Source organism: Glycine soja, chromosome 11, assembly GCF_004193775.1.
Source record: "Glycine soja cultivar W05 chromosome 11, ASM419377v2, whole genome shotgun sequence".
Taxonomy (NCBI): domain Eukaryota; kingdom Viridiplantae; phylum Streptophyta; class Magnoliopsida; order Fabales; family Fabaceae; genus Glycine; species Glycine soja.
This window is the reverse complement of record NC_041012.1, coordinates 3,753,615-3,894,106: the sequence shown is the minus strand read 5'-3', so window position 1 is coordinate 3,894,106 and position 140,492 is coordinate 3,753,615. Positions and strand designations below refer to the sequence as shown.

Sequence of the window (140,492 nt, the reverse complement as noted above, 5' to 3'; positions counted from 1 at the left end):
GTGGCAGTGCCAGTACGAGAATACACCGCAGCTGTCTTCACAGCATTGCCACTGTACGTCTTTTGAAGTTTAGCAAGCTAGAAAACCATCTATGCAAGCATAGCTTTTTTTTCGCCGGATCTCTGTAAGTATAGCTAACAAGCATGAATACTTCCATAATACAAAGAGTAGACATTTATTTTACAATGACAACATATGACTACCACTTACCAGCTGCATTGTAAATATATTAATTATGTTTGAAAAAACTATCTTGAAAGTTAAAAAGGTAATCAGAAGTCGGGAAAACTTATTGCTAAAAGCTGAAAATTAATAATCGAAAGCTTTTAAAATAACTTATTAAATCATAATTATTTAGTAAAAAATATAAAAAATTAAAAGCTAGCATTTTAAAAATGTTAATTCAACTATCATTTTAAAAAATATTAAAAAATATTTAAAATAAATTTATTTAGTGAATATATGTATATATAACATATTTTATAAGATAAAACATCTTATATGAGGGTGAGAGTATTAAATCTATATTGTATAATCATGTATACATGATTGAGATTTAATATTAAAAAGTCAAATAATTTTTTAAAAAACTCATTTTAAATGGTCACATGACATTAAATTTTGGTTGTCCAAATTTTATTATACGATAAAGATTTAATCATCTTATTCTCATATACGATAACTATATATATATATAACATATTTTATAAGAAAAAATATCTTATATGAAAATGAGAGGATATTAAATCTAAATTATATAATCATACATGAAGGATTTAAATTTAATGTTAAAAAGTTACATGATTTTTTAAAAAACTCACATAACATTAAATCCTGAGCATTCATATTTAATCATATGATTTAGATTTAATCTTTTTACTCATATAAAATAATTATTTTATTTTATATTAAAATGAAATAATTAAATCTAAATCGTATAATCATATATAAAAAGTTGAGATTTAATGTGAGAATGTCGCATGACTTTTTTAATCCTTTCACTCATATATATATATATATATATATATATATATATATATATATATATATATATATATATAACATTTTATATGACAATATTAGTCAAAATACTTTATAGTAAAATAATAAATCATGTGTGTTTCTTATAATACACTTACAAATAGTTATATTATCACGAGTCAGTTTATTACAAATAAAAAAGTGATTATGGTGTCAAATAATCTAGAAATATTATTTTAACACAGACTGCAAATATTACTTAGGCATTTTTACTTCAATTTCTGACATGAAAGTGCATGTTATATATTAAATTAATAAACAAAATTTTATTAAAAAGTGGAAAAAAGCAATTATTTATAACTCAATTATGAGACGAGTTATGTATATTTTATTAAGAATAAGTTCAAACAAAAATTTAATAAATACAAGTTCAAACAAAGGTTAGGTGAATGATTTGGATTATTTCCCTTTTCAATATCATGACATATGATGACGTTGTTCTCTTAGCCATCTTTGAGGAATCATTAATTAATTAGCATAGTATCATATATATATATATATATATATTCATTTTCTTATATTTATGGTTACAACTAGTTATTTGTGATATGATGAATCATTATTTGTGATCTTAAGAAAATAAATATGATAAATAATTTTTAAAAAATTACTTTTAAAATAAGTGCATCATCGCCTGTATATATAAGTTACAATGACTATGGATTATAAAATGAAGGCAATCTAATATTGTTTACGTCGTTATCGAAAGAATCCCAAGAAGCTTTTGTGAAACCATACTGACACCTAGAGTGTAGATGAACCTTAATGGAGTCCAAAACTTTAACTTATTTTTAATTTACTAATAAAAAACAAATCTTTGTATTAAGCACATACACCCCTAAAAAAACATACACAAAGTCCCTTTGGGGCCGTTTGATACAATTTTAAAAAAATGAAATTAGGAATGTTTGGTTTATTATTTAAAAATTATCATTTTCCATAAATAATATTTTTTGAAAATATTTTTCTATCTTTGTTTCTTATGAAATTGTTCTCGAAAGAAGTGGAAATCTAATTTTCTTTGAGTTAGGAAAAAGTCTATTATTATAAAAAATATCATGTTTATTCTTATTAAATGATTTATTATGATAAATAATTTAGGAAAATTCAATTAAACTTAAAGGTGAAAATCTTTGATTTCCAACTAATATAGATAAATATCTTTAAAAAATATTTATGATCAGCCACATTTATTTTAATCATTTATTGGAATTATGATTCGAGAACATAAAAAATTTCCATACTACTAAATGGACCCTAAAAGTAAATTAGTAAAATAAAAAAATTGATGGAACATGTTTAATTGTTTTTAACAAGAATATAAATATAAGTAACAATACTTGTAGAGAAATTAATGTAATTATCCCTTGCCAATAGTTTCCATTATTTCGGGTTTTTGGTATATTGTAATGATCTATTCATCTAGCGTACAAATCATTTGACTTTTTAATAAATACATTTTGATTTCAATTGAATTTTGCTGAAGTGACAATATTTCATCCTATTCAAAGTATGACCCATGCGGTCTTTCATTAGAACTTATGGTTGCATAAATGAAAATATTCCTCCAATATAGCATGCCAGTATTAATATGCATAAAATGTATAAGGCTTAACCAATCGTTGTTCACATAAGTAATAATAATTTATGTATTTATGATTTTTGATAAAGATTAGTCATTTTTTTTAAGATTAGTTCGTATCAATACTATAGTAAAAAAAAATATATAGATATATATAGGACTTAATTAAGTAATTGATAATAATTTTTGGTTAATTGCTTCATCCAAATTTTAATTAGGCTACCAAATTAAATATATTTAATGTATGATAACATAATTGGATGATATTTGTTTGGTGATTTGATAATGATGGATTTTTAATAAGGACAAAAAAATATTTTTTTAGAGAAAAAATAAAATTTTAAGATTTATTAAATATTTAGTAAATATTCTAATATCAATCGTGTTAATTTGTTTTCAGAATTTAAAATATGAAAAAAAAATTAAAATAAGAGATTAACACTTTAGAAATATGAAAATATATAGAAAAAATTAATTAATTTTTAAATTATGCATTATTTATAAAATAAAACATTATTGAAAATATTTGTAATAGTTGTTATTACAAAAATATTATTTTTAAATTTAAAAATGATTAACTCTTACGTAAAACTGAGAAAGTATTGATAAATGCTTCTGCATCTTAAATTCCTTGTTTAAAAAAATATTAAAAAAATTAAGCTTCTTTAAAAAAAAAATCCTTGTTTCATTAAAAATATGTTTATGTTATATTTTATACATAATTTATTTATTAACAAATTTACATCCAGGTATGAATGTATAAAAAACTTTAAATTTGTCCAGGTAAAAGTAAATTTTCGATTATTCAGATGTGCGATTAAAATATAAATCATAAATAATGATTTTTTAGTATGATTAGATAAAAGAAAAATTCAATGAATTAGTTAAGTTGAAAGATAGTAAGTAGGAGAAAAATAAATTACTATTAACAAAAAAAATATTGACATGCTTTCATGTGGAATATTATTCTTTTGACATAATCCAAATTGGTATCCTTCATAGAATAAAAACTAAAAGGAAATGGACAACTTAAACGTTTATTACTGCTCTCAATGAGTCTTAATTTAGTCCCTTGAAGTCTTGACTTAGAGTGAGTAAGTTTTGGGCTGTCTCTTATAGAAGAAAATGGGCTACAAGAGGGTTTAAGCCGGCACCCATCGCTTTCGGAGGCCAACAAACCCTGCAAGGATATGCCCGCGTGGTTTGGCTGACGTGTCGATATACTGGGCCCTACCTGTCGGCCATGAAGGCATATACCTACGTGTTCCCGGGCCCACATGTCCTCCAGCCAAGTCTACAACAAAAGTTGGGTTCATCTTTTGTCCCCGAGTTCCGGCATGAGCCCCTCAGCGTCCTTCCAAAACTTGCCAACGTGGCTACCCATGACCTGGTCCATGACATGCACAAACCCTTTTGCCGCTATAAATACCCTTCCCTCTTTCGTTTCCCTTCATTCTCTCTACCCAGCTAAAACCTTCCTCAATTTAATTCCCATTCCCTCTCTCAGAACTCATCATCATGGCCGTTGATTCTGAGGTCCCTCGTGCCGAGAGGAGCGCAAAGGCTCTTCAGTTCATCGAGGAAGTTACAAAAAACACTGACTCCGTCCAGGAGAGAGTCCTCACCGAGATTCTCACCCAAAACGCCGAGACGGAGTACCTCAAACGCTTCGGCCTCAACGGCGCCACCGACCGTGACACTTTCAAGTCCAAGGTTCCCGTCGTGACCTACGAGGATCTGCAACCTGATATTCAGCGCATTGCAAATGGTGACAGCTCTCCCATCTTGTGCTCTCACCCAATCTCTGAGTTTCTCACCAGGTACAATTAATTTTCGCCGGTTAATTAATTAATTAATATTTCAGGCGTATTTATGAGTTACTACTAATTAATATTTATCATATATTAGAATGTGTTTTGTATTTTATGGATGGTGCTTGAATGAATTAAAATTACAGTTCTGGAACATCTGCCGGCGAGAGAAAGTTGATGCCAACCATTCATGAAGAAATGGACCGTCGTCAGTTACTGTACAGCCTGCTCATGCCTGTGATGAACCAGTACGTGTTTAGCGTCATTAATTGCTAAGTGAAGTATTAATTCATGGCAATTATGGTGGTGGTAGTAGTAACTTTTAATTTATGTACTTTTGTTTGTTTCTGCCTCGGATTGCTCAGATACGTGTCTGATTTGGACAAAGGCAAGGCGCTTCACTTCCTGTTCATTAAGGCAGAGGCCAAGACACCCGGCGGGTTAGTGGCGCGTCCAGTGCTGACAAGCTACTACAAGAGCGAGCAATTCAGGAAAAGACCATTCGACCCTTACAACGTCCTCACTAGCCCCAACGAAGCCATCCTTTGCCCCGATTCCTTCCAGAGCATGTACACTCAGATGCTCTGCGGCCTCATCATGCGCCACGAGGTTCTCCGTGTCGGAGCCGTCTTCGCCTCCGGCCTTCTCCGTGCCATAAGGTTCCTTCAGCTCAATTGGGAACAACTTTCCCATGATATCCTCACCGGAACCCTAAACCCAAAGATCACTGAACCTTCCATCAAGGAACGCATGTCCAAGATCTTGAAACCCGACCCTCAACTCGCCGCTTTCATTAAAAACGAATGCTCCGTGGAAAACTGGGAGCGTATAATTGTGAGGATTTGGCCTAACACAAAATACCTTGACGTTATAGTCACTGGAGCCATGGCTCAGTATATTCCCACACTCGATTACTACAGTGGTGGCCTACCTAAACCCTGTACCATGTACGCTTCTTCTGAGTGTTTTTTCGGCCTCAACCTCAAACCCATGTCCGAACCCTCTGACGTGTCTTACACCATTTTACCCAACATGGGTTACTTCGAGTTTTTACCCCATGATGATTCCTCTCCTGTTACTCTCTCCAAGGACTCACCGCCTCGCTTGGTGGAACTCGCTGACGTGGAACTTGGTAAATACTATGAACTCATTATCACCACCTATTCAGGTCTTTGCCGTTACAGGGTCGGTGACATACTCCAAGTAACTGGTTTCCACAACTCCGACCCTCAATTCCGTTTCGTGAGGCGAAAGAACGTTTTGCTGAGCATTGACTCGGACAAAACCGATGAAGCGGAACTGCAAAAGGCCATCGAGAATGCCTCGGAGTTGCTGAAGGAGTTCAATACCAGCGTTGTGGAGTACACGAGCTTCGCTGACACGAAATCCATTCCGGGGCATTACGTGATTTACTGGGAGCTCATGATGAAGGACTCGTCTCACCCTCCAACGAACCAAGTTCTGAACCAGTGCTGCTTGGTGATGGAAGAGTCGCTGAACTCGGTTTATAGACAAGGGAGAGTTGCGGATAACTCTATTGGGCCGTTGGAGATACGAGTGGTGAAGAATGGAACGTTTGAGGAGTTGATGGACTACGCTATCTCGCGTGGTGCGTCGATAAACCAGTACAAAGTGCCAAGGTGCGTGAGCTTCACGCCCATAATGGAGCTACTTGACTCTAGGGTGGTTTCTTTTCATTTTAGCCCAGCTGCACCGCACTGGACCCCAGAACGTCGTCGTTGAAGGAAGCTAGGGTAACGTACAGCAATAACATGCAGTAGTCATGCATAAGATCTAGTATAATAATAAAGAGAAAAAAAATGGGTGACAGAAAAGGGTAGTTGTTCATTGTTGTTGTTATATTATCACTGCCAAACCCGAAAGTGTCTGTATTTGTTGATTTGATATTTCCAATGAGCTTGTTTTTTTCTCTTCTTTTCTTTTCTTCTTTATTATGTCTTTTTTTTTCCCACCTTTTTGGCCGTTCTTTTGTTGAACAATTATGAGCTTTTAACTTTTTTTGTCTGTAAATATAAGTTCAATTTCAAATGGGTGCGGTATGTAATTAACTGTCATTGTCATATATATAAATGTTTGTTTACCCTTAGTATGGAAACCATGTTTACACCCTGTTGTATTTTGGCAATTTGAAAAGACGTCGAAAGCTCAGATGATGGAAAACGTTCATGTTTAGTGGCTGGGTTTGGTAAGAATTGAACTTGTGATGTGAACAATTGTTCCAAATTTTAAGTTATCTCTTTCAATAGGCACTATGCGGGTGTACTTTTGTGCACGTGCTACATATTCTGTCTGTGGCACTAGGTTGGTGTTGGTTTATAATTCGCAGGAAAGTGGATTGTGAAATGTGTCGAGTGCGAACCTGTAGTTTTGGCTTTAAGCTTTTAACGAATAAAAATCTTTTAATTGAGGCATTATGTTCTTGGAAGCATCTCACAAGACCTTTATACCGCACTGATGCGGGCGGTTTAGTGCGTGGATGCGTCAGGGAGCTAATTACTGTCACATTTCACAGTCTTAATATATAATTTTCAATGAATATTTAATTACTTTAGATTAAATTTGGTATCTTTCTAACTAACATCTTTGACTCTCTTTACCCCATCTGATTTAAGGAGGAGGAGGAAAGAAGAAATGGTTCAAACGCACTCTTTCTGCGTTTCTACGGAATTTGAAAGTGTGGTCAACTGGAATTGGAATATGCTTTGAAAATGAAAACAAGGATGTCAAATTCCATATAAAGTGGTTGTTACATTTTAGCTTGTTAGTTAACATATTTGACCATCTTTAACATATTTGACTAATTATCAGTTAGTAATATGCAACACGAGTTGTATTACTGTGAATATTGCTACGAAAGTGGCAGTTATGATTCAATGTTGTACTTGAATGCCCATTAAAGAAACCAAAAGAAAAAGGTACAAAAGAATAATTATATTTAAATATTAAAATCATTAGTGGAGATTAAGATATTTGGAGAGTAACTCTCATATTAACACTATTTTGTTTAATAACTTTACAGAGAGAGATTATTTTAAAAAATAACTCTAACAAGAATAGTTCTTTGAATAATTTAACCCTAATTAAAAAAATTGTACAAATAGTTGAAATGTATGCACTGTTAACTAAATATAATTAGCCATTGATATAATTTTCAAAATAATTATTATATATATCTTAATAAATTTTATTGCACGTATTAATTAATGTTTGAATGATTATGTATAAGTTTTTTTTTTATATTTTTGGTGTATATATTATTTATTCATAATTTATTTATATATAAACAAAAGTTGTATAAAAATGTGATATATAACACCGATGAGCAAGGGGTGGGGGAAGGTCGATTTCGTTATGCACGTGAACGCGTGAAGCATGAGATCACACTTCAGCATTGTTTATACTTATCACGAAATACTGTAATGTTAATATTTAATAATGTTACTCCCAGAGTTTATATTTTTGTGCTTATTTCCTTCAATATTGATCGGATATTCTAACAGGCTGTTTATGTTGGGATTGGTTTTTACGTTGCGATTTCATAGGAGTGTGAAATGAGCTATGGTTGGTTGGCTCGATTAGGTTGATAAATAAGTAGGTTGGGTTGAACGGGTCAGGTTAGCTTGAATAATTGAATTGACAGTTTTATCCTTTTGCATGTCTAGGAGTATTGTTCATTACCTTCAATTCAACATAAGAGGACTGCTGAACGGGGGGAAATTAAAAGGATATGGATATTACTTTGACATGTAGCGGTTTGAACACTGGCTGAAGAGAAATAGTACTATATTCCAACAAGTTTAATATCATTTTCTAAAATTGATGAATTCCGTTAAATCTCTCTCATGGTATTGTCAAATTGGTATATAATAACCCTTTAGGTCGTTTAGGATGCATGTAAGTTTCGTTGATATGACAAGTTGTGGGAAGGTAAATGAGACTGCCATAACTAAGTGACCTTAAGTCGTGGGAGCATAACATTAGCATATATGTTACTTATTGTCACGTTTTCATTGTTATACTGGCATGGGGCAGGATTTTACCACATTCAATTTGTATTTGTTTTACCAACTTGAGATGCTGAGTTGAGTATTAATATATAAAAGGAAATATATAGGCAAACATAAAAAATATATGCTTGCCTCACTAATATATATGTCAAGTTTAATTTGGAGTTGCCTTTGTGACTATAATTTTATTGTTTAATCATCTAAAATATAAGAATCTTAAACATTTATTCAATTTTGAAATCTTTGATGTAATTTTTTTCATTATATTTTTCCTTGCAAAAATATATATTAGGTTTTGTTTCGATAGTTATAAAATCTCATATCAATTATAAGTCATATCAAGAGTCATTTATAAATAACATCTTCTTTTAACTTATCGATATATTTTTTTTAAAAAAAATAGTGACAATGAATCGAATATTTAAATAGATAATATTTTGAATACAAGAGATCTAAACAATGTTTATGGATTTGTAAGATACTTGAAATTGATAAATGTTTGAAGAGATATATACATGCAGTAAAAGTGTTGAATGTCGGGTTAGTAAAATAAAAATGGAATAATAAAAAATATGGGTTCAGATGCTTCTGTATATAATCTTCAGTTTTAAATGAGAAGGCTTCACGCAAGTCATGTTTAATTCAAATACGGCGAATGAAATACACTGTAGTAAAAAGGAGATCATGCCGACTGCCATAATAATAATAGCTTCATTATCCTCGTCCCTCGAAACTGTCTCTCCTTGAGACTGTAGTTTTTCAAAGAGAAATTATACTCTTATATATTTTTAACAACTTTTTTTATATAATTAAAAGATATATAGAAAAAGGAAAATAAAAATAAAATAATTGATATGATAAAAAGAAATTAAACAGTAAAATATTAAATAAAAATCTATTAAACATGAATACAAATAATGCAACTCTTTTTAAACTATCTTGTCACCCCTCCCCCCTCCCCAAATGAGGGAAAAAATAGGTAGTGTCAAAGTGAGGCAAAAACATCTCACAAAATGCTAGCCTTTTTAAGTTAATTGAATAGAACAGCAGGCAACCCTAAATGCAGTTGGTGGTGGTCGGAATAAGGTTTTAAAGTGGTAGGAAGCTGTTAAAGTAAAATCTTTGAATGTCTTCCTGTCTGGTGAAGCTCATCAGTAATCTCTGACCGTTTTCAATCATGGGTTTGAATCTAAAACCAGTAAAGTTCTCACAATAATTATAAAAAATAAACATAGAGTAAATAAAGGCATAGCATAAAGTCGATTGAAGCTAATAGTTATGTAAAAGAGTTTAATTTTTATTTATTAGCAAGAAGCTACTTATAATAAATACATTTAGGACATTAATTAAGAAGTTAAATATGAAAAATATATAATAGTGATCATTTGAGTTTTCTGAAATAACTTTTTCACTAACTAACTAGAGTCAATCTTCCCCTGAAAAAAAAAAAAACTAGAGTCAATCTAGAGGTAGGATTTGAGTAGTTTACTTGAGATTTTATACATTCAAACGTCATGGCTATCATATACAAACACAAAAAAAAAAAGTAAACATTTCACTTTAGAATATAAAGCAAAAAGAAGAAGCTATTAATTAATTAGAAAACTAACAATATATTAAATATGTGTACACAGATAATAAATAATGGATTAAACAAAATTCACTCTCTTAAATTTCTTATTAATGGTTAAAATTTAGGCTAAATTTTAATTTTATCATAATTTTGATTCTCTTATTTCTAAATCAAGACATTTAGTATCTCTATTTTAAAAAATAAATAATTTTGATTATTCCATCATTTAATCATCTAAATTCAAACATTAATTTTAATATAACATATTGATGTTAGCGTAAAACTTATATAAAAAAGGTTAAATAAAAAAAATATCTTAATAAAAATTAAAGATATAACCCTATTCATAAAGAAAACAATAAACCACTCAGTGATTTGTTTTGTTTACTTAACTACAACAACATTGTTTTCTATGTATAATGGTGGTGAATTTCTTTTTTAGCGGCAGCAGGGTGGAGTAAATAGGAGCCCAGAAAGCTCAGGCAGGGCTTGAATAATAGAGATTTAAACTGGGTTGGGCTAAAGCGAGATGATTAGATTCATTAAATTCCAGCTCAGGCTTTGTACAAAGACAAAAATGGACCACGTGCATTATTGTGCTTTACTGGAACTTTTATCCACCTCTGTGTGTTCTTTTGCTTTGCCTCAGACAGCGTCACCTCTTACCTCTTTTCCTTTAAGCACTTGTCTCTTCTTTACACTTATGCAAACAGGGCTCTGTATTTCTCTCGATCTAGAAGCATAGAAAGAATTATGTAGGGCTTTATTATTCGACTCTGTCACTTTTGTAATGTTGTAATGCCGAAATGGTTTTTGGACCACGATACACATGATGCAAGTTTCTGGTAACCTTTTTATGCAATAGTTCATTCGTTTGTGTATAAATGATGTTTGGTTAGTGGATATTTTCTTTCTTTCCTCAGCCTGATGATCTTTTTCATTTTGTACGAGGAAATTATATTTCCTTCCTACAATGCTTAAACTACACTCCTCTTTTTTCTTATTTGAATATACCTTGAAATCAAGGTATCTCTACAAGCTTTTTAGGTTGATTATGAGATCAATCTTCGTAATTTAAAATACAACTTATATTAATACCTGAAAAATGGTCACTGTATATTTTAAAATAAAAAAGAAAAATGAAACATGACTTTAACATCTCTCGGATAGGGGAGTGTTATTTACTTTATTTTTATTGAAGAGGTTCGAGTTATTGTGATTTATAAAGCGAAAAAAAGAGAGAGGCTAAAGTACAAGCAAAACGGCAATGGATTCCAGATTAATCAATCTCCTAGAAAACTCGATACCAGAAGTGACAGCTTTTGAATGGTCTGTAATCTGTATATCAAATTATTTGTTTTGAAAGTACCATAACACCATTACTGCATTACATCTAACTCTCGTAAATAAATAAATAGAACTTATAAAAAGTCCATCACATATTTTTATTAAATTCTCTAATTAAATTGATAACATGTAAATGCTTATCTTATATTATGTCATATAAAAATATTTATGTGTCATCATTTGAATGAGAAAACAAAATTAAAAAGACAAGAAATTTATTTAAATTTTGTAAAACAAACACTCAACAGTGTACAATTAGCTAATTATATCGGCCCATGTTAAACTCATGTTAGGCCTTAGGAAATATTACGTCCCGTACTGTAATGCAAAAAAGTTACTTGCTTCCTTTGGGGCTTTGGGTGGGTTATGCAAATTGGAAATATGCACTGTATGGACTTGTATCCAATTCGACTGCATGTTTGAAAGGGCCTTACTGTTCCACATGTCGTTTTGCTCTTCTCAACCCATCAAGTGTTTGTACTTTTTGAATTCTAAAAATATCTTTGACGAAATTGCAATTTCATAAACAATGGAATCATGCTTCAATGGTGAAAGAAGAGTGTATAGAGGTGAAAAAATAGGTTGGACTAACTAGGCTAGCCCAAACTCACTCGATAAAATGTAGGATTTGGACTTGAAATTTTAAATCTAAATTAAACAAAGCCTTTTTAGCTTGATTTGATCATTCCCTAGTGTAGACTTAGCCCGCAAAAAATGTGTCAAAAGCCTGAAAAATCAGGCTTTAATAGGATTTGGGATTCATTTTAGAGATCCGATAGAATTTAGGGTGTTACTTTGGGCACCAAGCAATTTTGCTAGGACACCCAGCATCCTAGGTGAAAGGGCTAAAATGTCTTTCACCCTATTAATATGAATAGGGCTACAGTGTGCGCGTCCATACAATTCCACCGCAGTGCTTCTTCTTTCTTCGTGTTGTGCTTCTCCCTCCTCGTGGTGGTCTCCTTCATTCTCCTTTTGCTTCTTTGTTTTCCTTCACGGACGTCGTGATCTCCTTCATTCTCCTAGTGGCCCGTGGTTCTTCCTCGTTGCGGTTCTTCTTCTTCCTCGTTACGGTTCTTCTTGTTACTTCATTTCCCGTGCAGTTGTGGTTCTTCTTCTTTTTTTGTATGTTGTTTCACTCCGTTGGTGCTTCTTCTTCTTCCTTCATGGGTGCTGGATGTTGTTGTTTTAGATGTTGTTGATATTGGTTTGATGTTGTTGTTTGAAGCAATGTCGTAAACAAAAATGACATTTTTTCTGGAAAAACCCTATATGGATCATCAATCCATATGTCATACAGATCAACAATCCGTATGGATTGTCAATTCGTATAACTCATACGGATCAGCAATCCGTATGAGTTTTTTTTGTTGAATAATTTTTTTTTCTAAATTTGTTTTTTTGAAATTTTTGTTAGATTGTAAATATATGTTTGTCAATTATTATTTAAATTGTTTCATAGTGCAATGTTGTTTGTAATGTTAGTGAAATTTTATAATTTTTTTGATTTATATGTTAAGTATTGATTTTATTTATAAAAAATATTAGTTATTACTAAGATTAGATTAGATTGCTAAAACTAAGATTAAATTAGATTAGATTGTTAAAATTAAGATTAAATCGGTGAAACGAATAATTTTCAATATTGTTGCATTATATTTGTTTAACTTTTTAAAAAAATTGAAACAAATATTTAAAAGATTTTGAATTTGTTACTTATGAAAAAAATTAAAATCATAATTTAAAATAATTTAAATTTGTTAGTTACAAAAAATATTTAAACGAAAATTTTAAATAATTTAAATTTGTTATAAAAATATTGAAACATAACTTTTAATTATACAATAAATCTGTTAGTTATAAAAAATTATGAAACCACAATTTAAAATTTAAGATATGATAAGATTGTTAGTTTAAGATAATGATTGAAATCAAATTTAAAAATATATTTAATTTGGTAGTCATAAAAAATATTGAAACCAAAATTTAAAAATTAAAATATGATAAGATTATTAGTTTAAGATAATGGTTGAAATCAAATTTAAAAATATATTAAATTTGATAGTTATAAAAAAATGTGGAAAACAAAATTCAAAATAAGATAAGATTGTTGGTTTAAGATAATGATTGAAATGAAATTTAAAAATATATTTAATTTAATGGTTATAAAAAATATTGAAAAAAAAATTAGAATATGATAAAATTATTAGTTTAAGATAATGATTGAAATCAAATTTAAAAATATATTAAATTTGTTAGTTATAAAAAATATTGAATCCAAAATTTTAGATTTAAAATTTAATTATTAATCATTGTATGGTCATGCAGATTTAATTTTTTTTAAAAAAAATTAGAAACATACGGATTGTCAATCCGTATGACCATACAGATTGTTGTGTCATACAGATTGCCGTATGAATCATATGGATTGCCAATCCATATGGTCATACGGATTGATGATCCGTATGAGTCACACAGATTGACAGTCTGTATGTTTCTTTTTTTTTTTTACATACCTCTTATTTTCCAGCGATGAATAATCATCCAACTTCACTGTATCCTCTTAAACAACACACGTACACCACCAAAGACAAAAAACACTAAGAAAAGGAGACTGAAAACAACTTACACTAAGGGTGTGAGATTTTGCAGAAAAAAAAGATGTTGCACAGAAATGAAAAATTAAACCTTTTATTTGTAACCAAAAATACCCATAAGGATATTTTAGGCATTTGCAAAAAATGCTGGGTGTCCCAGCAAAAATGCTGGGTGCCCCAAGCAGTTGCCTTGATTTGATCATTTCCTGGTGTGTACTTAGCCTGCAAAAAATGTGTCAAAAGCCTGAAAAAAATCGGATTGGATTTTCGTTATTGGATTTATACTTGTATTGTTGACCAAGAACCTGCGTGGCCCCAATCTACATTGGATTGGATAGTTCGTTTTGTCACCTCTAAGGGTGCAATCCAAATATAGAAGGAAAACACAATTTTGATATGAAATAACAATTTTATTGTATATTGAATTTGCACCTCCTTATATGTAATGTGGAAATGTATCATTTCCAAATTTTAAAAATTTTTGAAAAATTATTTTCAAATATTATTGATTCCCGAAAAAGTTATAACTTTCATTTTTAGCTCGTATATTTTTATTATTCTCATGAATACAGATGGAAAAACCAATAACGGATTGGATTTTCGTTATTGGTATAATTTGCCCCATTAATTGCTATTTATTTTAAAGTTCGAAATATATTTATAAAAAAACCAAGCACGTTATGAACAAAAGCTATAATACTAATGAAAATGAAAATTAAGTTTATAAATAAAATAAAAGTTTAATTACCCATTTAATCCCTATAATTTTTAAACTTACATTTTTAGTCTCTATAATTAATAAGTGAATTTTTTAATGTATTTATTGACTATAATTAATTATATGGACTAAAAAATATAAGTTTAGAAATTATAGAAACTAAATGAGTAATTAAACCTAAAATAAAAATATTACAAAAAATCATGTGACATTTGTAGAAGATTTTTTATATCACATAATGATAAATTAATGTTTTATCTGGTACCATGGTAATTAACATGTTAGACTTCCTAATAATACCTCAAAGTATTCTGATAGGTTTCTATCATTTAGATATATTATGAGACCAATATTATTGTTGTAAAAAATCATTCAATTTTTTTGTTATTTTCTAATACAAGAAAGTTTTTCTTTTTTAATTTTGTGCCTCTCATATGTCAAAATTCAGTAATTGTTATTTTGATGATTGTTATATTTTGATATGAATTGTTAATAGTATATTTTCTATAAAAAAATAATTAATAGTATTTTTTCAATTTTGAATAATTATTACTTGATTTTTTAGCAATATTTAACCTGATTATTAGTTTAGAATAAAGATAGTAGTATAATTATTCTTTGTTCGTAGATCATCTCATACGTGAAATAGGTGAGAAAAAGAAAAAAATAAATAAAAGTAGACGAATACGAGGTTAAAAGAATTTTAAAGGAACTAGGCAGTTCAAATTAATCTGCACAAGAAGCAGTTTCCATCTACTAGTGATTAATTTTTTAAAGCAAATTTTATGCTTCATTTCAAGACAAAATAAAATATTTTGAAGGGATGAAATTTGTGTAGTTAATAACTTTAACAGTAGAATGAAGATATATCTTGATTATCTTTCCTTATTTTCGTGCCAGACATGTCATGTCAGCTAATACAGTGTACGGGTTCACGCAAGAAACCTTATTCTATTGGAAGAATAACAATAAATAGACAAAGAGGGAAAGGAAAAAATAAACAAAAAAACAAAAAAAAGCAACTGAATTTCCAATCCTGAGACCGCAAGCGCAAGGGTAGTTTTCACTTGGATTCATCACAATAAACTCAAACTGCAGAAATAGACTTTGCTTTTCATTTGCATTGCTACAGTGTCGCTTTACCAAAACGCCAAAATACAGTGAGATTGGTTTTAAAGCAACTCCGGCGTGACCACAACGCCACTTGTTCCAGCCATGCCTCCTGAACAGACCCAACAACCTCTGTTATCGGAGGAGCAAGAAGAGACAGCCTACGATTCCTCGGAGAAGGTGGTGGTGGTCGGAATCGACGACCACGACGGCGACGTGGAGGCGCCGCCGTTCTCATGGCGGAAGCTGTGGCTCTTCACTGGGCCCGGGTTTCTCATGAGCATCGCGTTTTTGGATCCCGGGAATCTCGAGGGGGATCTTCAGTCCGGTGCCATTGCTGGGTACTCGCTCTTGTGGCTCCTCATGTGGGCCACGGCTATGGGCCTTATCATCCAGCTTCTCTCGGCTCGGCTCGGCGTGGCTACGGGAAGGCACTTAGCCGAACTCTGCAGAGAAGAGTATCCCACATGGGCTAGGATTGTTCTGTGGTTGATGACTGAGATTGCTCTTATTGGCGCTGACATACAAGAGGTTATTGGGAGCGCTATTGCTATCAGGATTCTTAGTAACGGCGTCGTTCCACTCTGGGCTGGTGTCGTCATTACAGCTTTTGATTGGTGAAATTTCCCTTCTTTTTCTTATAATCTATACTACAGTTGTATTTCAAATTAATCAATTAATTAACTTCTCTTTAATTGCTTGTTACAGTTTTATTTTTCTCTTTCTTGAGAACTACGGTGTGAGGAAACTGGAAGCGTTTTTCGCTGTTCTGATTGGTGTAATGGCTCTCTCATTTGCCTGGATGTTTGGTGAAGCCAAGCCCAATGGTGTTGATGTTCTTGTTGGTGAGTTTCTCTTGGGTTCAACTATTCACTTCGTCCCTGTACTTCTCCTCATTTTAAGTTTTATTAGTCTCTATATAAGAGGATTGTACGTTTTAGTTTCTACACACTTTTTTTTGTAACTGTTTATAGCCCCTAGAAAGCTTTTGTAGTGCTTTTACACCGCCAGGAACTCTTTTTTATTTTATTTTATTTTAACTTTATGCATGTGTAGGGACTTAAATATTCTCGAATAGGGATTACAACTTAAAATGAAGACAATTATATCATGGAATGGACCAAATGAATAATTTAACGTTTATTTTGTTGATTTGGACATGTGGAAATTTTATTTCATCATGATTAGATTCTTAGGTGTGCTCTTGCTTCATATCTGATATATACTTCAATGTTATCTTTGTAGGTATTTTGGTTCCTAAACTTAGCTCCAGAACTATACAGCAAGCTGTTGGAGTTGTGGGTTGCATTATTATGCCTCACAATGTGTACTTGCATTCTGCGCTTGTTCAATCAAGGCAGGTTGATCCCAGCAAGAAAGGCCGTGTTCAGGAAGCTCTTAATTACTACTCCATAGAGTCCACCATTGCCCTTATAGTGTCCTTTGTCATTAATATATTTGTCACAACTGTGTTTGCTAAGGGCTTTTATGGTACTGAAATAGCAAATAGCATTGGTCTTGTAAATGCAGGGCAGTACCTTCAAGAGAAGTATGGGGGTGGACTATTCCCAATCCTGTATATATGGGGTATCGGGTTATTAGCAGCTGGCCAGAGTAGCACAATTACTGGTACATATGCTGGACAATTTATCATGGGGGGTTTTCTGAATTTAAGGTTGAAGAAGTGGATAAGGGCATTAATTACACGAAGTTTTGCAATCATCCCAACCATAATAGTTGCTCTTATATTTGATACCTCAGAGGAATCGTTAGATGTTCTGAATGAATGGCTTAATGTTCTCCAGTCAGTTCAAATCCCCTTTGCACTCATTCCCTTGCTTTGCTTGGTGTCCAAAGAACAGATAATGGGCAGTTTCAGAATTGGCCCTGTCCTCAAGGTATATTATCTCCTTTATCTGAATTTTGGCCACACTGGTCACTTAAAACATAGGTTTATTTATTTGATAGAAGACTATGAAATGCCTGACTATTTCATTGATATAAAATTGCTATCTCTATCTTCCTTATGGGCTATCAATTGAATAAAACATAGGGAGAGAGGAGAGATAATTCAGAATTGACCTAAGGTATACCTGATTTCTCTTACAATTCGGAATTAGCTTTTAAGAAGACAAACAGGTGGCTTGATTTTACTGTCCTGTCTTGAGAAATATAAGGTGAGATAGTGGAGTGTCCATGATCTAGTTTCACCAATTTCCCCCCTTAGGAAGTTGATCTTCTAAACAACTTTTCCAAAGTTATTATTGGTAATTAAATTAAAGCTATAGTTTCTTCTATCCTTTTTGGTGTATATTATTATTCATCATGAGATTATATTTTCATTGGTTTTTCAATGTGTGACAACGGAGCCATGCTAAGAAGACAAAAATTAGGACCAATGAGTTTATATTTCTCTACCTAAAGCTAATGAGAATGGCTTATGCTTTCTGAAGTTGGTAGTTTCAACAATTCCTTTCTTGTCCCCCTTGTTTCTTTTCTTTTTCTTTTTTTATGTTTTCTTTGGGTGATTGGTGCTGCTTGTTACTTTCTATATTGAAAATGCTAAGACTTTATTGTTTATTAGATGCTTTGACTTTTTGGCAAGTGTCTTAAACCTAGCTTCTGTGGACATTGGATGTATTTAGATCAACACCCCTTTGCTCAATCTTCTGCTTTGTTTGTTTGGATTAATTGTGTAATAGTCATAATTGTCTTATGATGAATGGATACAGATTATTTCCTGGCTGGTGGCTGCTCTAGTGATAGTGATAAATGGCTATCTATTGCTGGAATTCTTCTCCTCTGAAGTGAATGGGGCAGTGTTTGCCACTGTAGTGTGTGTATTAACAGCTGCATATGTTGCATTTGTACTTTACCTTATTTCACGGGCCATTACCTATACACCGTGGCAAAGTTTAACCCGATCAAAGACAGCTACCACAGAGAGTTGAGCAGTCAAATTCCAATTCCTGAAAACCATGGAGTAGGAAATGCTTTGCAGCTGAAGGCTTTCACAAGTACTTTTCCTCGATTTTTTTAGGCATACTCATGCTTGTTAATTTGTAGAAGAAATTATGCTGAGGGCAGTGGTACCTTGTTGGTTGTCATACTTCAACAAAACAAGTCAATTATGTATTTGTATTTCTGTCAAAATTCGATGCATAATGCAGCTGTTAGCATGCCTTGGATATTGAGATAATGTAGTGAGATACCTTTTAAAACTAATGATGTTCAAACAGATAGTTCCCCTTATTGTTCTCTCTGGCTCGCCCTATCCACTCTATTTGGGATTTCTTTTAGGTTGTGGGTGGAATATATGCTACTTTGCGCCCTAATTTTGACATAGAAGATTGTGGGAGTGTAGTGGGGATGTGACGGTGCATCTACCCCCAATATGATGCCATTTCCACCCTTCAGTCCATGTCAATTGCAGCAATAACATTTCTTTCAATAAAAAAGGCATCCGAATGAAGCTTCCTTATGATTTATATGGCCCCACAAACATGAACCGAGATACATTCATCAGTGACAGAGCAAACAAAGTCTGTACCTAAAATTTCATTAATGGAAACTGATATTTAACAGACTGATATTTTTCACCTTGGCATGCATTCTCATTCAGAGTAGTTTTGACAATATAAGAAACCAAAAAAAATACATCCATAATTACAGTACCAAGAAAGCCTACATCTCAGAAAAAACAATTGAAGTGTTTCAATCCATTAATGATTTCCATTTCTCAATCCATTGAAAATGGAGAAATAAGTCATTCATCCCTCAAGTAAGCTTCCTCGCCCTTTCTTCCTCTAGTCAATCCGCACATATAAATGAGAATCTTCCGGATATTACAATGATTTTTATCTCCTTGCAGTAAAAAAAAAAAATCTCCTTGAAAGCAAAGTTTAAGTTTGTCCTCGTTGATATTGATATGTATATATATATATAAAAATTCAACCCCATTGATATACGAAGCTTCCATTGTAATCGTATAAAATGTTTTATATAATTAATAACAAAAATAATTTTAAAATATTTTAAGCAGAATAAAAATAACAACAAATATTATATTAAAATATAATAAATATTTAATATTTTTTTTTGAATAATAATATATTAAATGTTGTTTTAACAACATTAAGACTCTTATAAAAAATGATAAACACAATTTAAGAAATGAAAAGCATAAATCATATTTTTACTTGCAGTGCACTGAGTGCTGTAAGAGAATCCCCGTTACGTTTTATATTATTATTATTATTTTTACATAATTTAGATTTATATTTAAATATTTTTTTAAATGAGTCTTGCTTATTGTATTTTAAAGTATTAAGTAAGAAATATTTAATACATTTTCTAAATATTTTCAATTATTTAAAACAATATATTCTGTCAAATGTTTCTCTTCTTTTCTTGTTTTTCTCAAAAAGCTTTTTTTGTTTTACTTTTCATTTTGTTTTTTTTTAAATTTTATCATATTTCTTTATAAACATTATTTTAATAAAAAAAAATTGCAGACTAAAATAGATAAAAAAAAAATCAGAAAAATAAAAAATGCACAAAATAACAGTACATTTAAGCCTTAATTACCTTAGAAGAAGTTATCCATTCCCCATGGTTAGGCAATTGATAGTTAAGCTAGGTAACGAGAGAGATTATTAAGTTAAATTAAATAATAAAAAAAAGAAGCAAAAGTGGACATTGTTGAACACCGGATAGTTTGACTTCCCTCCTTTCTACTTTGTGTAAATTGAGACTCGTTTTTTCTCCATCGGGTCTTCACTTTTCAGTTCCGGTCTCGTTTCGATCTGCGCCACCGCTCAGACCAGTTAGACTCATGGCGTCGCTATGGACTCAACTCATATCCACGGTGTCCTTAATTCTATCCCTTGCGCGGTGGGTTGCTGTCTCCGGTGACTCCGGCAACGTGTTACTCTTTCCAAGTCGTCATCACGAGGGTTCTCGCCCTGCCATGATTCTCCCCCTTCATCACTCTGTTCCCGAATCTTCCCTCTCTCACTTTAATCCTCGTCGTCATCTTCAGGGATCCCAGTCAGAACACCATCCCAACGCTCGCATGAGACTCTTCGACGATCTCCTTCGAAACGGGTTAGTCTCTTTCACTCCCTCGCTTCCTCTACGTCCCTTCCTCTTTTTTTTCTTTTTCAAATTAATTTTTCACTTTTTTGTTGTTAATTATGTGTGTTTTGGGAAATTGGATGGAGTAGGTATTATACGACGAGGCTTTGGATCGGTACTCCTCCGCAGAGGTTTGCTCTTATTGTTGATACGGGGAGCACTGTCACCTATGTTCCGTGCTCTACTTGCAAACACTGTGGTAGCCACCAGGTAATGCTTCCAGCTGCTACCCGTACACGTTTGGATCGATAAATTAATGTTTATGTTTTTATTGATTATTAAATTTGTGTAAAAAAGCTGCTATTTGATTGTGGATATGACTCGTGAGTATGAAAATTATTGAGATGCCAACTCGACAAGAGATATGACTAGTATGGTCCTTATAAGGAGTAAGGGCAATTCTCACCTTGCAAGCGGCTTTTCTTGAGATGAGTTACGCCTTAAATTCAAATTCTAAGATGGTATCAAAATTTACTATAGATTTGTTATTGGGCTACTTTTTTTTTTTTTTTTTTTATCATCAAATGTTAATTGTTAGTATTGTTAGTTTTTGTTAGCAAGAGGGGATCAAACCCTCAACCTTTCTCCTCTTTCCTTTTTCCTTAACCATCCAACCAATCTTATATCTCCTGTTATTGGGTCACTCATTTATCTAAACTCTAGATGTCTATTGCTAGGCATGAAGGTGTTGTTATTGGTCTGCATTTGTCCACACTTTGAATGTCTAGTCTTGGGCGTGAGTGGCCTAAAGGGGTGTGTTGAGATCTCACATCAATTAGAGATATAACCAATGTAATTCTTACAAGTCTTGAGCAGTTTTGTGGGGGTTGAGTAGCTCAAATTCTAAGAAAAATAGACACATAAGGGGTTATATGATTTTGTTTATACTTATACACTTGGCGTGCTTTGTATATATGTGAAAAGGGAAAAGTGGAGTGAAAATTGATGACGAGTTCAGACACAACATAAGTCTAAACCCCAGATACTCAGTTTCATTCTTATTCCTCCAATTTTCACTTCTACCAACTGCCAAACACTCCTTTAATGTTGTGTGGTAGACTTCTTATGCCTCTTGCATGTTTAGTTTGTTCAGAATATCATTTATTTCATCTTGAAATAGATGTAAAAAGAATGATTTTATTTAGAATTTATTGTGCCTGTGCATGTGTATCTCATCTGATTTATCTGAAGTAGATTTGTGTGCCCAATTTTATTTTAACAGGATCCAAAGTTTCGGCCAGAAGCTTCAGAAACCTATCAACCTGTTAAATGCACATGGCAGTGCAACTGTGATGATGACAGGAAGCAGTGCACATATGAGAGACGGTATGCTGAAATGAGTACTAGCAGTGGGGTCCTTGGTGAGGATGTTGTATCCTTTGGAAATCAGAGTGAGCTTTCCCCCCAACGTGCTATTTTTGGCTGTGAAAATGATGAGACTGGTGATATTTATAATCAACGTGCTGATGGCATCATGGGTTTGGGCCGTGGAGATCTAAGTATCATGGACCAACTGGTTGAGAAAAAGGTGATAAGTGATGCGTTCTCACTGTGCTATGGTGGAATGGGTGTTGGTGGGGGTGCTATGGTTCTTGGTGGCATATCTCCCCCAGCTGACATGGTCTTTACACATTCAGATCCTGTTCGAAGGTGTGTGTCAAATTTCTTATTTTATAGATATGAGATGTCATGCATTTTCTTAACAAATGCATTTGATTAATCTCACACATTTACTCTAGTTTTGGGATGGCGACAGTCCATATTACAATATTGATTTGAAGGAGATACATGTTGCGGGGAAGCGACTGCATTTAAACCCAAAGGTTTTTGATGGGAAACATGGAACTGTCTTGGATAGTGGCACAACTTATGCATACCTACCAGAATCTGCATTTCTTGCATTTAAACACGCTGTAAGTTCTTTCCCATAAATATTACTGTAGAAAAATTTAAGCTACAATTTTTAATCTTTCCTATTTTCTAAAAACCTTTACTTGTTTTCCAATATGTGAGTCTTGTCATTCATGTGTTATGAGGTGTGGAAATAGAATACAATTGTTAAAGGATAGGTGATAAATGGAGTTGGAGGTTTTAAGTTCCTTGAATTATTTATTTTATTTTTTAATTTAGTGAAGATTTATGCAATGCACTTTGGCAAAGTTACTTGAATGCTTTGATAAGTTAACTTTACTTTTCAGTACAATTGTAAAAATCATTGGATGGTTGTTTGTTCATTACATCTCGTTAAAGGAATGCCAAAACTTTATGCTGTTTAACCTTTCTGAACAGATTTCTCTTAATAGTGTAGTACTGTAGTTGAAGGTGCCCTGAATCATTGTTGATTTTCTCTATTTGAATAGGCATATGTATGCCATATTGGTTATTGGGTATTCTATGATATCTAAATACTTGAAGTTTAACATGCTTCGATTTGCATGTCTTTTTTTTGGGTTCTTTACTTCTTTTGCAAAGTCTCATTGAGTTTTCCAATCAATATGTGATACAATACAATATTACCAGTCTTTGTTAACCATTAATTTCGGAACAGCACTTAAGTGATGATGCTTTAAGATTATCACTTACAATGTTGTATTTAGAAAATTCAATTGTATAGTCAAATGTATGTGCCATGTATCATGGATTCATGGAGAATCCTTTTTGTTCTCTCATCATCATTTATAGTTTTGTTTATTAATCATTTTATTTTTGCATCATAAATCAAATATCCTGTTTGCAATATAAAATCCAGTACTCTGTATACCATGTAAATTTAATCTTTTATGGCTGATGACTAAGATTATGTATTTATCTGAATGCAGATTATGAAGGAAACTCACTCTTTGAAGCGAATAAGCGGTCCAGATCCACATTATAATGATATATGTTTTTCTGGTGCAGAAATGTAAGTCTGGCATTATTAAGGAGTGAATGTACACACGATTGCTGCTTAATTAACAGTTTTGAGTTTACTTGTATTTCAGTAATGTCTCTCAACTCTCTAAAAGCTTTCCGGTGGTTGAAATGGTATTTGGAAATGGTCACAAGTTGTCACTGTCTCCTGAAAATTACTTGTTTCGGGTTAGTTATGTAATAAAATCATTAGTATCTTTAGTTGTGTTTCTGGGTTAATTGATTTTCTTATCCCTATTTTTCATGCGGCTGTCTTTGTTGAAGCATTCAAAAGTGCGAGGTGCGTATTGTCTAGGGGTTTTCTCAAATGGCAATGATCCAACTACTCTTTTAGGAGGTATATCTTATTTAGTATGGGTAATTTCATGCCATTTCATACTTTCACTCTTTTGAAATATTGTTCCTCTATGATTTTTGTTAGAGTTATGGGTTTGTGCAATACTTTAGTGATCATCATTCTTTTGTTTGTGTAGGCATTGTTGTTCGTAACACTCTTGTAATGTATGATCGTGAGCATTCAAAAATTGGTTTCTGGAAAACTAATTGTTCTGAGTTATGGGAAAGACTACATGTCTCAAATGCCCCACCACCCTTGATGCCTCCTAAATCTGAAGGAACAAATTTAACCAAAGCATTTAAGCCCTCTGTTGCTCCATCTCCATCACAGTATAATTTACAGCTAGGTATTATGAGCTGCTGATATTCTATTTTATTTTAAGGAATACAGAGATATCAAATTCAAACATGGATCAGATGTCCACATTGATAAAATAGTTCATTGTGTTTTTTATTTTATTTATTTTTCAGATATTTCTGCCATCTCTTTGGGATTTATATGCTCACTGATGGCTAATCTGCTTTCATTGACTTAAATGTGCAGGTGAACTCCAAATTGCTCAACTAATAGTTGTAATTTCATTTAACATCAGCTACATGGATATAAAGCCTTACATCACAGAATTGACTGGACTCATTGCTCATGAATTAGATGTTAATACTTCACAGGTTAGAAAACGGTCACTGAAGTGCAGAAAATCTGTTTGCATACTTGCATCTTTAATTATAATCAATAATTTTGATGCAATATAAGGGTTTAATTAACAATATTCATAATATAACATTGGCAATCTCATTTGGATGGTGTGGGTTGCGATTTGGGTAGAGGTCATAGATTTTAGACTTTTTGTCCTGTGACAACTTTCCAAAATACCTAGAAAACAATATGCATGTTTGGCTAATTTTTCCCTGTTGATGTGTTTTTTTACTTTATGATAATAACATTATTTCCTGGAATGCTCACAGGTTCACTTAATGAATTTTTCTTCTCTTGGAAATGGTTCTCTCTCTAGATGGGTCATAACACCAAGGCCATATGCTGATTTCTTTTCTAATGCTACTGCAATGGTAAGTGGACATTTGTGCATTTGCATTTTTGTGAAGACTTCCCATTTAATGGTGATTTTCAATGTAACAGAGTATGATTGCCCGACTTTCTGAACATCGTATGCAACTTCCTAACTCATTCGGAAGTTACAAGTTACTTGAGTGGAATGCTGAGCCTCCACTGAAACGGTAAATTTTTTCTTGAAAGGAAAAGAAGTCAGAAAATTTTCTTTCCTACCATCCTTTACTTGTGCTTGCATAACTTCCTGTTTTATTATTTATATTTCATGCAATACTGAGGTACCTAGTTTTACACATTCAGATTGGTTGCAAAATCTAATGCCCTAATCTATTAAAATTCATGCTTGAGGTTACTTGTGTTCCTTTCTGCATCTGATATTTTGTAAAAACACATGCCTTTTCACACTTATACATACCAATATTCATGTATTTATATAATTTTTATATATATGTTTGTGTGCATTTGTAGAGCATATTAGGTGAAAATGAGTGAGAACCAATCTTGCTTAACAAAAACAATACATATATAGTTAAGAATAAATTTTAATAAAACTAATGTTAACTATCTATATATGATTGTGTAACTATTAGAATCTATGATTCATACAGAAAGAGAGTGAAATTTAAGATGTAATAATGATTTGGTGGAGAGAAAGACACAAAAAAAGATGTATAAATCGTTGTATGAATTATTGCATGTGCATCACATTTCTTTCTGAAATGATGCAGGACTTGGTGGCAGCAATATTATTTGGTTGTGGCTTTAGCTGTTTCGCTTACATTGGTTCTAGGAATATCAGCCTTAGGAATATTCTTAATTTGGAAAAAAAGACAGCAAGCTGAGCACTCATACAAGCCAGTTGATGTAGCTGTTCAAGAGCAGGAACTTCAGCCATTATGAGCTTCGTTTGTACTACTCTACTGCTTAATGGTTTGATGATTAGTGTGGCTGGCATATTCGAGTCCATCAATGCAAGAGCAATATACACAATCATATAGACATACAACCGATCAAGATTTTGGTTTCTAAGAAATCGAGTTGTTTGTCATGATATAATGAAACCCTCATAGATGTATATAAAGAATTCTTTAGAAGTTGTATCATTTGCAAACGCAATTTTGTTTTGTGGTTATTGCAATATAGCAGTGAACCAAAAGGGGGGTAGCTTTAGGTTGAACTAAAATTTCGTATAGGGTAATGTTTATATTTTTATTTAGTTATTGCTTTTCACTTGGTTTATTTTCTTATTTTTCTGTTCACGTTTTTTCTAACTTGAGAGTGTTATTATTGTATGTGGTTCAATGAAATTAATCCTTACTCTTGTATCGCAGTCTATTTACTAATCATTAGTATTTTAGTAACACTAAAATTATATGATGTGGTTATAGTTGAAGATAATGATAGGCAACCTCATAGTTATATAGTTAGGAGAATAATCAGAGTTAGTTAGTTGTGGGTTGAGATAATTAGAGAAACAATCATGTTGTCTATAAATAAGAAAAAAAGGGGTTGAGAGGGAGATTTTATCTTGTGATTTCAGAGGAAATTTAGGTCGTTGTGGAAAAGTCGTGGCCTCTCAAAAGTCCTTGAGAATCATTTGTAGACTGTTTTATTAATAGAACTTTTTCTCTCGATGATTTTTGTTGAATTTCAATCAATTAACTTGAAATTGAATAATTTCTCAGTTTTAAACTTGAGTTTAACAGTGAAAAAATATTTTAATATTTAATAACGAAGAAAGATTAAGTTGCTTTAAGAATAATTCTAAAAAATTTATTTGAATTTTTTTATCATTTATTTTTTTAAAATTTAATACTTAAGATTAATTATTCATTACAATCTTTAAATTTTAAAATTATTCTTGGACTAACTTTTATCTCTCCTTAATAATAACTTATACAAATTTGTGGTGCAATTTCATTTGTCTACTTAGATTTGAGACCATTTGTTTAAGGAAACAAAGATTTGAGGAATATTTTTCATTTTTTACCGCAACGAAGCAGCGCTTGGCCAATCTTTATTTGATAGACTTGGACTGCAGCTTGTTCACGAGCTCATTTGTTTTGTCCCAGAAAATTATTCTTGAACATCAATTACATACATAATTTTTATATTGGTTAACGAACTACAAATTTTTTATAAGCAATTTGCATTATTTGATTTTCATCCTGTTAACGTACACTATTAACTTTCTGTCAAAACGTACATTATTAACTAAAAAACTATATATCAACCAACAATGAGTCTAAAAATGATATTCAAATTCTGATTTGCAGAGATACATCCACTATCCTTTTACACCGGTATGGTCATCGTCGTTACGTCGTACAAATAATCCCAATGGAAATCCCAATTATTGTTTATCATCACATGATTACCTAGTTATATGAACACTTGGGAATTGTTTTAATTTGCTTGAATTATTTCTGTCAGACTATTTTTTTTTCTATTTTTCTATTAAAAGAAAAAAAATGGTAAATAAATGTAAAGAATTGACTTTATTTAAGGCTAGGCAATTGGGAAAAAACTGTAAGCTCCTTTTTTACCAGTTGCCCTTGGTGGCTAAAAAGTAAATTCGTTGAGTGCGATTTTGGCATTGATCGTTTCCTCCTGGCGAAGGAAACTTAGGAAAGGGAAAAATGTGAGTTCCGATAGATTTGCGCTTAAAGAAAAATCATCTACAGCACTCTTTAAGTCTTGTCCTTAACTGAAAAAAAGACATTACCCCACAGCAAATAAATTTGTGGTCACTGGCCAGCCGCAAAACAAATTTATATGGGTGCAGTGCAGGTAAAAAAATAACAGAAATTTTCCATATCACACGATAGTGAAAGCTGACCGTGCTTTTAATTCTTGTAAGGCATGCCTATATGTCAATCGGCCAAACACGTGCAAATAAAATGATGACCTGCATTAGCTCTACCAATAAGGCCTTTGGTGGTCACAGCCATTTTCTGTGGCTGGTAACAAAGTAGTATACAAAACAAGGCCTTGTCAATTATCACTGACATATATGATCCGAGGGGGTTCTCCGAATTAGTGTGGCAAATCTCTAGAACTTTCATCTGAATATCTGCTTCACTTTTCTCATTCAGAGTTAGAACGAAGAGAAAAAGTTAGCACCCTATGATTGCTGAATGTGCAAGCTGGCGCCTGTAAGTTGGTTGAACCTTAATTGCATACCATAAAAACGACGCATAATTATATGATAAAGTTAGGTCTACCGTCTACTCGAAGAAAACAAAAACAAAGTGTTGAATAAAGTTAGACGGGGGCTAATGAAAAAAAAGGCACTTGATTTCAACAGATAGACACTAGAAAGATTCATTTAGTTGTTGTCAATACTTTTGGTTGATCTAATAATATTCATCTAAAATAAACTAGTGCATATTTGGGAATCCGTAACGAACGTTCACCATAGGAGTCCCTTTGTATCTTTTGAAGCCAAATGATGTTTGGAGGTGTGAACAGTTTTCCAAACATGCTTCTAGTTGTTTTGTTTTGGAATGATATTAGGGATGGACAGTATTGCCCGAAATCGACCACATTCAGCAACCACTTAATGCCAACTCTATGCTTTGGCCTACTCCTTAAACATGAATCTTCAAGAGTAACTCCAAGAATATTTCTTCTAAAATTATTTTTTCATTCTTCTCATTTATTTTCTTAAAATTTAATGATTATAATAAGTAATTAATCTTAATCATTAGATTTAAAAATAAAAAGTTATTCTTTGGATTAACTGAATTTTTCTTCACACAGAAATTATGATTCTTCTTGGGAGAATATTATTTCATATGAGAACAAAAGAACAACAAATAGCAACCATCAGATTAAAGTTAAAAAAATAGATGATTTAAATTAAAATATTTAAAATTTCAAAATTAAAATCTAATATATCATTAAATCTTTAAAAGATTAACCAAACATAACAAGCAAATTTATAGAGATTTCAATTATCACTTTTTAAAACATCTCATTTAATCCATTACCATTATTATAATCACTATTATAATTGTCACTATCATTATCACCATCATCAATTGTCATCACCGTCGTCGTCAACTGCCACCATCTTTGTCATCATGACCTTCATCACCTCCACCATGACATATCACGAACGTTGTCATCACCATGTCATCAACTGTCACCACCATCGTTGACGCCAAGATCATCGTTGTCGTCATTACTGTCACAATCACTATCAACGATGATGATGGCGGTCCTACGGCAATGGTGGTGACAACGACAACAACAAAGATTCTAACTATGGAGGTGATGGTGGTCATGGTGATGATATTGTATTAACGATAATGGAATATTTTAAAATGTAATTTGTTTGATTAATCTTTTAGATATTTAATTATTATGTTAGATTTTAATTTAAATTTTTAAACATTTTAATCTCAACTATTTGTTATGAGCCGTATATATATATATATATATATAAAACTTGTTCTTATGATATTACTATTTATACATTACAGGTATGAGCACTTTCATATATAGATGTGGCAACGGATAGACATGATCGGAAGGTGAGTTGCTAGAGTAGGAGTGTATTTGATTCTCTTTATTCCTTTAAAAGATGGGATAAGTTTGGAGATCAAGTTTTTTCATGCATTTTTGGAGATCAAGTTTAAAAGTAAAGATTAAAAAAATTTATGTCAATATTTCATCCCTTTTGAGTTTTTGGGCTTGAAAAAATCTATGAAGAATTTATTTTACATTTTCTAAAATGCAATTTACTTATATATTTTAAAATAAATTATATATTAAATTATTAACTACATTTTAAATCTAATAAAAATTAACAAAAGAATACAAGAAACTTAAAAATTAAATATTTTTAGAAAAATGTATAATTTTAACTATTATTTAAATTATTTAACAATTAAATTATTGTTTTTATTTTTATTTTTATAAATATAAAAAATGAAGGTATAAAAAAAATTCTAACTCTCACATTGTAGATAGACGATACAAGTGAAAAGTCTTAATTATTACTAATACGATAAATAAGAATAATAAATTTAAATAATTAAATCACATTTGAGTGGTTAAGATTAAAGAACAAATACACGTGACCTTTTTAAAATAATTATGTGACATTGATAAAAAAAAAAAAAGAAGCATGTGACTTACTAATCAATTTTTAATTTTAGCCGAAGTCGTTAAACCTAGAAACTAGAATAGAAAGTTTACCAGAAACTCAAGTAGAATAATAATAAAAATAGAAAGGTATCGTAGTGTCGGTGCCTACCCTCTTCAAGCAATCCCAAGGTAAAACACAACACACACGAGGCAAGGGAGCAAGGAGTTCAAAAATAATAATAATACTATGTCAACAAACATCATCAATTATAAAATAATGAGAGATCGAAGAAAACAATGGTAATAAATTTAATTTTAGCCCCCGACAGGGCCCAAAAAAGACAATAAATGATACAATAATATTATGTAACAACAGCAATGAATCCTCAGCTTCTTCTCTAGAAGAACAAAACAAGGGTAGCCCAGCTCAAAGCTAAGCATCCTATCACCTTCTTCAGGCACCTGATGGTTTCAGCTCCACTCTGCAATATAGAAACCGTAGAAATTTCAGATCCCAGTATTCTTAATATATTGTATTCACACCATTAACATTTTACATATACTAGTAATTAACTTGCTGTGACACAGACATAATCAATAAACATCACGACCAAAGCATGATACATTCCAACCGCAACCGAACCCTTTGATTTTATTAACATTTCATGACTTTTGCTAATATCTTGTTGGATTACTTAGTCCATACTCCACACGGATTCTAAAAGAAGGATTTATAATTTGTTCTTTTCTTTTCCCTTCGATAAAAGAAGGGACAAATTAAAACTAACCAAATGAGCAAATCCACCTCAATAGTGACGCGTGGCCACTCAAGATATGAATTCCATGATGTTGAAGTCAACTAAAAAACCTCGACTGAAGTTAAAGTCAATTAAGCATATCAATGCCTTATGTCACTCTTCAGATCTGAGACTACACATCTTAAAATTTAGTAAATTGGAGATCTGGTCCAAATTGCACAAAATGTATAAAGAGGAAACTACACATCTTAAAATTTAGTATAATAAACTCTAATACTATCTTAAAGTTTAAATTTTGGTCTAACTAAACTCAAAAAGATTAGTTGATAAAATAAGAAGTGTCTCCTACTTGTTGTTATGATGATATGAGTAGTTAATGTGAGATCTTTAACAGAACACAAGGCGTACCTCGTCCTCAGATACAGCTGGACCAGGAGACGACGCATCCTGGCTTGATCCAGGAGCTCCTACCGGAGGAGCGGGAGGGCCAAGCAATGCCGGCGACGGTGCTGGTGCAGTGTGCTTCTTACTCTTCTTCGTCTTCTTCTTCGACTTGGGAGCGGGAGCGGGAACCTCAGCGCTGGGTGCTACCACGGGTGCCGGAGTTGTCGGTGCCAGTGCAGGGGGAGAGCTCACCGGAACAGGCGCTGGTGGAGAACTCACCGGAACTGGCGCTGGCGGCGAGCTCACTGGTGTCACAGCAGGAGGTGTAGCCGCAGGAGGAGTGGCCGCGGGAGGTGTGGCCACCGGAGGAGTGGTTGCTGGAGCTGGAGCAGCAGCTTTAGACGGAGGAGATGCTACCGTGGGAGACGAAACGGGAGGGGTTGCGGTTGCAGCATTGGGGGATGAAGCTGGAGGAGATGAAGTGGGAGAAGCAACTGGCGCAGGTGATTTTGGTTTAGGTTTAGAAGGGGCTGTGGCTGGGGATGCCGAGGAAGTGGTGGGAGCCGCCGCTGGAGACTGACCTCCGACGGCGGCGACGACAATGCCGATGATTGCGAGGCAGAGGAGGCTTCTGCGGTCCATTTTAGAAGTGAGAATAGAGTGAGAAGTGTAGCGGAAGATTTATAAACGGTGGGAGAAAGGTGTTGTTTGTAATTTGGTTCGCTTGGGCTGAGATGGGCCACCACTAGCCGTTGGATCAACGTATTTGGGGTTAGGGTTCAGAAGCTTCGCCTTTGAGTGGGGTCCCGCGTATTCCAGAACCAAACAAGAATTTTCCTGTTGCGTTACGATTCGCCCAGTCTGGAACGGGCCTATTAGCCGCGTGTGACATCTGAACGTTGATTAGAGCGGATACTAGCACAATGTATTATTCATTAGTCTAAGTGTGAAAACAAAAAACAGATCATGTTGTTGGTGGATATTTTTTATATTTAACTAAATAATAACAATGTATTATAGTTTTATTTTTTTCATACTTATTTTGTCTTTCTAATGTATCGTTCCGTAGAGAAAAAAAAAGATAGAATTACTAAGAAATATTTAAATTAAAATACTGTATGAAAGTGTGAGATTCTTGCTAAATTTTTAAAATTTTCCTTACATTTTCATTTCTTTCCTTAACCAAACAAGGCTTAAAGGTTTAAGTTTACTTAATTACATTTAAATGTTTTTTAATCACAAATACCCTTTACAAAATATAATTATATTCAACTATGAAATGACTAACATAAATAATGAAGATCTTAAATTGATAATATTGATTACTATGGAACTTAAACTCAAAATCATTATACATGATAAAATTATTGATATTTATAATAATTATTTTAAAATTATACCTAACGTAATTTTTAATTAACAATACATGAAAACTAATCATAAAAAAACTAATACTTGATAACCTAACACTAAAAAGTTAATTGCAGTAATCAAAGTTGAAAGTAACTACCTACATTTTAATTGTTAACATGGAGTTTTACATAGTTGCTAATTAGCGTCGCGAAGTTACATTATTAAAAGGACTTGATTTCTTGTTAATTTGAAATCATACTTGACACGTTTTAATAAATAAAAAAGTACAATACATAACTAACTAATAAACTATATTTATATTACCCAATAATCAAAATCCAATCCAATAATTTATGCAACACACGTTAAACGGCTTATAATATAACAACAATAGGTTCTCTGGTTGGTATATGGATGATGATGATGATGTATCTCTCCCATAGTAGCATATGGTACATGTGGTGGTATCACATATTGATATTGGTATTGGTGATACAACTGGGTTGTTGTGGTGGAGCCATGGAGGCATATCATTGTATAATGAACCAATCAGTGTAAGCCAGAAAGGATGTCCTGCAAATGCAATAATTGCCCGAGAGATTACAAGATGGAGCTGCTGATATTCATATTACCGACACAACTAGCCCCCACCGCCAACTAGTAAAAGATGAACACGTCTTCATCTTCATGCTTCAACCGTTCAAAGAGTTTTTAAAATCCTGTTAGTTCTTTATGAATATGTTGGGTCCTACGTTAAAATTTTAAAAACTTTTAATGTCCGTTTGACCAGTGAAATTAAACATGAATATATTTACATTTCAGATTAGTCTTTTCTAAATGTAAAAGAGGTACAAGAAAACATTGGCGGGGTGTAGGAAGAAACACCCCTGCTGATATAATAAGAGCATTACGGGCTTCAAGCCCATCTATGAATATTAAACGAGGAATTGGGTACCCTGACCTCGTCCCTGGGCATTTACTTTGTGCACTCCTCTACCTACTTCATGCACTTCCCTTTTTTGGATATCCCTAAACTTTTTCATATTAAATTTTTTTAGAATGTGTATTTTGCAATACACTTTAATCTGGAAATGTGTTCTGGAAGAAAAAAAAATTCAAAAAACACCGTTATAACATACGTATTCTAGAACACATTTTGAGATTTATAGGTCTATTATGGAATACCTATTCCATTAATGCACTTGTAATCTGGAAATGCATTCCAAAACACCTATTCTAGAAGAAGAAAATTCAAAAACACTATTCCAAAGTATGTATTTCGCAACACAATTCAGTATTTACAAATCTATTATAGAATACTTATTTTGTAATAAACTTGTAAATTTAGAATGTGTTCATACCTATTCAACAAAAAATCAAAAAATTATGTATTACAGAATAAGTGTTCCATGACATTCTAGATTGACAAGTGTATTACAGAATTGATAATAGACTTAAAAATCCCAAAGTTTGTTATGGAACACCCACAATCAGTACCCAACACCCAATTCACATAAGTTAAACATCCACACCAAAACCCAACTCCACAACAGACCAAAAAATGTCCATCACTTACCTTGTTGGCGTGGCGTGATTGAGGGTGTTGCAGCAGTTGCTGCATGGGAGTTTTTGACTGAGGGAAAGGGGGTCACCGATAGGCACGTGGGGGTGAGACATTTGGGAGAAGGAAGTGCTGAGATTCATTAAAAATAACTTTGTTTACACCATTAAAATGGAAAGTACAAAAAGCAGGTAGGAAAGAGTAGAAAGTAATCGTCTCGATGACCAAAACACAAATGAGGCGTGTGATAGAACAAAAATATGAAGAATGGGCTTTCCCTAACAGACTTGAGTTGGTTAAAATAAAATGCTTGAATGGGCTTTCCCCTAATATATATTTATGATGTGATATTTTGAGGTTTCAACAAAATTTGGTTGAAATTTAATTTTTCCCTTATTAACAATGTTCACAATTTGGGTTATGTAATTATCGGACGTTCATGAAGCCTCACAGAATTTAAATATAGTATACTGTTTGAGTTTGCACTGTTCCTTCAAATATTTAACACAAAATAAAATATAAATTAACTTTTTTTATAGATTACAGATATTTTTCATTGAAAAAGACAATTATATTCAAATTGAATTACATCACTGTAAACAATATTTTTTTAAAAATATAAATTAATTAATGATTTATATAGTCTGCACCAGCACTTCGATCGAACACTAAACAACGTCCTTTTTAATTCACTTATATAAATTGATTTAAACGACTGAGATTGATGCCATTTCTAACAAGTATCAAATACCTGTTGCCTTACAAGAGAATGATCGAAAATCAAACAAAAATTCTCTCTTTAGCACGCCACTCAAGTATTAATCCTCCAGGAAACTTTTGAATTAAGTTAAATCTGAAAATGGGGATTTTCTAGAAACCCGTAGAGCTGGCAGTGTTTTAGATCACGTGCCCACAAATCTATGTTGTGCACGCCTAGCAATAAAATCAAACTCAACTTGGACATCCTTCTTCTTCATCATCATTATTCCCTATGTTGAAGGGGAGAAGGAATATTTTTTTATGTTGATTTTCTACGAGATTCCTTTCTACGAACATTATGTGTTTTTTTTTCTGTAGTTTTTTTTTATAAATTTTAACAGCATTTTAAGCTAATATTTATGAAAGATATACAAAAATTTCACATAATTTTATCCTATGAAAAAACATCAAAATATGGAAAAATTCATTTCATTTTCGTGGACAAATGCCAATCAACGAACTTGTGTCGTGGTACTTTTTCAACACCCCTTACTCCCATAGTTAAGAGATGTTTCAAATAGAGTTTGTTTGATTTAAGTTAATGTTCTATTCAGCTAGGCTAATGTAACTTAATTTAAGATTTCAAAGCCCTAGCATAGCATTTATAGATTATGTCTTCGGTAGCCGCATTTTCTTGAGACCACCCCGCTTGTACTTGCATGTGCATTATATATCGGAGTTGGTCACTTTTTGAGTTGGAAAAGGAATGACTCCATCATACATTCAGCAGGGGAGTTTGAATACATTAAGGATATTGATTGGCTTCTTATGGAGGGGACCAGACTGATAAACTCTTATGCTTAATTCCCAAGAGATCTTTCTCCCTCAATTCTCTTTTCCTTTTCAAATCAATGTTTATTTTTCCACTTTTCTTATAGCCATTTTATTTTTGGCAACACATTTCAAAGTGACTGCTAATTTTGTCTATTGCATATGTTAGAAATGTATTCGTGGTCCATCCCCCATTTTAAGTCAACAGGTAATTAAAGAACTAAAGAAGGTTTAGCTAATCGATCTGTTTTGTATTTATTTGTTCATTAACCGTTTATTGGCTCAGCCCAATACTATTTACTTTAGAATTTTTACTTCATAGTGATTATTTCTTTCCTTTTTACGCAACTGTAGCACACATTTAGCATACCGATCAATTTTCTGTGGAAATATACATATGTTTGCACTTGGTCTAGCTTGTTCTAGAAGCCCTTGCCCTTATCACAGGTAAAATAATATTTATGAAATGTGTTTCTAAATAAATTAAAGTAATTTTTTTAATTATTTTAAGACTTGTTATTTGATGCTAACTAATTTTTCTTTCATCAGATTGACACATAATTTTCGAATAAAGTGATCTTCCGCTGTGACTCTATATATATATGCTCAAACTAAAGATGGAACATAATCATAGTGTAGTTTTGTTATTATTAACCTAGGGCCGTCACTTTTTCTAATTATATTTATCTCTTCAATAGTTAAATTACATGATTAATTCCAACAAGAAAAGTTTTTGACGAAAAGTTTTGGTACTAAAATAGCAATACTGAGAACAAAATAGTGAAAATACCGTTATGTTTTCTTCAACTTCCCATACATCTTCGAACATTTTGAAGCAATCATGCTTCCCATGTATTAAAACACAAAGCCGTTTAGGGAGAGGGTGGCGCATATGATACTCACTCACTGTGTGTACTGTGTTACATGTGCACCACAGCTTATTATCGTGTCACGAGCAGCAAGGTGCGCCACAACCAACCTCCAACCAATATATAATTAATCCTTGGATTCGATGTGCATGTCACTTTCACAAAACCAAACCAAAGCCTATCCTAAAACACTTCCATTTTCTTTCCACAGATTAACACCTTATGGAGTACCAACTCCCACAAAATCCACCCACCAACACCAAAACTCATAAGTCGACACCTCCTATTCCAACATACACTAACAACTACTGCTCTTGCTTCTTCTGCATCATCATGTCTGAAACAGTTCCTCCCCTCAGAAGAGCGAAAATCGCTCGCTACTTCAAACAAATGCCTCTCACAGACGACCAAGAACACATCCTCGCGTTAAGTGGCCTCTGGAAAATCGCCATAACTAACCCCAATGATCCAGAGTTTCCTTCCCTTGGTATCTTCAGATGCATGGCCAAACTGATTCAAAAAGGAGTGAATCACAAAGATTGGCTTCTTAGGGGTCAGAACATGTATATCCCTTATTATGCAGCGCATATCATTGGTTCTTACACCATGAACAAAGCCAAGTTCGCTGATAAAGCTGTTAAGTTCAACGTGGTTCCGCCGCTGATGGAGCTTCTCCGTGGCAAGATTAGTTGGGTTGAGCAAAGAGTTGCACTTCGCGCACTGGGTCATTTGGCCAGCCATGAAGCAACTTTTGAAGCCGTTTCGGAACACGAAGCTGAAGTGGTAGAAGCAGCCATTAAAATAGCTTCCACGTGCCTAAAAGAGGTGTTTGAAAAGTTCGTTGTGTTGAAGGAATCGGAGAGATTGGAGTACCACAGAAACTTGCTCACAAGAGGGCATGCAGACTTGGAATTAGAGAACAGAAAAGCAGAAGAATGGGCCAGCCAGCTCCAGTGTTGGTCTCTCTACCTCCTTGATTGCTTTGCATGTAGAGAAAGATCTATGGGACTAATCTGCAAAAAGAAATTCTTGAAGGACTTGTGTGGAATGTGGGGTGGTTTAGCAAACCCAACATCACCTTCTGGAATAGGACTTCTCAGTACTCTGTGTGGCACCCAAATAGGGAGAGAAAGTGTTGCAGATTTGGAAGAAGTTGTAGTGAATCTTTGTAATGTGTCAAGATCCTCAGATGATAGGCAACACATGGCAATCGATAGTCTCTTGCAACTTCTCAGAGATCCAGTTACAAGATATAAAGTAATAGACACCACTGTTCCAGTTCTTGCTGATTTGGTTGAGCTAAGAAGTTTGGGAGGGAAACCCAACGTTGGACAAGAAATCATGCAAACTCTCTTACAGGATTACCACAAAGTCAAGTTTGGTGAGCTGAAGTTGAAGAGTGAAAAAACCAAGAGAGCATTAGAAGAGTTATGGGACTTGAAGGTGGAAAGGGTCAAAAAACAAAGCCTAATGAGTGAGCAAGAAATAAGAGAAAAAGAAGTGTTGGCAGGTATTTTGAAACAAGAAGGGAATCGTGAATTTGGGTCAAGGGAGATTGAAAAGGCTGTGGTGAAGTACACAGAGGCTTTGGATTTGTGTCCATTAAAGTCTAAGAAAGAGAGAATAGTGCTTCATAGCAATAGAGCTCAGTGTCACTTGCTTCTTAGAGATCCAGAAGCTGCACTTAGTGATACAACTCGAGCACTGTGTCTATCGAGTGTGGCGAGAACTGCGTGTCTTCATAGCAAGAGTTTGTGGAGAAGATCACAGGCTTATGACATGAAGGGGCTCGCCAAGGAGAGTTTGATGGATTGCTTAATGTTCATTAGCAATCGATTTGGGTCTTCTACACAGAGAAAGGGATTCAAGATCCCACACTACGCAGCACGAATGGTTAACAAACAGATGAACGCCACGTGGCTCTTTGCTTCAGCCAAGTCGAGTTGGAAAAAAGTTGCTCGCGAAGAAGTGAAAGAATTTATGGTCCAAAATAAAATTGATTCTCTCAGGTTGAGGAAGAAAACGAGGAGGAGAACATCGTAATTAAGGTTGAGTCGTTGTAGAAGGGTGTTGTTTGGTGTCTGGAAAAATTGTCTTGTGTTGTTTCCCGTGTTGTGGGATAGTGATATGGTATGTAAAAGCTCATGCATGGTACTGTTGAATAGTTATTGTACCGGCGAGGGGTAGGTATTCGGTACACTTGTTAGACGGACATACATGATTACATACTTAATATGGTTATTTATTTAGGAAAAATAAGCATTTCACAGTTAGAGCCTTAGAGGATATATATACATGTATCCGTAACAAAAAAAAAAGAGATTTTTCTTTCTTCACTTGTTTTTTCTTACATTTCCTTTATATCATCTCTTTTTCATATATATCATGTTTATATGTCTGACTTTTTCTTATGTTGTTTTCTCTTTTTCTTTCCATCTTTCTATCTTTTCTTTTCATAGCCTATTTCACACTGCATATAAGAGAATATGGGGGAAAACATTTCCTAAAAGGAGATAAGAGAAAAAGGAGAAGCCGTAAATATTATAATGTGTTGTAAAAATTAGAAGAAAATATGTAATTAATTTGACACGTGTAATAATACTCTCCTCAAGGATGTATATATTCATCTCATACAACGTATTTTTAATAATGCAAAAATTTCTTATGATACGATAGATAGTTTTGAGAAGATCGAACGCATGATAGAGTATTGAAAAAATATAATTTATTGTCAAAAGTGGAGGACGACGAAGAGAAGAGTTAAATTATATAAGTTAGATGAGAGAATTAGGAAAGTAATGGTATATAATAATAGGTAATGACCAAGTAAAACCACCAATACTTATGCGGTTACACCACCAGCTTTCATGCTGAGTTAGTTGTTATCTGTCAAGGCTTTGCAGTTGGCGTGAAACCATGGTATTAGGCTTCTCATTTGCGAGACGGACTCTCAACTTGCAGTGGACTTGACTCACTTGAGCATAGCTGGAGTTAATCCTTTTCATATTTATGCTCCCTTAGTTAACTATTATTCGTAGTTTAGTTTCTGGGGAGTGGCATGGAGACTTTCTGTTCAACATACCTTAGAGGACAATAGTTGTGCGAATCTCTTGACTAAGACAGGATCCTCTTCTCTTATAAAGTTAGAAATCTTGGATGAGTGTCCTTCCTCTCTTAATCTGATGCTTTTGTCCGATGTTTGTAGCACTCTCCATGTTAATTAGGCCTAGGGCTTTTATGTCTTGTCTTTAATTTCTGAATGATAAAAAATTTAGGTGATGCAATAACTAAGTTATGCTATATCATTATTTTTTACACCACACATAAGAGATACGGTATAAAAAGTTTAAAAGTTATATACTGATCCCGTGTAACAGTTTTATATAATTAATTAATCATTCATAAATTAATAAATTATTATTGATATGATTTTTAAGATAATTATTATAAAAATCAATAAATTTATATTATGATAATTTATGATTTTACAATAATATAAAAATATTTTACACAATTAATACATAACCTATTTTTTATCATTAAAAACTTTAAACTCAATTTATCAACAATGTAGTTTAAATAAATCTTCTTAGTTCTGACTGAGGATGATAAAATAAGTCAATTCTTCCTAATCCATTTACAACTTGCTTAAGTAGGGGTGACTTTAAGAAAAAAAAAGTACCAAAAATTAAACTCACTTGTTTAATAGTATGTTGGCAAGTTGGCTTACCAAATAAATAAAATAACTAATTAACTCATTAAACTTAACTCATTTCCTCATCTTATACTGACACTATTGTAAGAAACAAAATTAAAAGCAAAATTAACAAGTAACTTATTATTGGCTACTTATTACTACTAGATCCATTCTTAATATCTTTAAATTATGTGATTGTATCATATAATATTATCAATTATTTAACTTTTAAGTATTCAAATTTTTCCAAGGAGTTTTTAAATATAATATTCTTATAATAGAATTATACTTTACCCTTTCTTATAGTTTTAACACCTAAAAAGTTATGTTTTTTCCCTCTTGTCTTTCATGTATAATCTTTCAATAGTGTCTTGTAAAAATATATATGCTTTTAAGATATATATAATATTTCACAATAAAATAAAACTTCACAAATTATAGTACTCGTATAAACATGTCAAGAAGAGTTACTATAATATGCAGATTCCAAAACATAGGAGTAAAATATTCTCTTACTCTAATATTTCTTTTGTTTTCCAAAAATGATTCATATTACACGTGTTACTCTAAGAAAGCTTGTGGTCCGTAGAACACAACAATAATAAACCATTTCATGTCTTGCGAGTACTTATGAACTAAAAATTTATATTCATATGGCCAAAAGTCACAATTTTCTGACTTAAAAAGAGAAGCAAACATTTTCAAGATATTTATACCAAATAATTTCTCCATTAATTTCATTTGTATTCTTTTTTATTTAATCTCTTTATAACACGGCTTTTATTATTTAACCTAAAAAGAATTAAATGTTTAAAGAAACTAGATGAGTTCATAATATTTTGATGACTAAAAAGCGAACAAACATTACACCTAAAGAAAAAAAAAATGAATGTTTAGTATAACTATTTAATAAAAAAACGTTTAAACTAATCAGTAAGTCACAAAACAAATGAATGTTTAAGTATAATTATTTAATAAAAAATAAATCAATTAGTAGATCTTCAAATTATCTTAGAATTTTTAATTAAGCTCCTAAACTAACAAAAAGTATTTTGTTTACATGCTATAAATTTTAGGGACTCGATTATAATTTTTTTTTTACAAATGTAGTTGTAATAAAAGCATGTAACAATTAGGTCTTTTTTTATCTTGTAAACTTTTTATACTTGAGTCCCTAAAAAATTTTAAATAGTTATAAATTGTCATTTTCTGTCAGTCTCAAGCCGCTATAAATTATTACAATAAAACATATAAAATCAATGACTAAATTATATATATTTTTAGTTTAGAGACCAAATTAAAAATTCTCAAATAATTTAGAAACCTACTTATTAATTTAACAAAAAAAATACATATCTTACAACTAAATGAGAAACTTATACAGTAATTCTTTTTTCAAGAAAACAATAAGAGAATTGGCCTAGGACTTTTCGATGGATTTTCTTTTTTTGCTTGGCTAAATAGATAACCCCACCCCCACAATGGAAAAAGCTCAGTTATAATCGACCTTATGACTTTTACAGCTAATCATCTACTTGCGCCTATTCCCTTTCAAAACCATTGCCGGATATTCTGGAGTAAGACGTTTTCCTAAAAAAATTATTGCAGGATCTCTCGCGAAATCTAAAGATTTTTTTATCATTAAAATTGGATTTTTGCACCTAATCCTACATAAAATAATGATATTCAGGTCGAAACATCTGCACAGTGAATGCGCACCGAACCATGACGTACCATTAACGACAAATCAGGAAATGAAGTTTTGATTGGGAGTGTTTAAAAATGCTAAGAATAATGTAATACCCCATTCACACTTGAACAATTTAATAACGAAAATACAAACAAACGGTATTCGTCTCTCAACTGTTTTCTTTTATGGGGCGGGGCAGAGACAAAGTAGTGGTGGTTATTGGAATAGGGGAAAAGATAAATGATAATTTCATCATCCAACGCCTAAAGTTACAACACTGTACAATGGCTATCATATATTATTACAATTTATAAAGCCTGCATACAGATTAAGCCTCCATAGGAAGATCAATAAGTAAATGTCAAAGCTTTTACGGTTCTGCTGCATTTTCCGCAGGTTATGATTTATGAAAGACCAGCAGCAATATAGTTATTAGGTGAACATACAGAAACCTACAAAAGCAGATAGTACATCGTATTTGCTTTAGCAGAGACATTGAATTGAACCACTCTGTTGTATTGGGTAATTAATTATAAACACTACAGTAAAAGACCAGAAATTAAAAAAAAACAAACAGAAATTGAAAATAACTTAGCCATTGACTAACCTGGTCATTATTCCAAGGAGTTCAATCATTAGAAAAGCTCAAGGCAGCAACAACCGACCCTGTTGTTGCAAAAGTCGATGCAACATCATGATACTCTTTCCATGAGGTTGTTACTTTCAGAGATGGGTATAGCCAACTTTTGACAGAATCCCCCAAGCAATTTGGATCCAAGTTCAAAATGGATTCCCATCAACCTGAAAACCTTGTGGGATGCTTCCTGTGAACTCCATATTAGCAGCAAGTAACAAACCCAGCATGACAACAAATCCGACTACAGCAGATCCTCGGGACAGTAGCATGAAGTTATACCTGAAAAACAGTGAGATAGATTTACAGAATGACGATTTCAAATGCTTCCAGATGCTAGATAATTTACGTATTTTGATAATGCCATATCAGTAATGTGTCATCCTTAAAATTGCATCTCTCACATTTTCAAGCACGTCAAAATCAGTAGACCCATAATTTTGACCACAGTAAGCATTGCAGAGAGCCTGACAGATTAACAATATCAAGATGGATACAAGGTAAATTGCCACAATTCATCAAGCAACTTGAAAAATAAATACATATGAAACTTAAAAAAATGAAATATACTCAGTAAATTTCTAGACAATTCCAATGAAAGCATCAACCATTGTTTAATGATAAAAGGGACATAGGATCATTGGTAAAGACTAAAACACGCGTTCTTTTCAGAAGCAAGCCACACATAAAGTAGCCCCACGGGATCATATATATCGGTGAAAAAAATATAATCGAAGTTATTTGGTAAAACAATAACGTACTTCCCATGCCATTGGCATTTCTGCATCATAATCCTCCCATCTAGCAGGTGTACAAGGTGTTCTAATTGCAAAGTCAAAACCAAGCTCCCCCTGGAAAAAAAAAAACATCAATTTCTGCAATAAAATATACAGGTATGAACAGTTAAGCAACAAAAGAAAGGGAAATGGGGAACAAAATTTTCACTGTATCAAGCTTACATTTTTACAAGTGTTATCCTTGTCCCCTCAAGTTGTTTCCTGAAACATTAACATCCAGAAATAAGTATTTGTAAACATTATATGTTCCCCAAGCACCATTTGCACTACACACACATACCCTTCAAATGCAGTACTGTTGCACCAAGTAGATGACCAGAAATCCTCACCGACCACATTATAAAGATCAGAGACAGAATTGGCATGAATGACCTGCACATCAAATATTGAAGTCTCCAATTTCATAAAAGCACGAACTACTGAAATATTATTATTCAAACTATGTTAAAGAAAAAAAAAAAGAGTAACATCAAAACATGTAACATCCACCTTAGACCATTATTAAGAATTGGCAACAATCACCGGCAAGAGAGTCAGGAAGCATTTATTCATCAAAAATTAACTAATATTTAGAAATCCTTTAGCTTTAACAATATAGAAGGGAAGTCATATTCTATCAGTTAATTAAGAAAATGAAACCAACTAAAAATTTCAGATTACATGGTTCATAGTTTTTAGAGATGTAAAAATCATTTATGTTTTGAACAAACAACTTAAGATGTAAAAATCATTACTAATGTGAGCAAAGTAAAAGTTTTCCAAAGCTACACCAGTTGGGTTACAAGTCATGGTGGAGGCCTCTTGCATAGTAAATAAAGCAACAACAAACAAGCACCAGATGTAATTCAACAATACACAAACCACCTCTTCTAATTTCCCATCTTTGAAAAGACAAATGATCTGATCTGTCTTGCTGTAGACATATGATTTCTCTTTTATGACAGTCTTTGCAATATCTAATGTTCTGTGATGTTTAAAAAGAATGAGCATTCCAGAGCTACTGCCAACCAAAATTTACAAATAATGCCCCTAAAAAGATCACATTTCAATCAACATAGTTGACATGGAAAACAGCAAGTAATCCTAGTTATTCCTCCATGAACACTCCGAAGTTCCTGAAGCAGTATTCTCAAAAAATTTTACTCCCTGAAAGGTTTCATCATATTTCGGTGCTCTAACACCAAATTTTCTTCTATAACTGCTTGTAAGTTGTAAGTGTGCCACTATATCTCAGTGTTTTCATTACTTGCATTCATGGGCCCAATCATCAAGACTATTGAAAGCTTGCAAGCTACAGTTGTGTCAAATAAATATTTAATCTCCAACTATTAGGCAGTTGTGGTTGTTAAGAAGTATCTATGCTCTCCCATTGCATGGAACAATAGGCCGCACAAATGATAAGCTCTGGCAAACCTAACATCAAAACTCAAGTAATCAGCCTCAGCCCTCAGATACAGAGCAAAGGGCACAAAGTACATCAAACATGATAAACCAGTTACCAGCCAACAATTGTAATGGGAGTGATGCCATTTCATTAACAACAATTACCTCCCATCAATTTGCAGCATCTGATTTAGACATTCCTGAGCTTTGTTGGCTTTGATAAATCTTGACAGAACTGCCAAAACCCTCATGTTCATAAAACTAACAACCAAAATTATGTTAAATAGAAGCTTTAAGCATAACTGAAAATAAAAGGCCAAAAAATGTGTTTCATACTTAACATCTTATTAGCTATAAACCAAAGATTGATAAATCCTAATTAATTGCCAACGTCACACATTAAGAATAAAGCTAGCAACAAAATCATCTAACAGAACAGCTATAAGCCTATAACTTGAAATAATAGCCATGAATGATGTAACCTACTTCGTAGAATTAAGCCTATAAGTTACTAAAGGAAAAATATAAATGTAAATTAAGTTACTAAGCTGACATGAAATGGAAACTTTAATTCAAGTTAAATGAGTAAATTATAATACATGCAGAGAGAAATGGCACGGATGAAAGTAGTGAGGAAAGATATGATTAGAGACCAGAGAGCATGCAAGTATACAACTGATCACATTTCAAACCAGAAAATAATATCCATACAGATGATTCAGGATTTTCAGAATCAAGCTTCCAGCTAACAATTAACAGAGCCAACAACTATCAGTATAATAAGGTTGATACTTGATAGATACCTGAGTCAGGTGTTCCCATGCTTCAAGAAAATTTCTATCAATTTGAAGTGATTTCAGATGTGCTTCCTCAGATTTCTTATATTCACCAATTGAAGATAATGCTAAACCTTGTAAAAGACAATGTTTGATCAGATAAATAATGAAGATATATTTTCATGTGAAAGACAAGAAAACCAACATAAAGGTTCATAGTCAATGAGGATTCAAAGGTTAAGACTCAGGACCCACCAAACATGTATAGGCAGACTCATTATCCCTGCCTAGCTGCACACATGCTGAAAGGTCTTCAACTGCAGCATCAAACTCTTTAAATTTGAAATTGGCAATTCCTGCATTGAATGTTACAAAATCATACATTAGACATATATAAGTAGCTACTATCTACAAAAAGAAAATAATTAGATCAACATTATCACCATGACAATTTTTAATCAAACTTCAACTTGAAATTAACAGTGAGGTCGTAAACAAAATACAGGATACAGGATAGTATTATTATTCCAGCATAAAACTATAAACTCGTTTCACATAAAACTAATCAAGTCCCTCTGTCTAGACTTATAGGAGCTACCACAAGATAAATGCATTTACCCATCATAATAAAAGGATGCATAATTAATTATTCCAGCATCAATCAGTAAGCCAAATAAAAAAATGAAAAAGACTGTGTCAGACAAGATACCTCTTTCGTGTAAAATATCTGCTGAGTTAGATTCAAATTCTAATGCCTTAGTCAAATCTTCAATAGCCTGAGATATCAGGAAGCAGTTGCCAATGTCACGTTATGAATTGTTATTTGTGCAAGAAAGTCATATACAACAAAAGTGACTCAAGTGAGGCATCACGAGTCACTGAAAATTTCAATCACTTTTTTTTCAATGGAACATACAATAAGATAACAGTGCAATAACATGAAACCACGTAACTCTTGACAGCTGCATCAGTTCTGTTTAACAATAAAATAATTAACCCAAGTGTTAATGCCCAAAGCCAAACCATATCAAGTTTCATGCCTCAGTTAAAATAAGGCAATTCAAACATAAGTAAAAACCAAATTTCAAACCTTTTTCATTTTCTGTGACAGAATACGTCCATTTCATTTAGAGTGTGTATGTATGTCAATGGACCATACCTAAGATGAAAAATAGCCAATTTTCAAACAACAAACATAAAATTTCAAACAGCAAAGAGATTCAGGTAAACTTTAAAATGTTATAAAGATACTAAAATAGAGTAAGCCACCCTCACCTCCACAAACTCCCCCCAAGGCTGCCCGTGCCTGACCTCTCCTCTTCCATGCCTCACCAGCTGATGGATTAAATTCTATAGCCTAAGAAATACAATGTTGACTACTTATAAACAGAGGAGATACCCATATCTCTATGTACTTTCAGATAGTGTTTATTCAAATTCGAATACCTTTGAAAAATCAGCCATAGCAGCATCAAGTTCTCTCTTGAATGCATAAGCAGTCCCTCTTCCAATCAGTGCTTCGGGATATGCAGGATCCTCTTTCAGTATCTGAGTAAATGACAGAGACACGACCACAGTTTGTCATTTGATGATAGAGAAAGAGGTGGATAAGATAACAGGTAGATATCATAAAAGGAAACGTCACAAGTATCACTAACAAGTAAATAAAAGGAAACACCCCAAATATCACTAGGGAGGAGACCATTGCAGCTGATCAAAAATGGATATGGCGTGAGCATATTTCCCTTCATTAACCTGCAAAGTAATCATAACATCAAATATGCTATCAAACAAATAAATACACCAACACAGCAGTTGTGCAAACAAACCTCTGCTATTCCCTGTGAGAGCTGAAAATCTACACTTACAGACTTAGTCTTTGAAATCCGAGCAACAAATTTTTCCTTGCTTCACCAATTTTTTCATGGGGAATATTAAACATACGACTTGGCTTTCTAAGAATTTCAGCAACATCAAGTGAGTCACTACTAGACTCGCCACTACTTTATCTTTATCCCGTGATTCTGAAGTGTCACTTAAGTTATTACATGATTCAGAATTATAACTCAGTTTATCAATAACGTCAGTGCTTCCATTCACTTGGCCATCAGATTTATTAGACTCCCTATCTTCACTATTTAATTCATTTCGCAAGTCAAAATTATCAGCAGACTTCAGCAAGATCAAAGATTTATCACTTGTATTGTCACATAATTCATCTTGAGGACTCAAACTATCTTGATTCTTACAAATTTCAGTCAAGTTCCCATTACTCATAGAATCGGATTCAGATTGTGGAACGGGCGACCCATTGGTTTCATAGAATGCATTGTTGGGCGTTGTTTTATTGTTGTCAAAAGCTCTTCGAGCTCTAGCAACAGCTTCAAATCTGCAGACTGTTGCTGCGCGTGTTCATAACCTTGCTCCCATACTGACAGAGCATCTATTTTCCTTCCCAATGCAGAAAGCGCGTGACCTAAAACACAAGACATTCCTCTCTTTGACTCTTTCCATAGTAAAACTTAAACAAAACGGTCGTGTGGTGATAATAATAATCCATAAAACGAACGAATAAATGATAAATCCATCAAAATAAAAAACTCCAAGTGCCAACACGGTTCTTAACTTTCTACTCATCAACCAGTAACTACCTCTGTTTTTCTTAAAAGAACTTAAATCCCACTTCCCAGGGTACAAAAAAGTTAAAAAGAAGCATCAAGCGTTGGATGAATTTAACAAGCAAGAGACCTTTGAGAATGTAGGCTTGAAGTCGCGAGGGGTCAAGCTGAAGCGCTTTGTCGCAATCCTTAATTACGTGCTTGTGCAGCTCCAATTGGCTGTAACAGAAGGCTCTATTACTGAAAGCAAGCATTGAACATCACATTACCATTCACGAGAGAGAATTATTAATCGCAATGAAAAAGAAACGGAATCGGAAAGGAATGGAAGTACGAAGAAGTGTGTTATGTGTGCGAACCAGATGTCTTTGATTGCACCAGACTGAGAAACGAACGAATCGAAGACCCTGGCTAGCTCGGCTCGCTGGGAGGTAGCAGGAGCCATGGCTCAACAACAGAAGCGAGGCGCACAGATCAGAGAGAATGTGTGTGTTGTTTCTGCTTTCGGAGTTTCAACGAGGTCGCGACCAAAAAGAAATTTGCGGGTGGAGAATGGAGTTGCAGAGCGAGGGTAAAATGGGAAAAGCGAATGTTTGGAAATTAGGAGGAAGAAGGTGGAAGAAAAAAAAGGATAAACTACTAATTTTGTCCCCTAATTTTTTTTAAGTTTAATTTGATGTTTTAATTTTTAAATAATTTAATTTGATTGTTATATAATTTTTAAAATCGAACGTCAAAAAAAAAATCGATTTAATTATGTTCAAATTGAAACTAATGGCCTCATCACATTATAAACACGCGTGTGGCTTTTATACTTTCTTGGCTAGGTTTGGGTTTGGCCCTATGGGGATAATAATAATATAAAAAAAAATCTATTTTTGGATGCTTTGATTTATTTTTTTTGTTTATTTACGTGGTTTCTTTTTCCATTCATTTATCAAAATATCAAAGATAATACAAAATATAAAAGCAAAGTAATAAAATGTATAAGTTTTTAATAAAAAAAATTTAGAAAATATTCAAAGAAGAGAAATGTTTGTATACCTCTTTTTTTGAGAGAGATGTTAGTGTGGACCTCTTGTACGTATTCGATAGTTCTTAATAAATTTTAAATAATATTTTAATAATGATAAAGAAATAAAAAATATGTTGCTAATACTCTTAATATTTGAATTTGAAGAGTATTAGCAACACATTTTCTTGGCCATAATAATAATTAATAGTTACCATGTAGGTGTTAAATTTAAAAAATAACAAAAAGGAAGAAGTACCAAGAGTTCCGAGTCCTGAACTCCTGATTCATTTCTTGGCCATAGAACTCCACCGCAATGCTAACGATAAGAAAGGGATAGAGTATTGAGGGAGCAAAGAATAAGAGGATCGGAGGAAATATTTTGTTAATGTCAACTTTCCAATCTTTCACTCAACTATTTTACAATATAATCAGTAAGCACGTCAGTTTGAACCGTATACGAAATTTAGGTTTTTTTTTTTCACTTCATGTCCATCATCAATACTCTGCATCCATTTCATACATCGACGAGGCAAAGAAGGATCAGAGCATGGCGACGCTGAGAATAGATCAAGCTAAATTCTGATGGATCCCACCCGTCGGGCTCATAAGAATAGATCCCAACCCAAAATAATTTGGACCATCAAGGGTTCAATGAAATTCAATCACATACAATTATACTTTGAAAAAAAAATATATGTATACTCATTTCATCTCTTTGGTTTGACATTTAAGATTTTGATACAAGAAATAAAAAATATAACCAATATTTAGATTTAATAGGAATTATTGTACAATTTTTCATTACTTTTGTTATTTTTTTACTCCACTATAAATATTTAAGAATATAATAAAAATATAATATTTTATTAATATCCTAAAATAACAATTAAAATGGGATTTTTTTTTTTTACTAAAACTTTAAATAAAATGAACCAAGGAAATAAAAAAAAGTATCTGGATAGAATTAATTAGTGAAAAATTGTTAATTCTTGGAGACCACAATTCTCTCCTTTTTTTCATTAAGGTAAAACACTATTCAAGTTTGAAAAGTGCAGGGTGTTATTACATTAATTCTTAAAGTTGAGAAAATTTAAAATAAGTCTTTAAAGATGTTAGTTATTTGCAGTAAAAAAATGCTTATTTAATTTAAGTTTCTAAATTTCACTATTTATCATCATCACTTCGACTCTTAAAACATATTAAATTTTCCTATAAAAAAACATTAATATTAGTTTGCAATACTGACATTTATGCTAAAATAACAAATAATGTATTGTTGTGGTAGAAGCGTGAATTGTAAAAGCTTGTTATATATAGGCCATCAAAATATCAAGTCACCGGACCATTGAAATTAAATCCCAGTTTTCTTGTCATTTTCAACACTTCATAATCATCGTTTGTCAATAAGTTAGTGGGGCTTAGCTCTAGAAAACTCGCTTTGATCCCATAAATGAAGTCATTAATTCCTTTGACGTTAGAAAATTATTTAACTTTATATTTTAATAAAAAAATATTTGTTCTAATTTAAATTTATATTAAAATTAATTTAGACAAATATTTTAATTATGTTCAACAGTTTAATTTTTTAAAATAAAATAAAATTCTATCTAGTTGTAAAATACACGAACATTAAAAAGAGTTGCCCGCATAATGAACCATGCGGTTGCTGTGACCCAAATAGTCCAATGAAGCAATGACTAAAGTTGGTTGATGGTCATCGTAGGATCAAATAGTATCCACAAAAGTACTTCAATTTTAATAGCTAGCAGTTTACTATAAAAGAAAAATATTTTTTGACAAAAGGAAAAAACATCTGTGACAAATACATTAGAATAAGACAATATATCTTCTCTTAAGCTTTTCTTACCAAAAGTATAAAAAGAAAAAAGAAATATAGTTAACTAAGCTAGACATTTATGAACTAAGAACCCGTGTTTCACATGTAAGTATTATTTTATGTTAAAGTTTTGTAGGCCTCGTCTGTACACACACTTGTATGACTGATAAACTACCTGAACTGTATTCATAAAAATAATACTTTGTTTTTATTATTTGCTTTTTGGTTTATTTATTCCTCTATCCTACTTGTCTCCTTGTCTTTATATTTTTTTTCTTTCGAAAATCAAATAATTGTATATCACTTTGCCACGTCATTTTCAAGTTTTTGTTAATTAATTTCTTTGTTGATGATTTCCAATTTTTCCTTTTCTAGATCTTTTCCCCAAAAGAAAAAGTAACTCGATCAAAGTTCGTGTTTTCCAAAAACAAAGTTAATAAAACACACAGTACTAGCTCAATAACTATCTATTATCAAAGTCCATAAGAAAACTCAAGTGACAAAGTCCAAGATCAATTCTCAAAGCTTCCTTAGCTTGATTATCACAGCTACATAAATTTAAACGTCATTAATAATTGATAATACTAGTCCTACACAAGTTGTGTTTTTTCTAGTTGTTGGACCACTCCCCAATTTTCCAGTGAGAAATGTTCGCAACACAATGAGGGACATTGACATTTGATTCTCACTACAAGAGTCTTGGTACCTCTACGGTTTTACCACAAGTTCGAATACAACAAACACAGATAGAGAAACAGTTGAAGGGAACTTATTCCCCCCATTTCAGTTGTTATTTCACACTACGAATACAAAAAAAAAAAAAAAAAACACCCCACAAACACACACAGGGATAGATTCTCTTTTTCTAACGGAGTCACGTCACGTCTATATCTACTACCTTCTTGCCTCAATATCAAGTTGAATGTGTTTGAGCAGCACCGGAATAACGGTATCCGGCGAGCTTAACTGCGGCAAATGACCATCAGTTGCCATGACCTCCACGATGGACTCGGCACCAATGTGTTGGTGGAGGTACTCCGAGATCATCATCGGAACAGCCATGTCTTTCTCAGCTTGTATGATGTGGCAGGGGACAGAAACAAGGCTCAGAATCTGCCTCATGTCGCTTTGAAAAATGGTCCGTGACACAATCAGCGCTATGTCTGGCCGCATGTTGAACAACGTTCGACTAAACTCCTGCACTGCAACAGACTCCATGTCCCCACCCACAGCCAAAGGAGCAAACCCATAGCACCATGCTTTGTAATTCGCCGCCATTGCGTCGAATAATTGGTCTAGATCTTCCTGCTCAAATCCTCCATAGTATTCCACGTCGTTCAAATACCTTCCACAAATCAAAGAACAAATGCAATTGCAAGTCAATGAATTAAATAGTTATAACAATTCACGCACAGTTGAACCAACTGAATTACATTAATTGGAAATCATTTTTTGCTTAACAAAAGCCAAACTCAATATATTATAGTCACAAGAAATATTTTAATACATTGCTGACAAAATTGTTACTTTTGGCATCACAAAAAATTTAATAATAAATTTTTAAAAACTACACGTAAATTATTTTGTGGTGAGTAACGGCGGACAAAGTTAAATACTTAATTACCTGGGGGAAGCGCCAACCATGATGAGTTTGGTAAAGAGATCGGGGCGAGAAATAGAAGCAATAGCGCCAATCATTGCGGAAACAGAGTGGCCAACAAAAATGCAAGACTCAACTTGGAGCTCTTCTAAAATGGCAAGCAAATCAGAGGCATAACCTTCTAAGATCGAGTGGCGCTCAAAGTCGAAGTAGTCAGGGTTAGTGGTACCCGCGCCCATGTTGTCGTAGAGAATGACACGGAAATTGTCGACGAGATAAGGTACAAAGTGTTTCCACACAGACTGGTCCGTGCCAAATCCATGAGCCAGAACTATATATTCAGTGCCTGATCCCAAAATCTTCACGTTATGAGCTTCAGCTGCTATCCCCATTTTGTCACTCAGTTTTTCTCCTTCCTCTTTGTGTGCACTGCGAAATGCTTCTTCCTCTCTGTTTCTGTTTCACTTTTGCTTAGTTACCGACCACTGTATGAAAGCACGACTTTCAGGCTTACAGGCCCGCCCTATATATTTGGACTTCTATATAGCCACGAGGAGCAAGTAGCACCACACCTATGGATATATGTAATTTAATAATACTATAAATGCTCGACGGAGAATACAAATTGGGCAATTTCATTGGTCACCAAAAAGAGGATTCTGGATTTTTTGTTGTTCGCTAGATTGGAAGACAAGTGGATAATACTACATGTCCCAGAACTAAAAACTAGTACACCATGTCACCATCCCTGAATTTTTTTTTCAAGAAAAAAAAAGTTCACTATCCCTGACTCGGACTTCATAGAAAAGAAACAAGGAATGGAGAGAAAATTTATAATTTGAATTCAACAGAAATAAAAGAATTTTTTATTTAATTTTTAAAGGTGGATATTAAAGTTATTATAGTTTAACTCATAGTTTCTTATCTAGGTATGCGTGTTAAGCACTAATGAAAAAACTTCACTTATAATAATTTTACTCGTTCAAACAAAATTAATTTTAGTGGAAGAGATACATGTGAAAAATTAAATAAAAAGAAAATATTTTTTCTGTCCTTACTCTTCTTTATTAATTTTTTCCCTGTTATCCAAACATATGAGTAGTTGCATGTCCCAACTTCCACGGTGCGAATTAAAGGGAACTTGGCATTATCCTTGTTGCAAATTGATATGAAGATCATCGGCATCAAACTCTCACAGAGACTCGAGAGCAACTGGTCGAGCCCAACTAACAAAACATAGTTATCCACGATGGGGCCGTGACAGAGTCTTGATTTTGGTCCAGCTGATTGCGACCAAGGAGGAGAGAAGGGAAGACAAAATGACGAAATTGAAAACTAAGCAAGAAAATGTTTTTCTTATTTTATTTCAATTATTATAGGTGAAATGTTAATAAGAATAAGATATTTTTCAGATATTTGAGTTACTTTCTAAGTGAAATATTCATAAGAATATGATATTTTATTAAGATATTTTTCATTAGTACTTTTTAAACTGACTTTTTTTAGGTTGTTATCATGAAAAAGGATACATTTTACTTGAAAAAACATCAATTTTTTTATATAATTGAAAATATTATTTTTAGGGTGAAAATATGATTAATTAAAAATTATATAACTACGTTAAAAAGATTTAACCTAGAGACCACGGCATCTCGGTGCCGTGCCCATTCTTGGTCTTTGAGCCTGAGCTCCAGAGCTAGACATGAGCAGTACAGCACAACATGCATGTTTTTATCAGAAGAATAATGATATTTTGGTTCTAACTCTAACGCGAAAGTGCCCTGTTTTTTAGGTTACCTTTTAAAAATGATTTTTTCCGTAAGCTCAAAGTGTATATACCTTACAAAAAAATAAAAAAGACATGAAAAAAAATATTAAAAACAATAAATACAATAAATAATCGGATGAAAATAATTATAAGGTAAAGATAAAAAATTAAGGTGTGAAAAGATTAAGGTATTTTAAGTTTCTAATTAATAATTATCTACAGTAGAAAAATAATAATCATCGTTGCACTTTGTCCTTAAAGTTCACTTTAGCTACCTTCTTTAGAGAAGACAAATTCTCTTTAAGAATATCTAATTATCCTCCTCATCAAGGGTCTTTGAGGGAACTATTCAATGTAGAATGTTGAGATTGAGAAATTTTTTCCTACAAAACATTAATATTTTAGATCTATGATCAACAATTTATACTATGATACAAGATGAATCCATAAATTTTTTTAGTGGAAAAAAATAGTTTAGGATTAATTATGGTTATACTTTGGCAAAATTAGCTAAAAGCTAAAAAGTTAATCGGAAGCTGAAAGCTAAAAAGTTAACCTAATAAATTATTAGTATTCAATAAAATTAGCTCTTAAAATAATTAGAAATAGTAAAATGATTGAAAAATAATAAAGTCATGATTTATTTGAAAATGGTAAACAGAAAATTTAATAAATATATTAAGAATAAAAAAAAATATTTTAAAAAAATTAGAAACTAGCATTTTAAAAAATGTTAGAAGTTATTGAGAAATTATTAAAAAATATGTATTCATTGAACATACAAATGAGTTTTTTAGCTAGTAAAAAAACTAGAAATTAGTTAAAATGCTTTGTAAAGTATAATCTAAATTTTTTGGTTTTAAACTTTATGCAAATTTTACTTTTAGCAATTAAACAAGTGTTTTATTATTTTTGGTCTGTATAATTTCTTTAAATAATGATGTAATATTTATGGTAGTGTGTATAAAAGAAACAAGTCTGTATAAAAAAATCATATTAGTAGTTTATCGACTTGTCACATTATCAAAGATCACATATACTTTCTCTAATTGTAAGACTCTTTCAAGTAATTTATATTTCTTAAGAAAAATAATTAGTTTAGTTAATAATATTAAATTTATCAATTATGTGTATTATCATTTCAGAATTATCCTTTTTTATCTTTATTTACTTATTTGTTTCTTATTAATATTTGAAGAAAAAAAGTAAGGATATGTAAGGAACAAAATTAATGCATATAGAAATTTAAAAATGATCTTATAAAATAAAAAATAAATTTATAAAAATATTCTTATAATTAATGACAGAGGAAGTAATGTTTTTAGTAAATTATATTTTTAATCCCTTATAATCTTGTTTAACATCCTCAAATAACATGAACTAATGAGATATTAAAATCATAATTTATCAAAAAAATTGAGTGATTGTTCAATTCAAACTTTTTAATAATGTGACAAATTACAAGAGTATTAACATAATTAATTATGTCACCAATTAATGTTATTTAATGATGTGACAAGTTATAAGAGTATTAACATGATTAATTATGTCATTAATTAATGTTATGGCTGACAATAGGAACTAGAACCATTAAGATAAAAAAAATTATAGGGACCAAAAACATTGAAAATTGTTTAGGGACTACAAGTAAATTTTACAAAAAAAGTTTAAGAACAAAAACATAATTAATCAAATTGTTTGTAATAATTTTGTAAAAAAATATCATAAACTTTTACAAAATACATAATACATGATAAAATAAGTTTAAAATATTTAAACTTTTACAAATTACGATTGTCTTATACACATTTTCGTACTTTAAAAATAATGCATATATGATTTTTCAATGTTAATATTATCAAAAACTAAAAGGATAAAATAATAAAATTTATATCAATTTTTCTATGTTTCTTTATTTTGTACATTAACTAAAAAAAATTATGAGGGAATACCTATTTTTTATGGGTGAAAAAACTTTTTTATTACCCACACACAAGTAAAAATAAAAATCTTGTAGGGGCAATTGCCCACACTAACCCATTTGCATCTGTCATTTGATACAAGGTTATTTTTAAAATTATTCTAAAAAAATGAAAATATTGATCATAAAAAATAAGAAATTAAGAAAAACTCACAAGTCGCTCTAATGGAAGAAAAACTCATAAATATATTCTCATTAAATAATAGCTCCTGAATAAAACAGTTATTCTACTTTATATTTAGAGAGAGGATTGATGTAAAAACATACATACAAGTCCTTCTTAATATAATTTAATAAAATTTTATATTTTTTTTATAATTTTAAGACGGTTAGAAGTGACTTAAATTTATTGACACCTTAATAGTTGTTTGAATTTTTTCTATAATACATTGTAGTTGTTGTTATTAATTTATAATAATGTTTTGGACCTCGTGGCTAGGAAAAATTGTCGCGTGTGCAGTAATCAATCTGTACTATAATCAATCTAAATAGCAAGACTATAAAGTTAGGAAAAATTGTACTGTAATCAATCTAAATGGCATTGATAGGCAAGGTTGCTGTACAAAGTACAAACGTTAATTATCATTGATAAGCAAAGTTTCTCTCCGAAAATTAATATCAACGCTGCATACCAAAATATCCCACACCACCATAGAGAGAAAAAAAAGGTTGTACACTTGCACAATTGAAAAGAAGGCGCACCCAACAACGAAAACCTTCCTTCCAAGTTGTTTTTGGTTTTTATATTCTAACCTTTTTATTACTTTTAATGATAAAAAAAATTATGGGATGAAATTTGAGAGGAGGAGCCCATCACTGGAACAATACATTGATTCTGTTCATGTCCAGATATTTTTAATTTCATCTATATAAACTATATATATTTTATAAATTTAAATATTTGTAATTTTTTAAATCTTATCTGAATTTAAAATTACCCTAAATTAGAAAATATAATCCCCAAATAACCACTTAAGCGATCAACTTCAACAGTGGGAATTGGGAACAATGATCTAAAAAGACGGAGAGAAACAATAAGGTTGACCATAGGACTGGGACATGGATAGAGATGTTGGCGTCAAGGGAGAAGACAATTGAGCAAGCCTTTGGAATTGGAACTCACTCCCAAGACCTAAAAAACGCGCGTCAAACCTGTGCAGTGCTATATGGTCTTGAAACTGTTGCTATAAATGTTGACCAATGATATTTTGGGTGAGTTTGATGGTGCGAAAGACAAAAAAATATTATTTAAAAAAATAAAAATAAATCAAAGCAAAAAAAAAATAGGATTCGCACTATTTTTAAAAAATTCACTCTTAAATAATAAGTTCTTCCCTTACAACCAAACAAGCACTTAACGTTACAAAATGTAGTCTCTGAACAAAATATGAACGTCCATAGAAAAATAACAAGATGGTGGGTAGACGCTGTTAAAAATAGTTAATTAAATAATTTCGAAAGAAATATATTATTAATAAAATTAGTTACTTTATATCAATATAATGACCCAGAAAAAGTATTAGTTTTTGCAATATGGCATGCCTTGATCTGCGAATTAGGAAATCCACCAGCAAGACACAAAGTAAAGAAATGCAGTAATAATTTAATAGTTGTAATTATTAATTTCTTATCTTATTATATTGAAAATTGCATTGAAAACATCAACCAAACGCGCCTTATGCGTAAAAGCTTTGCTACCCAACTAACTGTCCATGGCCCAAACGAGTTCGTAGTATAAAAGAAATACATTTCTATATTTTAAAATAAAAATATTAACAAGTATTTTTATGTTAATGGTAAATAAATTTAAAATAATCTTTTACAGAAATTATTACCAACATAATCTTTAAATTACTAACTTTAACACACCGTTAGTTGGATCCATTTTAAAATAAAATTTAACCGTCGTTACAGCCATTGCAATTCTCATTTCAAATGTTATAAACACATTTCCACAACTTTTTTTTCTTCAATCACATCCTTCATCTCATTTCACAATTTTTTATTTTTTATTTTTATTTCTACTTATGGTAAAAGGTGTTACAGAAATTCTGAATAATAATAATAATAATCCTTTGGGACCCAAGCCGAATCACCTAAACTTTTACCCTTTTAATTCATAATAATAACAATAATAAAAATCTACAATTACCAGTTTACAGTACTCTTACAATCCTTTTCCTTTGGCCACCGCTAACTACTACTTTATATGTGACAAATTTCTTGGTAAAAAGCAGTACGTGGAGAATTGAGACGCTACTGCTAATAGCTAATTCAATTTAAAGATCAGCTTCATCTGAGTTCAGAGAGAAGATATCAATAGGAGTATTAATGCAATCATAAACTCCTTTTTGTTTTGATCTACCATTTTGAGATTCTTTTGAATGATCGAGATATAGAACGATCACTGTAATATCATCATGAAAATGACGCCTTAGACCTTTATCAGTTTTTCTTAGATCCTCATACCTCATTTCTCTTTTCTTTGCAACCTCTTCTAGTGCAGCTCTCACCAATCGTTTTGCTATTCCCTACAATGGAATTATACATCTTTTATCATGCTTTCATACAATGGAATCTCTAAAATTATTGTTAGGAATACGTGCTCAGTTAATGGGATGGTAATATTGGGAAATATATACATTAATATGATGTATTATATTATTAGTATTTATTTACTTATACTAACTTTTCCATTGCACATGAGTGTGTAGTTCAGGAGGTTTGTTGAGTGTGTGCACTTACTATTCTGGGACTTCTGGAGATGATTTCAACAGCCACTTCATCAGTTAAATGCTCCCAAAGTCCATCTGTTGCAAAGATCAAAAACAGATCATCTGCCTTCAATTTCCGCTTCAATATCGATGGTTCAGCTGTCATTACAGGTCTCTTCAAGTATAGTGGACATACAAATTGTTGAAACAGAGGATTAGTGTCAAATTCTGGTTTCTTTAGGTAAACATCTCCAATTGATCTTGAGACCTATAAGGCCAAAAATAGTTGATAAACATTAAGAATTTTATAAAAATTAGAAAGTTCACTGGAGTTATGCAGGCTTTTATGGAGATAGTAATTAAAACTGAAAACATGTAACTAGTTAAAGTTTAAAGTTTAAACACTCCAGAATGACAAGGAAGAAGAATATGAATAGCGCTGGAGTTATAAACGCTAGAAAACTTGTATCCGCAGAATATATGTAGATTTTTTTTCACAGTAATATATATCTATCTGATTAACTTTTTTGTCAAAAAATTTAACTAGATATTTTCAGTGAAATATTTTTTTAATTATATTTTTTTATTCACAAAGTTTATATTTAACACCTTACTTAAATATTCATTCTTTCTACATTTCCTCAATTAAGAGTTGGAAGAAATGGTGTAAGATTTTTTTTCTTTGAAAAGCGTGATTACTGGTTACAGAATCAGATCATGAGGGTCTATTGAGAAACCAATAACATGCTCAACTCAGACTTGTCTGAAAATGCAGACAAATATAATACCAAGATAAAATCATGAAAAATAATCCATCATAAAATCACATCATTGATCCACGCCCACTCGTCATGCCACAAACAAGAGGAGATGAAAGCATGTGACGTGACTCGAAACATGGAAGTGGAACAAAATATTGTGCCTAAATATTCATTCATTTTAAGAAGATTTGCTTCCTTAGGTGGAATCTTTTTAAGAGGACAGCTAAAACAACGCACTCCTTATCTCTCAAGATCACAATCACTAAATCACACTAGATGAAGACAAAAGCTTATACTAACCATTAGAACTCTGTTTGTTACATAAAGAAAGCAAAACAAGAGAGGAGAAAATGATTTAAAATTTGAAACAAAAAAATATTTTATTTTTAAAAATCAAATTTCCTTTTTATATTTTCTGTTCTATTAAAATATATATTATCATTTATATTTTTTCTTCACGAAAAAAAATATAAGTTGGTGAAGATTTATGTTTAAGTGATGACATATGAATATTTATTTTTCAAAAATACTTATTAGACATTTTAATTTTCCTCTATTATTTTCTTTTTATTGCAATATCATGTCTACATTTTTCTTCTTAAAGTGTCAAATAAAATAAAATGGTACATCATTTTATTTCAAACATTTCATTAAAATTCATCATTTTTTTCTATTTCTCTTTCTATTCTATTGTATGCATGATTTCGTTTAATATATTTATATTTCTCTCTTTTTCTCATTGACTTATCAAATAGCTTCTTGGTGACTTCCAATATTTTTGTAAAAGTTCTTTTGATTATAATTTCTCTTGGACCACATGACAATGCTGTATACATAGTAAAATTCAATTGCCAGATGACAGTACAGAACCGCATGACATAATTTATTGAAGCTCAAACACACTAAAATAATCAAATGGAACTATATTTTTAATTTATAAAAAAAAAATACATAAAGAAGACATGCAAATATATTTTTAAGTGCAGAATGGTGTGCCCTTGGTGAAGTAAAAGTTGTTCTAGTGTCAATGAATTGCTGAAGTTTACTGTTTATTGATCTTGTTAATCCACACCACTCATAAAACACAAATATAAGCAGAAAATAGATCCAAACAATTATTGAACAGAAAACCGAAGGAAGAGGAAAATAGATGAAGGGTCAATATTTATATACCTGAATAATGCCCTTGATTCGCCAAACTCCACCAATGCAAACCACAATGTGTGCATCATCAGGGTGAAGAGCTTCAACCTCCTTTCTAACCTCCTCCACCCCAACATTATGATCAGTGGACAAACGCTCTGCCACCACAGCACCACAATTCACCTCTCCTTCCAACGCTTTCCTACCCAAAACCGCCCTCGAATCCCCGAGATTAGCCACATAAAGAACTCCCTTTGAAATCGCTCCCAGAAGACAACACGAACCCACTGAAGCTATCTGTGGCCGCGCAATCCATGATTCCCTCACTACACGCAAAAACTCCTCCTCGGTCGCCTCGAACGCCTTCTTTATAACTTCCTCCGACAAATCACCTTCCTCGGTTGCGAATTCTGCCACGCTGAATAATCAGTTTCATCTCTCTTATGTCAAAAATAAAAAACCAATGATATAATCGAAACAACATATATATGGTTGCTGAGCCTGATCGGAGAAAGTATTAGGTAACTCCAAACACAAGGTCCTAATTAATATTTGTAACATTTATTTAAATTTTTTAAATTACGAAAAAATAATTTATAATACTTAATAATGTGAAAATTAGTCTAAATCAATAATACTAGATCACCTAATTCTTGTAGAAAAAAATTTAGGTGATCCAAATTCATCATTTTCAGTCGGATAAAATTATTATAGACACATCTATTTAAGTTGAAATAATCTAATATTAATTAATTTATATACTTGATTGATTGTATAGTTCAGACTAATCTTATCTCCATATAACACCAAATAAAGTGTTATTAACTTTTTATCCTAGTTTGAAAAACTTAAAAATGAGTGTTATACTTACACAGAAGTTAACCAGGATCATGAGCATATAATTGACCAAGACTATTTAGTAATTTTTCTTAGCCACTGATGGATATAATAATGTAAATTAAATTATTTTTGGCCTCTTACTGCGAAGGAAGGAGAAGAGATGGTTGGTGATGAAACGGGAAGCTTCAGGACCACCGTGTCCGTCGTATACGCCAACAAAGGTTGCGGAGGGAGAGGTGAAAACTTGAGCTTGGTCTTCCAAGGATGAATTAGCTTGTACCACTGCAATTGAGTAGTTCCCTGAAGCGTGGGGCTTAAGGTCCGTGTGCCAGAGGAGGTCATCATCGTTGCCTCCACCACCGAAGCACATCTTCAGTGGCTTGCGGCACAGCTCCAACATCCTTAATGCTCTGTCTCTCTACTCTGTTGTGTTGTTCGGTGTGGTATACACTTGAAAAAAGAGGGAGTGAGTTTTGGGTTAGTCAATAAATAAATGTCTTGACCCGTGGAGTAAAATGGAAGAGACGAAGAACGTGTGGATTCCGCGTTTAAACGTAGAAAAATTAGTAAACGTAATTCTAGAGTGAGAATCTCTCTACCGATTCCTGTTGCAGTGTATTAGACGGGTGCTGCCAACACGCATAAAAAAATGGAAAAGAAAAAGGGAATGTAGATAATGAGAATGAAACTAATAAAATTTGACTCTTTCAAATTAAAATCATGATGATTAAGAAGAGACTCTTATTTTAAAAGTGAACACAATTCATTTTAAATTATGAAATATAATTTAATTTGTGTTAAATGCTGTTATTTAATTAAAAACTGATATTTTTAACTTTCAATTATCTTATTAGATAATTTTACCAAGTACAATCTTTATTTTTTTCTCTTCTCTCAATTTAAATAACCAGAAAATATATTTATTTTTGGCTCTTTTAAACCTTTTGATTTTTTCTCTTTATTTTTTCCCAGAAACAAACATGGCATGAAGGATCTATTTGCTCAAGTGAAAAGAAATAGGATGGATGCAAATTTTTAAAAAAATGAAAATAAGTGAGAAATAAAGTAAAAATAAAAAGTGTTTAGTTGACAAGAAATAGATAAATGATAAATAAAAAAGTGAATGAAACTATGGGGAAAATAATACACTAGATGCCATCATATTTAAAATGTTTCCACAATTTTTTCATTTCATAAAAAATCTCAATCATGGTTATTTAAGGGTGAAAATAAGTAAGTTTATGTGGTCTGACATGTCAAAAGTCTAACTTGTTTATTAAAAATGTTAAACTTAAACTTTTTAAAAGTTTTTTTGGTTAAAAAGATCAGATTTCTTTTAATAAAAAAATTGTTGCACAGGATCCGATTTGAATTATTTTCATCTACTTCTTCTCTCTAATTTTTCACCAACCAATCAAGATGAAAGGTCGTGGACAATTTTAAGATTTTAAAACTGTATTTGTTTTTTCTTTCGTTTTACAAAGAATTAATCATTTTTTTTCTTTATGGGCCATAGTATTGGCACTTCCAGTTGACTATTTAAAACCTCAAATGTTTGCTTTTATTATTTTATGAAAAATACCTCCATTGGAAATTTGTCTTGAAAAAAAAAACAAGATTTTGTTGTGTTGAACTTTTGTGAACATTTTTTTCAAAAAAATAAATAACAGAAACAATTTTTTATTGTGTAATTTTAATCAAAGGATAAATGTTTTCATCAAAGCTATTTCAACTAAATTTAAAATGATATTATTTTTTGTCTTTTCACTTTGACTGGGAGGGAGGGTGCCAATAGCAGGGCCTTACTTTATCTTTAGTTTTGAACGTTTCCCCTTGGGGTCTTCTTGCCCTCAAATGATCCAATCAAGGTATCTAAATAAAATAAAGTATATGTTATTCTTCCTACACCCAATAAATTCTAAAAAATTATAACTTTATATTTTTTTATTTTTTCTTCTTCGTTCCTTTCTTTTTCTATTTTCTTCGTATAGCCTACAGATTGACAATACGGAAGACACTGTTCATTTGGAATTTTTGGCGTATCCGTTGGTCTCCTCCTTCTCTCCCGTGAAGTCGGTGTTGATATTGTTCGTGGTGTGTATTTACTATCCGTGACTCCTCCCTAGTTTCTCTTCCACCAGTTCCTTTTTGTTTCCCGCGAGTTTCCTCTCCTCCGCCGCCATGAGTAGCGTTGCATTGTCACCGATAATTTTTTTTGTCTTCGTTTGCTCCATAAGGATTGTCAATCCATATGATTTATACGAATTACTAATTTTGTATGATTCATACGAATTATCAATCCGTATATGTTCAATATATAGTGAAAAAAACGTAGACAACAGAACTCACGGTGGCTCATGATGACGATAGCGGAACGAAGGTGGACACCAACAACGAACACATGTAGATTGATGAAGATGAACCATGGATTGATGAAGATAATCACGAATTGAAGAAAAGAAGATGAGAGAATTTGAGAAGAGAAATAAAAAACACGTGAATGAATGGTGCAGATGGACATATTTCCAATCTGTATTTCACATTTAAACATCAATGAAGATGAGACAAAATTAATTTTTCACTCAAAATACTGAATGTAGAATAAATGGTGTTGGAAGCAAGAAGAAATTCCCATAAAATATGCATAACCGTCCACACTTGGGCTAGATTAAGGCATGGGCTTTAGTTAATCAGAGAGTCGGCCTAAAGTCCCATTCCAAATTCGTTGGCTTATATATGCTGTCATTTGTTGGGTGAACTAAATAAAACAGGATTTGACAAATAAAATAAAATAACACTGATTGGACATCATTATAATTGATTATGAACGTTAAGGTAGTTATGGATAGTGAATACCAATCCTAATTATCAACATTGTCCCAAAATGGATTTTTTTTCTTCTCACAAATATTTTCTTTCAGAGGAAAATTTTATTCAAGACACAGCATTAAATATATAGATATCTCTTCCATGAAAATTCAAATTTTGATTTGTCATATATGGCAAGTGATTAGTCTATTCCACTAAAATTAAGAGGTCTAGTTGATTAAAAAAGTCATACGAGTGTTATAAACCTGTTTTGGTATTATATTTAATTCTTATTCAACAAAAAAAGTCCATCCTATTGAACCTAATATCTTTTTTTTTACCATTGGTATATTGATACAAAATAATCTTTTAAAAAAATGATAATTAATTTCTGTTGAAAACCTTAAACACAAACAAGGTTGGTACTAAACATAATATCTTTGACTCTTAAAATGGATTTATGTGATAATTTACATACTTTTTTAATTTCATTTCATTTGATACTATCTTCATCCGTTTATATTGGATTATTTTGGAAATTTGCCTATCTTCACCCCTTTGTTTACGTGTACAAGAGTAAAACTGAACCTAATGATTAATTATTGATAAAATTAATAGATTTTTATGCATATAACATGATAAAAAAATGTGCTTGATATTGACTTTTTTTACTGAAATATCCTTAATAACTTTAAAATGTTTTTAGTTAATAAATATTATAAATTAATAAGATAAATCATTTATCTATCTTATATGGTTTGAGAAAGATAACTAGCAACAAATAAATAAGATAAAGTATATAGCCGTTATTCTCCCTTCACACGTTAACTAATTACGTGGAAAATAATTAGAAGAAAAGTATATAGCATCACGTATCAGAGTATTTTCAAAAACTAATAGTACAAATTTTTAACAATTTATTATCATTAATTATCTTAATTGATGTGAATTAATTAAAAAGATCTCAGACTTATTTCACATTAAAAGACGTGTTGAAATGCATGTTATTGTTATTATTATAAAATAAATGGGATAATTAAAAAAAAAAAGCCAAAAAGAAACTTTTATTGCCACCTGCCCAAATGTGAAACAAGATAGCACCAAAGCCAAAAAGACTTACAAAGAAAATGATGCAAGATAATGCTTGCAACAGCATTACAAATAATAAAAAAAAAATGGGATAAAATTATTAGATACGAAAATATCATTATTATTTCACATACATACTCCAAAAGTCCGTCCAACCAATCCAATCATTAAGCATCGAAGTTCCTCCAGTCATGACAAGCATTAAGCACCAAATTATCAGCACTTACGCCGGACCTTATCATTTTATAATTCACCATCGCCACTCGCCACTCGCCACGGACACAGATCTCACCAACGATATCTTACGAAATATATTCAATCTTTCACACACAATCAATCACCATCAGTCAAAAAGAGAAACGAAAAAGCAAAACTATCATTCTCACGAGGGTAAGAAGTTTTGATTACAGAGTCTCCCGTCTCCACCACAATGATGTAATTTAATTCAGTCCAAGGAAAAACAAAAGCCAACGGCTATCAAGGCAATTTAATCTAAATTACAAGCATGTGGTGAGTCAAAGCGTTCAAGATTTAAGAATTAAGATAACAAAGCCTCTTCATCGGGATAGCTTACATGCGAAAGCTCCTTTATCCATTCAAACGTTCGACGACGCGACATGGTCCTCTTTCCCTGCTTTTGTCTGTGTTTCTGCCTCTTCCTTTCGAGCACTTTTTCTTTCGCGGCGTGCGTTGCGCTTTCTGTCGTGTTGGCGCTTTTAGTACCACCCTTAATCATGACCATGTCCGATTGTTGCACTGTTTCAACAGAATATTTGCAACCACTCCAAAAGCCACCAATTTTTTTGAAAACGTGATTTTTTGTCTTACCGCTGTAACTCGTTTTCACGGTGCCATTAGCATTGGCGTTGCTATTGTTGCTGCCCATGCTATTGCTGCGAGCTGTGTGGTTTTTATTAACACCATTGGTACTACGAACCTTGAGATCTTGCAATGCTATCTCTGGTGCAGGCACCACACCCAGACGCAAAAAGTCCCATGCTGATGATTTTCTACCGTGATTGCCGAAGCTTGTTTGTCTTGGAACGGTTACCTTCAACTGACGTTGGGGACTTGGATGCGTGAGGAAATGATTTTGATTTTGATTTTGAATTCTTGTTTCGGAAATTATTGGGGTTGTAGTGGTTGTGGTGGAGGAGCTGCTACTAGATGAATTCTGGCTTCTAATGCTGCTGCTACTGCTATTGCTACAAAATTCTCTCACGGAAACGTGGTCCAAGGATTCACATCGCTTAAGTGAGAGATGCAATGGGAGAATTTGGCCTTGGAAGAAAACTTCATCTGCAGCACACATTTCTGGTTCTGTGGAAAAGGGGCCACTCCATAAGCGGAAATCGAAATCCTCTTCTTGGGTTTCATTGATTTGAGAATCTGGTTTTGCTTTTGATTGGTCTTCGTGGCCGATCAGATTGACAGGAAGATCGCAAAGTGACAATGCTTCTATTTCTTCTTCTTCTTCCTCCTTTCCCTCCTCTTCTTCTTTCAAGTGTAGCATTTTTTCCCACTGAGTACAATTTGTCGCCATCTCACGGAAGGAACAGGTTCTGTAAAAAGATTGAAATTTATAGGGAGAATGAGAGGGGAAATATTTGAACAGGGGAGGGTGGACATGTGACAGAGTCTGGAGTGACAGAGAGAGTTTGGAATATAAAGAGGGAAAAAGTGAAGTATTGAGAAGCACTAAAGTGGGAAATAGAATAGAGAAGTGATGTAATCGGTGCAGTGCAGGCGCGACCTAAGATAATGTCTTTTCCTTGTTTGAGGGTGAAGAAAAGAACTGTGTGTGACCTTTTGGCACGGGCACTACCAGAGACAGTACGTCTCTACCGTCGCTTTTGATGTTATTCTTCTGGACGAATGCCTCCACAATCAGAAACTATTAGGTGGCCACATGATTATTATGTGTCACTATTATTCTTGAATAATCTAATATTATTATGTGTGGTATATATTTTAAAGCATAAATGTTATTTTTATTCCAGAAAGTATATGTGGTTGATAAATCTATTTTTTTAAAGATAAAAAAATTAAATTAAATTAAATTTTTAAAAGTGTAAAAAGTGAGACTAATTAGTTTTATTATTTGATCGGTTAACATTAAAAAATTCGTTTACCTAACACATAAGAATGAAAATGGTATTACTAACAAATATATCCTTAATATGAATAACTTATTGACATTTTCATTCTTTAATTATACAACTTATTGATAAATATATTCATGAAATATATAAATATAATTAGTTGATATTAGTAACAAGATACATGCACCAATAACAATTAATCTTAGAAATTTGTTATTTTATTATTGGATAACCTAAAAGGATAATTAATCACTTTATTCCTTAACGTTCATTATAATTATATGGGTGTTTATTACATGGGTAAGAAAATTATAGTTTGATTGTTATATCTTTTTATGTTTATTTTCTTTTACTTGTGGACTATTTATTTAAAATTTAACAAATTGATTGAGAACTTATCCTGTCTTATCTTCTCCTAACTCTTCATTCCTCTATAATAAATTGAGATTATAAGTATAATTACAATTAAAATACATTATAATACATATTTGTAATAACAAAATTAGAAATTTATAAGTCTAATATGTTGTTGATGCATATATCTTGTTTTAACTTGGTTTATATACTATGTGGATATATTTGTTAGTGAGGATAAAAATATCAATAAATTATTAAATTAAGGACATAGTTATCAATAATTTTAACAAATAAAATTTAATGTTGGGATAAATTTTTTTCACTTTTACACTTTCAAATATTAAGTTTTATTTTTTTATCTTTGAGACACAAATTTTTTAATACAACTTACTTCAAAAACAAAAATAATTATTTATTCTATTTTAAATCGAATATTGATATACTGTGTGCCGGTGCCTCTTTATGACATCTAGCGATATGTTTGGTTCAGATTAAGAATGGAGGAAAGTTTAAAATTTAAAGTATTAAGACATTTTAATGTATCCGTTTGAAAAAGTATATTAATTAAGGTTATTTAATAAAATTTTATTATATATGAATTTATATTAACAAAATTTAATAATTTATTTGTAATTTATTATATCTGTTTTAAGCAAATAATCTACTATATTTACTATTTATTATATATAAAAAATGTTTGATTATATAGGTGATGTCACGTTATAATTTTATATTATTTCTTTCAAATAATTCAATTAATTAATGTATATTTTATATTTATTCTATTAAATTGATTTAATTACTCCATTTAATCTTAAATAATTGATATGATAAATATATTAATTGATTGATTAATTCAAATTAATTAATAATTATAATTATCTTAATAATTTTATTAAATATTTGGATGAGAATTTTTTATTATACAAATTTAAATTCTGAATAATAAAAATAATTAAATGAAAAAAATAGACAAACAACTATGTAAATTAAAAATAAGCCTCATTAAAAAATAAAATTGTACATAGTAAATTAAAAATATCTACCTGATTAAGAAAAAAATAATAGTTTTTTTATAAATAAAGGAAAATTGAATAGGAAAATTAAGTTTGCACAATAATTTTTTAGTGTACAGAAAAAATATTTTTTCTAAAATGGAAAATAAATTAAATTAAAAATACACAAGAAAATATGTTAATCAAAACAAGTAAAATAGTTTTTAAATATAATTTGATAAAATTGTAGTAATTAAAAATATCAATCTGATTAAAGAAAAATTAAATAAAAATAAATAAAAAGCTAACTAAATTAGAAATGTTTTTAAAAGTGACATGTGATACATTTTGAAAGAAAGAAACCAAAGGAAATAATTCAGGTTCAAGAACAAAACTTTCATTTAATTTATTTGTATATTATTATAACATTCATATATTTTTTTTCACTTTTAGGAAAAAAAAATATTTTAAAGTTATTATCTTTTTAGTGATCCATGCGACTTATCATTCATTAAGTATCTATTTTATTTTACTAACGATTTTCAATTTTTTCTCAAACACTAATGCACTATTAGAAATATCAATTCAAAAGGTAATAAATAAATAAATTAAAGCATAAAAACAATTTTTATCGGATAAAATAATTTAACAATCAATTACATCGATTGTTTAATTAAATTCTCATATTTTACGGGTTTGATATTGCTTATGTTTGATATCGCATCAATTACTTATGTTTAATATGAATAATAATATCAGGTATATTTTATTTTATATATATATATATATATATATGTGTGTGTGTGTGTGTGTTATAAAATAAACAATTTTATTGTAAATGTAATATCATGATATACAAAATATCAACTATTAAATAATTTTTTTATACACAATTATTTTAACACAAATCTGTCATAAAAAAAACGCAACATGTCTAATCTTAAAAATTGATCTTGTTCACATTAATATAAATATATCTTTACTTGTATACATACATACGTATTTAAATATTATACACACACACATATATATAACGTAATATATGTCTACTAATATATATTTTTGTAAAATTAAAAATATAAAAAATAATAAAATATATAATAGTATATAAAAATTATTAATTAAAATTTAACACCCGTATAACTGTAGAAAGTACGAGTTATCACGTCATTTATATTCATATTTAAAACTATTTTATTTATTTTTAAATATATATATATATATATATATATATATATATAATAAATCATAATAAAATAAAGTAAAAATATTATACATTTCAAAGTATAAATTTAATACCAATGAAAAAGCACGGGTATTACACTAAATATACATATATAAAAACAACAATAAAATAAAAAATTAAAAATCAACAATACTAAATTCTAATGGTTCATTCTTTTATTAGTTGACTTGACACTTCTAATAAAATTACTAATGCTAGTCACATGTCTATCGTCAACACTTACCTCATGACTAAATTCCCGTACCTCCTTATGCACACTTTTCCTTTATGACTCATTCTAAATTTTACGAGTCTCAACTCTTCCGTTGTTGATAAGGAACTACGATCAATTCAATTCTATGATCTAAATGGATAGATGGTTGCTTTAAAAAATAATTTGCAAATTCATGAGATAGGTGGCACTTGGAAATCAGGGGCCGGATCATTATTATTATCGTGGGATTTTGGGATCATAGGAAGAAGGAATAACTATAATTTTGATATATGTGTTTTTTTTTTATCATCTTATTGTAAAATATTTAGTAACTTTTGATGATTTATCTTCATCGAAAAATATTTTTGATTGTTTTTAGTAAAATTATTTTCTTCCAATCATATTAACTAAATCTTGGTCCATGATTTTATTTCTTTAATATTTTAATTCAATTTTCATTTTACATTTCAATATAATAATCTATTTTACCAATATGAGTTTTTATTTATTTATTTTTTACAATAATGACATCGTTTGAATAAATTTTTAAACCTGTTTTCATCATTTTTCTTATATTGTAAGAAAAATATGTTGAACTTAATACGATGTATTAAGATTTAAAACTTGAAGCAAATAAAAACTAAGAAACATTTTTAAAAAAATATTGAACACATTGGATAGAATAGGTCCATGTGACTTAACAAGAGCAACAATAATATCTAAAAATAATTTCATTAAAAAATGTCTCAAAATTACTTTCATTCAAGAATGACTCTTAAAAACACTTTTATTATATATGAAAAATTCTACGCCCGCCCAATTTATATTCAAATAAGATTGTTGGTCTTTTTTTTTATAAAAAACTAGTAATTCTTTTTTATTTAATAATTTATAATTCTTGAATCATTAATATTTCTTGTTAACAATAAATTAATATATTTAAAAAATTAAATATTAAATGATTCAAAATCTATTAAATATTCTCTTTTATTTTTAACTATTTAATCTAAATTCAATCAAGAATTTTGGTTGACTTAAAATGAATAAGAAGCTAGTAACTATTTTTTTGGTATACAATAAAGCTTTTTATGTAATAATTTTAATATTTGTATCCTCAATAAATATCAAGTTGACAATATTAACATTTGTATTAATTTATTTTTTAAATATTAAGTGCTTTAAAATCTATTAAATACTTTTATTTATTTATTTGAAGACACAAAAGTTAAATATTGAATACATTGGATAGAATAGGTCATATGACTTGGCGAGAGTAAGAATAATTTATGTTCACAAAAGAAAAAAGTAAGAATAACTTCTTAAAACACTTTCATTCAATATGAAAAATTCTACTTCCACCCAATTTACATTAAAAAAAGATTGTTGCTGGTTAACTTTAAAAAAACTAGTAATTCTTTTATTTAATATTTTTTAATTCTTGAATCCTTAATATATCTTGTTAAAAATATTAATATTTATATTTAAAAATGATTTAAAATCCATTAAATATCATCTTTTAATTATTTAATCTAAATTCAATCAATATTTTTGGTCAACTTAAAATGAATAGGAAACTAGTAACTCTTTTTTTTGGTATAGAATAATGTTTTTTTATATAATACTTTTAATATTTGTATCCTCAATAAATATGATGTTCACAATATTAACATTTGTATTAATTTATTTTTTTTAAAATATTAAATGATTTAAGAGCTATTAAATACTTTCTTTTATTTATTTGAAGACATGCCCAATAAATCCCTCCTCAATCGAAAAGTGACAAGTCAAAAGTGTAACGCTTGTATGATGCAATCAAATTGTCTCTTTATATATATGTTGCATAAGAGAAAGGTGTAACATGCACTCTATTTGCCAGCTTGCTTTTATTCCCTGCTCCTGTTATCTTTCTTTTATCCGTTTCCCTACTCTCACATCAAATGCAACAATTTACAGCCTTTGGGTAACCGTTTCGAAAACGCAATTTGCAGACAGAAACCCCTTTGTTACTTTTGAGTGGAACGTAATTTTGAAAGGGTTTTAACGGTTATCCAACAACCCAAATCAGATCCCCTCTTTCTCTTTCTTAACCCTCCACACTTCTTTGGGACAAAAATTGTATACTTTGCATTAGAAATAAGCCCTTTGTTAAGCCAAGTTATCCATTACTTTCCTTTCACAGCCTCACTACAAACAAAGATGTTTACCATGGAAATGTTTAAGAAACCTTTCTTTGCAACTACTTTTGTTTTGTTTATGATCCTTTGCGATGTATCATTGGCGACAAAAGATAACCAAAAGAATACTTACATAGTCCACATGGCCAAATCCAAAATGCCAGCAAGCTTCAACCACCATTCAGTTTGGTATAAATCGATTATGAAATCAATATCTAACTCAACAGAGATGCTCTACACCTATGACAACACAATCCATGGATTGTCAACAAGATTAACACTGGAAGAAGCCCGATTATTGAAGAGTCAAACTGGGATTCTAAAGGTACTACCAGAGAAAATATATAAGCCACTCACAACTCGAACACCAAAATTCCTCGGGTTAGATAAAATCGCTGATATGTTCCCTAAATCAAATGAAGCAAGTGACATCGTTATCGGACTCCTCGACACTGGTGTTTGGCCCGAAAGCAAGAGCTTCGAAGATACTGGACTGGGACCCATCCCTAGTAGTTGGAAAGGCAAATGTGAATCAGGTGACAATTTCACTACCTTAAATTGCAATAAGAAATTGATAGGAGCCAGATTCTTCTTAAAAGGTTACGAGGCTTCAATGGGTCCCCTTAATGCAACCAACCAATTCAGATCACCACGAGACGCTGATGGCCACGGCACCCACACCGCAAGCACAGCCGCAGGGTCTGCAGTGAAAGGCGCCAGCCTATTCGGCTATGCTTCTGGGACAGCACGTGGGATGGCCTCACGTGCCAGAGTCGCTGTTTACAAGGTTTGTTGGGGAGATACTTGTGCTGTTTCGGATATATTGGCTGCAATGGACGCAGCCATCTCCGACAACGTCAATGTCATTTCTGCATCACTCGGAGGCGGAGCAATCGATTACGATGAAGAAAATCTTGCTATTGGAGCCTTTGCAGCAATGGAGAAAGGGATTGTAGTTTCCTGTGCTGCAGGAAACACGGGTCCTGATAGCTCTTCTCTCCAAAATATAGCACCTTGGATGATCACCGTGGGAGCTGGCACACTAGATCGTGATTTTCCGGTAAATGTTAACCTCGGGAATGGACAAAACTATTCTGGAGTATCAATTTATGATGGTAAATTTTCACGCCATACTTTAGTGCCACTCATATATGCTGGGAATGCCAGTGCAAAAATAGGTGCGGAGTTGTGTGAGACAGATAGCTTGGATCCAAAAAAGGTTAAGGGAAAAATTGTGTTGTGTGATCGTGGAAATAGTTCTAGGGTAGAGAAAGGACTTGTGGTGAAATCTGCCGGCGGTGTGGGCATGGTGTTAGCAAATTCGGAATCCGACGGAGAGGAATTGGTGGCAGATGCCCATCTTTTACCAACAACTGCAGTGGGTTTCAAGGCTGGGAAACTCATCAAGTTGTACTTACAAGATGCTCGAAAACCAACATCTAGGCTTATGTTTGAGGGAACAAAGGTTGGAATTGAGCCGTCGCCAGTTGTTGCAGCATTTAGCTCTCGGGGCCCAAACCCAATAACACCAGAGGTATTGAAGCCTGATTTCATTGCTCCAGGTGTCAACATCTTAGCCGCATTTACGAAGCTTGTGGGTCCCACTAACCTTGACCAAGATGATAGGCGCGTGGACTTCAACATAATTTCAGGTACATCCATGGCATGCCCTCACGCAAGCGGTATAGCAGCTTTGATCAAGTCATTTCATCCAGATTGGAGCCCAGCTGCAATTCGGTCTGCGCTTATGACCACAGCTTATACAACTTACAACAACGGTAAAAAATTGCTAGACAGTGCCACAAATGGCCCGTCAACGCCGTTTGAGGTCGGTGCTGGACATGTGAACCCTGTTGCTGCGCTTAATCCAGGTCTTGTCTATGATTTAGCAGTGGATGATTATCTCAACTTCCTTTGTGCACTAAACTACACACCTGATAGGATTGAGGTTGTGGCGAGGAGAAAGTTCAGGTGCAATGCACACAAGCACTACAGTGTAACCGACTTAAATTACCCTTCATTTGGTGTGGTGTTTAAACCAAAAGTGGGAGGGTCCGGTGCAACGATAGTTAAACACAAACGAACTCTTACTAATGTAGGGGACGCAGGAACATACAAAGTATCAGTTACAGTTGATATTTCATCTGTCAAGATCGCAGTTGAGCCAAATGTGTTGAGCTTCAACAAAAATGAGAAAAAATCATACACAATCACGTTTACGGTTTCAGGTCCACCACCGCCAAGTAATTTTGGTTTTGGACGTTTAGAATGGTCAAATGGAAAGAATGTTGTCGGAAGTCCTATCTCAATTACCTGGGAATCGGGACGTGCATGAAAACTGTAAAAATGTTGATCAAAGCCTAATGGATGTAGTTATAATACAATAAAGTTGAATGTTACAATATATGATATTTATCTAGGTGGAGAGTGGAGACTACTGAAAGTAGTGAAACTTTTTTTTTTTTTTTTAGAAAAAGGAGTTTTGCTTCTATTACAAGTTCTAATGTGTTGACTGAATAGTTAAGTATTATTAATGTTTATTTTTTAAATTGCAAAATTTGAATACCTATTATATAAATAGTGTTTTTTTTTAAACAACTAGTGATTAAGAACAAGTAGTAATTTAATATTATCTAATAATTTCTTCCTATTCGTCCGCTTCAATTAACTCCACCGGTGGGCCAAGTGATTGCGAAGTCTGGGGGAGTAGAAAGAGCTTATAAGTATAATTTTACGAAAAACAGAACTTTATAATTCATTTTAATGGATTCTTAATCAATCCATATTTAAAAAAATAAAATTCTTAGGCATTTTTGGTGAATAGTCAAAAACTAATCCTTTATAAGTATACAAATTTATTTAAATGATTGACGTTTTTCTGATGAGCACTCATTTATATATATAGATATGGGGAGATTCTTGGTGATATATTTAAGGGGCATAATTTTCTATCAATCATATGATAGTATTTTAATTATATATTATCTCTCTTCAAAAATCCTATTTGAATAAAGTTACACTTAAGCTCTTTCCTCTTCAAAAATCTCTCTTCAAGTTGATCAACAATCCTATTTGAATTTAAATTGGGTGAAACTAAAAAATAATATATAAATTAAATTGTAATTTTAGTCTTTATATAATTTTAAATTTATGATTTTGATTTTCATATTTTAAAATCAAAATATTTAAATTCTTTATTTTTCAAAATAAGCAAATTGAATCTTTTATGTGATATATTAATATTGACGTAGAATATTATTGATATGATATTTATATAAAAAAAATTAAATAAAATGAAAAATGAAAAAAATGAATTTTTTTTAACAAAAATTGAACTTATGATTCTTTATTTATAAGTAAAATAATAATCACTAACATACTTACTTGATTTAGTTAAATACATTAACATTATTTTATATATATCATTAGTCAAGACATTATCTATAAAAAGGTACATGGTATTTTATTATTTTAAGTATTTAAGAAATGATTAAGACTAAATAACTTTTTCCTTTTTGCTAAATATTAAGTTTTTTTTCATTAAGAAGAGGGTTTTGAAGTAACAGTTAAATGTTGTACATCTCCTTTACATCATTTACTGTTTTTTTTTTTATTTTTTTCTTGTCACATTATGTACCTATAATAACTATTGATTTTTTCTTTTAGTTCTTTCTCTTATTGGACGTAAATTAGCATATGACTGTTCAACACAAACATCTTCCAGTGAATAATAATGTAAGAGCAAGAATACGAGAAGACATGTATAAATAAAAATAGAGTACGAGAAGATAACAAATTTTTTTGAAAAACTAATAAGGTGATATATTATAGTTACAATTTTAGAGGAACCCAGGATTTATTTCATGATTCTTGGGACGTTCTTATATTATATATATATAAAAAAGTTTCGCAGTTATGTAACCCACTCGCTTCCGCACTGTTACTGTACGGAGGTTCTGCAATTACATTTTTTTTCTTTCTAATAATTAAATTAATTATAACAGTAAGTCAGTAACAGAAAAGACAGGGATAGCCATGGTTTATCTCGCCGTCGCTGGTGCCGGATACAGCTCAGTCGTCGGAATCAATAATCGGAGGCCAGAATTTTTCATATCAATTATACCAAACGGCGCCATTCCAACGCTCTATTTCGTCGCATCTCTGTGTCGGTGCTGCAGAGAACATGGCTTCAGTAGCGCTTCCGAATCCGCTTGGACAGATTTTCCCGTAGAGAACGCGTATGAGCTGTTAGGAGTGTCCGAGACCAGCTCCTTTGACGAGATTAAAGCGTCGTTTCGAAAATTGGCCAAAGAGACTCACCCGGACCTAGCTGAGTCAAAGAACGATTCCACTGCGTCTCGACGATTTGTACAAATTCTGGCTGCCTATGAGGTTTGTGCAAATCATGTTCTGGTTTATGAATTATGATTATTGTCGCTGATGAATATAACCTCAATCATAAGTTTAGGGGTAGTTTTATTTGTGGCTAAAATATTGTAGATAGCTTAGTTAAAACGAATCATTGTATTCCTGGCTAAATTAGAGCTTGAATTAAAACGAATCAACCAAGTTTGGCTTATTGAAGAATGCCATAATATTATGATTAGAGGACATTTCATATACTGTTGTGTTTAGTGGACTGAATAATTGGTTTTGTTTGAATATTCTGAATACGACCAATGTATATCGAAGTTGATTATTAAATGGCTGCGAAATTGAGAAATGACATGCTCATAGGAACCTTTTGATAGTCTGTTTTATTTCCCCATTGCGTGTTTAGTTAGCTCTTGAACACAGAAAAATTGTCAAATTGATGCAATGAGTTCGAAGGCTCCCGTGTGTTAATTAGGGGAACAGCTGTCTATTGCCCTTGAAGGATCAAGGATGTTCTGCATTCAATAGTTCAATCAAATGAAAAACCAAATGGGAAGTTGCTTAATGGATGTCTGATTGATTTTTGATAGTTTCTAATGCCCAAAGTTTGAATAAATAATTTAGTGTTCATTTTACTACATTGGTTTTTGGTACTGCTTGCATTGGTCAAGTTAGCAGTGGGGCAAACTGACTATATGTGCTTTTCTTTTCTTTTTTCTCCTGAATTTTGGATATGTTGTACATGGTCTTATACATATTTTGTTTTGGTCCTTGCTGATTAATTGGCTATAATATGTTCATGGTATTGGCAAGATGACCACATACTTCATGACTTTAACTACTGGAAATCTTGCAGAGCATACATTATTACATTGAGTGTGTGTGGGTAACTATAATGAGGTTTTCCCTTGGTTACATTATAGGGAATATTGACTTAACAGAATAATCTATGATGCATTGCAGATTCTTTCAGATTCTCAAAAGAGAGCCCATTATGACATGTACCTGTTGTCTCAGAAAAAACTTATGCAAAGGCATCCTGGACAGGGTTCAAAATTGCAAATTTACAAATCACAGGCTACTGCGTTCAAGGAGATGGAAGTTGTTGAATGGTTAAAATGGTACAGATTAACTATAAATAATATTTTGGCAGAAAAGAAGATGGTAGTTGGAACTGGCTATTTTGATGTATTTGAGAGAGATTTTTATTCAGCTATTTATGCAGCATACTATGGTCCTGAAATTCAGTCCATGGAGCTTCTTCCTGACTGCTTTGAGGCTGAGGAGAGGTCCTCTTATGAAACTCCTGAGGTTTTGCACTTAGTTTCAGGACGTGATCTTTTCGGAATGGTTTGCCTAGCTAACAAGGTTCCAGAGATATCAATTACTAACAATGAGAAGTTAACATCTTTTAGATCCTTCCATTCAGGCCTGTGTCAATCTATAACAGATTTGAACGTCCACAAGAATGCAAAAAGATCAGATGATTTTGAAACTCACCGAGGTCACAGCTCTAAAACTTCAAGTATTGTATCAGATGCATATAGACATCTAGAATTGCACATCTCTGGAAGAGTGATTGCTACAGCATCTAGGGCCCTACCCAGATGCTGTTCTGATGAGATGCAGACAGAAGATACTGAAGATCATATTCATGTGTTCCTTAATTTATATGAAGATCCCAAACATATCAGCAGTGATTTTTGGAAAGATTACCTTGCAAATGGTGCAGTTGGAAGAAGAATTCACTTGGGAACCATATCTGGACTTGGGAGCAGTCCAGATGAAGGTTCTTGCTATGTCTACAATGACAAGGGTACAAAGACCCATGTGATTATGAAGCATAGAACATTGATGGTATGTAATGTTGCTTTTCCATGGTCTTGATGATTTAACTATTAGAACTTAATTTGGAAGATATTTCTATGTCTTACTTTAGTCAAACAGTACAATCTCTCTTATAAAAAGGGGAAATAATATGCCATAATGGAAGATTACAACAAGCAGAAAGAAATAGGAGAGATTCCCATCACAATATAAGAACAACAAAGGTTGATATCCTGATTTATAAAACATTTACTGTCTGATCTAATCAATCAGAATACTTGTTACAAGAAGGAAATCAATAATATCTATTGACTGATTATAATGAATATTGATCGATTCTAACAACTTAATTGGGAATTTTACTTTTGCATTAGCACCAAGTCTTCTTTGTTTCCATTTCTAATATTTTTAAATATGAGAACAAGCATGGTTTGGTTTTTGGGATCTTGCTAGTTACTAGAAATTTAGTCTTATATATAACTTGGTATAGCTAGATGCTTATAATTATGTAATGTTATGATAAAAAATTTCAGGTGAAGCATATGCATTGGTATGAAGTGAGTGAGAAAGTTTCAGTTTGTGAATGTAGATGCACTAGAGCACGCTTACCACCAAGCAAGTAAAGCTTTGACATCTCTCTCTATATTTGTATTGCTGTTTGAGTTAGCACAACAATCTCTTTGGGGTTCATTAATGCATATACCCTGATGCTGTCTGCTCTCTTATTATTATATAATTTGTTAGAGGATTTGTTTGTGTGTGTTGGAACATGTGGTCTTTTTATCCATACCAATCTTCTCTTTCCATGTTTGCATTTTTTTTTCATTCTTTTCCTGGTGTTGATGTTAGGCTAATCAATGGTTCTATTAAAGGTTAAAGCAATGTGGTCATTGGGTTAATTTACTTGTACTAAGTTTCAATTATCTGGAAAATGGTGTTGCTACACCTTCTCGGGTGAAGGAACCAGAATTGATGAAGTGATATTGTGGTTTGTGGATTTATTACTCAGAAGTCAGAAGTCAGAAGAACTCTTTCTCATAATCTGTACTGCTTCTAACTGCAAAAATGAACTTATTGCTGTATTCTCAAGTTTATGTGAATTTTTCTCGGTACCGCAACTTGTTATTTAATGAAGATGAAGATTGTCTGCTGCTCTCTCATTGCTGTCCATAATACTTTTTAATAATTTCATTGCCTTAATTATACAGATTTTGGCTATTTGAGCCTCGTTGTGGCTTCCATGACATAGGGGGTTGGTACGTTGAAACATATGGCAAAGATAAGAATGGTCGTACAATGCCATCACAAAGGTTCTGGGATGGCTTGGACTATAGTGAGCAAGCTGACAGGTAAGTTGAGTAATTAGGTGTATTTATTCTCTTCTTTTAACTTTGTGAAAATTTTATTTAATGTTAGCAACAGAGGTTTTTCTTTTTAAAACGTATGGTATCAAATGATTATTATAGAATGATGTATAAATATGGATCTTGGGGAAAATTTTTAATGTTCACAGAAATGAAAAGTTGACATCTGTATTTTGGATTTTGCACTAAAACTGTATTTTGTTTAATCTATTTTTTAAACTGTTGAAGTCTGTTTGACATGCATTTTGGCTTGGTAAAGTGCCCACAGGCCACAGCCACATTTCATATATTTTTTAACAAGAATTATCTGATTGGCTCTTGACTGTTAAATTGCGTGAAACCATTTATATAGAAGAGAAGTTGTTCAGATTTATAAACCTATTTTATTTCAACTTTAGCTTAGCTCTGCTTACTGAATTCTGAAAACTTTTAGCTATTTTTTTCTGCCTGTAGGAATAAAATATCTCATTTTTTAACTATTTTGTTTCATCTTGGACATTTAGAAGTGGTAGAAGCTAATCAATATTTTAGAATTTCTCTCTCAAAGACCCAACCCAAGTAATTTGCTGTGGAGTATACTGACTGTCTCTTTTCTGCAATCTGCAGAAGACTTCATCCAGCAATGTATCTGTTTGCTCTTGCATATCGGACACTTGATCTTGAATATGCCAAAGCAAGCAAGAAATCATTTAGGAATGTTGTTGGAGCACAAATGTTCCGAATTCTTCATTGGTGCAAGAAACTTGTTCAATAGGTATATCCATTGGACTTTTTGACCGACACTGTCAACGAATTTATTGTGTCCTTGCTAGAACAATTTGGAAAGATCAACAAATTCTTTACTAATATCTATTTAGGGATTTACTGATTTTAGAATATTTCCCTGTCCATTTACAGTTACAGAATGACTCTTGGGATGTTCTGTAAGTACTGAAAGGAAAACTCATTACAAGCCTCTAGTTGTTCTATTGGATATTGCAAATTCAACTTTTCATCTGCCTAGTGATCGATATGTTAGCCAAATACTGAAGTTACTTCACTTGGTCAAGGGTTGGCTGCTGGTGCTGTTTTAATATATAAGGAACCAATATCATGCTTGAGCTGATTTGCCCCAACATCTATTTTGTCAAAAGTATTTTCTGGCGCTACTTGTCTCAGAATTGTTGTGCAATCCGAATCTTCACAGATATACATCATGGATTTCTATGCATGCAATATACCTCTGCAGTTGCCTTTCTGTTATAAATCAAAGATTCTTTATTTTGGTCAGTATTATGGAAGCTAGTTGTTTCGCTGCACAATGAGTTTCATCCCCGTGTTGGAGAGGTCATGGAGCTGGACAATTTCCTGGAATTTACTTGGCCATCATAGTTCAAGGTACAGCAAATACAGTTTCTACTTACGTAGACTTGCCAATATAGGCATGTGTAACTTATGTGTTTCTACTGGTATATATTTATCTATATATTTAAGTCTGTTTTTCTTGTTTCCCCCCTCTTAAATGTGTTGCTCTTCCCTCTGGATTTATATGCAAATAGTAATATGCTAGACATGTAGTTTTATATTGTCATGTTAATGTTAGGTTTGATTGTATGTTTCTTCTCCATCTATTTCTGGCTTTGGCTTTGCTTTGAATGACTTAAAATAATTTTCTAAACTAATAGAATATGGCGTTGGGCCACAGAGTCTCCACAAATTGCAAACTTCTTTTACTAAATGAAATTGACTACATATGCCTCTTTTTTATCCTTTATTTGAGCAGATCTTCCCATTTGCAGTACTGCCCTCCTGCTAATGCTCGATAATACCTATCCCTACAATAGACAGGTCTTCCATCAGCAGCCTCAGCAGCAGCTGCTGCTAGATCATCATCAGTTATCACCTCCACTGGCAATTTAAGCAACTCCTCTTTTCTGCAATATGCATTAAAAAATTGCAATGACACGGAAGAAAACTGTGGAAGATAGTGAAGGATTTTTATGTCTTCTCTTACCTTAGGAGCTTTGTGTTAACCTTGGGAGCTTGAACAGTTGATTTAATTTCTTCTTTGGTAAAGGTAGTTCGAAAAAAATTCTCCACTGGTGTAGCAAAGATAAATAGCATTACTCCTGTAACAAGCAATGCTCCTGTCCCAACTAGAGTTTGCTTCAGCAGTTTAACGACTGGTTTAACCTGGGGACATGGAATGTATGTGAACCATGCTGCAAGAAATCAAATTTAACATATTGCTCTCTAGTCTGTATCCAAAATCTTTATGAATTCAAGCAATGCTGTGATACTTTGTGATGTCCAGTACCTTGTAAGAGCCCAACAATCTATCACGAGCTAGGATCTGCAAAGAAATTAAGTTTTCAGATTATATTGCCTGAAATGTGAGAAATGAAACATGTCACTGGTTGGTTCATTTAGTAGTATTAATATTTGTTAGCACATTTCAGCTACACGTTATTCCATATCCTTCATATCCACTAATTCTGAACAGACTGCTTGTTGCTTAATCAAGAAGTATCTCTTACAATTTGAAAGCCAATTACAAGTTGCTACCATTTTATCTGTTTGCCTTTAGAAATGACCCTGTCTTTTGCTAGAAAGGCTAGCAATTGATCTTATCCTACCTAGTTCCAAATTGCAAGCAACGTCTAAAATTGGCTACTTTTATATTCATTCAGGCATATTTTACTGTCAATATTCTGCTGTTGATAGAATCATAAATTTGTCAGTTTGCAATGCGTGTGTGTGTGTGTGTGTATATATATATATATATATATATATATTATAGCGCACTGAATCTACCACCTTCAATATAATTTTTCACATGTGATGTTTTCAGGCATATTTTTGTTCTGTTCTCTCTAGGTGCAGGAAGAATGTGTAGAAGAGGCTAACCTCGGGTGGCTTGACCCACATCTGTCCATCGTACCATCCGCTTTCTTCATAAGGGATGACCGCTGATAGAAGTCTGTCACCGACATAACTCCAACCCTGCATTGTAATTCAATTGTCTTAAGTCTTAACTTCAACAGTTATTTTAGTGTGAAGGTGCAGCCATAGCTCAGTCACTTAACCATCGGGTATAGTTAGTGTGAATGACCAACAGATTACATTCAGTTGAAAATCTCATTATAATGTTCACTTTGGCAACAATATAAACAGCATGCATGATGACTACAAAAGGGAGTTCCGACAACTTCCAATCCTTGGACAAATGCAATATGGATTTGAATTCATGATATACTACACCAGGACAAATTTGTTTTTAAATCTCTGCCTCACCCCATCCTCCCTTGTCCCCAGTAATGAAATGGCTGTGACATGAAGAACAAAAGGAGGATTGGAATTTAGAACGCACCAGATAAATCCTCAAGACAATCAAAGACACAATGAAGAGAGTTCCCGTTCCAGCAGCTAGTATAAATCTTAGAGGCTCCTGCAATGTTCTGAACGTTAATGCAGACATTAAGGAAATTTTATGAGCGGTATAAATGTTGTGGGCAGCTGGCACGTATTCGTGTGTTACGTTGTGTATGCATCAAAATTTCTAGTTGATTAGATGTTTCAATAATTATGCACACATATATTTTAACTTCTTCCTTACTTTAGAAGGATTAAAGCTTGCAGCTGCAATTGGTCCTCCAAGAACTGTAAATACTGCCAGCCAGAGACTTCCAAGGCGAAGGAAGAACGACCCCGGACCCAGTTCACCCCACGAATACAAGATTCCATCCTTTAGAGATGAGTACTCATTCACCTATTACACCATGAGGAATCGGGGTTAGCATAAAATGAAAAATGAAACTAGTTTTAGTGAAACAATCCTGATAACTAATAATTCATTTTAATCCCTTATCATGAACCGTTCCAATTTTTATGCATGCATCCACGGATATGTAACTCACTTGCTAGGTTCAGCCATAAAATTAATGAACTAATGATACACCATGCTATATCATGTAGATTTCAAAGATCATCCAAAAAAACAATTATTGCCACAATTGTGTAGCTGTTAACACATACCGGCCTCTGCTCAAAAGGGACTTCAATTTCCAACCCAGGATCCCAGCTACGTCCTGAAGATCCGCTTGTTTCTCCATCCATCTCATCTTTTATGGCCTTAGCCTTGATGGAAATCCGGTGAGAAAATTTTGAAGCTTTGTGATTATGGATGATCAATGAGCCATAACTGTTGCCTGGTCTGGCTTGTCTTGCACTTGGAATTAGTGAACAGTAGACATTTTGTCTAATCATTTACCTGTTGAGTTTAAGCTATCACCAACGCAGCAGAATAGAGTTTGGTTTAAAATCCCGGTTCAATTTCCGACTTGGAGGATGAGGAGGAGGAGGAGGAGGAAGAAGAATAGGATATTATTATGTTCAGTGATTAATTGAAAGTCGCAAAAAATGGTTTTCATGTCTTCGTTCCGAGGACCACATATTATTTACATGGAAGAGGAGAACAAGTAAATAAACTCTGTATTTTCCTATTTTCATAGATGAGAAAGAGAGACCCTGTAGCCTACCCTGCCTCTAAGTTATGTGGAGAAGCTTCTTGTCCACGTGGGCTTCTTATGCACCGTCCATCTGATGCGCTTAACCCCCTTAGGACTGAGATTATCCGAACCAAATGCATTTCGTGCTTTTATATTTTTGTGGTCTGAGAAACGCCAAGGGAAATGTTGCTGGAGCAACTTGGCCGCTGCTCCCTTGCACGCAAATTGCAATCTGTATCTGTTGCCTGCACGCCGTGGGAACGAGCATGTTCAGTTTGCAAGCAAAACAACGACACACCCACTATCAATCATAACTTGACCAAAGCAAAGCAGTGTTGGATATTTATATATTTCCAATTATTTATGTGAGCATATATTATAAAATAATTATATTAGTTATTTATTATAAAGAGACTTTTATTTCAATGGTTAAAACTAAGTGAGTTCATTAGACTGTTAAGAAATTTGATAGTAGTATGGACTTAATGAGTAGATACTAGTGTAGTGTTGGCTCATTAATAGTAAGAACTTTTATAGGTTAATACACTTACAAAGGGCTCTGATTCCCGATACACTAATAAGAAAACTCATCCTTTCTACTTTCTGTATGAAGAAAAGCTAAGTAGGAATGACAAAATTGGCTGATCTTGTCGGGTCAACTCGCAAAAAATGATGGGATCAATAAAAATAAAATAAAAAGTTCATTAAAAGTATAAAAAAATCTCATTAGGATCAACCTAGGTGGGGAATTTGAATAATATACATGACATCTTAGGTTTAATTCATAGTGTCACCATTGTATATCAAACAAAATAAATAAAAACCTAATCACATGAAAATAAATAAAAATAAGGTTTCATTGCTCTTCCCCCCTAATTTTTTTTAGCGAACCCAACAAATTAGTTTGAGGTATTTTACTTGCTACTTTTAAAAAACTTGCAAAATTTATCTTTTGCCATTTCTGGGAATTGACTAACGAGAGCTAACATGGCATAATCCAAATTTATATTTTCCTGACAAATTTTATCCACGACTTTTTAACTTTTGGTAGAAATTTATCTTTTTTTTTGGTAAATTTTACACTTAATTTTTTTATCAAATAAATAATGGAAGGTAAAAAAAATTAAATTTTAAAAAAATTGAAATACGTTCAATTAATTTGTTGAGAATAAAATTCACTAACAAGTCAAAAAATTTATAGATAAAAGAAATGTAATTAAGGCAACAAATGATTATTATTTTATATTTTCTAACTATTTGGACTTTATAGTACAAATCTCAGAAGTCTGAATAAGAATATTTATTCTTTTTTGTTTTTTATGGCACGTATGTCTTGCTATACATTAATTACTGAATCCAACATATAACTATATTTGTCAACCGAGACTGTATTTGATGCAAATTTAAATAAGGGTCCAGTTAAAAAGTGTAAAAATAAAATAAAATAAAGATTGCATTAAAAATCACAACAATATACAGTTTTATGCTTTCTAATTAAAAGCTTTATATTTTTAATTTTTTAACCTGTATTTTAAGGATACGTAACCATTTTCCTTCAAATAAACGACGCACATAGACAAGGTGCCGCACCTGGAAATCCGTTAGAAAGAGGCCAGTCCACTGAGAGAAGCGCATTGCCAACTTCTATAAGTTTCAGAGTTGCTTGGCAATGTCAGTTAGCATTCAATTTGCACCTCGAAGAACGTAAAGCAGAAAAAAAACTCTCCACACGCATTTCACATGAAAACCAAAACGGTTAAAGGAAATCGGAGGATGAACAAGCTCGACTTGCCTTCCGTTTTCCTTATTTGCATCTTCTTCTTCCTCGCTGGATTCTCTGCTTCCAGTCTCTTCTCTCACTCTCAGGTTTCCCTTCTCAATACTCCTAATCACGTTGTTCTTCCATTTTACGCTCGTTTTCCTTTGGTTTTGTTTGTTTTCGCTGGAAAATATTCCTAGTAATGGATCGCTGAGAATTTGCAGAAACATGAATATGACCTGAGGCTGAGACCGAGACCGAGACCGAGAGCGAGGTTACTTGAAAAATCGACGCAGGAGAAGACGGAGTATCATTTGTTGAAAGCCGGAGACTCCGGCGACGATTACGTTACATTGATTCCTTTTCAGGTGCGCATTTAGCTTCTTCTGTGCTTCGCGATTTTCCGCTGAAACGTTCTTCTGCTAGTTACTTGCTAAGATGATCGCGGTATTTTGTGATTCCTGTTTGAAATAGTGCAATGTGGTGTGAATTAGTTTATTAAGGTGAATTTACGTTAACATTTTGATTTTATGAACGTTCATGAGAAGGATCGCAAATCTCAAATTAATAATATCATTGCTGCTCGAATATTATAATGTTAGGCATACGAATCTGTTGGAGGTTTGACTTGAGCTTTGACTTTCAAATAAATGTGTCTTTAATCTGTGCTCCTTAGGTTTTGAGTTGGTATCCTCGCGCTCTGTATTTTCCTAATTTTGCGAGTGCAGAACAATGTGAAAGCATAATTGAAATGGCAAGAGGAGGACTCAAGTCATCAACATTGGCATTACGCAAGGGAGAAACGGAGGAGAGTACAAAGGGAATCAGAACAAGGTAGAGTGTACGTTAGTATGTGTCTGTGGAATACTTAACTGTCTTCTGACTTCATTATAAACTGCACAAAGTAGAATGTTAAATGTGTGATTTTATCACAAATTCGGAGAAAAGGTCAATCTGATTGGGATTATGGTGAGCCTAACAGATTTTCAAGTTCTGAGAAATTAGATGCAATCTGTTTGATTCCTTTATATTTTTTGTTCTACTCCTTGCCTCTAACCTAGACACTGAACTTTATGAGCAAGATATTAACACATCTTGTTTTGACTTCCCGAATCTTGACCTCTTGTCTCTTTGAAGATAGAATATAAGGCCTCATGTGGTTCTTAGATGACAGGTTTTATAAATTTATTATGTTTTAAACTAAATTCCACACAAAAAAAAAAATCTCCTCGAGTAATTCGTGGGAGTTTCAATTACTGAGACTTTTGGTAATATGCCAATATTTTACAGGCCATTTTATGGTGCAAATACAACCCAAGATAAAGTATCTTGCCCATGGGAGAATTGGCCATTATGGTTATGAGGACCTTCTACTAAAATCCAAAAGATGTACATTATATATTGCAAGCTTATATCTACATTTTCTTTTAACAGCTCTGGTGTTTTTATGAGTGCTTCTGAGGATGAAACGGGGATTTTAGATGCCATTGAGGAGAAAATTGCGAAAGCAACAAAAATTCCAAGGACTCATGGAGAGGTAACATCCCTACTAAGCTAGCTGTCTCGCTCTGCAGAAAAAGCATTTTGAAAAGGCTTGTTAATCTGATTTACTAATTTTTTTTTAGTTTTTTTGCTTTAGCTGGTTCACTATTTGAATCTGTATCTGAAATAAAAAGTTAAAAACTGCTAATTTACTGTTAATTAGATGTTTAATCTGAGTCAGTTACTATTGTTTGATGCAGAAGAGATCTATTAATTGTGAACAATGTTCAACATAACAATCATGCGATTAACATTTTTCCTATGATAATATTTATCCTTTGAGTATCAAGAGATCATTTTAATATCAAAAGACCTGTCTGTTGATGGAAATGGTACATTAAAATTAACACACATTGGTGGGGATTGGCTAATGGGGTTTGATTCTGAGAATCATTTTGTAAATCTGTACCATTTCAAACGGTGAATTTGTTCCTCATGGTTGGCAGGAAACTTTTTGTTTGATGCCTACGGCTATGAGGTTTGATTTCGTACATTTTGTACAAACGAATCTTTCATGGTTCAACGACACATTTGTGTTGCCACTGACATGATATGAGTTGGCGTCTTCTTAATTCTTTGCTTCCCTAACAAAGTAATAGTCCCCATGTTGCTAGTGAATTTGGACTAATTTTCTACGTTGTATTCTATATTTTCATGGCCCAAACCACCAGTTGTCATTGCTATTGAAATAATGTCACCTACTACAATTTTTGAAATTTTTAATCTTCAATTTTACTTTTGATTAGGTGCAACCAAAACTTCTATGTAGGCTAGAAGTATTGTTTAGAGCTTTTGCCTTCACCTTTAATTAACCCTAATGAATTTTTAACTAAAAGAAAGGGGAAAAACGTTAAACACCTTTAAAACCAATGTTCTTGAACATTTAGACTACGAATTATATTAGCTTTCCTTCCTGAGCTAATTATCTGCAACTACGGTGCCATTTTATTTTGTCGAATTTGTAAATCTTTTATTTTTAAGGTGATTCTAAAGTATCTGAGTAATAACCAATGTTTCAGGCATTTAATATTCTACGCTATGAGGTTGGACAAAAATACAATTCTCATTATGATGCATTTGATGAAGCAGAATATGGCCCACTGCAGAGCCAAAGGGTACGTCTAAACTCTAAAGTTAAACTCGTACATTCTTATTTTCAAGTTGTTATGGATTTTGTGGATAGTTATTCGCGTACAAGCACCGACAACAATGGCCCATGATTTGTCATTTTCTACTAAGTTTGGTATTCATCCGAAGCTACTTAACAGGGGATTGAATATAAGAGTTAATACTTATGTTAAATTATACTCTTGTCTCGTAAAAGACGTTTAAAGTGTAATAAGTTTTAAAATTGGACAAGACTCAATGTTGTTTGATAGGTAATTTTAGTGTTGTTTCTTAATAAAAATACACCAAGAATTGTAGTTCGTTAATAAACATACAGCAAGTTAAAAGAAAATCATAAAAAATTCAAAAGTATTTGTAGAATAGCACCTTTGTTGATGAAAAGAAAGGGATAGATGGAAAGGTTTTTCACGTTAAAATGAATTAAAATATTGTAGTTATTAAATTCTTAAAAAAGAGGAGTGTAATATTTTCTGGTTTATATAATACTTTAAAATAGAGGGAAGACCACTCTAATTTGAGTATCTGAAAAAAAATCTCAGCGAAGGCCCTTCCTTTTCTCTAGCCTCAACATTATCCTCATATTGAGGACTATCCAGATTTCTTATAATTGCATTTGGATCTTTTGTAGTTCCAAAATTTTTTTTATCGGTAAATGTTAATGGTTAGTTTCTTAATTTTTATTAGTATGAGCAACTGAATCTGTGACTTTTTTTTCCAAAGCTTGCATGTTTTGCAGAACAAAGCGAGGCTGTCATGATAAATATGTTTTTGTACTTTATTTTAGTGTGTTTGAATTTAGTTAAATATTATTATGTTTTACAATTAAAATACGAAAGTGCCAATAGGGTACATAAATAGATATTCAAGTTGCTATATGTAGAAGTAAGAAATCATAAACAAATATTTTATTAAAGTGAACATGGAAACCGATAATGAAGTATCCTATCCAAACCCGTTGGGGCTGTCCCTATTTCTAGTTACCTAATTCGAATCAAATTGCTTATACTTATCTCCGTCTCATATTTTAGTATTGAATCGCTATTTTTCTTTACATTTTTAGCTCTTGAACTTGCATAATTTAAGTTTAATAAGTTCGATTCTTAACTAAGTTCCATGCAGGTAGCTTCTTTTTTGCTGTATTTAACTGATGTTCCAGAAGGTGGGGAGACCATGTTTCCGTATGAGGTAAGACCAAGTTTGTCATTACATCTTTATTCACGCACTTCGCATTTCCTAAGGTAATTAACGTATTATTTTGGGCAGAATGGATTCAACAGGGACGGTAATGTCGAGGACTGTATTGGTTTAAGAGTAAGACCACGCAAGGGGGATGCGCTTCTATTTTATTCATTATTACCTAATGGTACTATTGATCAGGTTAGTATTTCTTTTTTATTTTTTATTTTTGGTGAGAAGGTTAGTATTTTTATTCATCGAACTTACGACGGCTGTAATATTCTGATTATTATTGGGCTAAACTAACACATTCTGGACTCGATGCGCTCAACCGCTCATTATTTGCCCATCTTTCTATGTTTACTTCGGCAGACATCAGCCCACGGAAGCTGCCCCGTCATAAAAGGAGAGAAGTGGGTGGCAACAAAGTGGATAAGGAATCAAGTGCAGGACGATTAGAAGAATGCTACCTGCAATTGAGTTTCAAATTCTTACACCAGTAGCAGTATTTATGTCACTTTAATAGCCATTAAGATTTTTGGGCTAAAATATATGGTTATAGCATGGTTAATAATCGGGGCCAAAATTTGATTAGATACGGAAATTGTGAAAGAAAAGCTGGATAGTGCACATTTAGATAGGACACGGTTAAATCACAGTCAATAAACATTTCCTTGAGGAGCCCCGTCATTCAAAAGTCATTTGCTAAAAATATTCTAGAAATTCAAAGTTATAACTTGGACTAAATGTTTTCAATAGATGTTTATAACCTTGTAGTATTTGATATTCCTTAGATCTTTAATCTCTACATATCACACACGAAAGATGAGAGAAATGCTTATTTTAACAATACTTTTCCTAACAGTTTTGATTATCACTGAAATTTATTAAGATTCAAAATATCATATGCGAATTAATTAAATAAAATGTAAAATCAAAGTTAAAACAGATTTTTAATACAAAACATTGATTTCATCCGAAGAGGGATGCTAATAACATTCCGACATACATACAACAATACATTCCCTATTAGGCGATAAGTAACATACAATTCAGCGGTACTCCACTAAATAAAAAATAACAAAAATAAGACTAGTATCCTTCAGCATGCCCCGCGTTACAGGAATTTTATTTAATTTTATCTGAGTGGAGATTGGAGAATGTATTAGAAAAAAAAAACGTTAGCATTTCTCTTCGTCCGAATAAATAATTTATTCAGCTTAAATTCTATTAACAAAACAGGCAGCCTATTTATGATTGCGAGCGATGCAATAAATTCAGGAATTTTTTTATAAGGTATTTTTAATTTTATAGAAACTACTGTTTCCAACTTGTAAACAAAGACTAAACCACTAGTACTTTTTTTAAATGTATTTTAGCTTTAAAAAAATTCTAAAACTGTTTTAGACATAATTATGATTAATTGGTTTTTTCTAAACGAGGAAGAGAAACAGAGAGGTCAGTCCTATATGGCAGAAAAACAAGTAAACCAACTTGTTAGTTGTTACTAACTGAATTCTGTCTTGATCAATTTGATAAAAATCACATCACCAGAGCTTCGAATGGTTTCATTGTGGTTGTGACCTCATATAAAACTTCTTACTTCTTAGCATGTCAGGGTTAGTCAGTGTAATGGTTTATGCAAATAAACTTGGAATAAACTAGCAACCCAGCCCATAACACATGACCAACCCTAATATGCTAACAAGACCAAAACATAATATTCGGTTTTCACCTTAATGGTCATTAGATGCTCTTCTGGAGAAACGGACATACGTCACCAGATACAGATTCTGAAAGCAGCTTCCAAAGCTTCTGCAATTGAATATACCCTCCGTATAAGCAAACCCAAGCAGGAAAGTATGCAAGCTACAATATATAATCAGAATTAGAAACCCGTTAGTCAGGAGTAACCTAAATGGCGGACATACTCAAATTAGAAGAGAATTTGGTCTCACGGACTAAGACTTTAAAGAAAGAATTAAACTGAAGTTCCATGTTCGGTCTCTCTCTGTCCTTATAGAAAGAACCCCAATGTCAGTCCAGTTCAGCACTCACTAGTAGTCAATGTTTGTATCTTTTTTGAAATTTATTTCCCCTTTGCCTGAATTCGCATCATCTAAGTTCTTCATCTCTTTACTCCTCATTGCATTCAATAAAAGTGAAGGTCATCCACCACTACCAAAGCCTGCCAAAGGGGCATACATTCACTGTTTATGCCAATTGTTATAAGGTTGCTTCCCCCATTGCTTCAGGGCATGCATGCAACCAGCTGCTAGCAATAAACCACACACACCAAATGCCATCAATGCTGCATTTCCTACATTCCGATAATAGCCACCCTGCAAAAATAAAGAGAAAGTCCAATATATGTGACAGCAAATAGCCAAATACACACATCAACCAGTTGAAACACAAATAACACACGATGTCTTCACAAAATCATTTAGACAGAAGCCAATGTATTGAGAATATTGCCTCAGTACCTATATTTTTTTCAAGGGTACCAATACCGAATATGCATTGTCAATCATTTATTGCTTTTTGATTTATATTTAATAAACTCAGAAACATTTATAACAAAACTAACAATTCACCTCAGGTATAATACCTTACAGGTTAGCATAGCCACTCCCTCAAAAGGTATATTACACCTAAAATATTGTATTCCATTCATTTAACCATTCTTCAAGAGTCATGAACACGCAATGTCACCATATATTATTTAGTTAATCTACTACAAGGACAAGTTGTGGGAATCAAGAAGTTCAAGCCGTACTCAAAAAATTATATCTGTTTTCAAATAAATGGAAAAGATGGGAGGCACAATTAAGAATTTAAACTAGGACTTGTATCTTCTACTTTAGAAATGGCTGTGTAGGAATTTAGATTCTTATGCCACCCTCCATGATTATAGCATTGTAACTTCAAAACCTCAAAAAAATTAGTGTCTGTTTTGAGTAGATGTTTATAAAAAGTATTCTATTTTTTTTTTTCACTTTTAATTAACAAAATGTCACCTTATTTTTCATTTTTGTTTTTTGCTTTCAAATATTTGCATAGGAAATACTGAAACTGAAAATAGTTTTTCTATTGTTTTCACTGTTTTCTACGCAAATCTTTCAAAATAGAAAACAAAATAAAAACAATGTGACATTTTTGCAATTAAAAGTGAGACAGGAAATAAAAACAGAACATTTTTTCAAACCAAGCAGTCTCTTATCTTTCATCACATGGTTCATTTAACACATGTTAATAATGCTTAATTGGTTAATTACATGCTTCCTACAATTTTAGATAACATTATGCACAAATATACCTGCACCACAGAAGCAGAATAGCTGCATTTGCAGGGGCAAGAGAGAAACCCATCATCCCACCACGCAATTCATTGGGAACATACCTGCAAACAAAGTAAATACAACTAAAAATCCAAGATTAAGCAAATGAAAGATTACTTACTCCAGTTAAAGAGATTACATGGTCCTCAATCTAGCAAGTGATGGCAAAACAAACCCGACACAAGCATGAAACAAGCAAAATAGTATCACCAGAACCCCAACTTCCTGCACATGAGAGTAGACTCTAGACTTCCAACTCAAAAATCTGACCAAAAATATATTTGATACTTTCTCAATATATAAATAACCGCACCTGATAGTCATAGGCCACAATAGACAGGAGAAGAGCCAGTATAATGTATGCAAAAACAAGGCAGTCCTCAGTTCTAAGCGATGATGGCCCACTAGTGAGACACGGAAATGCAGTGCTTCCTAGCATTCTAGAGCCCAGAAAGCATGGATATATCAATCCCAGATGCACTTCTCGGCCATCAGCCTAAAACCACAAACATTAGGAATGTATATAAGAATTCTAAGACTTAGACTAATAATATAACAGCTTCAATAACTTAAAAGTTAAAAAGCCTCTTTTCATAATGACTCAATTATGGAGAGAGACTTTCCTGCAATAATGGACTGAGAAACAAAATTCTTGATAATATGTGCCCTAAATTTGATATCATACCACCACAGTAGGTGCCCAGAGGATCCAAAAATTCCAATAGAGAAGTGAAGGCAAGTTTGTGCCCATGCCAACAGCCATATCCTTTTATCTGTGAATTATAAAATTACAATGAATATAATCAGTACATGACTTTAAACTTTTCGTTACATTGATGTAAAACTCAATAATGTGTTTCTCTAGTACCAACTCCTTTCCACATCAAGTATTATCCCATGTAAGTCTGAACATAAAGATTGATTATCATGCATAGCTCAGGCCTAATATAGCTTGTGAAGGGAACTAAAATAAAACAAGATCAAGCTGTTGACATGGCAAATTATATATGAAAAGATTACATGGAGATCAAGTGGTTTAATCATCAGAAACTTAGAAATTTTTTTTAAAAAATCAAATAGCAACTTAATATAAGCAACCGTGAATTCCATTGTATATCTCCATGCTGTCAGAGACTCAGAGAAGTCAAGTCTTAAAGCATGAGATCCAAATCCAAATTTAATACAATTGAGCCTCTGCATGTGTTTTCCCTCTCTTATTGTATTTTCACTAGATTCTTATTGCAGCTTCTCTTGCAACAAAAAAAGAATAAATGGTGCGTCATTTATAACTTTTACGAAACAAGTATAAAGATATCACAATTCACAATGGAAAAACTGTCGCAGAAAAGGAATTAAATACCCAGTGTTGATCAAAGCAAGGGAAGGGAGCAACCATGAAGCAAAGGAAACCAACAAGAACAGCAAAAATCAGATATGTGTGGAAAATAAAAGGAAAGGAAGAAACTCTTATAAGCAGTTCCTCCTAATTACTAACTCGTGGTATGCACATATTCTGAAGACAAAATTAGCAACTATTATCTAATTGGAACATAAATCAAAGGGACTAGCTGTCTTTGTAATTTCCAGAAAGTTTAAGCTTATATTACTAAGTTATCTGATTGTCAACCAAATATTAAGAATGACATTCTTAATAGCATTGAGTTGTTGTTTTTTTATTAAAAAAGGTAAAAGAAAATTTGTTGATCATAAATAATAAAGAGTACAGAAGAATAAGAAAAGCTTGTGAACTTACCACCTAAAATGTATGCATAGAGGGAGCGACTATACTCCTTAAGAGATGCTGATCCTGGATTTTCTGTCCATCCTCTGGTGATAAAAGTGAAGCATATGGCAGCAAAGAAGATAACTGCAGACGAAGGAGCAGTAATTTTTTCTGTATTATTACCAATCAGCCAATTTGCAAACATCTGGCTGGCAATAAAACATGCAGACTCAAAGAAAGTCATTAACCAATATGTGTCATTAAGTGAATCAAGCCTGTGCCCTTGCTGCAAACAAAATTCCAGACTGACGTTAAATTCTAGATATTTTAAGCATTCCTATGTTCTTTCCTAGGAAGCCACATACTTGCCATGCAAAGCTGACATTCCATATAAAGGTGAAAAGAAAAAAAAGTCTACATCGAGTTATTCAATCGGGAAGAAGTAAGCTTCTACTATGCCATTTTCCAGTGGCAAAGTTGTGGATACTTGTGTCTGTGTGGAAATCAAGATAAAAAGGTTAAGATTTACTGGTTACCTTTTCATGTTGAGTGACCATCCAAGTCTCAAAACTGAATGAAAATATTGTATTGGCAAGAGAGAGACATATACTAGTCATGAACATGCTTGGTGGCTCTGAAATCTTCTTCCATACACCAACAATAAAGTGTAGGATGCAAAAGATTAAACTAACTTTCTTGTGACCTCTAAACCAACAGTAAGCAGTATGTTAGTTTAATTTAGCCACAAATCATCAAAAACTAATATAAAAATGTACATATTTCTTGAATATGCATAATTTAGCAGTAATGCTTCTAGAATAACCAAGATGCTTCATATAATTGTATCTAATATAGCAATTAGCAAATCCTGCTTCACAGTTCACACATGGAAGGATGTCATCACCAAAATGACAAAAACATTGAAAAGTGAGAACAATTCACAAGAAGATGAGATTGAGATCTAAGATTTTGATCATATTCTTCCTCAACAATTTGAAATGCAAATGTCTTCAAAGGATGCATGCACCAAAAAAATTAATCCTAAATCCTAATATAATCTCAAACAACCACTAATAAACAGAAAACACTTCAGTAAATTGCACAACATCAATAATCATTCAGAGCGTCAGTAATTCTTCCACATGGAAGGAATTTCACGCTATACTGTAAAATAGATACTTAAACAAGCAAATCATATTTACTGAAGCAAATATCATAAACTGGTGTCACTTCTACATCACAATTGCATAGATTGGCTCTTTTAATACTCAACACAACGTTGAATTACTTAAACATAATTAATCATAATTGATCTAGTAACGTCAACGAGTAGAACTAAAGGCTCACATCAAATCCGAGAGCACGCCAAGGAAAGGAGCAGCAAACAGAGCTGTCGTATATCCGTAACAGAGAGACTTAACCATATTTTCCCTTCCGATTCCATAGGAAGCTAATTCATACTCCCGAACACCGACCAGAGACCTTCCATTACTGAGAAGACGAAAGAAAAGACAGACGAAACCGTCATTCACACTTGCACATTACCGATCTAAAGCTCAATTAAGTAACTAATTAACACAACGAGAAAACGAGTTTCGGAACTTGTTTCAGAAACAGAACAACAAATTAAAAAAAGTAAATATAAATTATTTTTCATAACAAAATAAAGATAGCAGTGAATGTTCAGTTCAGCTAAAGTTAATCAGAAATTTTGTTTATCTTTAGGTTTCAATTCTTCCTAAACAAAAGAACTCTAAAATTTCGAAATATGATCACGCACATTGTCCAGGAAACTAAACAGTGTCACAGTGAATAAGAAAATGAAGCGAAAGCGAACCTGAGGCGAGAGAATAATGGAGGAGGAAGTTCCGCTGGAAACGGAGAAACCAGTGAGAGGTTCCATGGTCGAAGATTGTGGAGGTTCTGTTGAGGTTAGAGACGTGAGGGAAAAGGAAGATCGAGAAGCAGCAACAAACGAAGATGAAGATGTATGTGGATGGATTTGGCTCCCAAAAAACGGAGCTCTCAACGACTACTCCCATCGGCTTTTTATAATTTCTGTTTGAAGACGCAGGAAAAGAGAATGCCAGAAAATTTACATTCGTATGGAATCTGAAGTAAACCCTAGATCGTGGTTCGAGCACGGGAGGAGACGGAAAGTGAAACTGAGGGAAGCGATGGATTTGATCATGAGAAATGGTACTGTTAATGCGTTATGGCGCGTGGCTTCTATATACTGCTGATGCTGAATTGCTGATGGAGAGAAAAAAGGAGAAATAAATCGAGGTCCGTTGCCTGCTGAAATCTGTTTCCTCAAATTGCAATAGCTGTGACAAACTACTATAAATTATAAGAACTGGAATGCTTGATTACATTTTGTTTATGTTGTAGCTTAATATATGATTTTTTTTTTTTGTGGGGGGGGGGGTGGTGGGGAGAGAAAGTATAGCTTTAATTGATTTTTTTAATAATTTTAATTAAGTCTTTAACTTAGCTTTTTGATACATAAATTTTAAAATTCTTCTTAGTTTTAAAAGATTTATATATCAAATTATTGAAATATTTTAATTTTTTTCAATTTCATTATAATATGAGTTCAACTTTCATATATTTTAGTGAAAAAAATTTTATATCCTCCATCAAACAAAAACTTATCTTATATATAACTTTTAAAGTAATTGTTACAAAAATTAAAAATTTTATTATATATGATAAAAAAAACATTACATGGGAATATAATTTTTTTTATAATACAACCAGTTTTAATTTTTAAAAAATAATTAGTTTTTAAAATATAATTAGTTTGAATAAAACTCATTTTAAAAGTCTCGTATCATATTAAAATTAATTTAAGTGTGATTTTGTGTGATAATGACAACAATGATTATAGTGGTGATCAATAACGACGATGGTTATAAAGATATCAGCGATGGTTGTGGTGGTAACAACAATGGTGGAGGTGGTAATGCAAATAATGGTGGCAATGATAATGTGGTGGTGGTAGTGGCATTGATGGTGGCAACCAATGGTGGTGGTGGTGGTGGTGATGGTTATGGAGGTGGTATTAGTGATGGTGACGGAAGTGATATTGTTGATAGAGGTGGTGGTAGTAATAATGTTGGTAGAGATGCTAAAGACGATGATGGTGATGATAATGATAATGGTAGTGGTAGTTGTGGTGGTGACAATGGGATGGATCTAGAGACAAGGTGAGTTGAAGATGACTTAAAAGAATTAATTATTACTATCTACATGTTTGGTTTGAAGTAGTTATAAGATGAGTGATATTTTGAAAGGTTTTCTGAGAAGTGTGTGAGTGAGGACGAAACACGCTGAAAAAGCTCGTTTTGGTCTATGGGGTTAATCATTGATCCTGAAAGCATACATAACTGATTGTTGAGGTCTTAAACAGAGTTACATACGAAGGGATCTGAGTAACAAAAATACTGAGTAAAGTGTCATCGCGCAAAATAACGTAGGGTGAAAGCCACCGAGAAGTCGAAAATTAGAGATGTTGCAGGGGTGGTTGTCGTGATGATGGCAATGGTGGTGGCAACAAAAAATATCATGTCAAATGTGAAAAATGTGTTTTTTAAATGAAAAAATAAATTCAAAAAACTTTTTTTTCTTGATTTTGAAAATGAGTGTAAAAATATTTTGAAAATGATTTAAAGACCATTTCAATTTCTATTTTGCTAAACATTTTTTTTAAATTGTATTTGAAATCCTAAAACCAAAAACAATCATTCCAAACGGACCCTAAGCAATCTATTTTGAGTTCTTTTATCTTACGTAAATTGATTCCTAAGATGACATCATAATTAAGCAACTCATATATATTTTGTTTCAATAATATAATTTTAAGTAACTTTTAAATTACCCTTAAATGATCTTTAAATGGTCTTTAAATCAACTAAGTGTATTTTAAATAAGTGATCCACTAAACAACTAGCATCGGAGATTCTCTAAGTGTATTTTAATTAAATTCTTAAAATCTTCTTGTCTAATACTTTTTTTTCTTCTTTGAAATTTTAACGTATTTCTTACAATACTTTTTAAAAATTGATGAAATTTATAGTTATTGAACCTTTTAAATCTTTTTTGTTTTAAATATTCCTTAAACTTTTTAGTCGTAATAGGTTAAAACAAGACATTAAATTTAAATAAACATCATTGAAATACCAAATGGTATATAAGCCACCATGGAGAAGTTTATTGTAGTTATACTTTACTTTAACCAACCATTAATGAACTTGACATTTGTTTACAACGGAACTTGACATTTGTTTACACCCAGAACGTTTCAGCGGAAGGCACGTAATCCGTATTGTAGTTTTCGAGTCCATGGAAAAATGTACATCTAGCACTAACTTCTTATTGAATAATGGAGAACAACTCTCCACCTAGGAAATGTAATTGCTAGCATTTTGTATTGATAATTTAAAAATGATTAGTGGACACTGGACATCTTCACTTAAACTTTAGAGTTTAGATGAAAATTAGTGAGAGAAAGAGACAGAAGTGAGAATGGTAATGGACTAATGATAAGAATAAATGTATGATATGTTTTAGAAAGAGAAATAGAAAAAAATATTAATAAGATGTTTAGAGTGAAAGTGTCTACTATGATTGCTCTTAAGAGAAAAATTACAAGCTTTACTAGTTTTGTTCTGCACTAGATCGTGGGCATTGGACAATAACTATCCAGTATCCACTTAAGAGTAAGAGATCTCCTCGTGGAAATTTCAGTGAGAGTTCTCCTGTTAACATTTTGCATTTACTATTTGTCATATCCAATTTAATTCTTCGTTCCAAAAAATATTGAAGTTAATTTTACCTTGACGCATCAGACTCCTCTACTTTAGTTATTTAGTTCATGTAGACGAAATTGTGGAAAAAGACAGATGAATATGACGTATAATCTAATCCTACTTCCAACTAACACGCAATCAATTTATCGGCAAGGTTCAAATAATTTATGCTGCAAGCGAATTATGGTCGCGGTTCTCTGTTTGGCGCTTACTTATAGTTATGTGAGTCAAAGATTTTGCAAAAATAAAAAATCCTTCTATAATTAATCTTCCCTGCAGCGCAGTTTTACTTTTACACATGCACACTTGACACAAAATCTTATAAGGTTATACCTTATAATGTTCAGCTTCTTTGTCATAGTAGCTATGCCTTCAAATCACAAGGTTAGTTGCAGAAGCCGGTTTAGCATTATCCTGTAATAAAAGGAAATATAAAAATTCAACCATGGTAGGCTCAGTAATACAAACAATTCATATAAAGCTTCAAGGCTTTATCTAATAGATTTAATAAAGAAATAAATCACCCCTCCACCAAAAACTGTGGGGTAAATTGGGAATCAGGGAAGGCATGGGCTTCCTTCCAGTATAGACAGGACAATTGAGAAAAAAAGGATAAAACTTCTCTGGTTAATCACGCCAAGTCCAACGGACCAAGAAAGACCAAATAAAATATGTATCTCATCTTTATTTAGAAAAGGGTGATCGAGTAACAAAATAGTATTACTAACCATATCTACTTACATAAGGATTTTCTTCAATCCAATCAGGAATGCTTTCTGATAGAAGGCTGATAAATTGTTCCATGGCCTCCTCTGGACTCATAATCCCAAGTTGTCGCCGTGCAATCCTTACACAAAAAACAATTTTGTTAACTACATAAAAGAATCTAATGAAGAAATCTAAGCAACTCAAACCAATACTAGAGCTAGAGGGAAAAAAGGTTCTAATTTTTATTTTTTAAATATTAGGAGATAAATAAGCAGGGTAATCATCAATCAACTACCACTTTGCTCGAGCAGAGAACTTCAGAGCCATTGGCTGAGGTTCATGGCAAGGACCCTGAGTAGCAATTCGGTGATAACCATGAAGCTTCATCTTCACATCATTGCTAAGATTAGCATTGCTCTTGGAACCGACAAATACAACTGCAGCACCAAAACGCCTCTCTAATTCAGTGCTTTCTATTCCTTCCCAATCATCCTCATCCACCACCGAGCCCTTGTTTTCACCAATTTCCTCGTTCATACTAGATTCATCAATCTCATTATAATTTCTTTCGCACTGCGAGATCTCAACCTCTTCAACTTTGTTCTCTCTAGAATCACACTCCATCAATTCTACCTCAACTTCGTCAATATTAACAACCCCATCATTACCCTCATCCACAACAGGATCCTCCGCCAAATCCACGAGTTCAATTTCGTCGTAAACACTGTACTCATCAATCTTCTCTGAATTGTGTATCTTGGGCGATCCACAACTCACATCCACAATTTCTGGGACTATTAATTTTCCCACTATCGGCTTGTCTCTGAATTCATCAATTTTCCCACCAATTCGAACAACTTTATCCGTTTCCCAACTCTTGGAATCAGATTTAATTCCATGATCATGATCACGCCCAAGAAGAGCCACTTTCTCATTTGCTTCCAAGTTTGGGGTCACAGAGAGGAGTTTGAGGAAAACCAATGGAAGCAAAAGAGAAAGAGCTATGGTGAAGGCAAGCTCCCATAGGAGCTCCATGGCTTGGTGATGGAGAGGGAATTAAAGAATTTATGAGTTTGTAATTTGTGTGTGAGTGGGAGGACCAAAGTCTGGGACTATTTTCTGATGATAACGTTACCAATAGGAAGAAAGTGGATTTAGCATAGAAGAGCAAGGTATATTCTCATTTGCATATCATACTTAGGTGTAACCACATGTAAATGTTTGATACACATGTCGGTGTTGGAAAATGACTCCTCCACCACCCCGAATAACCCCGGGTGAGGAACTTTGAAGGGAATATGTAGAAAGATAATTTCAAAACAATTTTGTAATTACCAACTAAATAAATCCCAAGGGAAAGAGATTCTATTTCTATCTACCAGTTTCCTGTTTTTGAGTTGTATAATTTTCAACCCTACCAGCAAAGTCCAGCCCAATTGGTAAATGATTGAATGTATGTTTGAGTAACTGTTATAAACGGAAGTTTGTAGCAAAATGAGTTTTGCATTAAAATTATTTCGAATAACAAAACTTTTCTTTTGCATAATTAACATGACTACCTTGTGAAGAAATAAGAACGAAAAATTCATAGATTTTTCTGCAAATTTGCACAGGTTAAATGCCATTAAATATCCATATTATAGAAAAATAATTTTCTCTCATTTATTTTATGAAATCACTTAAACATATTTTTTCTCTTCCCACCAAAATAATAATTAATCTTATACTTTATAAATATTTTAGATTATAAATTCATAAAATAAATAAATAACGAAATTTGTTTTTTTTATTATAAATAATTGATGATGTTGTTCATGCAAGAAAAATTCATATTGTTCACCCAAATTTTCTTTTGTTACGTTTTGTGTTTTTATTCATTTTTTTCTTTCTGCATTATATGAAATAAATATTTTATGAATATTAGCCTTAATTCCTTAAAAAAATGATTTATGTTTTTATATATTTTATGAATTTATTCTCTAAAATAGTTAGAAACTATTATTATATAATTTTGTTTTTGCTTCAGTCATAAAAAGGAACTAGAAACAAGTGTATGCTAATTGTAACTTAATAAGCATATACAATTTCTAATTACTCATATATACAAACGAAAATCATAATTATTATTTTGGTGGGAAGAGAGCAAATGTGATTTTATAAAATAAAGAAGAGAGATAAAATTGTTTTTCTCAAAGAATCACAATTAATTAATTAATTAATGAAGAATTGATTGAAAATGAATATTCAATGATCCTAAACATATGCAAAGTAAATATCTAATGACCTTTAACATGTGCAAAGTTGCAAAGGATAGAAAAATCCAAAATTCATAGGAAATTGGTTGAGAAAAGACATTAAAAAGACAAATTTACCACAGCCCCTTAAAAAGAAAAAAAGAAGAAAGGAAAGTGCTTGGTGCGACCAAATATTCCCGTTCCTCGGGCCTTGACTATTGAGCCATATATTCGCATTCGCGCGTTTCCTTCGGCTCTTGCTTCCGTGACTTGAGAAAAGAGAATTAGGGTCACGAGGGTTTCATCCTGCGGCATCAGACATGGGAGGAGGCAATGGGCAAAAGGCAAAGATGGCTCGCGAGAAGAACATCGAGAAGCAGAAGGCCGCCTCAAAGGGTAATTTTCCATTCATCGTTGTTCAATTGACTAGGGTTCCAATCCAGACTTTGACGCCTTCGATTTTTCGTGCCCAAAAACAAATAAATAAATAAATAATCTGAAAATCGAGACGGTATGTGTTAGATCTGGCTTGGTTCATGATTTTAGTATTTTGTTTGATATGCGCAGGAAGCCAGCTGGATTCAAACAAGAAAGCAATGTCGATCCAGGTAATATGGTGCTTGTAATCTCACAGCAGCTCTTTCCTTTTCAACTCGTTTTATTTTTCTCCGCATAAGTTGAATTTCTCACACGGTTTCTTGTATAGAATAATGAATTTCGATGATTAATATTGCAAATAAACGATCAATTTCGTCCTTGATCTATTACCCTCTCTACTAAATGGTCCTGAAGTAAAATAATAAAGTTTATTAGTAATCTCTCAAGTATTAAAATTCATGTTAATTAGGAAAATATATCAACTTAGGGACTAAAACTGATGGATGTTCAATACTTGGGACTTGGGAGGCGACTACATAGGGGAGAGAGTAATACTTAGGGACCAAATTGATTGTTTATTCCATTATTTTGGGTGGAGATTGCTGTATAGATTTGCCAATAAAGGCAGCATTTCTGTTACGGCTAAAATAATTCTCTGTGTAGTGTTTTCTATTCATCCTTTGGGACTAGGGCTGTTTCATTTTTCTATTTTTCTTCATTTCTGGAATATCTTTTGAATTTATGTTCCCTGTTCATGGAAAAGGTGGTATAGTGTTATTATAATGTGCCAGACATCAGTCAAAATGGGATTCAGGTTGCATACAAGACCTAGTAATCGCCAATTATTAAATATATCACCACTTCAATTACATAATTTTTTTTCTGAACTTAAAATATCTCAGAATATTAAAACTAATTGGAACAAAAAAGGAAAATGCAGCAAAGAAAAGACTAAGAGTCATACTTTCTGTTTGCATCAAAGCCATGGGTTATTTTTGGGCTGGGGAAGATGCAATCTCCTTGTTTTACCTTGCACTGCATGATCTAAGCTGTCTGATGCTGACTTCTGTTTTTAATTTGGTTTGTCAATGTCATATATACTCTATTTAGACATGCATGGGATCTGTTCACTTATATTCTCTAGTAATATTATTGAAATATACATGTTGCTGTAGTGATTGCAGCAGCATTGGAACTCTTTACTGAACATCAATAATGTTGTGATTGATGATTGCAGTGCAAGGTGTGCATGCAAACATTTATGTGCACCACATCGGAAGTGAAGTGTAGGGAGCATGCTGAAGCCAAACACCCTAAATCTGATGTTTATGCTTGTTTTCCTCATCTCAAAAAGTGAACATATTGGAGAGTGCAAATGGAGAAAAACTTTATATCATCATGGCCTCTTCCTTAAACCTATTGACAGAGATCTTCCCCATTTTCTATCTATATAAAATGTGTTTTTCTGTGTTTGTGCCTTGGGAATTTAGGAGGGACAAGGAGAGGAAGACTATTTTATTATGATTTCCCTTGATGACAGGACAAGAAACTGTGTGATGCTTGTCAAGGTGTAACTGTTTAATGATGGTTCGTGTTAATATTAAAGTGTTACAGAAACTTAAATTCTAGTCTTATCAGAGGAAATGTTTTACTATCAATAATTTCGTCTCAGAGTCTGGAACCAAAATGGAATTTTTGGTGTCCTGAACTCAAGAATACTTTAGTATGTGGGTCTTTCCGTTCTGCCAGAGTGGATTTGATCTTATGATCTATCCCTAACGAGTAATGACTAATGACTGCGAATTTGTTCCCGTAAAACATTACTATTGATTCTTGATTTCTAAAAGCTAACAACAGTCCAAACAATTCTCGACTTGTAATTGCCTAATTGGCCTTTTTCGTAAGATTCCGGTTTTGTAAATACAGTAGATCTAGAAAGTGTGGGAGTCTCAAACAGAGGTGTCAAAGTCAAAGTGAGTTTGGTTCAACGTGTATTGTCATTGATCCGCGTCCACTCGAGCAATATTTTGTTGCTTGTGTTATCTCCGTCTTTTGACGTGGAAGAGTGGTTTGATGTAGGTACAAGACTAAACACGCTGTTAGACATTTTTATCAAGTTAGCAATTTTGTAGTATTTGCACCTTGCTTGGCGATATATGACGATAATGTATAAAATCCAGGATTTTTCTTTATATATAGTATGTAACTGGTGGGAAACACTTGCCACGATTCATTCTCATACTCTCGAGTAAACACCTAAGAGATCTCTAATCGTTTTCTTGCAACTAAACCCCCATCGCCTGTGTATTTTTTACCATATACAGTAGTGGATGCCGCCTAAGAAGATCACTTAACTTTTTGTACAGTTGTCACATAATACGAGACAACAATGATTTCAACTTTTTAAGGATGAAAAATAGAACTATTTTTACAGGAACTACGATCAAAAGCCAATCATTTTATTTTACATAAATAAAAACATAGTTAACCTTAAAATATAATTAATGTAACTTTATAATTAAAAGTAAAAATAGAGAACAGTTTTTCAAATCAAACAACCCAAGTTAGTTAGGTTGTGTTTGGATTTAAAGTTTTGATGAAATTCATTTTGCAAACTTTAATTGTAAAAGGAAACTCTCCCTTCAAACTGATAGAAGCCAAAATTGTAACACAACTCAATTTAAAATCAGACTGGACTGGAAACAAACAAGATGTTTCAATTTTAGTTTTTTATCATATTTTTGCACCTTCAAACTGAACCAAACATACACTTAGTGTGTAATGTTTGATTAGCCATTTAAACCCTCATTCTTACTTTCCAAAACACTTCCAATGTGAATCCTAAGATTCGATTGATTTGTTAAAAATTATGATTTACAAAATAATTTTTTATCCTATACATTTGATAAATAATGGAAAAAAAATAAAATAATAAGAAATTTACTAAACTATCTAATATTAATTATTTTAATACAATTTATATCAAATTTAATATGTTTATGAAAATAATAAAAAAATCCAATGTTTTCTTTTTTAAATAATTTTGGTTAATTAATTTTTTTTTTGACAATTAAAGAGATAGAAATAAAAATGTCTTTTTAATAGTTTATACCCAAGACAAAATTATTCCATGATTTTTTTAGTATAAAAAATAAGAGATTGTCATGTCCTTATTTACTTGATTCTTGTGGTACCTAATCCTTCATCAAATCAAACATGGAATTAAAATATTTATCATGTCAAATCCCATAATTTTTAACAAATAAAAAAAAATCCCCAGTGTCGAAACGAAAGTTAATGCCTATATACGCAAAATGTACTAAAAAACTAAAAAAACACACACACCTTCAAGCTTATATATAATCACAACTTTCAAGACAATTTCAATTTTCAATAACTGGCAATAACATTATTCCTCAACTGCAACATAATGTCAATACACTCCACAGGAAAACTAATCTCTGTAATAAACAGACGGTAACGAAGGTGCGTGTTAGGGTATCATAAAACAAATCCCAAATATATTAACTCAAGTTTATGGATCCATATGTGATCAAGTTACTGTGTCCTCATTCTGCTACTTTCAGCTGCCCTTACCTGAGAGAAATATGGATGTGCCTGCGGGACACACACCAAGATGACAGTAAAAAGTTAGTGCACATAGCTTAAAAATAAACAAATTAACTAATTAATCAAACATGAGAAAAGATAAAACAATTATAATTTTTGTCCTCTTAGTTTAATTTAGGTTTCAATTTGACCATCTAACTCTCTTATTCAATTCAGTCTTCTGGTCTATTATGATAAACTTCACGGTAGTTGGGTGTCTAAATGGAGAACAAAGCAGGATAGGCTGGTTGTACAAGAACAGGGTGGCTATAAAGGGTTCCAGTGGCTATTTGACAGTTTTGGCTGACGATTTGAGATTGCAGTGCAAAAGAAGAAACCTTGGTTTTTAATAACTTGAACAAAAATATGAAAAAATAACTTGAAAAACCACATTAAATAAAAAAATTTAGAGAAAAACATTGGCACGAAAAAAGAACTTACAGGATGAAATTGAATACAAAAATATTTTAAACCTAAAATTAGAAGACAAAAATTATAATTTTGCCAAAATATAAATATTCGTTAAACGAAAATATTTTAAAGTTCATGCAACAAAAGACCCTTGTTACTGCAAATTGAAAACTACAAACTAATGAGCTCTTTATCATTACCATTGCTTCTCTAGCTGTTAGCCTGTCCTGGTGATCATATCGAAGGAGCTTATCAAGAAAATCAATTGCCTACGTGTCATACAAGAATTGTTAAATTGCAATCTATACTAAATGCAAGGTCAATGCCAGATAGGAAAACTGAAGAGTCACCTCAGGAGACACAAGATGCTGATTATCTGCATTGATAAATTTGGACCAGGGTTTTCGACTGTGTCTGCAACAGAAAATAGCATTACATATTAAAATGTGTCAAGTCACTAACACTTCATTTATCTACCAACAGAAAATAAAGTCAAAACAAAGCAGGACGCATCTAAGGAAAGCTTGAAGAGGAATTAGTGATGTAATGTTACACTCTCAGTCTCCCACAGAAGTTCATATTTAATAATAAATAAATCAATTTTACAGTGAAATACGTAAGATCAAATGTTTGATGATACCTTCCAACAAGTGCATCAAGTTGAGGATCAAGCTCCAGATGATACTTATTAAGATATGCATTCAGTTCATCAGTCCCAAGCACCTACATATCACATAATAATTAATAACAATAACTTAAAAACAATAACCAAGTACTAACAATAATAATAACAATAAATTAAATCTGGAAAGAAAAGTTACTCTATAAAGGATCTTTAGGAGAGGGCAACTTGATTGAAAATAAATATTTTAATATGCTAAACAGTGGTCAATGATTTTATACTTCAACAACCCACATTAAATAGAGGACAATATATCATAATCTGGAACCAAAACATGAAATTACTGTGTATGGTGACAGCAAGATAACCAAACACTTATAAATAATTGCAAACCATGACGGATGTTACCTTAGCTATTTTGACAAGCTGATCATGGTTGTCATGACCATAAAAGAAAGGTTCTTTGCGAAATATCTACAAAAGAGTACAACGAACAAATTATGACCAGAATTTTACATTTTTAATCATGTACGCTCAAATTTAGACCATCTGCATAAATGTCAAGAGTATGCCATATATAACCAGTAACTTATAGTTATAATTCACACCATTCCAGCAAACATGCAGCCAAGGCTCCACATGTCTAATGAGTAGTCATAGTCTTGCAAATCAACTAGAAGTTCAGGCCCCTTAAAGTATCTGAGAAACAAAAGCATAGCACATGACAATTGCGTCTGGTCAGTAACATTTAAAAAGAAACCACAGGTAATCCTTACATTACAATCATAATATATAAGCCTAGGAAAATTTAGATAATCATTTCGTCTTGTCAAGTTTTAACCTAACAACGATTATACAAAAAAAATTGCAAGCAAAAAGAAAATCAAATTAAGGGAGCTGTGATAATGCTAAGGATCGTCTTTTTACTACAAACCAAATGGAAGATTATGGATTTGGAATCATAATACTAATAGTGCTGACAGAAGTTTAGAGTGTAGGATTTGGGATTAAGTTACCAGATAAAAGAAGGACAAGAGTTGTTTCAGCTAGAAAAGACAAAAGAGGGAGGACACTGAACAGCTTAAAGAAGAAACCCAGAATACCAGTAGACTCCGACTAACATCAAACCCTCAGTTAATTTAACTTGGTAAACATTGTAGAATAGTCTGTTACAAGAAGCTAGAAAACTATACAGAAAAAAGGCCGAGGAAAAAGGACCATAACACAATTAATAAGGTGCTTTATTCAAATACCAGGAGAATTTGCAATTTGTAGGTAACATTTATCTTGCATAAATCGGTGAGAGTAGTTCACAATATAACGTTTTTTGTAAGTCTTAAGTGCCACTATGCTCCCAAGCAAGAATGGTCACATCTCAATTAACCACAAATTCCTTCCAGATCCATACTTAGTACTACATGCTTCCACAATTTCAGAATTACTTTTATGGATGCACCAAACTTTCCATCAATTTATCCATTCAGAAAAAAATTATGTTGACACAGGCATTATTCGTTTCAATTTAAGCCACATACCAATACACTCATTTATTCTTTGTATTTCACACCCATTCTTTGAAACTATTGTTTATTGGTCATAGAAAAGTACCTTGAAGCCACACGAACATTATATTCCTTCCAGGATGATAAAATTCAGCAAGACCCCAATCTATCAAGCAAAGTTTTCGCTTGATAGATTGGGGTTTTGTATTTCACTCATTTAGTCTTTTGTATTTCACACCCAATCTTTGAAACTATGGTTTATTGGCCATAGAACAGTACCTTGAAGCCACACGGACATTATATTCCTTTCCAGGATGATAAAATTCAGCAAGACCCCAATCTATCAAGCGAAGTTTTCGTAACTCATGATCTATCATGACATTATGAGGCTTGACATCCCTATGCATAATGCCTTGAGAATGGCAGTAATCCAAAGCCTGCAATTCAACACTAAAGTATTCAGGTAACAAGGAAAGGTTCTCCATACACATTTGCTCAAATATTTAGTAATAATTTTGTGGATACATAAGCAAATGACTATAGGCCCTATACACATGAACATTATATTCATGTGTGAAGCCTTATTCAGGATATGATACTCCAATTTTGTTTAAGGAAAAACAATATGTTGATTATGGAGAGGACATAAAGAATGGTAGTACCAAGTATAATACAGGAGATTGAAGGATCATATTACCTTAAGGAGCTCATATATGTAATAGCGTATGTCATAATCAGTCAAGGTTGGATACAAAACTTTAAAATCTGTACTGTTGACATACTCAAATATCAAACTGGGAGTTTTCGAATGTTGATCTCTGACAATATCAAGAAGCTTGACAATATTTGGGCCTCCACAAATATTCTGAAGTATTTTTATCTCTCTTTTAATCTGTAAAATAATATTGAAGAGTGCATAAAGTAAGGAAAAATATCAGAAGAATTTGAAATGGCATAGTATGCTAAACAAAATAAAGTTTAAAAAATTAACAATTAAAGCTGACAAGTATATGATTAATTCCAACAACATGGAGATGCTTTCACTGCTCAAAAAATTGAAACAGATGTTGTCTTTGTTCATGGCTTAGATGATTTACATCATAAGGCAGATGGATTGAACAGAGCAATCCTACCAATTCACAACAATGGGATTTGCAGAACCATATTGCAGCAGACCCACGTCATTCATGTATAATAGGAGGAATCAACTAACACCATTGTAAACATGATTATATTTAGAGAAAACTTGACATGATTATATCACTCAACTTTCTATAAACATGATTTTATCATATGACTGTTGAATTATATTTAGAGAAAACAAAATTATAAACTGGCAGTGTAAAAAGTTTTACACCATTATCCAAATACAACCTATTATGTATAGTAAGTTTGTTGACTTTTATGGCAATTACTTTAAAAGTCACATTAACGACAAATTATGATTGGACAACAATGTAAAAGTGATTTACATTATCATTGCATAACCATTAAACTCTTATATTTATCCATTACCTTATTTATTTGTGTCAAAATCTCAAAGAAATTGAACAATAAAAATAATAAAATGATTCTAATATACTATGTTAATCTTGATATTTAATTGTATATTAATAAAGTACTACAAAAATCTGGATTAATGGAAAAATTTATACACATGATGTCTATGACAAGACTTTTCTATCCAATGGTGGATTTTGGGATAAAATGATCCAGTAAGAAGCTACTTAATGGTGTAATAGTGATTTTCACTTACATTGTGTGTGTGTGTTTAAAGAATAAGTTCAGACATGCCTCAACCACTCCTCTGGATATTTTACAATGGCACTTGCTTTTTTTCAAGAAAATTCATCAAGCTTGAAGCTCCAATTCTCTCCTAAGACCCTATATTGTGGTCTCTTCTGCCATGCTATATAATTAAACTGTTATCATATCAATGTTGAATATCATGTCATTATATTTATTTATTGATAGAACTTAGAAGTATTATGCCATATTCTTTATGTTAAAAACTGATTTATATTTTGTCATATGTTTAACATCTCGTAATGATGTTTAGGTTAAACTTTTTTGGAAATGATTGTTGTACAATACGATGACCAATACCTTACAAAAATGATTAAGGAATAAGGAGTGTGTGAGAAATTTGTTATGTCCATTATGCCGCAGATTTTAAGAGAATGGTTCTGATAAAGCATCAATGGCTGGCTTAATTCACAGTCTGCAGGTACTGAGTAAGACTAAGGATAAAAGCAAGACAAAGAAAGGAGTACCTTCTTTTTCTTGACAGGTTTCAGAATCTTGATTATACAGCGCTCATTGCTATTGACATTTATGCCTTCAAAAACTTCACTATATTTCCCCCTGCCCACTTTTCGCACAACCTCATAATCATCTTGATCACTGGAAAAAAAATACTCGCTAAGTAAATTTTAAAGAAAAGGGTATAAGAGGTTATATTGAGGATTCAGAGAACAAATTCGATCAATTAACTCGGCACAAGGCAGCACAAGGTGATTCTCGACCACCTTCTGTCTCTGGTCCTACCACGTAAAAACTAAGCAAAAGCATGAGATCTAATCAAAAACAAATCAGAGCAACGCAAATGGCATAGTTCCTCATCCATCAGTTAGTTAATACAAAATGCTAGATAAAATTGCTGAAGCCATTGGAGCTCACAAGGAATGGGGAAGAAATAAAAATGCAACAAAACAGCCGCTAAGAAACTATGTACAGACTCTAAGATCATACAATAAAATCCCCCTTCATGTGAATTGTTCACTTTGGGGATCAGAAGAAAAAAACAACATAAAAATTAGGGTTCGGAACATTACCCCCATTGAAGGGTGAGAGACTCGTAATCCCAATACTCTTTAGGGCGAAGGACATTGACATCTGTGTAGACACGCGCCTTCGACATGGTTTGGCGCGTCGAATCTGAGATCCCGAGTTTGTGGCGATTGGTTTCGGTGCAACGGTGGCGAAGTTGTTATGGATTGAGAAGATGCGCACGGTAAGAGGTTCAAGTCAGGGGTGCACACTAGCCTAGGCAGCAAGTAGCGGATCAGTGGTATAAATAGCGTGATGATTTGTGCGCATATCTCTTATCATGGGCCCCATGTCATCCTCTGCTTGCTTATCAACGCTTCGGAGCGAAGGTAAATAAAGCTGCTTTTGGTCCGCTGTTCGTTTATAAAATATCCCCAACCGGGGGATTCTTGTGTAATATGCTTGGACCAAACCTGTGGGTCTACCCTACCCCCAAGAATCTATCGACGTGGCAATCAGTGATTTTCTCGAAAAATATCTATCAGCAATCCAATTGGAATCAATGGAAAAGATTTTGTTTTTCTTTTTTCTAGAAAAATAAAATCATTGCAAAAACCTTCCAACATGTTTTTTCTTTCTTTCTTAATTTCAAATTTTATCATTGAATTTTTATAATTTCACAAGTTTTATCATTTGATGTTTTAATTTTACAAATTTTATCATTTTATTATTCAGTTTTTTCAAACCACTTTATTAAGACTTATGTGTCATCTTTTTTTTTTTTGTCAAATTTTACTTTCTCCTTTTCCCTTTATTGTAAAACATCATTTTCTTCTCTATTATTATTAATGTTCATTGCCTCAATCGAAGGCACTGGTTTTAAATCCCAAAATTATTTCTCTCATATAACTTGTTTAAAAAATGTTTTTACATATTTTCTTATTACAAAATATTGTTATCTCAATAAAATTTCATAGATTTTAACATACATCAAACACGAACAAAAGATAAAATGATGGACAATTTATATATATATATATGTATGTATGTGTGTGTGTGAATTATTCTTCCTATAATGTTTTTGCTTTTTTATATGTAAATCATTCTTCCTGTAAAAATATGAATATCAATTTTTTTTAGTTATTTAAAAAGTCCATGAGTACTTCACACTAATAGTATGGTGACAACTAGAGTCTGAAGCTGAATTTACTTCGAAGTGGTTGCCGCCAACTAAAGATTCTTATGTACCATAGGGTGAATTTAATTCGACGTGGTTGTCGCCAACCAAAGATTCTTATGTACCAATGCATCAATTGAAATCACTTTGCTAACACCACGATAGGAGTTGGAGGGGAGCACAACATATTTGATGGAATTCCAATGCCTTGGAATGGGCACAGGGTAGTTTTGTGTGATGTCTGGACAAACAAAAAAAAAAATATGTCCTTATAATTATTCTCCCTTTTGAAAATTTTTGTTACAAGACTCATTAATAATTAATTGATAATCAACTTTATTTAAATGATAAGTTAATATTATTCTTAAAAGTTAGAAATTCATACAAAATTATTTAAAGCAAAACAAACAAATTTATTTAATCTTTTTTTACACAATAAATCGCAAATAAAACTTTAACATTTTCACTTATTTTAATAGAGTTTATCAAAATTAAAAATGTTAAAAATTTTATTTGTGATATATTATGTTAGTTTCTTTAATAAAATAAAATTTAATTATGTGATAATCCATATTTGCTTGGTTCATTTAACGTTGCCCTTCTTCTCCCTCAAAGGCCTCTACTGCTCCTCCCTTTCTCCTCGTCCAAATCCCTAAAATCCTTCTTCCTCTGGAAGACAGGAACTACACCGCAAAACAGCATCGTCGTCCTCCTCCCTCTCCTCAGGTTGCTAACCTCTAATTCATACGACGTGGAATCCTTCTCATGCTTTCAATCTCTTCACGACTCTCTCTCTCTCTCTCTCTGCTCATCCAGCCACGACCACAACAACCTCCTTCACCTCTCCGTATCAGTGACTTAGATTCGAAGCCGCATGAATCTCACCTGTTGTGCAGATCTAGAGCCACGTGAACTGCTCCGATAATGTAGTAGTTCCACTCCTTTGCAGCGTCGACACTTTAGATCCCAAGTAGAAGGTATCTATGGTTTGCGCTGATACCGTTTCAAACATCACCAAAAGAACTTTCAGCAAGTCTTCGATCACAACTTCGACACTAAAATCAGTAACACTGACTATCCATTCAAACCACCAAAGGCAATAATCTGTCCTAATTTGTTACTTACATTAATTCCTTTTGGATAATTCAAAATTTTTTCACCATCATCCAATTACAATCAAACATATATCCAATTACAACCAAACATATTGATAAAATTATTAACTTTTTATGATAATTATATTAAAAATCATATGATAATTTGTGATTGATCAGATCATTAAACTCTTAAATTATTCTGTTTTCTTTATTTTCTCTTTTTGATGATAAAATGATATAAAAAAATTGGTTTGAAGGCACAGTAGTGAGGGAACTCATGCTGGAGTTGGAATATTTTTTGGTCCTCTGTATTCTCATTTAGCGTGAGCTTTTAGAAGAAGTGGACATTTTGGGAACAATATTTTTATTAAAACTCATGCGTAAATCACATTACAGCCTCTGTTAGTTAACTTGACAACGATTAAGTTTAAGGGGGTGCTCTGTGAACATCTGTTAAAAACTTAGGGGGTTTTCTGTAGGGACAAAAAAAGGAGGAATGTTAGGTGTAATAAGTGCAAACTTGAGGGGGGTCAACCTATTTTGAGTTGTAAGTGCAAGTGTTGAATCATCATACATAACTTGGAGGGACTGGGGTTCCTTTCCCCAAAGTTTAGTTCCTGTTCTGTTTTTCTTTTCTTGTATACCAAAAAAAGAAAAATACATAACTTGGAGAATAAACAAAAGTACAAAATCCCAACTATATTCTCATTTGTGTAGTGAAAATGTTGAGTTTAATTCACCAATAACCATACCAATACCAACGTCCATAGTCAGAACCAACAAGTAGAACAAGTCATATGTATCCTCATCTTTGTACGTTGGGTTATCTACTTGTCTAGGGCGTGCAATATCCGAAAAAAATAAATACAACGATTATATACAAGCTCAAGTTCTAAAGAAGAATCCGCAATTCACCTACAACTAGGCAGATCAAATCATAATATGAAAAAAGCTCAAATCAAGGGGATAGAAAAGGAAAACAAGAGGTAAATAATAAAGGAAAAACAAAAGAGCTTTTATTATTGTCACTTTTGTCTCTATATTTAGACTACTTCTTTAGGCTGGATCTGCTCAAAGTCAAAAACCTCAAACATCAGACGCCTCACATCACGCTTCCCATAAACAAGATACGAAAGCCCATGAAGAGCTTGTTGAACAGCTGTTGTGGCTGGGTTTCTCTTTCTCCGGTTATGCTCATAAGTGTCTTGAACCTTATCATCAAATATAATAACCCGGTGGAGATGTTTGGCCCTCAAATATCTTCCACAATACTTGTTCATAAGAAGATGACGGTGCCTCTCTTGTAGCCATAACCCCGGAGCATCTAAATGCTTCATCAATAATCTTTCAGCCATCACCAAATCCTTAGGAAAATAATAAATAATAATATTAAAAATTATACATTATCCAATGATGAAGAAAGTTTTTTATTGTAAATAGAAATTGAGTAATAAAATATGATATATCCCATTAATGAAACTAGAGTCTTTCCACAACTTCAGTCAAATTGTCATTTGAACGGCAGACAGAATAGTACCTGTATCTTTTGGCCAACGTATTCTAATCTCTCATAGCAAAATCGAGGATGCTCAAATTTGTACTTCGATGGATGCATGAAACAAAGCTGCAATTAGATAAGACATTCAACATCAGAACTTATAACATAAGCCAAGGAACTTTCAAACTTCTGACTCGACTTTACATCTTCCACGGTAGGATCTAAGAGCCAAGTTGACTTAATAAACAAATACATTAATGTGCTTAGTATTTGGGTGGTTTTAACTTTAAGGAAGGACTTCGTTGTTATCAAGTGAACTGCGCAGTGATGAGCAAAATACAGTAAAGCAATTCATAAACTACGTAAAATTAAAATGGTCCAGAGCAAGAACAATTAACTATCAGATGTGTTGCGAGTACTCAGTATCTCAGCTTCTTTTAAATTTAACTTCCTAATTTCCTCATAAAAAACTTGAAAGTGTCACTGTAGGCTAAATAGCTCTGCAACTCAGACAAACAAACCAATCCTCACTATCACTAAACAAATTTGATGCCATCTAATGTGAAGCCTGAGAAGGGATAAATAGAAGCATAAAGACTTGTTTGTCCACTTGTTCAGAGACACACTCAAGGTATAAAATAGTTTGCCCTTGCAAATCAAGCCAGATCTGTGTTTTTGATATTCTGATACACTAAAGGGAAAAAGTAGAATGAGAGGTGATAGAAGAGCTACCTGCAATCCAAGTCCAAGCTCTATGTTCCTGGCTTCAGTAATTTCTGGGATTCTGTCTGCCATTTCCAATGGATATCCAAGTGTTTTCATAACATGGGGTCTTGTATCATAATCCCATATATTGCCCCTAAACCGATGCATTCCTGGGGGAACACAAGCTCTGAATAGCCTTGGGTGTTCAAACAGAGCATCTGCAGGAGGCTGAATGAGGAACACTAATCATTTATGTGTCATCATTTAAAACTAAAGTATTCTATTGTAGGACAGTACTTTGTATCATAAATTGCCCAAATAATACAGCAAAACCCAGCTGAACTTCTAATGGAAATAGACTAAGTCTGAGCTATGTGCATGATATATTGATCTTTGTGCGCTTGTTTTTGTTTTTCAAAAATAAATAATACTTTAGCAGAAGATATGTGTAGCTTGCCTTATATGCAACGATATCTTGCCAGCTTAGCTTGCCTTCAAACTCAGCAGATACAAAATCCACATCTTCAAGTTGTCTACGCAATTTGGGTTGGCAATCTTCGGCATCTGGATCCATTCCGAAGACTTCAAAAAGAACACGATACACTTCTGGCATACCAAAACAAAGATAGATAGCCCCAAACAAAGCCCAAAATACTGACCTGAAAATGCATAGAATAACACATTTGAAAATGCAGTGAACAATTCATTTCAGAAATAGATTGGACCGAGACCAATTTCATTGATTAAAATGGATCTATCATACATTAATAACCCTAAGGCAATAAAAAAAATATCCAGAAAGGTAAGGGTCTGATTGATTCCCTTCTCACTTTTTTTTGTTTTAAAAACTATTTTCTAAAACAATTCCACACTACCCGGCAATCAATTTCTCATCTAAAATCTATTCAATTTTGAAGAATGTTTTCAAAACCAAAAAATAGAAACCGAGAGATGTTTTCTCATCCTCTTCTTATATTTTCTTTGAGTGCTCTGTTCAATGGAGTTTTCTTTGTTGTAAATCCACCTGTTTACCAAGAGTTGATTGTAACTTGTAAAGATTGGAGGCGATGGAGTTTTGAGAATGGCAACAGTCAAAGCATCTTATTATTCTGTCAAAGCATCTCATTAATCATCAAACAACTTCCAACTTGAAAAAAGGAAATGGCACCTAAGCATACAAGGATTCAGTCAATCATTCTGTTTGAAGCCAATACAACATCAACATAATTTCCAAATCTGAATCCTCCATTCTTCCGCATCCCAAGCACATACATACGAGTACGTCATATTGTATGTTTAAGCATCACTCAAAAAAGAATACCAAGAGAGGAAACAGAAAACCAAGTTAACCACCTTAAAAGCAAATAACAACATAACCTTAATTCCTGACAACAAATACACACGCCAACCATTAACCTAATAAATCAACACAATTCCATCAGTCACATCACATGTAATGCTCATAGAGTCATAGACCAGTCATATTGTAATTTTCTATTTTTAGTTCATTGCCTAACATGGACATACCATAAGTAAATAGAATTCTAACTGCGGGATGGTTCTTAGCAGAAATAACATAATTCCAGATTGGCAGAGAGTATTTAGTATTATTTACTATCACTAGCAGTCAGACACAATTGCACAGCAATGATTTCAAATTATAAACAAAAGGCTAAGTTAATGACAACTATGTTACAGAACTTACTTGACAGGACCTTCCTTCTCCGTCCTCCTTATCTTATCCATATCATCAAACGTAAATACCAAATTGTGCAAGCTAGCGGCTTTAATCCACTTAGGCAAGTTCCTCTTCCCTATCAACCCAAACACTCTCTCCCTCATTGGGCCCGGCGACTCCCTCGGATACCTCTGCAAGAAAAACTCCGTCAGCGCCAACTCGAGCACGTACTGTCCCAGAAAAGACAACCTCGAATGCCCGGACCGCACGTGCCTGGCCTTCGTCCTCTCGCACGACGGGTGCTGGAACGCCAAGTACAGCAGCGTGTCGAACTGCTTCGCGGGGTTATCATTATCATCCCCGAGCGTCTCCGAGGGTTCCAGAGAGTATCCCAGAGCTTGCTTCGCTTCGAGCAAGTACTCGTCAATCCACAATTTATCCGCATTGTTGAGGCGCGACGAAGGCAAGCACGAACTTAATAAAGGGAACGATTTGAGAGAAAGTTGTGGGCTGTTGAGAAACCTTTCTGCTAATTTGTTATCGTCTATTGGGGGCCTTAGAATGAACCTCCTTGGGGGACCCTTCTTTGGGGAAGTTGCTTTCTTGCGTTCGGCGAGTTCCTTGAGGAGACGCTGGGGACTGTTCCCGCTGGGGAAGTCCTGTTGCGGCTCCAAGGCCACCGCGATAATTCGGAAAGGGGGGGTTTGGGGGAATTTGGAGTTTCCGTTTCTGATCAAGAGTTGAATTGGAAATGGGGAGAGGGAGGATGAGAAAGAGAAGTTAGGTGGCGGGGATGAGCATGGTTTTGGGGAGAGTAGAAAGGAGGAAGAGAGTTCCATTAGCGGATGAGGGTGACTGTGATGGGAAATGCTGTTTGGGTTACCAACATTAAGATGGTTGAATCCTGGGTTTGTGTATCGACTTTGACACCATGGATGGCAGGGTTTAGGGGGTTTGGTTGGATAAGGTGAAGCCGCTTGCCAGTGACTGTGCCACACCCTTCGTTTAGCCTCATACTTTGCTAGATATTTCAGATTTCATTTACTCTTTTTTTTTTTCTTTAAACGACACGCCGTTTGTGATGAGTGTTTGTGCCTTGTGGGACTTATTGAGACGATTTTTATTTTTTTTTTAAACTTATTCAGTGCATCACATATTTGATTTTCAGTCCAATCACATAAATTCCGAAATAAATCCAACGAATCAATATAACAGAAATTATCTTGATCCGTTGATAAACTAACATTTGGCCTCACTAAAAATACATGTATTTATCCTATCCTTACACCTTAATAATCCAACATGATGTAAATTATATTTGCTCAAGAACAGATTGTTCTTGAAAATATGCATGCTTTTGTGGTAATGCTTATGCTTAAAGATCCATTCGATTAAAGATAAAAAGCATATCCTTAGAAAATTATTTCCAACAAAAATTTCTTGAAATGTAATACATAAATTTAAAGAATACTCTCTCTCTAATTTTAAATATTTGAAAAAAAATGATATACTATCTAAGAAAATTAGTTAATCACATTTAATTACATTAATTTCAATTAACAAATATTTTTTAAAATCTATTCTTTGTTAGAACTTAATATCAAAGATAAAAAATAATCATTAAAACTAACACATCAATTAAATAAATAATATTTTAAAAATAATAATACTAAATAAGATAAAATTAATTAAATTTTTTTTATATTTGACATTGAGAAAAATGTATTTTTTTTCTTATATTTAAAACCTGAGTGTAAATTAAAAGAAGTTAGAAGAAAAAAAAAAAGAAATGTGAAATGGAAAATGAGTTATCTGTAAATTTATTTTGCATGAATGTAAATTAGAAAGCAACATAAATGACTTAAAAAGTAAAAAGACTTTATTGACAACAAAAAATTGAAAACATACACTCGACCCGTTAAATCAGCACCAGCAACAAATACGGTGACAGACCAAATAACAAATACCCTCCTCCACCAGCAACACCAATCAACCCAAAAAAGTGTTGTGTAGCCCAGCACCATACAAAGCAAAAGAAAAAAAGACCTTCAGCCATTTTGATATCTGTCTTGATTATTATAACTGTAAATCTGTAATCAAATTTCTTTTTACTCAAACACTTATTTCAAATCTGTAATCAACTTTCTTCCAAGACTTAACTATCTTAGCATATTCAAACATGACAATTTTGACTGAGTTCAAATATAATCTCAAAATTTTGACTTGTCAAATAATTAAACAAGTCTAATATATTTTGGATTTACAAATGTTAAGTTTGGATTAGAATGAACGAAATGTTAAGTTTGGATTAGAATGAACGAAATGACACCATACACCATTTTGGATCTACGTCTACCTACCATAACGAGTAAGCAATTCGATAATCAAGATCTCTTCAAGCCATGCATACGGGTCATAAATGTTTTGATTTTAATTTGTTGGTGGTTGCCGAAGTAGTAGAGTAGGGCATGGATTGATTGAAAACGAAAGCATATTGCAATGCGGCTTATGGGGCAACCTCTAATTGATGGATGTCGATAATATGTATGTCATGCATTATTCGGAGTTTGGATCCAATCCAAATAACATAGAGGTCAGATAGAGAAACCATTCTTATATGAATTGATATAAATCAAGATTTGGTGATTAGTCTGCATTCTAAAAGGGTCCCTTTTCATACATGATGTGAAAACACGAACCTAAATTATCACTCTTATCTGTACGAAGGCAATATTGTATTATTATGGAGAGCACCAATTATTATAAAAGACATCTTAACACAAAAATTGAGAAGAATAAATAAAAATTAAAGAAATTTGACACTACACTTTAACTCAAAATTTTAAAATTTAGAGATCTTTTTCTCATTTATATAATACTCAACTTTTTCAGTTTTATTCTATGTGAATTTCAACTCACATCTAAAGTCCAACATTACCATCTTTCCAAGTTGATTGTTATGTTGATTATCCATTTGCAACCACATAAGTTTTCTGGATAAATATCATACGTACCCAAATCTATATATGCATATGGTTGCTTTAGTTATCTGTATATCCAATTCAAGCCCTAAATCCTAAATAGATAATAATTTTAATCTTTAATTATACTACTAACTGTGTCAGATACTCAAGATTTAGAGTGTGTTTGTGTTTCTAGTTTTTAAAAACTAATTTTTAGGAAATGTATGTGTAAGGAAAAATATGAATCTTGGATTGGGACCAACAAGTTTATAGTTAGAATACCAAGCTTGATCTCCTAATCCGACTCCAAACTACTCTCCTTAAGCGATCATCTGCAACAAAGATTTAGTTCAAACAAAGAAAAATCTGCAACAAAGATTCAAGCATAAACAATCTTGCTTGACATAAATCTTGATTGACTAGCTGACTTCATTATGATGTTATAACCCAGCACCTAATAATATAAAAGCATAAAGCCATAGCGAAAGTTGGGCAGATCGAACAAAATTCAAATTGAAACCATTGACACACATTCAGTCGATTTATTTAATTAAAAACCCAGTTGATTTATTAATATTTAAATTTAAATGTGAAATTATTGGTTAAATTCAAATTGTATACTGTACGATGCACAATAAAATTTTAAAAACTAAATACTATATTTTTAAATGATATAAGACTTATTTTTAATTTGTTCTTTGTAATTTTTTTTTATATATTTATTATCTATTTTCAATTTAGTATGATCAATTTTATTATTGTTTCCTTTCCAGGAATGGCTTAGGTCAGCCCAAAGCTATCTATATTGTCATGATAGGCCCCAAAAGAAGTATCCTTACGTGGGAGAGCGTCAGTTTCCAGAGACTCCTTGTCTGTTTACTGTCAAACAAAGAACGTGAGGAACTCGCACAGTGATCACGTCTTTAGCACTTACAGTTACATTACATGCAATAGATATATATAGATTAGGCCACTTAATATATGTATTGCAACTTCATAAACCTTATTTTTTTTATAAAAAATAAATTCATAAACGAATGAGGCAGTTCTTTAGTGTACAATGATCACACTGGAATTTAAATTTAAAACTTCATGTATACCATCCAACTCCCACGAGGCTGACCCTAATGGTTTTAATGAATGAGGCAGTTCTACCATTACTAAACCTAAAATAATGAGCTGTTTTTGAGTTTGAGTCAGCCCTCAGTGTAATTAGATTTTGGGGAGAAGTGAGAACAATTATCATTTTTATAATTGCCTATTATAATTAATACATAATAATTTGTAAAACTAAAATGAAAATAATGGTCACAATTAAAGATAAATTTTTAAAATTATTGCTTTTATCTTTAAATATAACAGTAATTGTTAATTTACTTTCTATCTTTAAAATACTTTTCTACTAATTTTAAAACATTATAATGGCAATAAATAATAATATAGGAAATATTAAAAATAATTAAATGCATCTAAATTAAATTAAATTATTCGTTGTAGAAAAAAATGTCATATTATATAGGGAGGCTAAAAGTATAATTTTACGAAATGAAAAAATGGGCCAGGCACCTTCACAGTTTGTGGACGGGAATAAGAAAGAAAGAAATTCAACTTCCCATGTGGAAACAAACGGCGTTAGACGCCAATCAACATGCAACGATCTCATCCTTTCCACACAAACTCCCTAAGCACACACCACCCACATTCAAGTACATCTTCATGCTTCGAATTTACCCATATTCCTATTTTATAATGTCGATACTACCCCTCATATTCCTTCCTCTACCCTCCAATAGAGTTGCTTTTCTCATTAACAAAAGACCTTGTTTTGGGAATTCACTAGGCTGATCATTTATTGGATTAATTAACGTGGCTTGGAAACTGATTTGAGGTTCAGGTTCTAACTCTATCCTCATTATTCCACAACATTTTTCAAGTTCAGCGTTGAAGTTCTTATTTGAAAAAAAAAAAAAACATAAAAGTTCCCAAGGATAAATAAATACCTCTTATCTAGCCTTCAGTACTCCTTTGCTTGTAGAAAATGTACGAGGAATCAACAAATATAAAAGATTACCTTGAGCCTATGCAATTACTGATTCATTCTATGTTCTTTCTTTTTCTGCTTCACCATCAACTGTAACATAGAAAAAAGCATCGTGCGTGAACTAGAAAGAAATCTGTGTCAGCTATGATGGATCGTGGTCAAGAGAAAACCGTACCTGCTGGCTGTGACTTGTCTCTGAAGAAGAAGGAGCTTCTTTCTAGTGCCATGAAGAGAACAAGTGAATGGTATGCTTCTTGTCCTCTGAATGAAACTAATACTTTGGTGGCTTTTATGTCAAATGTACATAACCTGTTTTTCTTGTGTACGTTGCTACCTTCTGTTGGATAGCATAACTGAAACGCATGAGTTGAACTACTTAATTGCAGGATTTTTTCTCAGGAGATTCCAAGTGATGTCAACGTTCAAGTTGGGGAAGCTTCCTTTTCGTTACATAAGGTAGCGAACCAATTCAAATACGACTCTTTGGTACATATATCAAACTTAATGACTAATATCAGAATAATTCAAGAGCATGGCAACAAACTAATAATTTCTTATTCTTGTTAGTTGTTGTTCAAGCGTTGTAGAGCTCACTGAACTCTTGAATTAATACCGAACTTTTAAAGTCTCTGGCAAGTGTGTTCTTTAACGTGAACATCTTAATCAACTATTTACTTGTTACAAGCCTTTTTTTTTCTATCTCACCTTTTTGCTGTTTGCCTAAAAATTGAACTTGAATTAGGATGCAATAAAAGTATATGAACGCAATATTTTAGTGTATAAAATTGTTATTGTTTCGTTGGCCATCAATCAATATTGAATTCTCTTACACATCTCCTACTGTAATTGCAGTTTCCATTAGTCTCCAAGTGTGGATACATTAGGAAACTCGTCTCAGAATCTAATGACGCAGACGTTTCATTCATTGAACTCCCTGAAGTACCTGGTGGAGCAGAAGCATTTGAACTGGCAGCAAAATTCTGCTACGGGATAAACTTCGACATAAACGTTGAAAACATCGCTACGCTGCGCTGCGTGGCTGAGTATCTTGAGATGACAGAGGACTATTCAGTTGGAAACTTGGTGGGAAGAACCGATGCTTACTTGAATGAAGTGGCACTCAAGACCATTGCAGGTGCTGTGTCTATTTTACATATGTCAGAGAATCTCCTTCCAATAGCAGAGAGAGCAAAGTTGGTGAGTAGATGCATAGATGCCATTGCATTTATAGCATGTAAGGAAAGCCAATTCTGTTCATCTGCAAGAAGTGAGAGTGGTTCTGTGGGAGTGGTGTCTTCCATGGCATCCAACCAGAGACCAGTAGTTGACTGGTGGGCTGAAGATTTGACTGTGCTTAGAATTGACATTTTCCAAAGAGTCATAATTGCAATGATGGCAAGAGGGTTTAAACAGTATGCCATTGGCCCAATTCTAATGCTCTATGCACAGAAATCTCTACGAGGTTTGGTGAGATCTCTCTCTAGAAAGATGGAAATGTTAAAAGTAAATGACTAAATATGATTTTATAGAATCAGTCCTTAACTCTTAGCTCTCCTTTTTTTTTTTTTTTGAGGAACAGGATGTATTCGGAAAGGCAAGGAAGAAGATTGAGCCGCGAGAAGAGCATGAAAAGAGGGTTGTTTTAGAGACAACAGTGAGCCTTTTGCCAAGGGAGAAGAATGCAATGTCAGTAAGCTTTCTTTCTATGCTGCTTCGGGCAGCAATATATCTTGAGACTACAGTTGCTTGCAGGCTTGACTTGGAGAAGAGGATGGCCATGCAGTTAGGACAAGCTGTTTTAGATGATCTTCTCATTCCTTCCTATTCTTTCACTGGGGACACATTGTTTGACGTAGATACGGTGCAGAGGATAATGTCTAATTACCTAGAATCTCAAACGGGGAGCCACTTAGTCTTCAATGCAGATGATGAATACTTTTCTCCTCCACAGAGTGATATGGAGCGGGTTGGAAAACTAATGGAAAACTACATTGCTGAAATAGCCACCGACCGAAATTTACCGGTTCCTAAGTTCACCAGTTTGGCAGAATTAATTCCTGAACAGTCAAGGCCAACAGAAGATGGAATGTATAGAGCCATAGACATCTTTCTTAAGGTGCAGACTACAATCCTTTTTCTATATCAAACTAATCATACCGCAGATTTGATATTTAGTCTTTATATTGTTGATAGCTCTTATTTGAACAACCGAATTAACACACATTTCGTTAACCAAGATTAAATATTCGAGAAATTATATGGTTTGAGACTATCTTGATCTAAGACAATCTCCACATGACAAATAATTGAGTTTTATTAACGTTCTTGTAAATTGAAAAATTTCAGTTTCATGTCACTTAAGATTTAATTTGAGACCATAAACATGTGGTAGTCTAGTACCATTAATAATTTCTCCAAACCTACAGCATATTCTCACAGGCTTCTAGTGTGTTCAAATTAGTCTTATGGAAAGAAATAATCAATTATTTTTTTATAGTGAAAATAAAGTAACAAATAATTCGTTCTACTTTTTCATGGCATCACCATGATTTTGTAGGGTAGAAATTATTCTGTGTGTTATTCAAACACACTATTCATCAAATTGAATTGGCTTTGGATCTAACATTATCATAGTTCGTTTGCTACATTACACAATTGGATTTATGAGAGTATTATCATCAAATTCAAGGACTTAATAGCATTACTATTTTGATATAGAATTTTCTAAACGTGAGTTTATTTTGAATTACTGATGATTCTCAGGCTCATCCTGCTCTAAGTGACATGGACAGAAAGAAAGTTTGCAGCGTGATGGACTGTCAGAAGTTATCGCGAGAGGCATGTGCACATGCTGCTCAAAATGACCGGCTACCTGTCCAAACAGTGGTTCAAGTTCTCTATTATGAACAGCAACGGCTTCGCGATGCCATGAATGGCAGTGGAAGTGGGGAATCTTCGGTTGATTCCAAATTGAACGTATACTCAACTGATCTTCATCCAGTTTCAAATGAGCTCTCCACCTTACGAAGAGAAAATGAAGACCTGAAACTAGAGTTAGTGAAACTGAAAATGAGACTAAAAGAGATTGAAAATTCCACGCTTAAATCAACAGTTAATAGTCCTGTTGTAAGTGCTTCACCTTCTGCTGATAAGCCTCCTTTGCCTCGAAGATCATTCATGAGTTCAGTGTCCAAAAAACTTGGGAGGCTTTCTCCTTTTGTGCGTGCCGATGGTGTCTCGCCTTTTGCCAAAGGTCGCACAAAACCAAATAAGAATCGACGCCACTCCATTTCCTGAGGCCATTGGTAGTTCTTGGTGTGCAGACTAAAGGTTCTTAGATTCAGGGGTTTGGAAATACAGGATTAGTCTTTCCAAGTCTATTGCTTCATTTATGTGATACCATGTAGATTGTATGATTATGATCCTTTGGTGTGAACTATATTGTAAAGTGTGATGAAAAATTAAATATAATTCTAGATTTGGATTGCTGTCTACCTGGTGAATGGCAGTAATATTGCTGTATTACAAGAATAATAAACTAAATTTAACATTGATAGTCCATGCAAGAATCATAATTTTTCCTATCAGTCTTGCATAAATCAGTTAAGAATACTGATACTGGCATTTGTTGGACAAGTCAGGAGTTTTTTTAAGAAAAATTGGTAGAACGGATTTTCATTTTGTAAACATATAGTAACAGCCATATAAAATTCATTATGTACTATTATCTCTGATCAAGGAGAAAAATAGGAACGGAAATCGATTACATTTGGCATCATATTGACAAGGAATCACGATCATTATCCCCCAAAAAAATCTTCAATCAAGGATGTAAATATCACCCAGAGCACTTTCACATTCAAACACGAGATCATAAAATTTAGGTGGGTCAGTTGCTTCTCACAGTGAGATCATGCCTTCCTAAAGATAAATGGACCATAAAATCACTGGAAGAATACAAAATCTGATAACGGCATTTACTACTTGGTGGGGTCTATGTGTAAATTATTTAAGTCCTTGGGGATAAAAAGCCTCCGTAAAGGGAATAGTAGATAATAGTTCAAATGACAGCCTTGCATTGTCGGTGTTGATGTCTAAAGCCTAATCATAATGAAAAGAAAGAGATCATGGTTCAGTTTCAATTCACGAATATTCTAAAGGCATGAAATGCGGTAAGTTAAACATGTTTTGGGACAAACCTTAACAGAACGTGTTGAAAGATGTTTATATTTGGAAGAGAATATGCTGTTCATCTGATGGTAGCCAGGAACTAGATCTCCTACTTCTTGTTGGTTTGTTAGTTCATGAATCATTGCGGAAAACAAAATTAGATTAATGAGAAGAAAATTTGCATACCTACCTAATGTGTTTCCGTAAGCAACAATTCTATTATCACATGTCTCCTATTTGGAATGACCCCTCACCCACAACTAACAGTTTTTTCACCAATCTGCATATGAAACCCGTACAATTGGAGCATGAGCTGAAAAAACCTTGAAATTTTTTTTTTCGTTTCACATTGACAGAAGCATCCTCAGTCACTACGTGTTTGTCTCCTTGAAAACAGGATTGCATGTTTGGTTTTCATTTTGAAGGCCTAAAAGTATGTTCAAAAAGTAAGACTGAAAAATCATGCTGTTTCTTGTTTTGGTTTTTCGTTGAGCCTGATTTTAAACTGGGTTTTGTTATTTTGCCTTAAAACTCAGTTTGAAATGGAAGTAAAAAGACAGTTGTTTTTACAAAATAAATTTGCAAAATGATCGAACTTCATCCAAACTTTAATTCAAACATATACATAAATCAGCTAGCTGTCTGAGTTCAATTGCTTTGGAGATATGCACTGTGAGAAACACCCCACTGTTAGTTAGGATTATAAGTGACAAGGTTAGATACTTACATGAATTTTGTCATTATGGACAGAATACTATCCAGAGTTGCTTTCTTGAAAGGCAGAGTTTCAAGGTGGGAACCTAATTAAATAATTTGATTAATAAAGGAGGATAGCATATATCGCTTTCTTTCAGGCACGGGGCTAACAAAGAACCTAATAACCTCACAGACATCGCTCCATGTTTCATGGTTTCGGAGGTAAAGATTATGATGTAAATCTGAATAGTCACAAGACCAAAGAAATATCAGTCATATGTGATTCCGGAATTATAATTGGTTTGTTTAACCATGAAAACAAGTAACTTCTATACAAGACATCATCATACCTTGTCACACTTGATAGCTACGAAGAAAATTTCACAGAAACATCATTCACAACTCACAAAGTTAGTCTTAATCAGTAATTAAATATACATCACAATGACGTTGTAATATTTTTAGGTCGTGTTCAGATTCAATACTTGAAAAAACCAAGGTGGCTGGTTCAATCTCTCGTCTCTTGATTGTTCTTCAAAATCATAACTGTTTCTAATTCCACTTTGGCACCCTGCGGTTGAATGTGGCACCTGGACAAGGCCAATTAAGCCTCCACTTAATTCTTCTACAGTTGAATAACTGCTATGATGGGTCTTCAATCTTGTCTTGTTTATAAGGCAAGATCCAGTAGAAGAAGAAGACAAGCTATGTGCCGAATCTGAAGTCAGTGGTGTCTCCACTATTTTACGTTTGTAACTTGAAGGGCCTAGTGTCAGCTCAATCTCAGTCTCATTTGTAATCTCTAGAACTCCATCGCTGTCAGATTCTGCATTGTCCTCCTTAGCAGGACTTTCAAGATCAAAGTTCAATATAGGATTTTTCTGTGCACCATTATGACTACCATTTTGAGTTAAACTAATCACATTTTTTAAGTTCCATCCTCGTTGGTTTACTTCAATACCACTTCTGGCTTCCATATTTTTCATCAATATCTTCTGAATCCGATACAAACGATGAAGTTCGTACACCTGTAACCATTCTCAGGGCACTCAAGACTCTATTGACACTGACGGAAGAAATTTGGCTCAAAAGGACAGAAAGAGATTTAGTACCTGCTCTTTGAAAGTGTCTTGGTGTTTTAGCATGGTCATCCTCATGTATTCTTTGTCGCAAGGCCTAATAAGCTTCTCCATCGGAGATCAGTTCAGCTTCTGTACCTTAACTTCTTTTGTTGGGATGTTCAGACATGCATTTTTATGGTATCACTCCACCTGCATATTAGTTACCACTGTTTCAAAAATGTTTGACATCAGCTTCAGTTGCTTATCTCCTTCCAAGATTTTGGACCACAATTAAATGAAATGAACTCTCAAAAACAACAACAAAAAGAAGAAAAAAAAAATCTTTGGATACCTTTATTTTGTCGAATTTTCCTATCATAATAACTTTCTAGACATGATGTCATTATTCACATTATCCTTCATGCAGTATTTCTATTTAATGCATAATCAATGCAATGTTTTCTCTTCTTTGCATACGCCCATTTTAAAAATTATTAATGTAATATCATTAGAGTTTTGGGCTACCAACATGTTATAGGATGGTTAACAAATTATCATGTTTCTTAAGTAGGCGAATAGAGTTTGATCACCTGGCCCGTGATTCTATTGAAAGAAGTTAATCTCTTGAATAAATATACTTCAACAAATTAATTCCTGACTCCCCGTAGAAGGATACTGAGTTTTTTTTTTTTCTTAAAAAAGAGTCATGACCCACAGAAACCTATTCACTTGACATTTTAGCCCAAGCACTCACTTCCTTTCTCATTTATCTTGGTACCTGCTACCAACATTAAATTTCTGTCTCTTTTCATACTTGTATTTTTTTTTCTTTATTAAATCTTTTCTAGACAATTAGCTTCTATTACTCTAGAAGTTTTAAAAAATGAAGTAATTCCCGCAATTCTTTTGTTTAGCAAATAACAACTGATTTTTTTATATTATGAATTAAGGTTGACGGCTTATGCCTCGCATGATGCCAAACCATATCCCTCGTATATTAGACACCAAACTTAATCTTTTAAGCGACTTTTCACGGGGAGCTTGTCATATACCCAGGCTCCAATCTAACGTTACAACCTGACTTATAAAGTATCACATCAATGACATGATATCCAATTCTAAAGTCTAAACAAAATTAACATTCGCATGCTCATTGAAGTTATGCAAATGTCAAAAACTCAATGACTTTATAAAGCAAAGGCTTTGCAAGCAGGTGAAATTTTAAAATAATGCAACAGAACTTCTATCATGAGCATTGGGTTAATTGATTTTATGAGAGCCTTCCCCTAATTAACAGACACAAATTAAATTCACTGAACTCCAACACAAAAAGCTGTAAGAAATAGAATCTAGCTTCTGACCTGTGAAAATGAACCGAAAGATACCATAATGCTTTCCGTCCTGTACAAGAAGACAACAAAAAAGAAATCTCTCAAGCAAAGGCAAGAAGATCCTCCTTTCGCCACAACTTCAGAGACAACCTTGTTTGTTTGACAAACACTCTGCTACTCTGTTCTCACACTCCCACATCAGAATCGTCAGTATATACTACTATATATACTGTTGGAGATTAAATAGTATTAAATATAATAATACAACTGAACCGTTGTAGAATTTAAGATTCTCTCTCAAAGACACTCACGGAAACCAAAGTGCTATTTGCATGAGGTTTGAGGCATGCCAAACAAAGCCCAATTAACTGTCAGGAAAAGAAGAAATAATTCATTATATAGTACTATTAGTTTTGATAATTGTTTAGGATCACAATGCATTGGTTTACACGAGACAAATCATCAATAGAACAGTTTAGTCTGCTGAGGTGAATCACATGAACCTTAGTTTCTGTGTCTCAGATCTCAATTTTAGTAGCAGTAAACAAATTACAATTGAAGGGTGCTGCTTATACGAAAGAACTTGGGTGGCATGGCATCTCCTTTGCCGCTGACAAGTTTATCCTGACCGATTAATTGGTGCCTATTTAAAAAAAGAAAAAGAAAAAGAAAAGACAAGCAACAAATGATAGGTTTATCGTATCAATAACAATAATTCATTCTATATATTTCCATTACATTGGTAAGCAAGAGAGAATCAACAATTATGAAATGTTTTGTACCTGCACTCACTATATGTAAGATAGGTGGTGCAATATGGTGTTTGACAGGATTTTAGCATGACTCGGCACAAAGACCCAGCGCAATGATTGTAGACATTAATTGGCCATGTGTGTGGTGTGGTAAGTTGATGTTTATAAAACAACTTGCATGCATCCCATGGGAATATATGGGTACAATGGTAATGAAAAATACAGATGAGATACATGTATGTATGTTCGCTCTTATCGAGGTGAGCACATGCTTGTTAGGTTGGGCCTCTCTCTTTTTAGAATGTGAATTATACAGTACAAAGGTTAGAAAAAAAAGTTCGGGAAATTGAGAGAGATGGGCATGGAATGGAAGCACGCGTTGCCGGGGCAGAAAGGTGCATTTGTATTGGGCAGTGGGTCCTATGCTATGGGTGTGCTAAAGGGAAAAGCCAGAGTTGCACGGGCTTATGCTATTGTTTTGGTCCCACTTGAATTGGATATTTGATGAACTATGAAGAACCCAGAGAAAAATAGTATGTAAAAAGCAAAATCGAGGGGGAAGTATGGTAATGCTGATGCCAAAGCTTGTTTGTAAATTAAATTAACCGATTTTACACTTTACAGTCCTACTTTTGCTTATATCATGCTATTTATCACTTTTATTGTCTTTCTTTTTTATGCCTCTTTTTTTTTCCAGGTACATATATATTCCTGAGCAGTGTGACACTATTTTTATTCCTAATTAAAAATGTCCCAAACATTTACTCTTGTCTCACATTTTGTATATATTAAGTAGTTATTGTTATTGGGATGGATCTTTAAATGGTAAATAATGAAGATGTAAAAAGGAAATTGTGCAGATACTGCAAAACGTGTCCTAGACTAGATAAACACTTTCTAAAAATAATAATATTAATAATTCGCCTTCATGATAACACACTTAAAATCACTTGAATTGGCCTAGTGGTAGAAGTGGGTTAATAAGCAATTAAGCATGATGTTATAGGTTTTAACTTCACTGCAACCATTATATATCAATATGTATATGTATTGTTAATATTAACAATTGTATGTGGTTAACTAATTAAAAATTAATTTTAGTGTGACATTTAGGATAATTATTATCAGAATTAATAAACTTATGATTAGTGTTTGGATAACAAGATAAAACTATTTTACATTGTTAATAAATACATTTTTTCTCCATAAGAAAACACTGATGATCCAAATGACAATTTTTACTTCTATCCAAGTTCACAAATTAAGAAAAATGAAACTAAATTTTAATTATTAATTTTACAGATTATTCTTATTTAATTTTTTTAACGAAGTGTCCTACTTACACGGCATCTGTTATCCACTTTACTGAAATACAAGGATAAAGCTAAAACAATAAAATTAATATATTATTGATTTGTGAGAAAATTATTGACTCATTGTAAAGGATTTTTTTAATGTAATTAACACTCAAAATGAATTCAAGGGGTATTAGGTTTCAAAATATTATGAAAAAAATAGTAGCAGTCGACGAGCCAAATTTATCAAAAAGATAAAGGAAAAAGCTGAGAAAACTATCATGAAATTAAAATAAATCTCAAATAGAAAAACAAAGCCCACATTGCTGACTATTCCATTTGCATGGGTCTTGGATTCAAAAATAGAAACAGATTTTAAATTCGGGCCCATTAGTTACAGAACCTGAAATTACTAAAAGGTTCGCACAAAGCAAACACCTAGCGAAACGGCATACTGGTTCTGGTTATTGTTTTGTCTTGTCCACTTAGCCAATTCCAGCATCTTTTCATTTTTTTTACTCCCTGGATCTACTTGATATGAACATGAGGATCTAACAGTTTAATAGTAGTTGTTATTAATTGTTATATATATATATATATGGTTTTTACTTTTAACAATATTGTTTTTTTTTTTCAAATTTCAAATCCTTTTATGACACTTTAGCACTGTCAAAAAAAATTATAGCAGATTAGAACTTCTAAAAGACATCTTAAACTAACAATATTTTATTACATGACTACATCAAACTAATAACTCACATAGAAGTCACATGAGTGCCACGGTACCACCTTATCTCTTAATAGATATGTTTGATGGGAGGGACCAAACCTATGACTAACATAGTTAAAGGATTAAGATTGCTTAAAAAATTGATAAGGATTTAGAAGTAAATTTTGTGAAAAGATTAAGGATTAAGATTGGTGTAAAAAATATTGAAGGACTAAATGAATTACTTAAAAATATGAGAGACTACAAATATATTTTATTGAAGGGATTATATGTGGATGTCATATTCTACTAGTTGATAATGTGAAAATTCATATGGTTATCAATATGACTATTATGTCATATAAAAACTATAATTGTCTTTTTTTATTATTTAGAAACTAAAACTAAAATTAAAAAAAATTAGGGACAAAGAAACATATTAAACTCTAAATATAATTTTTTAAAACTTTTTTTACTCTATTATTAAAATAGTCTAGCTCAATTATTTGAATAACGTAAATTATTGTAAATCCTCTCATCCTTGAATTTGATTCTTAAAAAAATTCACTTTATTTAATTAATTTTTAATGATAAGAAATAGAAATTTTTAACATTATTATTGTAAGTAAAAATAAATAATTAAAACAAAATAAAATATAAAAACTTTTATTGATATAAGGCACAAAATTTTAAATAATTATATATCTGTTCTTATAATATTCTGCTTCTTTTTTCGCAGGATATTAGCTTTGAAGTGTATAAATGATTATTGACATAATCACTTTCCCTAACCCAACCATTAATCCAAGACTAATTATGATTATATATTTGTTCATTACACTCTCCAGCTCCAAAGTCCTTGCATCTTGGGCCTTGGCATCTTCTATACTAGTTCCATTAACGTCAATCATCACTCAATAAGTGTTCCAACTTTAATGCAGTTATTTGGCAAGTCACTCTCAAGGTCACGTCTTTTATTTGGCAACTCACACTTCACATGCAGATAATTGTTGATTTCTTTTTACCAGTAAATGTCCAAATTAATAAAACAAAAGAGACACTTCGTTTTTAAAGAAAATATAATAATTACTTAATGCTAAACCTTTCATTTGATTGAATTAATATTTCCAGAAATTAGTATAGGTTACTAATGATATAATAACTACAATTTTTCTGTGTAAAAAAATAATATAATTTTATGTATCTCAATAAAAATATTTTTTTTCTTAACTAATGTCTTAAGGGATATAGATAAAAAAATAATTAATACTATTTTAAAAAACTAAAATAATAATTATTTAAAGATATTTATTTTTTCTCTTTCAGCGTAATTATAATGGAACATGGTAAGTAGTATTTATCAACAAATTACCTTATTGATTGTTTTTATACTATTTTTTTATAGTACCATGAAATTGGATCTCAATTAATCTTAGTTTTATATTACTACTATAAGAGAAAATGACCGATTGAATCGGCCAATCCCCATTCGGTTGCTGAAGACTTTTTTTCCAGCAGAGACGGATCTATGTGCATGATAATTGATAGCCCAGACGTCACAAACTTTCAAGAATATTTTTTTATAATAATGGCATCGTGTTTATTATATAATATTATCCCATTACTGTTTACTCAACTTTATCAAGTCACTAAAATAATTGTAATCTATGTAAATACTTTCACTAATAATAACAAAGTGTTTAATATAATTGAAATATCTTAATCTTTAATTCCATTGTGCCAAGGAGACTAGGATGCGTGCCCTTTCTTATTAAGGCATTATAATTTTATACTATCAAATAATTATACAAATCCTGCAGGTGTGATATAATCATTTTATATTTCAATAATCATTATATTTACTATAAATTCATTTAGTTACATTACATGTAATTCATAAAAGAAATTTTCCTTTATTCTTAGAAAAATATCTGAATGTACGTATTGTCAATTTAGTATATATTTAAATTAGTATATGTTAAAAACCTGTTACTTTTAATTTGTAACTTTTTAAAAGAATAAAAATAGTTTTTTTTCTTAGAAAAAAAAATTGAAACATATACACACTCAATGTGTGCGTCTCTCTGAGTGTGTATATATTATATGCATTATTAGAAGAAGAAATATTATTAGCAAGGGGAGACTAGGGATTTTTTCTTAAAAAAAGAAAAAAGAAAAACCAACACAAAAAGTTTGTTGCTGCAAGCTAGACAACGACAATTAAAAGAGATGAAAGCAAAAGCACTATCGAAAAATTTCCAAGAAACCGAAAAGTTAGATCTTCGTACGAGCAAAAGTTGCCCCACAACGGATAAGAACTGGACAACAAAAACAACGGACTCCACTTGAGCAGCCATGTTTGAGGGATAAAGGAAGTAAAAGAGGTGGAAAAGTCATAAATGGAGTTAAGAATAATATTACGTGCATGAACACCCATTAATTATGCAGGTTGGTGCCCATAGTAAGAAGGCCATGATAATTTAATTGCATTTTTGAATCTCAATTACCACAATCAATGGGGCAATGTAGGGAACAGGATGCACAATCTGCTTTAATTTAATTCGTCGCGTTTTATATGTACCGCATCACCAGCAATATCCTTTTATTTTCTATTTAAAAGGAGGATTTTTGTCAATTAATAGTTAAGAATATTCATTAAAGAATTAAAAAAATAAAATTCAAAGTAAAGTGTAAAATTAAAGCATGTTCTTAATTATAGGAAATTTAATAAAATATAATTATTAATTATTTTAAAATACTTGTCATAATTTTGTTTTATTTTTAATAGCTATCTTAAAAATTATACTTGCCATAATTTTTAATTGATTGATAATATATATATTTTACACTAATAACAGGGTATATAATCTAAATTAATTGTATACGAAAATTATAAAGAGAGAGATATATTTTAAACTTCAGAAGATATATCCTTAATCATGTTTTTTTTTTTATTGGTAGTGGGGTTGTCATGTGCAATATTCTCCGTCTGGCCATAGTCAACAGTTTGGATGCATGACTGCATAAGCCTAATCATATGGAAAGTGAATCCTCTGAAATCATTATATGCATCTTAATTTGGATCTGCATTTGCATTCGCTTCTGCGTTTTTTTTTTTTTGTTCTGCATTAAGTCCATTTCACGTAAAAAATCTAGAAAAAAGTTAAGAACGTACGCGTGTCCATACACTATAATAATCCCACGGTCACTTGTTTTTGAAATTTATAAACCTTTTTTATTCTGTAAAAGTAATTCATTTCAACTATCATGATCAGGTGCGCGCAGTTGAACAATTAAACAGCAGACGACCGTTGTTACCTATCCAAAAGGTTCTATGATGATAAGAATATCCACCGACAATGTTATCGATGCTAATTTGATCATTTGTCGCTATTATAGGAGTAACAAACCCTTTAACTTTTTGGGTGCAAATGAAGGACCATTTTAGTGTTTTACCCTACAAAATTAAGCCCCTCGACAATGTAGCTCACTTCCCCACATCTAGTCCCTCCACTCCCACACACAGATAAATGGGTTAATTATAATTAACTGCACGATGATGATCAAAATTAAAAAATAAAAAACGAAAACCTGACTTTTTGATATATGGATGAAAAGAAATATAGCATGAGCTAAATGGTCATATTATACCTCATTCAATCATAAATTATCATTTTATATAACTTTTAAAATAATTACTATAAAAATCAATAATTTTATCATATATAATAAATTGAATAAATATTTGTATAATCCTTTTTCACAAATAACAATGATGCAATACAATAAAAAAAAAGTTTGGTAAAAAAAACACAAAAATAATGTAGATGAAAAAACTTTTTACATTATATATCATCCAGAAATGGATTCAGAAATCTGTTGTAGGAGTAGGAAATTTTAATAAACATTTAATCATAATAGTTAAATACCTATTCCCTCCCATTTTATTTGACTTTTCAGTAAATAAAAAAATAGTATTCCATTTTAAGTGTATTTTGTAACATCAATAAAACGTTACGTTTTTCTTACTATATCCTTAACCATTTATATTGTGAAATTAGAAAGAATCTAATTTATATATATATATATATATATATATATATATATATATATATATATATTAGAAAAGTTTATAATATTTAAAATATATTTTTATATAAGTCAAACAAAAAGAGCTGAGAGAATCAGATATAAATACATGTAATGTTAAAAAAATAATCATGTAATGCAACACAAGAGTGACATCTAGGGACTAGGGTCGATATTTTACCCAGGACCAATGTTGATTAAACTAATTCCACAGCAAGTAATAAAATTCATTTTAATTAAGCATAATATTTTTTATGATCATCCAATAATACTAATAGAGTTAACTTTTTAAAAATGTCCGTGACATTAAAAAAAAATAGTAATGGAAAGAATAATTTATACGTCTATTGAGTTATATGAACAGTCAATGGTGTTACACTAGGTATTGGATTTAAATAGAACTCAAAACAAATGGTATTTTTGGGTTAAAACGAGAAGGGAAAAAAATAATGGGCGCTACTATTTGCACTCTTCTTTTCAATGTACACCTTTGTATTTTGACTAAAATCCAGAGAGGCACGGTTACAGATTTTTTTTGCAAAATGTAATCCAAAAACTGAAAAAATAAATTTAAACCGAAAAGGAACAGTTTTATTTTTTATGGACAATAGTTTGTTAGTTTTTATTAGAAAAAAATAATTACACTTAATACTTTGCTTGATAAGGGTGTTTAAATACAAATTGATCTAAATATAAACCGAAAATCGCTAAAAAAAACTAAAAACAAAACCAAATTGATTTTTTTTTATTTGTTTGTATGTTTTTGTCCTCAAACCAATTGATTTGTGATTTGTATTTTTGAAATCAAATAAAAAAAAATACTTATAATTAATTTAGTGTTATATGTTTTATATATATACCACTTGAGTTACATAATGTTTTAATTATTATGTATACGAAGTTTATATAATGTTTATCATTTTCTTTTCAAATGATTTTTTTAAGAAATATTTGGTTTAAAATGGATAAAAATTTATTAGATTTTTATTGTAAAAAAATTAATATATTAATAAATTTCATAGATTGTCATTAATAATTTTTTATGTAATTTAATTTAAAAGATAAAAAGAAAGTATATAAATTTGAGTGAAACAATATTTTTGTAAAAATAACAAAAAAATTAAACTGAATCAGATTTGATTCATATTTTATTTTAAATAAAAATTAAATCAAATATATTTTTTTAAATTTGGTTTGGGTAACTTTTGGATAAAAAAATTAAATCAAATTGAGTCACAAACACTCTTCTAAGTGTGATAAGAGAGATATAATAGATGAAAATAAAACAGATATAATTAGAGATAAAAAAAATATAGTAAAAATAAAATAAAATATTTAGTTGATTGATTTAACTGAAAAGGCAACAAACCGACTAAAAATAAAAATTAAGTAAAATTATTTGATAAAAAATATCCACTAAAGATGAAAAGTAATAATTTGTTATTCAAAGTCATTGTTTTTTATTGCTTATTCAATAAATTTTTAATTAATTTATTTATGCAAACTAATCGTTTTATATTAGTAGCACGGTATAAAAGTGCATGCTCACATTGTTAATGTGCTATTACCGACGAACTTTGTTTTATCCTCCCTCTGATATCTAAAAGAAAAAGAACTTTGTTGTATATGAAATGTCTTGTTATAGATAGTCAAAGTTGTCGATAAAATAATTTTGAAAAAAAAAACCAACAATCTATTAACCTAATTGTTCACATGTATTGATGAAAAGGTCCATTTTTTAATCAAAATGATGTATTTTTTTCATAAATTATCAAAATAGATAGATCTTAAAAAAAGTTATAAAAATGGATAAATTATTTTTTAAAAGACGATTTTAACACGAAAAAATCGTACTTCCAAACAGTTTCACTTTCTTACTTTTTGTTTTCTAATAAAAAACAAACAAATATCCATTTTATGACTGCTTTTTAACTGACACAATTTAAAAAAAAAACCAGAAAAGTAAAATTTTCTTTTTTGAAAAAGTAAAATTATTTTTTAACCGTCACAAAGACCATATAACTATTTTTGTATTTTTTTTATATTTAAAATATAGCCCTATTGATAATTTATGAAAAAAGCTGCACAATTTTCATACAAAAAGCCAACATGGCCACTGATAGATTTTGAGCCATTGATCCTGACAAGTTAAATTGTACTGTATTAAGTACTACTAGCTCACAAACGACATTTACTGACAACTGGTTGACCGTTGAAAATATTTGGTTAATAAGTAATAACAACTCACTTTTTTTTTTTTTAAGGAATGTCAAATTTCAATCAAAATAAAAAAATGCCAAAATCTCTCCTTTTAAAATCATAATAGATAGGTTAAAATCTTTCAATTTTTGGACTTGAATTTTTTTTTAAAATATTTTATATTTCAAATTCATCACAAATCTCCAAATATTTAGATAAAAATAATAATTTGATACTTAAG

The 140,492-nt window shown here is 32.4% G+C and overlaps 18 protein-coding genes and 2 pseudogenes across 28 annotated transcripts; 9 read left to right on the top strand and 11 right to left on the bottom strand.

Annotated features, from left to right (window-relative positions):
• The first annotated feature begins 4,062 nt into the window (after positions 1-4,062).
• Positions 4,063-6,370, top strand: LOC114374152 (probable indole-3-acetic acid-amido synthetase GH3.1). Its single transcript, XM_028331761.1, has 3 exons — positions 4,063-4,443; positions 4,581-4,682; positions 4,800-6,370. Exons 1-3 carry the CDS (start codon positions 4,142-4,144, stop codon positions 6,175-6,177), a joined length of 1,782 nt encoding a protein of 593 aa, XP_028187562.1. The 5' UTR covers positions 4,063-4,141; the 3' UTR covers positions 6,178-6,370.
• Positions 6,371-15,680: 9,310 nt separating this feature from the next.
• Positions 15,681-19,065, top strand: LOC114376572 (metal transporter Nramp3-like). Its single transcript, XM_028334744.1, has 4 exons — positions 15,681-16,424; positions 16,516-16,652; positions 17,053-17,705; positions 18,540-19,065. Exons 1-4 carry the CDS (start codon positions 15,913-15,915, stop codon positions 18,756-18,758), a joined length of 1,521 nt encoding a protein of 506 aa, XP_028190545.1. The 5' UTR covers positions 15,681-15,912; the 3' UTR covers positions 18,759-19,065.
• A 1,437-nt stretch (positions 19,066-20,502) lies between these two features.
• Positions 20,503-26,581, top strand: LOC114376956 (aspartic proteinase nepenthesin-1-like). The gene is made up of 12 exons (XM_028335297.1): positions 20,503-20,913; positions 21,033-21,153; positions 22,166-22,593; positions 22,700-22,856; positions 23,763-23,845; positions 23,925-24,021; positions 24,118-24,190; positions 24,327-24,536; positions 24,734-24,858; positions 25,156-25,257; positions 25,328-25,425; positions 25,987-26,581. The coding sequence occupies exons 1-12, from the start codon at positions 20,642-20,644 to the stop codon at positions 26,156-26,158; spliced, it is 1,938 nt and encodes a 645-aa protein (XP_028191098.1). The 5' UTR covers positions 20,503-20,641; the 3' UTR covers positions 26,159-26,581.
• A 3,997-nt stretch (positions 26,582-30,578) lies between these two features.
• LOC114373556 (lysine-rich arabinogalactan protein 18-like) lies at positions 30,579-32,167 on the bottom strand. The gene is made up of 2 exons (XM_028331038.1): positions 31,519-32,167; positions 30,579-30,834 (listed from the first exon to the last, which is right to left on the bottom strand). Exons 1-2 carry the CDS (start codon positions 32,134-32,136, stop codon positions 30,751-30,753), a joined length of 702 nt encoding a protein of 233 aa, XP_028186839.1. The 5' UTR covers positions 32,137-32,167; the 3' UTR covers positions 30,579-30,750.
• A 4,753-nt stretch (positions 32,168-36,920) lies between these two features.
• LOC114375204 lies at positions 36,921-39,143 on the top strand. Its single transcript, XM_028332972.1, has one exon. It carries the CDS (start codon positions 37,030-37,032, stop codon positions 38,848-38,850), a length of 1,821 nt encoding a protein of 606 aa, XP_028188773.1. The 5' UTR covers positions 36,921-37,029; the 3' UTR covers positions 38,851-39,143.
• Positions 39,144-42,287: 3,144 nt separating this feature from the next.
• LOC114376571 lies at positions 42,288-49,072 on the bottom strand (annotated as a pseudogene).
• A 2,674-nt stretch (positions 49,073-51,746) lies between these two features.
• On the bottom strand, positions 51,747-53,506 carry LOC114374180 (probable esterase KAI2). The gene is made up of 2 exons (XM_028331792.1): positions 52,879-53,506; positions 51,747-52,599 (listed from the first exon to the last, which is right to left on the bottom strand). Exons 1-2 carry the CDS (start codon positions 53,244-53,246, stop codon positions 52,149-52,151), a joined length of 819 nt encoding a protein of 272 aa, XP_028187593.1. The 5' UTR covers positions 53,247-53,506; the 3' UTR covers positions 51,747-52,148.
• Positions 53,507-58,590: 5,084 nt separating this feature from the next.
• LOC114377412 (probable protein phosphatase 2C 78) lies at positions 58,591-62,588 on the bottom strand. Of its 2 annotated transcripts, none has more exons than XM_028335901.1 (4): positions 62,203-62,588; positions 61,252-61,631; positions 59,349-59,585; positions 58,591-59,134 (listed from the first exon to the last, which is right to left on the bottom strand). In XM_028335901.1, exons 1-4 carry the CDS (start codon positions 62,459-62,461, stop codon positions 58,883-58,885), a joined length of 1,128 nt encoding a protein of 375 aa, XP_028191702.1. In that variant the 5' UTR covers positions 62,462-62,588; the 3' UTR covers positions 58,591-58,882. The 2 variants fall into 2 exon arrangements, with proteins under 2 accessions (XP_028191702.1, XP_028191703.1); XM_028335902.1 differs by having other exon boundaries at positions 59,349-59,492.
• Positions 62,589-66,314: 3,726 nt separating this feature from the next.
• Positions 66,315-67,819, bottom strand: LOC114375457 (putative vacuolar protein sorting-associated protein 13B). The gene has a single exon (XM_028333238.1). It carries the CDS (start codon positions 67,499-67,501, stop codon positions 66,497-66,499), a length of 1,005 nt encoding a protein of 334 aa, XP_028189039.1. The 5' UTR covers positions 67,502-67,819; the 3' UTR covers positions 66,315-66,496.
• Positions 67,820-72,732: 4,913 nt separating this feature from the next.
• LOC114375780 (subtilisin-like protease SBT1.7) lies at positions 72,733-75,429 on the top strand. The gene has a single exon (XM_028333637.1). It carries the CDS (start codon positions 73,048-73,050, stop codon positions 75,358-75,360), a length of 2,313 nt encoding a protein of 770 aa, XP_028189438.1. The 5' UTR covers positions 72,733-73,047; the 3' UTR covers positions 75,361-75,429.
• Positions 75,430-76,956: 1,527 nt separating this feature from the next.
• On the top strand, positions 76,957-84,721 carry LOC114376929. Of its 3 annotated transcripts, none has more exons than XM_028335266.1 (7): positions 76,957-77,417; positions 78,363-79,256; positions 79,760-79,845; positions 80,435-80,575; positions 81,197-81,344; positions 81,488-81,967; positions 83,447-84,721. In XM_028335266.1, the coding sequence occupies exons 1-5, from the start codon at positions 77,061-77,063 to the stop codon at positions 81,342-81,344; spliced, it is 1,626 nt and encodes a 541-aa protein (XP_028191067.1). In that variant the 5' UTR covers positions 76,957-77,060; the 3' UTR covers positions 81,488-81,967; positions 83,447-84,721. The 3 variants fall into 3 exon arrangements, with proteins under 3 accessions (XP_028191067.1, XP_028191066.1, XP_028191065.1); XM_028335265.1 differs by having other exon boundaries at positions 83,421-84,721; XM_028335264.1 differs by lacking the exon at positions 83,447-84,721 and adding an exon at positions 82,353-83,120.
• On the bottom strand, positions 82,134-84,864 carry LOC114376930 (protein CONSERVED IN THE GREEN LINEAGE AND DIATOMS 27, chloroplastic-like). Of its 2 annotated transcripts, XM_028335267.1 has the most exons (7): positions 84,605-84,864; positions 84,186-84,338; positions 83,940-84,017; positions 83,477-83,572; positions 82,887-82,922; positions 82,584-82,762; positions 82,134-82,503 (listed from the first exon to the last, which is right to left on the bottom strand). In XM_028335267.1, exons 1-7 carry the CDS (start codon positions 84,833-84,835, stop codon positions 82,341-82,343), a joined length of 936 nt encoding a protein of 311 aa, XP_028191068.1. In that variant the 5' UTR covers positions 84,836-84,864; the 3' UTR covers positions 82,134-82,340. The 2 variants fall into 2 exon arrangements, with proteins under 2 accessions (XP_028191068.1, XP_028191069.1); XM_028335268.1 differs by lacking the exon at positions 83,940-84,017.
• A 1,798-nt stretch (positions 84,865-86,662) lies between these two features.
• LOC114377529 (probable prolyl 4-hydroxylase 9) lies at positions 86,663-91,429 on the top strand. The gene is made up of 8 exons (XM_028336079.1): positions 86,663-86,943; positions 87,061-87,204; positions 87,513-87,670; positions 88,271-88,373; positions 89,398-89,493; positions 90,626-90,691; positions 90,770-90,883; positions 91,055-91,429. Exons 1-8 carry the CDS (start codon positions 86,818-86,820, stop codon positions 91,139-91,141), a joined length of 894 nt encoding a protein of 297 aa, XP_028191880.1. The 5' UTR covers positions 86,663-86,817; the 3' UTR covers positions 91,142-91,429.
• A 723-nt stretch (positions 91,430-92,152) lies between these two features.
• LOC114377530 lies at positions 92,153-98,108 on the bottom strand (annotated as a pseudogene). Its single transcript, XR_003659100.1, has 10 exons — positions 97,584-98,108; positions 97,094-97,237; positions 96,283-96,451; positions 95,777-96,032; positions 94,709-94,796; positions 94,337-94,519; positions 94,163-94,248; positions 94,014-94,085; positions 92,641-93,037; positions 92,153-92,551 (listed from the first exon to the last, which is right to left on the bottom strand). The product of XR_003659100.1 is annotated as a molybdate-anion transporter-like (transcript).
• Positions 98,109-100,699: 2,591 nt separating this feature from the next.
• Positions 100,700-102,508, bottom strand: LOC114374430 (acyl-CoA-binding domain-containing protein 3-like). The gene is made up of 3 exons (XM_028332066.1): positions 101,561-102,508; positions 101,299-101,404; positions 100,700-100,971 (listed from the first exon to the last, which is right to left on the bottom strand). The coding sequence occupies exons 1-3, from the start codon at positions 102,298-102,300 to the stop codon at positions 100,930-100,932; spliced, it is 888 nt and encodes a 295-aa protein (XP_028187867.1). The 5' UTR covers positions 102,301-102,508; the 3' UTR covers positions 100,700-100,929.
• Positions 102,509-103,670: 1,162 nt separating this feature from the next.
• On the top strand, positions 103,671-105,511 carry LOC114373545 (uncharacterized protein At2g23090-like). The gene is made up of 3 exons (XM_028331026.1): positions 103,671-103,895; positions 104,067-104,107; positions 105,115-105,511. Exons 1-3 carry the CDS (start codon positions 103,820-103,822, stop codon positions 105,232-105,234), a joined length of 237 nt encoding a protein of 78 aa, XP_028186827.1. The 5' UTR covers positions 103,671-103,819; the 3' UTR covers positions 105,235-105,511.
• Positions 105,512-107,230: 1,719 nt separating this feature from the next.
• Positions 107,231-113,183, bottom strand: LOC114376944 (casein kinase II subunit alpha-2). Its single transcript, XM_028335285.1, has 10 exons — positions 112,856-113,183; positions 112,295-112,424; positions 110,719-110,913; positions 110,301-110,458; positions 109,128-109,218; positions 108,928-108,993; positions 108,538-108,620; positions 108,248-108,311; positions 108,098-108,166; positions 107,231-107,495 (listed from the first exon to the last, which is right to left on the bottom strand). Exons 1-10 carry the CDS (start codon positions 112,939-112,941, stop codon positions 107,436-107,438), a joined length of 1,002 nt encoding a protein of 333 aa, XP_028191086.1. The 5' UTR covers positions 112,942-113,183; the 3' UTR covers positions 107,231-107,435.
• A 2,563-nt stretch (positions 113,184-115,746) lies between these two features.
• LOC114376422 (ribonuclease III domain-containing protein RNC1, chloroplastic-like) lies at positions 115,747-119,961 on the bottom strand. 2 transcript variants are annotated; one of them, XM_028334531.1, is made up of 5 exons: positions 118,973-119,961; positions 117,725-117,926; positions 117,295-117,495; positions 116,602-116,688; positions 115,747-116,428 (listed from the first exon to the last, which is right to left on the bottom strand). In XM_028334531.1, the coding sequence occupies exons 1-5, from the start codon at positions 119,782-119,784 to the stop codon at positions 116,108-116,110; spliced, it is 1,623 nt and encodes a 540-aa protein (XP_028190332.1). In that variant the 5' UTR covers positions 119,785-119,961; the 3' UTR covers positions 115,747-116,107. The 2 variants fall into 2 exon arrangements, with proteins under 2 accessions (XP_028190332.1, XP_028190333.1); XM_028334532.1 differs by lacking the exon at positions 118,973-119,961 and adding an exon at positions 118,436-118,920 and having other exon boundaries at positions 116,052-116,428.
• A 3,845-nt stretch (positions 119,962-123,806) lies between these two features.
• Positions 123,807-127,503, top strand: LOC114373916 (BTB/POZ domain-containing protein SR1IP1-like). 2 transcript variants are annotated; one of them, XM_028331488.1, is made up of 5 exons: positions 123,807-124,194; positions 124,336-124,435; positions 124,802-125,416; positions 125,529-126,065; positions 126,713-127,503. In XM_028331488.1, the coding sequence occupies exons 1-5, from the start codon at positions 124,094-124,096 to the stop codon at positions 127,244-127,246; spliced, it is 1,887 nt and encodes a 628-aa protein (XP_028187289.1). In that variant the 5' UTR covers positions 123,807-124,093; the 3' UTR covers positions 127,247-127,503. The 2 variants fall into 2 exon arrangements, with proteins under 2 accessions (XP_028187289.1, XP_028187290.1); XM_028331489.1 differs by having other exon boundaries at positions 123,809-124,194; positions 124,336-124,405.
• A 1,579-nt stretch (positions 127,504-129,082) lies between these two features.
• On the bottom strand, positions 129,083-132,163 carry LOC114375226. 4 transcript variants are annotated; one of them, XM_028332998.1, is made up of 6 exons: positions 131,990-132,162; positions 131,711-131,850; positions 131,519-131,575; positions 131,238-131,386; positions 129,928-130,103; positions 129,083-129,843 (listed from the first exon to the last, which is right to left on the bottom strand). In XM_028332998.1, the coding sequence occupies exons 5-6, from the start codon at positions 130,006-130,008 to the stop codon at positions 129,277-129,279; spliced, it is 648 nt and encodes a 215-aa protein (XP_028188799.1). In that variant the 5' UTR covers positions 130,009-130,103; positions 131,238-131,386; positions 131,519-131,575; positions 131,711-131,850; positions 131,990-132,162; the 3' UTR covers positions 129,083-129,276. The 4 variants fall into 4 exon arrangements, with proteins under 4 accessions (XP_028188799.1, XP_028188801.1, XP_028188798.1 ...); XM_028333000.1 differs by having other exon boundaries at positions 129,928-130,086; positions 131,238-131,575; positions 131,990-132,163; XM_028332997.1 differs by having other exon boundaries at positions 131,238-131,575.
• Between the last annotated feature and the right edge of the window lie 8,329 nt (positions 132,164-140,492).

Excerpts from the sequence above, each read along its gene's own strand:
- LOC114374180 (XM_028331792.1), bottom strand. The coding sequence starts at position 53,246 with ATGGGGATAGCAGCTGAAGCTCATAACGTGAAGATTTTGGGATCAGGC. Across the intron at positions 52,600-52,878 it reads ATGGTTGGCGCTTCCCCCAG|GTATTTGAACGACGTGGAAT; the intron begins GTAATTAAGTAT and ends GATTTGTGGAAG.
- LOC114375780 (XM_028333637.1), top strand. The coding sequence starts at position 73,048 with ATGTTTACCATGGAAATGTTTAAGAAACCTTTCTTTGCAACTACTTTT.
- LOC114376422 (XM_028334531.1), bottom strand. The coding sequence starts at position 119,784 with ATGGAACTCTCTTCCTCCTTTCTACTCTCCCCAAAACCATGCTCATCC. Across the intron at positions 117,927-118,972 it reads GAGAAGGAAGGTCCTGTCAA|GTCAGTATTTTGGGCTTTGT; the intron begins GTAAGTTCTGTA and ends ATGCATTTTCAG. Across the intron at positions 116,429-116,601 it reads ACGTTGGCCAAAAGATACAG|GATTTGGTGATGGCTGAAAG; the intron begins GTACTATTCTGT and ends TATTTTCCTAAG.
- LOC114377529 (XM_028336079.1), top strand. The coding sequence starts at position 86,818 with ATGAAAACCAAAACGGTTAAAGGAAATCGGAGGATGAACAAGCTCGAC. Across the intron at positions 89,494-90,625 it reads GCCCACTGCAGAGCCAAAGG|GTAGCTTCTTTTTTGCTGTA; the intron begins GTACGTCTAAAC and ends AGTTCCATGCAG. Across the intron at positions 90,692-90,769 it reads AGACCATGTTTCCGTATGAG|AATGGATTCAACAGGGACGG; the intron begins GTAAGACCAAGT and ends TATTTTGGGCAG.
- LOC114375226 (XM_028333000.1), bottom strand. The coding sequence starts at position 130,008 with ATGGAGAAGCTTATTAGGCCTTGCGACAAAGAATACATGAGGATGACC. Across the intron at positions 129,844-129,927 it reads AAGACACTTTCAAAGAGCAG|GTGTACGAACTTCATCGTTT; the intron begins GTACTAAATCTC and ends GAATGGTTACAG.
- LOC114376930 (XM_028335267.1), bottom strand. The coding sequence starts at position 84,835 with ATGATTAGACAAAATGTCTACTGTTCACTAATTCCAAGTGCAAGACAA. Across the intron at positions 83,573-83,939 it reads TTGTCTTGAGGATTTATCTG|GGTTGGAGTTATGTCGGTGA; the intron begins GTGCGTTCTAAA and ends ATTACAATGCAG. Across the intron at positions 82,504-82,583 it reads GTTAACACAAAGCTCCTAAG|AAAAGAGGAGTTGCTTAAAT; the intron begins GTAAGAGAAGAC and ends TGCATATTGCAG.
- LOC114375457 (XM_028333238.1), bottom strand. The coding sequence starts at position 67,501 with ATGGCGACAAATTGTACTCAGTGGGAAAAAATGCTACACTTGAAAGAA.
- LOC114373556 (XM_028331038.1), bottom strand. The coding sequence starts at position 32,136 with ATGGACCGCAGAAGCCTCCTCTGCCTCGCAATCATCGGCATTGTCGTC. Across the intron at positions 30,835-31,518 it reads CAGCTGTATCTGAGGACGAG|AGTGGAGCTGAAACCATCAG; the intron begins GTACGCCTTGTG and ends TCTATATTGCAG.
- LOC114373545 (XM_028331026.1), top strand. The coding sequence starts at position 103,820 with ATGGGAGGAGGCAATGGGCAAAAGGCAAAGATGGCTCGCGAGAAGAAC. Across the intron at positions 103,896-104,066 it reads GCAGAAGGCCGCCTCAAAGG|GAAGCCAGCTGGATTCAAAC; the intron begins GTAATTTTCCAT and ends TGATATGCGCAG. Across the intron at positions 104,108-105,114 it reads AGAAAGCAATGTCGATCCAG|TGCAAGGTGTGCATGCAAAC; the intron begins GTAATATGGTGC and ends TGATGATTGCAG.
- LOC114376929 (XM_028335266.1), top strand. The coding sequence starts at position 77,061 with ATGGTTTATCTCGCCGTCGCTGGTGCCGGATACAGCTCAGTCGTCGGA. Across the intron at positions 79,257-79,759 it reads TGAAGCATAGAACATTGATG|GTGAAGCATATGCATTGGTA; the intron begins GTATGTAATGTT and ends AAAAAATTTCAG. Across the intron at positions 79,846-80,434 it reads GCACGCTTACCACCAAGCAA|ATTTTGGCTATTTGAGCCTC; the intron begins GTAAAGCTTTGA and ends TTAATTATACAG.
- LOC114376572 (XM_028334744.1), top strand. The coding sequence starts at position 15,913 with ATGCCTCCTGAACAGACCCAACAACCTCTGTTATCGGAGGAGCAAGAA. Across the intron at positions 16,653-17,052 it reads TGGTGTTGATGTTCTTGTTG|GTATTTTGGTTCCTAAACTT; the intron begins GTGAGTTTCTCT and ends TTATCTTTGTAG. Across the intron at positions 17,706-18,539 it reads GAATTGGCCCTGTCCTCAAG|ATTATTTCCTGGCTGGTGGC; the intron begins GTATATTATCTC and ends GAATGGATACAG.
- LOC114376944 (XM_028335285.1), bottom strand. The coding sequence starts at position 112,941 with ATGTCGAAGGCGCGTGTCTACACAGATGTCAATGTCCTTCGCCCTAAA. Across the intron at positions 109,219-110,300 it reads AATGTCCGTGTGGCTTCAAG|ATACTTTAAGGGGCCTGAAC; the intron begins GTACTGTTCTAT and ends TTTGTTTCTCAG. Across the intron at positions 108,167-108,247 it reads AGCATCTTGTGTCTCCTGAG|GCAATTGATTTTCTTGATAA; the intron begins GTGACTCTTCAG and ends TATGACACGTAG.
- LOC114377412 (XM_028335901.1), bottom strand. The coding sequence starts at position 62,461 with ATGTTGGAGCTGTGCCGCAAGCCACTGAAGATGTGCTTCGGTGGTGGA. Across the intron at positions 61,632-62,202 it reads TCTCTTCTCCTTCCTTCGCA|AATTCGCAACCGAGGAAGGT; the intron begins GTAAGAGGCCAA and ends TCAGCGTGGCAG. Across the intron at positions 59,586-61,251 it reads GAATCAAGGGCATTATTCAG|GTCTCAAGATCAATTGGAGA; the intron begins GTATATAAATAT and ends TTGGCCTTATAG.
- LOC114376956 (XM_028335297.1), top strand. The coding sequence starts at position 20,642 with ATGGCGTCGCTATGGACTCAACTCATATCCACGGTGTCCTTAATTCTA. Across the intron at positions 21,154-22,165 it reads AACACTGTGGTAGCCACCAG|GATCCAAAGTTTCGGCCAGA; the intron begins GTAATGCTTCCA and ends TTATTTTAACAG. Across the intron at positions 24,191-24,326 it reads TCCAACTACTCTTTTAGGAG|GCATTGTTGTTCGTAACACT; the intron begins GTATATCTTATT and ends TTGTTTGTGTAG.
- LOC114374430 (XM_028332066.1), bottom strand. The coding sequence starts at position 102,300 with ATGGAGCTCCTATGGGAGCTTGCCTTCACCATAGCTCTTTCTCTTTTG. Across the intron at positions 101,405-101,560 it reads TTCTCTGCTCGAGCAAAGTG|GATTGCACGGCGACAACTTG; the intron begins GTAGTTGATTGA and ends TTTTTGTGTAAG. Across the intron at positions 100,972-101,298 it reads GGATTGAAGAAAATCCTTAT|GATAATGCTAAACCGGCTTC; the intron begins GTAAGTAGATAT and ends CTTTTATTACAG.
- LOC114375204 (XM_028332972.1), top strand. The coding sequence starts at position 37,030 with ATGGAGTACCAACTCCCACAAAATCCACCCACCAACACCAAAACTCAT.
- LOC114373916 (XM_028331488.1), top strand. The coding sequence starts at position 124,094 with ATGATGGATCGTGGTCAAGAGAAAACCGTACCTGCTGGCTGTGACTTG. Across the intron at positions 124,195-124,335 it reads ATGAAGAGAACAAGTGAATG|GATTTTTTCTCAGGAGATTC; the intron begins GTATGCTTCTTG and ends ACTTAATTGCAG. Across the intron at positions 124,436-124,801 it reads AATTCAAATACGACTCTTTG|TTTCCATTAGTCTCCAAGTG; the intron begins GTACATATATCA and ends CTGTAATTGCAG.
- LOC114374152 (XM_028331761.1), top strand. The coding sequence starts at position 4,142 with ATGGCCGTTGATTCTGAGGTCCCTCGTGCCGAGAGGAGCGCAAAGGCT. Across the intron at positions 4,444-4,580 it reads ATCTCTGAGTTTCTCACCAG|TTCTGGAACATCTGCCGGCG; the intron begins GTACAATTAATT and ends TTAAAATTACAG. Across the intron at positions 4,683-4,799 it reads CTCATGCCTGTGATGAACCA|ATACGTGTCTGATTTGGACA; the intron begins GTACGTGTTTAG and ends CGGATTGCTCAG.